A 144,179-nucleotide genomic window follows, 5' to 3' on the forward strand; every position below is an offset into this window, starting at 1 on the left:
GAATGGATGGTAGTTGTGAGTATATAGGCAGTTACCTTTGCACCTCTACCCTATCCTCACCTCCCCTACCTACCTAAAAGGTCAGTTTTGATGAGAAGGCCTTCATCAAGGAAGCCTTGAAAAAATTTTAACCTCGGAGATGTAGTTTCTCTGCCATCATCCTCTCCCATTTACTTGTAGGATTTCTTGTAGGCAAGAGTGCTGTATTCTTCAACACCTACAGATGTTGAAACTTGATAAAAGAGGCCATCCAAAATTACTCTGTCTACCCCAACATAGGTGACATTAGGATTGTTTGGAGTAACTCCAAAGAGCCTCCCTCTATAGCTCTTCTCTCGAATCTTCGATATTCCAATGACTCCAGCAAAGCCTCCCACACGATCAACCTCAATATTGACATGCACAATGAGGACAATATCAACACCAAGCTGGAGCCAAAAATTATATCAAATCACACTTTCCCATTTCTTTTGTGCAGGGCAATTGGATCAATCTAAAGTGGAGCCTCAAATCCTAATTACTACAGGTACATTCTTGCATTCTGTGACTCTTTGCACAAAATTTGTGGCCAATTGTTTCGTAGAGCTTTGTGGAGATTCGATCCAATCATATGTAAAAACAAAATCCGTTTGAATAGATGAGAACAAATCTCAGTGTTGTGCAGTCTGCAACAGCAAAATATGTGGCACGATGCATGAATGAGAGGATGAAGATTCAAGATGTATTGTGGAAGAGTCCCGTTTGTATGCAATTACAAGCTGCATAGAATAAAGCTATCAAGAATCTATTTATCCAAGTTATCATACCTTCAATTGAGCCCCTAAAACCTCTCCTATACTCGAAAAAGTGGAAGAGGAAGGATCCTATGGTTCATCTACAGGAAGCTCCCTCCTAAGGCATGAAATGTTTGAGGAGGACCTTGCATAACATGAAGTGAAAGAAGAGGATCAAATGTCCTTTTATGTCTTCAAAGAGCCACATTTGGTGGCTGTAAGCTGATTACCCAACGTTAGGATGTGGCTGAACTAGCTGAATTCATGTCCACAAAAGTTAAAATGCCCATTGCCACTTTTCTACGGGGAAACCCAAGTCTTTGGAGAGACTCTCAAATTGGATGAACAAGAAAATGGTTACCTCCAAAGATGTGACCCTTGAGGTAGTAGAACCCCCCATAGAGGAGCTCAATCTCGTTAAAGTACCAATCAACAAATTGGGTCAATACTTTGAAAGTAACAGCACCAACACAGTACTCCCCATCTCCTACCAAGATATGGCAATCTTGGATGGAGGTGCCAAAGTAGAACAAGTGGGGACACCCCAAGGGGAAAGGATAAATCTTGTGCTCAAGCTAGCCGATGGGACTATAGCTCAACCAGTAGGGGTGTTGAGATATATCAAAATCAAGACATTTGGTCTAACCTATTGAGTATGATTTGTGTTTATCGATTTTCACAACCAACTGGATGGCTAAGACATTATATTAGGGAGACCTTTCATGCGCACTGCAGGATTGGTCCATGACTATTGGAGCTTGAACCAAATATATCTATGCAAGGACAATTGATGTTGTTTAAAATTTAATGATTATAGATTTATATAGACTAATCCTAGTTTAATAGACCAAACCTTTGTTTTGACAATGATTTATATATATATGTATGTTTAAAAAATATAAAAATATATGCTTAAACCACTTAGAGTGACATGCCTCAATTGATGTTGTTTAAAATTTAATGATTATAGATTTATATAGACTAATCCTAGTTTAATAGACCAAACCTTCATTTTGAAAATGATTTAATAGACTAATCCTAGTTTAGGATTAGCATATTACATCCTTGTTTAACATTAGAATGGAGCATAAATTAGTCTATTAAATTCTAGTTTTACCTTATTCTATTAAATCCTAGTTTAACATTAGTCTATTAAATCCTAGTATAACATTAGTCCATTAAATCCTAGTATAACATTAGTCCATTAAATCCTAGTTTAGGATTAGTCTATTAAATCCTAGTTTAACATTCCTATATTAAACCCTAGTTTAGTATTAGTCTATTAAGTACTAGTTTAGGGTTAGAATAGAACATCAATCTATTAAATCCTGGTTTAACATTAGTCTAATAAAATAGAGTGCATGTAGGGCTTAGAATGAGAAAACGCCCCAAGAGAGGATTATTTGAATCTAAGCCCTTGGCCAAAGAATTTGAATCTAGTATTTAGATTAAATAAATATAAGATCAAGATTTGCATCTAAATTTTATAGATCTCAAACCCCATATAAGTAAAACTTGGAAAATGATACATAATGCTTTCATGATTTTGATCCCCATACAATTGACTGGCATATGAGATCTATAGATCTAGCACCTTGAGCCTGCTGACTATAAAAAGAAGTGCTCTAGAGCCTAAAGTGGATACCACTCAAAACTTGGATGTAAAAAACCCTCATCGAAGGAATAACTGGACTAGAAGCACATATATGTAGGATATATACTAGTTGGGTTAGGGTCTAGAATGGGCAACCGAAAACCTAGTCAATCATACATCCACAATCTAGAACCCAAAGAAAATAGCTAAAACTATTATAAACATCAATAAATCCAATTAAATACACTAGAAACCTAAAGCACATAGTTGAAACTATTGTAAACATTGATAATTCAAAATAAATACACTAGAAACCCAAAACCTCTCTCTCTCTCTCTCTCTCTCTCTCTCTCTCGCCACAAAAAGTCAAGATGAGCGCAATTCATTGATGGAGGAGAGAAAGATGCATATGATACAGCAACAGAGTTTCATGAACTTGTACTATGCATGGCATAGGGACTCTGAGATGGATCCAAAAAAGTATGTATGCATTTTCAAGACAGTTCAATTGGGCTTCTTGATGGTAGGGCACACACATGAGGACATTGATGCAATATTTAGGAGGTTCTCTAAGAGTTTGCAAGTGGGAAAAACATTCACTTTCCCTCATCTAATGGACACATTCAAAAAATGTACATCATCATCTCCAGCACCATTTCTTCTTACATGGGTTCCTAAATTCAAGGATTATGTGGATGGCTACCTATGTGATGGGCAAGACATGTTGGTTGGTCATGCAAAGCCATTACAATTTTGGTTTTCATGCAGGGTGAGAGACCTATGATGCAGTACAAGGTGCATCCAAAATCACCAAACTGGATGCCCATTGAAGGGGGGATTGAGCTATGGAAGAAAGATAGTGAGGTTCGACCATTGTTGCCTACAGGTTGCCCGAATATACTTCCAATGGCTGCATTTGTGAGAGATCACTTGCAAGTAATATCAGGGATAAAGGATTACATTAAGTTTTGGGCGAGATGTGCAAGTGGAAAGAATGCATCGTATGAGTCCTACATTAGGCCAATGATAGACTACTAGAAAACCATGATCGGTGAGCTTGAACAAGAAAACATCTCAAAGATAGGAGTGTACAGAGATTTTTGGCCAAGAACACAATCGGCTGATAAGGAGGAGGATATAGATGCTTGCATTAATGAGTTCCAAGGCTATGAGGAATGGAATGATCACTATTGTGGGCCTCTAAAAAGTAGGCCAAGGGAAGAGTTTAGACCAATGGTGGATGTTAAGGAAGGTGACTTTGTCTTGGTGAGGCCATTAGACCCTGTATATCCCATATGGCTTGGGGTTGCCATATCGAGTGCCGAGATGGATGCTGCATCTCCTAACTTCAAGAAAGTATTAATTCAGTATTGGGTACCATCAGTTTAGAGAAAGGGACTCAATGATGCAGATGCCTATGTTGACTACTAGAACAAGTATTGGGTAGAGAATAGGCTAGATCCACAGGTGTGGGAGTGTTATGATGTGGTGGTTTGGTCATGGACATCAAAAGCCATAAATAGACCCAAAAAGATTAAGATTCCACAGAATGTATGTATCAAAGCACAAGAGAGCTTGCTTGGTATCAGAGCATAGAAAATGGTGATCATTTTCTCCTTCTTGATCTCCCAAACTTTCATTTTAATATGTACTCTCATGTCATATTTTTCAATCGTTGTTATCTTATTAATGCGCATATTTGCATATTATTAATATGACAATTTTCAGAAGTTGTCTTTCACCAACAACTACTTTGTTTCTAGTGGTTCACTTTCCATGGTGTTTGTTAACATCACCAATTGGTGGTTATTAACACCTCTAGTAAAATATACATCATGGATGACTTTTTCAAGTTAGTTTCGTTAAGAAACTAAAATGTTATATTGGCTTTGAAAGTTTGTATGCCCTAATAAAAATAAACGTTTGAAACATTTGCCAAGATTTGAAACTTTTTTGCAAAAGAATTTAAAGTTTCACCAGGATTTACATTTTTTCCTTCAAAATTCAAAATTCAAAATATAAAAAAGTACTACATTCTACCAATATTGTGAAACTAAAAAAATGAGCTTGAAAACTTTTGCCAAGATTTTATATTAATATATAGGCATAGCTTTGATAAAAACATCCTTCATATACATGTTGTCCCCAAATGGTGTTTCTTAACACCACCAAATACATGATTTTCAAACTCTACCACAAATTCTTTGTTCTAGTTGTTATACCCAATGAAGTTTTTCATAATCATTGGCATTTTCAAATAGCAGTATATTTCGATATTGGCAAAATTCCCACAATCAATGAAAATTTTCCCAAATTTAATGAAACCTTTCCCAAATTTAATGAAATCCACCCAATTTTAAAATTCCCAAAGTGAAACTTTTGTCCCATTTTATCTAATACGATGTTCTTGCTTTGCTTTTCATCTACTTGCATATGTGAGACATGGCTTGCTATATTGCATACTTGGCTTACCAAGCCCTTATACATTGGCAGTCAAAACCATGGCCATATTCCACTTTGTTCCATCTAATTAGTGGAATGGAATGCACAAGCTCATGTTAGTAGTCATTGGTCAATGCTATGCTCATGCAAATGGTAAATTGCTTATATCCCCTCACACCCATTCTACAAAATATTTATGGTCAAGAGGCCACATGGTCATTGATACTAATCAAATGTGGTTCTACAAAGGGGAAAGATAGAAGTTTGAAGCTCAGATAGGATGTGGGTGAAGATTCTATTACTATGGATGAACAAATATTGGAGGGTCAGAGAGTAGCTTGCACTCATTGAGTAGCTAGCATACAGTCAACATGATTTGCACTGTGTACCTTGCATTCCATAAAGTAGCATGCATTCCATATAGATGCATGCATTCCATTGCTTGGCATTCTATCCATTGTGTTTCATTCATCCCATTGAGTAGCATGAAATGCTTTGTGTAGCAAGTTTGTTGGAATTTGAATGAATCCTATTTTTTTAACTTCAAAATTTTGTGGTCTCTTACTATAGTTAAGAATTGTTTATGTTTTCCAATGTTGTTTACTACTTTCTAATGCTAGACTTGTTTGTTTTTTGAAGCAGTCCTACAGGTTGAGGAAAACCAGGAGGGAGCAAACAAGGTAGAAGAGTGGGCCAAAGAAAGGGAAGAGAGAAATCTCTTGAACATTTGATAGCTCTAGAGGATCCACTTGTCCTTGAAGAGATGCAGAGCCAAGAAGGTGGGAATGCAATGGGTGATGAAATAGATACTCATGTGGGTCCCAAAGAGGGATCTATGCAGATTGTTCATTACGTTGTACGTCCAGAGATTGCACCTCCTAGAGAAGAGACAATACATGAGCATAGATCGTACTTGGATAAAGGAGAAGACATTCTACAAAAAACTTGAATGTTCAATTGCTTTGAGTCCCCTCCCATTCCATTATGCCAGCTAATCCGAGGGGACTAAGAGATGATGTGTCAGGATTGAAGGCTACTTTAGGAATAAAAGGGTATGTGCCGGAGAAAGGAGCTTTCATAGTTTCATGCTGGACATCTACTAGAGAGGAGACATTTGTGTCTGAGGACATATAAGCAAGAATGGGATCCCAATTGGAGAATTGTGAATGAAGAATATGAAGTAGAGATATTAGAAAGTCAAATTCATCAGAATCTTTCAAACAGAATGTTCTATGTCTTGGAGGGAAACCATCGAACGGTTGCATGGCAATCCATGATAAGAGAGAGATACTCCCATTCTAGATAGAAAAACTATAGGGTTTTGTGTACTATCATTGATTCAACAAGAGTTAGTGAAATAGCTTTGCTTTCTACCCTATAAGAATGAACTTGTAAGTGCTTCAAAATTAGCTTTCCTGTGTTTTCTCTTCTTTGGAACTTCTGGCTTTAATAGATTTTGACGTGCTTTTACATTTCAACATGAATACACATGCATTCGTGGTCACACCTATCAGGGATGAGCTCATTAATTGCTTGAATATTTGTTATGATGATCATGAAAGCTACATGAAGGAACTTTTTGAGAAGGATAGGAAGTTAATATTTCAAATATGGAAAAAATATACTAAGGGGAGTGAGCCTTGGTATCCTCTTAGCAGAAGATACCTTGGGAAGTTGATGTACAATGTAAGTTACATTTGTTTGATTGATGCGTCTTGTTAGTTGTTCTATTTGTGGGGTTTCTTTACTCACATGTTTATTTGTTGGTTGACAGGTTCACATATCCCAATCATTAAACAAGAAGCTTGAGCTAGCAAAATTGACTTGTTCTGTGGAAGAGCTTTAGAAGCTTGAGAAGAAGGAGCTTGGAGAGCTTGCTACTCGTTATGGTGATAGGAAAGGCAAGGTAATTCATTACTGCATGTGTATGAATAAAAAATAGGCAAGTCGATTTTCCATTCTATTTCTTCTTTCCCCTTAGATGCTGAACATACTTGACCCAAAATTGGGGAATGAATGGCGGGCAAAAGTCCTATCTATTGGGTGGGGACCCGTGGGTGGGGACCCGACAGCTTTGCCACATTGGATAAATTGAACATGATAGCATTGTATGATGCCCCCATTCATACAAAGATAGTATGGTTGTCCTTACTGGAGGCAAGCAAGGCAACCAAGGTAGCTTATGGTCTTGCTTGAGGGGATCATGTATATAGAGTGTAAGTCTTTAGTTGTTATTAAATAAATATATGTCTTACATTCATTTCTATTTCTTGATGTGAAATTTCAAATTTTTGTTTTAGTTGGCTACAAAGAGAAGCGCTTCTTGAAAAAATTGGTCAGAAGGCCCAAGAGCTTCTTATTGATTTTTAGGATATCATGGGCACGGTGTGGTTATTCCTCCAGAGTGTTCTCTATATGATTATTATGAGGAGGTCAAACTTGAGGCAAGAAATTTTCTTTTTCCTTTGGAGTGCAAAGGGGATAAGAGTGAAGAGAAGACTACCTCAAAGAAGGTGAAATTGCAAGATATGGCTACAAAGAGGCTTCTATATCGATGATACATCATTCAAAACCCTTTGTCACTGCTTCTATGATGCTTAACACTTATGTTTTTATTGTTTCTTTCCAATTACTTTGCTCATTTGAAAGAAAAGAACATCTTGTCTCCATTCCTGTTATGGCTCGGTAGTGGGTGCTAGTTAGTAATAATGATGAGTCATGCTGCATGTATCCACCTGCTCTTCGGAGCCTCTCTTGATGGGAGCTTGAGCACTATCCTTGGTGGATAGATGCAGAAAAGGACAAGTGCTTGAGAGAGAGAAAGAGTTGAAGAAGAATGCTGACTTCGCACCAGAGACTATAGTTCCTGGGGCGGCAAGTGAAGTTGACATTCCAGATTTTCTTCTCCTCTAGACTTTCAGTTTTGTTATAGAAGTCTCATACTTTGAAGGTGGCTCCCCGGTGGCTCAGCCTCACAAGTGGAGCTTTTAGGTGGTAGTCAGCAAGGTGGTGGAAAGGCAAGTCCAAAAAGAGGCAAGCGACTGCAAAAAGGTAAATAGAAATCTAGTGGACATGTACATAGACATTCATATAAGCTTCACTTGTGACTGCAATTATGTGTTGACATGTGAACTATTTCAGATATTATTGATCTTCTATTTTACTTTCATTTACCATAAGCATAAGAATGTGGTTCTTTTCCACATAATGCATGTTTCGGTTCTAGAAAAGATAATGGAAGAGTCTCGATTTTTGAATGCTTTCAGTTGAGTGTGTCATGTGTCCATTAGGGTCTGAATGCATTGTGTTTTTTATTTGTGACAAAGTGTATTGCCACCATATGCAAAAGATATGGCAAGGACAATGATAGATGATCCACATTATGAGGAGCCCCCAAAAGGTGCTCTATGAGACGCAATGTGAACATTGATGAGATGAGTGCAGTGAGGTATGAGTCTGCTTGTTTAGACAAGAATGCATGGAAGCCATTCTCTTGAAAACTTGGATGAGATCTGATCATGCATCTTTGTGGGTATTTTTCAGTCTTAAGCTACGCATGTTAGAAGGGGCAGATAACATTTATTTCCCTCGCCATTGGTAGACATCGTATCTTTTGCTTTGGCAATAGATGTGAGGTTTTTGGACCTATGACTTCTGAACTCATTTGTCCAAGTTCATATGTGATTTTATATATATCCATGGGTTGGTTTGGTTAATGAATGCCGTGAATAATGTAAGCATTTAATTAAAAAGCTAAATTTGAATAATGTATGTATTGAATGGGAGAGGGGAATGGGGAATAAAGATGGAAAAGGCGAGTTCTCCTGGCATTCGGAAAGAAAGGCAACCAGTACGACATGTGTTAATGGACTTCTCCACAAGAGTATGGCACCACATAGATTCTATATGGCTAATGAGCAATTCCTCATAGGGATAGAATGCATTCTATAGTGACCCATAATCAGTGACTCAAACAAAATCAAAAGGTCTTGTCTAAAGCTTCAAATCTCTACATGGAAACTCAAAATTCAAACATTTTTTGCAATGTTTCGCTCGAATTTTTCTTCGCTCAAAAAATAGGGAAACTCTTCCTATGCATCCTTTAGCTCTTTTGGCTGCATTGACCAAAGTGTTAAACCCATTTGCACCCATTGGTAGTACCAGGCTACCAACCAAAATTCAAAATCCAATTTTGGCCCCTTATAGAAGTATTCTACCATAGTTTTAGTGGTCGATCTTTTCGCTACATCCAAACATGCATTCACATTCAAGAACTATTGGGCATAGTCTTTTATGGATAGCTTCATTTGTTTCAATTGTCCTAGCTTTCTCTTGAGATCAATGGGTGTTTTCTCCTTCCAAAACCACTAGGTAGAATTCCTAGTCACCGCACACAAATCACAAGGTCTTAGAGAGACTCCTATACTCTTGAACTTCAAGCCTCAAATTGTTAGAGAGAAGAGCTTGCACATAAGGATGGGCATATTCCTATTCTAAGTCCTAAGTCTTTAGTTTTCAATAAGGTCTTGCTTTTTTATCATGCACAACGTAATGCTTCAATGTTACCATTGGGTGTGGCTATCACATCCTAATTAACATCTAAGCTCCCAAATTAATGGTCACTAGCTAATGAGCCACTAAGTCCTCACTTCTCAATTATAGTTGATGTAAACCACTAGTCCATTATCACTCTTGGCCCATTAACTCCAAGTAGTTCATCGCTCTAGCGATCAGAGGGAGTAGCAGAGACATCGTAGGGGCAATGGAAGGGGTTAATCTTGTGGTGATTGAAGGGGTTAAGCTTGTTGAAGGATTTGGATAAGGAATGGAGGAAGCTATGGTGGTGATGGTAGTGAGGGTGGAGGGGTAGTAAATGTTGGTGATAATCATTGGGCAATAACTGTTGTTGTGGGGTGATGTCACTAATAGATAGTGACAAGTGAAATGTGCATGTGTATTGAGAGTTTCCTGACAATCGTGGGGTCGTGGGGTGGTGAGATATGAATGTCAAGTGCCACATCATGATGGGAATATTGCACACTAATGAAATGATATGAATTCAACACATGACACTTCGTTTCATTCTATGTCAAAATTATTGGCATTGTGTTTTTTAATCAATCCCTTGAATGTTGGGATTGTGTAATTAGCATTTTATTCTCAATTATTGTGAACCTTGTCTTATTCTAAATTATTGTGAACCTTTAGTTGCATTTTGGACTGACCTAGTAAGTCCTTGCTCCATGGAATATTTTCAACTGACCAAGTAAGTACTTTGCAAACATTATACCTAGTGGTTGGCATTGGCTTAAGTAAATAATGCCCTTCCATGGTCTTATTCTAAAATATTATGAACCTTTGGTTGCATCAATGTTAATTTTCTAGTATGTACTTGGTCCACGGTAAATGATCAACTGACCAAGGAAGTCCTTTGGAAACATTGCACCTAGTAAATCCTTCATCCATGGGGTGTTTTGAAATGCCAGTGATGAAGATTAAAGGAGTATATAGAAAAAAACATATTCTAGAGAGAGAGAAAAAGATTGAAATATTTGTAAAGACTTGTGCTAAAACCATTTATGGGACGTCACTCCTTTACAAATCTGTGTTTCATATGTTGTTACTTGGGAGAATACTTTTCCTTCTCGGTTGCCATAACCTCTGCCTGCTCTCTCATACTCTGTCCTATACAATCCAATCCTTCACAATTCATTTTTGTATGCAAGCATGAAAAACTATCTCCAAAGTGAAGTCCCGCCATCATCCTCAAATGTAACATGAACTATTTCCTGCCATTTCCCGAGTTGGTATCGTCATTCTATTGCCAACTTTTCTCGTCTCAAGCTGAGAACAACTCTTCTAATTCTTCTTGTTTGCTTCATCTTTGTCGCTTCTAAACTTCCTCCCTTGAACAACTTTAAGGTCAAAAATAACAAGTACACTCTCTCACTTGATCTTAATCTCTAATTTCTCCACTTCTAACAAAACAAAAGCTTTTTCAGTTTCACTATTGCTCTCTACTCTCTCTTCTTGCATTTTTATTATTGTTTTTCTTCAACCCATCTATTTCCTCTATAGATTTGCTCCCAGTCATGAACAAGATGGTTGTTGTCTATGGTCCCAAAGTGCAACAAAAAATGCTATCTGTTTTCAAAGAGGAGACCACTAAGTTGTCTCTTGACACCCTGAGAGTATCATTTGATTTGCAAGATACGCCATTCACATTGAAGCTGTTGGGAATTGATGCTGAGGAAATTAAGCTAGAACCCATGAAGCTTCCAAATGGCGACTCAGGCTATTTGATTGATCCTGGTTTTAGCAGCACTTTAGGAGTGAGCATAGACATTGATGAAGATGTTTCTATGCCGAAAAATCCAAGCTACAACTACAAAGTTTCAAGGGAGCATCTAGCTCAAAAGTAAGAATAGACATTGATGAAGATGACTTAAAAGTACACAAGAGAGCTCCTATCTCTAAAGTGAGTATCAACGTTGATGCAGATATAGACACGGGGAATCAGCCAATTGCAAGTGTTCTTGAACTTATACGTTCTTTGCCATAGGGTTCAAGTTTGCATTCAGCATTACAAAGTGTTACAAAAACTATGCAAGTTGATGAGCTTCCTAAGACATATGATGCCAACTATGTCTGCTCATGTCTATGATCCCTTTGTTCGTGAACTATTGACAATTACAACATGTGAGTTTAAGGTTGAAGACAGGCATGCACAACTAGAGTTCTGGAGGATGCTTAATAAATTTGTGGAGACAAATGATTTTTCAAAACCTAAGTTTAGAGGATTTATGGGCTGATGAGGCGAATGCAAACTAGCTAGTGCAGTATGCACAATCTACTTTGGTGGTGCCAAGAAAATGGACCCAAGTAAAGAAAGGAGTTGTGTGTTTCATTGGCCTTTTCCCATAAGGAAATTCGTCATTCTAAATTTCCATGCCTGGAAGTTGTTCTTGTCAAGCTTTTCAGTGACAATTTGTGAAAGAGAATCAGATGCCATTATAGAACACTGCAAAAAACACAGCTTTTGCCTCACACCGGCAGATCTACAAAACTGACGAAAGTGGTATTTGACCACACAGTCACTTCCTAGTGACGATTTTGCATCAACATGCAACAAGGATGATTTTGCAACTCCTAATATCTTTGCGCACATGCATACGATGCAATTTTTATGGCAACTTTTCACTGACCTACAGAGTAGTGGTCGCACAGCAAAAATAGGGCCTTTTTTTGAGTGCCTGCGAAGAACTTTCGCCTTCAAAATGGGCCCTGAAATGGCCTCGAATTAGAAAAATAGAGTCACCAAGGGCTTTGCCCTTGCCCGCAACATATACTGCCCTCTCGCCACACCACGAAGGGCGTCTCAATCTGAGACAATGCACTCTTGCACTTCCGGCTGTGCTACCTGCAGAGATTTGCTCCCAAACTCAAAAAAGGAAAGCAACACTGGTCCTCTTACCAAGACACTGCGAACTTGGTTTGCTTTCTTGAGCTCCTTACCACGAACCAGGCTCTGATACCATGTAAAGATAGTGGGAGAGAGGGAAGGAGTCTCACTTGCGGCTTTCTCACATACACAATGGGGGAATACACACAAAGGTGGAGGCTGAAAATAGTTTTCCTCTTCTTAGTTGTGTAAGCCAAAAGAACTCTAGTACAAAGAAATAGAAGAACCCTATATGTGGGTCTTAAAACCAAACTCAGCTAAATAAGGTGGCATACTAACTAAGCCACGAACTAGAGTAGATAAGGATAGCTGTCATCCAACTATTATTCATGGGTGGTGTACCAACCGCATCTGCAGCTAACAAGTCAGTGACATAAATGCACAACGGTCACCCTAGCATATCACGAGTGGAGCTCGATATCTCAACAAAGTGTTGGTGGCAGTAGTGACAGTGGAAGTGGGGTCTTGGTGAGGTGCAGTGTTGGGATGAGATGGAGGCAGAAGTGGATGACTTGAGTTAAATATGGTCCATGCTGAATAGGCGTCTACTTTGCATAGACCCATTGGGTATGCTAGATTCAAATCATCAAACCAACTAATGCTAGTTTGAATCATATTCTGAATGGCCTCAAGAACATTATTATAGAGGCCATTATGCTAGTGGGTGGCTATTTTGTGCAAAAAGGCACTGAAAGATGAACTCAGAATCCATATAGCCATACACTTGTAGCCATATCTAAGCTTGTAGTCAAGATTTATGGGTTGCAAGGTAGGTCCTACAATTCACTAAATTTTTGGAGTTCTAGCATGGGGCTTTCATTGGATAAGACGTATGAATCTTGGATAACTCACACCCCTCCCATAAAATTATAGACAATGGGGTGATATGAGAGTGTCAAAATGTATGCATCATCTTGGAGGACAATGTCCACGTGAATAATAGGATGTGCATGTAATTTATTTCAGCGAAGTAGGGTGTCTAAGTCACCAGCAGCAGCGGAGAGTGGGTGTGTAAAATTGATGTTGTATTCTATGGAAACAGTGGAAATAGTGTGGACATAGTAGCCGAAGGTGTCTTCAACTATGTGGATGAAGAAAGCTAGTGTGGCAGTGCATGCGGAGACAAATACAGTCTCTCTTGGAGTTCATCAGGGTCCTACTGAGGAGGAGAGGTCATTTGTGCTACTTGCAACTAATAATAGAGGCAAATATTTTGCTACTACATTTGCTGTGGGAGTGCATGGAGCTACTCTATTTGATGGGCCTATTGTGCCACTTGAGTTTCCAGAGATAGCTTCTGTTCTTGTACCTGTTCATGTTGTTGCCTATCCAATGTGTCTTGGCATTGGAGAGTGCCATAGTCTGCCTGAAGGGAATCATCCCATGAGTGCTCAGTGGCAAGGGCTTCTTTCATCTGTTGTAGCTTGGCCTATAGCTTCTTGCCAATCTCTATTACTTTTAGGCCACTAACCTCTACAACCAGCTGGTTTGCCCTTTCCTTTTCTAGTGCGGCCTCTACTTTCTAAAGTTGCTACTAGTGGCAAAATTCACTTTGTAGCCAAGTGTTATTTGTAGCAATTGATTGATGAGCCATGGACTCCTATTTCCTTGCCATCGTATTTTGCATTGTTCGTGCCATTGCAGTCAAGGCCTCCATAAAGAATGCTTCCTTCTATGGGGTGCTTCTATCCTCTTGCATCAACTTGGCTTAGTTATGTGCAGAGCTATAGGCATCAAAGGTGCAGAGTTCAATCACTTCGTTGGGTGGCAAGGCAATTGTGGCTGTGGAGATCCTATTCTTGCTCTATGAGTTTGGCGAGGTGACTGACATCTTCACCAACCTATTTTGAGGTAAGACTCTCTACCCTACCACCTGTGGGACTTCGTGGTGAGTTGAATCCTAGTACTTACAAAAGATCAATGAGAGGCTTTTCCTTGGTGGTGTCTGGCTTCTTCAAGGCACTTTCTTGGCTAATCCTTTCTACTGCCTCTACCTCTTTTATCCTATTTTCTTCCTCATGCCTTTACTTTAGTTCACCTTGCCGCTTCCAGAGAGATTCTTGTTCTTGCTTTCTCTTTGGCCTCTGCTTCTATCTAATGGCTGCTCTGTTCCTCCCTTTCTTCTTGGGTGAGGGCTTTGTGGGTGTGGGCCACTGGGAGCTGACATTAGTGTGCTATCCTTGGATGCATCACTAAATCCTTTGGGCACAAGGTCATCTAACAAAAGTAATGTATTATGGGCATTAAAGACATCAAATACCCGATCCGATCTTTAGAGTGTGTGCATACATTGATGAGCTCTGCATAAAAATTTTTAGCCTCATTCATCTCCTCGGGCTGATGTAGGCATGCAAGTAGATTGGGTAGGATGACACTACGATGCTCAGTGTGGAATATCTGTAGTAGTAACATGATAACTCAAGTGGCCTTGGCAATGATTGCATTGCTAATTAAAATGATAGGGATCCCACCCCTAAGGATTTTTTTATCATATTGTACCAACCCTTGGACCCTTTGATTCATGCATCAGAGCATTGCATATGGTTTGGAAATACCGGGTAGCCCAAATGCCCTGTAGATCATTTCAAAAGTTAATGATAGAACTTATATTCCCCATCTACATGCAACCATCTAGTTGTCTGTGTGGCATTATTGAACTGTTGACAAAATCCACCACTTGTTGAAGATTTGGGTGGCATGGAAACCTATCATGTAACTGACCAAAAACCATGGCTTGGATAAGGGGAGCCACTTTTGGGTCCTAGAGTACTTGTTGGTAGCTTGCTTCATTGTGGTACTGGAGGAGAAAATCCTTAATATTGCATCTCAATTGAAAAAGAATTATGACCCCCTCAACCTGCTCCAACCATTCTATTCCAAGGGGCAAAAACATTGTGATTTGCATATTGTGCTCAGAGTAATTTTGTACATCTTCAGTTTTTGCAATCTAGCACTTCTTCTATGGCCTTGAGTTGGAGTACTAGGCTGAGGGCTTAGGCTCATGTGGTGGCTACATGTCAGATTATTCCATTTGTAAGGGGAGAGTGATAGAGATAGTTCGGGAATTGGATGGAGTAATATACGGTGGGAAGATAGAGGAAGCTTTATTATTGGGATTAGTAATCAATTCCTTGGCCAAGAATAGGTTGACTACACTGACAAGGCATGAGGAATCAGCTGACATAAGGTGGATGCAGGTGGTAGTGAGTTTTGGAGGAAATTAGAATCCATGGAAATTTCTAAAAAACTTTGGTAGCATTTTGGTGCACAAAAAAGTGAGGACCTTCAAAATGGGCTACCTCCTTATATAGGGGTCTTGGTAATGCAGCAATTTAGCATAAGCATTAATGTAGTGACTTGCCTTATTATTAGCACAGCAATGATTGGTGTTATCAGTGTCATTATCACAATGGGTCTATGTTAGCATCAAAGCGGATTCATCGAGTTATGAAGTTATCGCTTATGCGTAAAGCAACGACCAGTGCTATATCATAGTGGGTGGCATCATTATCATAGTGGGACTAGAGTTGCTCAATTAGGTGTATTGTAGTGACTCCCTCATTAACAGTCGTCACGTTAGTAGTCGTCGTTGCATTAGCCTTAAAGCATCAAGGTGATTTTTTTTGAACTATTTAGGAATTTGACTATCATGTTGACCCTTTTGGACTTCACCTATGTGCTTGTGATTGCATGGGTGAGTTGTGATGATGCTTCAACTATGGTGTGTGGAAAAAATAGCCATGCTGACTCAAAATGTGTCAGAATGTGATTGTGTGGTCTAAGGACCCCAAAAATGGGCCCTATGCAGATTTCACGACCCTAGTCACCTATGTTGACTTGTGTTGAGCTAAATTCCTTAATGTAGACCAAACTAGTAGAGGGTGCTATTTTCACCTAAGACAGAGACTGGACACGGAGACTTTCTATTTTCACCTATGTTGTGGACTACCTATTTTCACCTATATCTAAGATATGATTAATGAAATCAAATTTGCAAGGACTTAGTGTACCTGGCATCTTTCCAAGACACGTACTTGTTGCTGAGTGCACCTATAAAGAGGGTAGAGAGCTGCACCTTGGAGTTATGAAGAAACGGCACTATTAACTCATCAGTGTTGAATTGCATAGGTCATGCACTAGCATCTATTGGGAGCAGTATGGCTTGGAGGTCTGCATAGGAATGAGGGGGACCGCTCGAATCCCCATGGCACCTGTGGGGATGTTTGTGCATGAAGCCGATACCTATAGTGTAGGAGCAATGGTGGGTTCTTGTGGCACTATTTCATTTTTAGGAGTAGGTTCATGTGTGTCTACCATGCTAATTGTTGATCTCAAGGTAAAAGCAGAAACATACTCAGTGTGACATGCTTTTGGGAACCCATTGGGGCACACCATGTGACTGGGCTTCAAAATTATCATATGTTGTAGCAGGTTCTTGTGGTGTTTCTCTGGAAGTTGATGATGTCTTCTCTTGCAACATAAGAATGTTCGGGTAGAAGGGAGTTGCTTGCAACGTTGCCTTAATGATATTTTTCTTTGAGGGGGTAGTAATAGGTTCTTGTGGCACTACCTCCATTTTAGACATAGGTTCTTGTGGTGCTACTACTACCTTGTGGTTAGATGCCATTAAAGGTATCACTGGGGGTTCCAAAGGAAGGTGGAGTGGCTATGTGGTGGGTCTTGTGCACCCAAATATACTCGTTGCCTTTGTAGTAGCCTTGAGCTTAAAGCATCCTTTTAGGAATCCACCTGGGGTGGCTACTTTGATCAAGGTTTCTTTCATTTGGCAACTTATATCTAAATTGGTGTAGGAAGTAGAGGTGGGGAAAAAGTTGCATGATGAAGTTGATCTTTTGAAGATTAAAGAGTATTGGCCAAAAGCATACCTTGTGGAATCTAGCGGTGTCCTTTTTCTTTGGAGAAAGAGGTAAGGGTCGGGGTCGTTAACATGGTAGACACAGCTACTAGTGGCCCTCTTGCCTTCTATTTATGGTGCCATGATAGTATAAAGAAAGTTCTTGGAGACAAATAAAACAACATTGAAGACTAATGATAGCTGAAGAAGAAATATATATCACCAAAGGAACTCAATACGAGAGAAGGTATCAGAGAGAAGCTTTGGAGGGAGCAAACATCAGTCCTCCAGGGCAGCCAACTGTAGTGGACTTCTGCACTAGCTCCACAAGTTGGAACTAAACCAGATCTGGGACAGCAAACTGATGCAAGGTTTGCTACAGATCTAGAGCAAAAAGAACAATAGATGGAGAAGAAGTTGTGATAGATTTGGAGCAGAAGTAGGAGTAGAAGTTGGGGCAGATCTGGTATAGAAGTTGGGGCAGATCTAGAGGAGAAGTTGGGGCAAATCTGGAGGAGAAGATGGAGCAGCCAGGAGATAGGAAGGAGAGGCAGAGAGAAGGCAGCCAGGAGGCAGGAAGGAGAGGCAGAGAGAAGGCAGCCAGGAGGTAGGAAGGAGAGGCAGAGACGAAGCAGCCAGGAGGCAAGAAGGAGGTAGGAGCTCAGGGTGTGCAGGGACCTCAGGAGCAGAAGCTATAAATGAGCACCTAGGCCCCCCCTTTAAGTAGGGAAGGGCCAGTCAGTCAACCAGCTAGTCGACTAGCTGGTCGGTCCAGATCTGGCCGACTGGCCAGTCTGGTCGGCCAGATTTTGGTCGACCTGGCCAGTCTGGTCGGCCAGATTTTGGCCAGTTTTGACCTCTGATTCTAGGCTCTTCTGGTGCTTGTTTTGACGAGGTTTTAATAGAGTATTTTGGCTTTGATTTTCGTCCTGACAGAGATTCACCTGTGGCCTTTTACCTATATTTTATCTGACCTTTGTGCCAATTTGGCCTTTGATTATCCTGCCCTCTAGAGTTGGAGATTGCTTGGCTTAACACCCCCTCTCAATGTCCAATGTAGAAGGGAGAAGCAAAGAGTTGTTCCAGGGGTGAAATAGTTCCAGGGGTGATCTATCTTCTTCATCAGCCCCTTTTTTTTTTTTTTTTTAAACAAGAGGGTTTTCATTTAGATGGAGATGCCTACAAAGTAGGTTTTCATCTTCACTAAATGCCCAGTAGTGATGGTACAATCAAAAAGTACAAAAAAGAGGTACTTAAGGAGTGCCCTCGTAGGGGATTTGTTCACTTCCTTAAGCACAAGTACACAAATACTGCTAAGGAGAAGGAGGTGGTACACCAATCCCAAGTTGTGGGCTAAGATGCTTAAGAATAGGTTGGTTAATCGGCTTGGTAAGAATGTCAGCATGATTATCGGTAGCTGGAACATAAAACAATCGAATAGTACGCTCGCGAGTAAAATGAAAGTGTACGCCAACATGTTTGGTGCGGTTGGAAAAAATGGGATTGCCAGCAAGAGCGATGGCACTTTTGTTGTCGACGTAGAGGATCATTGGTTCAGTACAAGGAAAGTGTAGCTCTGCCAGAAATTGCCGGAGATATATGGCCTCTGTGGTACAATTATACAAGGCCCGGTATTCAGCCTCAGTAGAAGATCGAGCAACAGTTTCTTTTTTACGGCTGGACCAAGAAACAGGTGCCGAGCCGAACAAGAAAATACAGCCGCCATGAGAACGGCGATTGTCCGGGTCGCCAGCCCAGTTGAAATCAATGTATCCTTATAGTGTTAGTCCTAGTCTAAAATGTAAACCATAAGAGTAAGTACCACGTATGAACCACAAGATACGAATACATGCATGCCAATGAGTGTGCTTGGGTTCATTCAAGTATTTACTGAGAATGGAAACTGAGTAAGAAAGATCCGAACGAGTGTGAATGAGCCAGAGCAGCTTGCCAACAACCTTACGATAGAGATGTTCATCAAAGGAAGGAGACTCCAAGTCTTTTGAGAGCTTGACTGTGGGATCCAAGGGAGTGGCAGCTAGCTTAGGCTCATGGGGAATGATTTGATCAAGGAGTTGAAGAGCATATTTCTGTTGAGAAACAAAGATACCATCAGAATGCTGAACAACTTCCATGCCCAAGAAATAGGAGAGAAGACTGAGATCGGTCATCTTGAATGTGGTGCTAAGTTGAGATTTAATGAATTAAAGTGTGGTGGTGGTAGAGCCCAAAAGCAAAAGATCATCTACGTAAAGTAAGATAAAGCAGACTCCCTCTGAAGATTGATGTATATATAAATTCGGATCAAAAGGAGTGGAATGAAACCCATTAGTTTTGAGGAAGGTGTCTATTCGGTGGAACCAGGACCGAGGTGCTTTTTTTAGCCCATAAAGAGCTTTGCGGAGACGGAATACCTTATTTTCATGGCCATGAGGAGAAAAACCTGGTGGGGGAGCCACATAGACTTCCTCATCGAGGTAGCCATTGAGAAAGGCACTCTTGACATCCATCTGATAGATAGACCAGCTGTGATGAGCGGCTAGGGCGAGAAGAAGGCGAAAGGATGTTAATCGAGCAGTAGGTGCAAAGTTTTCCTCATAATCGATACCATGTTTTTGGCGAAATCCTTGCACTACTAAGCAAGCTTTGTACTTGTCCTGTGTTCCATCTGCTTTGAGTTTTGTTCGGAGGATCCACTTGGTTCCTATGACCTTTTTGTGACTGGGTCGATCGACCAAAGTCCAAGTCTCATTGCGATCAATGCTCTCAAGCTCCTCTTCCATGGCACGATGCCACTCAGGATGTTGAACTACCTCCTGCCAAGTGGCAGGTTCAGAATGTATGATATAGGCTGTGGTAAAAATGGAGGCAATGGTAGTGGAAGAAGATGTCCGGGTAGAGCGTTGAGGACTGGGAGGAGGAAGTTCTAAGGGAACAATCCCAGAATCCTTCATAGTTTGTCGATACCAGCATGGCAGCGGGTTGTGAGAAGAGGATCGAGGAACGCGAGAAGCAATGGGTGGAGAGAAAGCAGTTTCGAGGGGAGAGAAAGAAGTTTCGGGTGGAGAGAAAGAGATTTCGGAGGGAATGGGAGTAGGTACATCATCAGTAGGGAGAATAGAGGAATTTTTTAGAACATCTCTTTCATCGAGGACCACATCACGGCGAACCAAAACTTTGTTTGTGCAAGGATCAAATAAGCGATAATCTTTGGCTTCCGCTGAGTAGCCAATGAGAAGTAGAAGTTCAGCACGAGGTTCTAGTTTACCGCGAGTATCATTGGGAGTATGAGTGAATGCGCGGCATTCAAAGATGCGGATATGAGAAATAGAGGGTCGGTAGCCATAGAAGGCCTCAAAAGGCGTCATGTTCGGGATGGGGTGAAATGATTAGTGACATGGCCCTGTGGTCTCCAAAGACTAGCGTTAGGTGGAGGAGGACCACTCCTAGGGCGCCAATGAGGTGGCAGAGGAGTCGTGGTAGGGGGTTTTGAAGAATGCCTTTGGCTTTGGAGCAACAGTCGTCATCAACATGCCCAACTTTCTGGCAATGCTGACAAAACCGATTCTTTTTGGGAAGGTTTTTCCAGGCGGGTTTAATACCAGAGGAGTTATTGGAGTTAGGAGTGGGAGAGGGCTTCCCGGAGCTTAGTTGATCTTTTTCAATCTCGGAGAGAAGAGCCCCCTCTGAAGCAGGAACACTATGTTTTTGGTGGACCTGAGAGTAGAGACGAGCATAACGCAAAAGTTTACATTCGAACTCATAAAAAGTAGGAAGGGAGGGTTGAGAAATGATTTGCTGCATAAAACTAAAATACTTGGGAGGGAGTTTGTTCAAAAAGAAAGTAACTTGACCTCGAATTTGGGAGGACCAGTTGTGGCAAATTCAGCAACTAACCACCGGTAGTCTGCCAGTTTGACCTTGAGATCATCGTCAGCAGTGATCTGGAATTGCTAGAGATCGTGGTCAAGATTGATGCAACGAGTAAAAGCATGAGAGAATTCAGTAAAAGCATATGGAGAAACGATAGGGTTTGCAGTGGAGCGATTAAAAATAAACAATACTCAGACACAACTGAAGAACAGAACTCAGAAAACATAGTGCCTATCGGTAATATGAAAAACTGAATACAAGAACCTCAAGCTGTCGTGTCTCAAGGACCGTGGCTGAGGTGAATCAGAAAGATGATTCTATGTAGAGAAACAATAGAAAAGACAGCAGCAGAGGGAGCGAAACGCAGTCCTTCGTGTAGCTTGATGATGACAAAGATGAAGAAGGGCTGGAGTTGCCCTAGGAAATGGCTGAAAAACTAGCATGCTCTGAGGAAGGAACCTTCAAGCTATCTAGAATAGCAACATGATGAAGAAAAGGAGCAGATCTGGGGCAGAAGAGCAGATCTGGAGCAGAAGGGGTAGATCTATAGCAGAGGGGGCAGATCTGGAGCAGAAGGGGCAGATCCGGAGCAGAGGAGCAGATCTGGAGCAGAGGAGTAGATCTAGAGCAGAGGAGCAGAGGAGTAGATCTGGAGCAGGAGGGGACAGATCTAGAGCAGAAGAGCAGAAGAGACAGATTTGAAGCATATCAGTAAAAGCATGTTTGGCTCTTGCAGAGACAAGGTGAGAGGAAGAAAGGGAATGATAGGGACAAGCAACCGGTGGAGGCATGAGAGAATTCAGAACAGGAGCGGAGTGAGAAGAAGGGAGAGGCGGCACCACCAGAGGAACAAAAGGATTCGGAGAAGGTCCTAAGGGGGAGGGATAAACATGAGAAGCGGGATACAATATGAGAGGGGAAAAAGGGGCAGCGGGAGAGATAGAGGGAAATAAGCTATAGGAGCCCAGTGGCATGGGAGAAGATGGAGGATGAGAAGCCACTGGAGGAAAGATGGTAGTGGAAGATATGAGAGGGATGGGAGGGAAGGAAGAATGAGAACCGAAAGCAAACTCATTGTCTAACGCATTTCTCCTTTCTCGTCTACGAGTGTTCACATGCATGTATGGATCTGTGTCCTCGTGATTACTCATTCCTATGCCTTACATAATAGATGGAGTTGCACCAAGGGAATAGGGCAACATACCTTGCACTAATTCTTGTGGGATAGGCATTGTCGAATAACCCATTGTCCTCATGCCGACCTATCCTCTTTTGTCAGGGTATACTTGTTCTTCGTCGACACCGAATTTGAGATGTTGCTCTGCTTCTTCTGAGTTGAATAGAGGTCCTTGTTGATGTATGAGAGAAAAACATGGAGAAGAAGAAGCACGAGGTGTGTGGGTACCTGCTTCAAGTTCCTTCCATTTTTGAAATTCAGCAAATTCTTTAAAGAGTTTGGAGAGGTATTCATCACCTTCGATCCTTGCAGACTCTCTCTCAACATATGATGAGGGTGGTGGTTGAATTGAGGTTGATTCAGGCTGAGATCGCTTTGGGGAAGAAGGAGAAGAATCTTCAGTTGATGATCTATCTTCCAAGCTTTCCAGGTCAAGGCTCAAGTGTCGATAGGCACAGCTTGCTCTGATACCATATAAAGAAAGTTCTTGGAGACAAATAAAACAACACTGAAGACTAATGCTAGCTGAAGAAGAAATATATATCACCAAAGGAACTCAATACAAGAGAAGGTATCAGAGAGAAGCTTTGGAGGGAGAAAACATCAGTCCTCCAGGGCAGCCAACTGTAGTGGACTTCTGCACTAGCTCCACAAGTTGGAACTGAACCAGATCTGGGACAGCAAACTAATGCAAGGTTTGCTGCAGATCTGGAGCAAAAAGAACAATAGATGGAGAAGAAGTTGTGACTAATTTGGAGCAGAAGTAGGAGCAGAAGTTGGGGTAGATCTAGAGCAAAAGTTGGGGCAGATCTGGAGGAGAAGTTGGGGTAGATCTGGAGGAGAAGATGGAGCAGCCAGGAGGTAGGAAGGAGAGGCAAAGAGAAGGCAGCCAGGAGGCAAGAAGGAGAGGCAGAGAGAAGGCAGCCAGGAGGCAGGAAGGAGAGGTAGAGAGGAGGCAGCCAGGAGGCAGGAAGGAGGCAGGAGCTCAGGGTGTGCAAGGACCTCAGGAGCAGAAGCTGTAAATGAGCACCTAGCCCCCCCCTTTAAGTAGGGAAGGGCCAGTCGGTCAACCAGTTGGTCGGCCAGCTGGTCGGCCCACATCTGGCTGACCTGGCTAGTCTGGTCGGCCAGATTTTGGTTGACTTGGCCAGTCTAGTCGGCCACTTTTTGGTCGGCCAGATTTTGGCCAGTTTTGGCCTCCGATTCTGGGCTCTTCTGGTGCCTGTTTTGACGAGGTTTTAACATAGTATTTTGGCTTTGATTTTCGTCCTGACAGAGATTCACCTGTGGCCTTTTACTTGTATTTTATCTAACCTTTGTGCCAGTTCGGCCTTTGATTATCCTGTCCTCTAGAGTTGGAGATTGCTTGGCTTAACAGATAGTATTACTGTTGAAGAATATGGGCTCTAGCTTGGTGTTGACAAAAGCAGATGAGGAAGCATCTATTTTGCATAGTGGACTTACGGCCTTCTTGTAGACTAGAGCGTGCACGTTATTGGTCTTGTAAGTCATAGGAATCATTGGGTCTAAGGCACCCAAATCAAATATGACCACTGAAGTGCAACGTGGTCAAATCACTTCTTGCGGCAGAATTTCTTGACCTTGATGCCATATGACACTCTCATTCTAGTCTCATTGACCTTTTTGAGCCTTTCAAAAATAGCCTCGTCCAATACTCTGTCTTTGACAGCACCTTTGAGGTCTTGGACTTTAAATTCCATAGGCGTAAGCGCTTCAACCCCAAATGTGAGGCTAAAGGGCATGCAGTTATTGGTGACCTTGTATGCCATTCGATATGCCCAAAGTGCCGTGGTGAGTTTGTGTTCCCAATCATTACAGCTAGCCTCCACCATGCATGTCATTATTTGGCACAAGGTCTTATTAGAGCTTTTAGCTTGACCATTTTCTCCAGGGTAGTAAGGGGTAGATTTTCTATGGTGGATAATCAAGAACTCGCTCATTAGAATACAAATTGTGTCATTGATAAAGTAACAAAGTGAGTCCCTCGATCACTCACAATCTCAAGTGGGAGGCCAAAGCATGATATAACATTCTCATATAGGAGCTTTGTGGTCATTCTCGCATCAGCCATCCTGGTGGCCTCGGCCTCTGCCCACTCCAAGAAATAGTTTATGGCCACGATGTTTGGCACAAGGTCTTATTAGAACTTTTGGCTTGATCGTTTGCTCTAGGTAGTAAGGGGTAGACATTCTATGGATGATCAAGGACTCACTCATTTGAATATGAATTGTGTCATTGACAAAGTGAGTCCCTCGATCACTCACAATCTCAAGTGGGAGGCCACAACATGATATAACATTCTCATATAGGAACTTAGTGGTCATTCTTGCATCAGCCTTCTTGGTGGCCTTGGCCTATGCCCACTTCATGAAATAGTCAATGGCCATGGCAATGTATCGGGCATGTGTTCCCTTGGCCGTCAAACGAATTGGCCCTACAAAATTGATGCCCCATTTTTTGAATGGTTGATTGGTTAGAACTCCCATTAGAGGCATGTAATCTTGTTTAAGAGGTATGGAAGGTCACTAGCAAGGGTCACAATGCTTAACAAACTCGGCAACATGACCACCATAAACTTGCTTGTAGCACCTTGTAGGTCATGAGCTCTCCCTCAGAATGCCCCCCTACGATAGGCTTCATTCAACACCTCTACAAACTCATTTTCATGGATGTAGTGGTGCATTATACCATCTTTACCCATGCGATAGAGTTGCCCGGCTATCAATTGGTATGGCTGTACATCTTTAATGAGTTTTTGAGCCCTATGCTTGTTAAGAGCCTTGCCTTGTGGGAACCCATGCCAAAAAGTGTCCAATCTCCTGAGCCCATTCTAGTATAATTAGATCCACAAGCAACAATAGGAAATCTAGAAGATCATCATCCACACCCATTTTCCAGGTTGTCTATTTGGAATACGGGAGATGTGGTCAACCATAAAATGGGTATGTCCCTTTCTTACATCTATGATGAAATTAAACTCTAAAAGAATAAGAATCAACCACATGATGCATCCGATCATGCAGGGTTTATTCACTAAATATAGGAGGGCTTAGTGGTCGACAAAGAAGACAAATTTGTTCACCAACAAACTTCTTTATAGCATATACCATCACAAGTCCTTCCTTTGCCATTGTTGTGTAATTTATCTCTGCATCATTAAGTTGGCAACTTGCAAAATATATTAGGTAGTCCAAATTACACTTGCCTGGTTGTGCCAATAGACACCCTATTGTGAGCTTGGAGGCATCTATAAAACATGAAATATCGAATCTTAGTTTGATATTCACAAGATTGAGGCAAAAGCTAGATTGAGTTTAAGGGTTTCATAAGAGGTTGCCATCCAATGGAAAATGATCAACAACTTATATAAAAGGTGAGCAATCTTGGCATAATTGTAGATAAATCTATGATAATAACCCATGTGCCCGATAAATCTATGCATACTCTTTGCATTAGTAGGGGAGGTAGCTCCAAGATGAGCTTAATTTGTTGTAATACATGAAGATTCCATTTTAGATACAGCATATCCTAATATGACCTCATGTTTGACCCAGAATTGGCATTTGAGAGGGTTGCGGGAGATCCTATAGAGGTGACACCTTTTGAAAAAAGTCAAAGGCATTTAAGATGATCATCCCATGTGGAATGTACACACAAGTCATCTAAAAATACCTCTAGGAAATCTCTCAGGTACTCTTTAAAATGTTGTGATCATTAATCGTTGGAATGTTGTGGGAGCATTTGTGAGCCCAAAGAGCATCACCTTGGAAGTGTATACTCCCCATTCCATGGCAAATGTGGTTTCATGTTGATCCTCTAAAGCTATGGATACTTGATTATGCCTAGAGATTCCATCTAGGAAGCTATAAGTCTCCTTTCAGTGACTCTTTCCAGCACATGCTCCGTAAAGGGCAGCAGATAGTAGTCTTTTCAAGTCGTAGCATTTACCTTTTTTAGATCAACACATACTTGTATTTTACTGTTCTTTTTTAGTTTAATGATGATGGGGACCCGAGTCCCATACATAAATGAATCCTATATCAATTAGATTTTGAATCTCTTCTCTCACGGTCGTCACATATTTTAGATTCATAGGGTAGGGACTTTGCCTCACCAGTCTAATGTCATCCATCATAGTGATGGTATGAAGCATGACCTTGGGTGGCATGCCCTTCATATCCATGTACTTCCAAGAAAAGAAATACTAATATTCATGCAAGAGGACAATTAGGGCCTCTTCTTGCTTGATAGTGAGGTCCTCGGCTATGTAGACTGGTTTAGGGTCTTCGCCTTCTAATGCAAGGTCCACTTCCTTGACCTTAGCTGGACCATCATAACCATGTTGGTTCCCTTCCTCTACATTCCTTTTTTCTTGCTCGAGAAGTATTTTACGAACCAGACCAAGGTTTTAAAATGCTTGGGGACCTAATGTAAGTCAGCCTCCTCTTCTTCGTCATCCTCCAAGGCTTTTAGGGCAGGTTGCTTCTCCTTGGGAGAAGTCTTTATGTTTTTTTCCCTTGGGTCCTTACCACCCTGTGGATCTTTAGTTTCCAATGGGGATGTAGCTATGGCTAGAGTCCTCTGCATTAAGGGATCCTAGGTGGGTCTTAACTCTATCCAATCTGGCTCCCCAACTAGAAGAGAAAATTTTTGGGGAAGTTTTATCATAAGCACACTCCTTTTCCTGGGTTGCCGGATCCTCCTTCCTATGAGCCGATGGTGATTCAGAGACCAGCAATGGCACAGGAACGATGGCAGCAGCAATTACCACTAGGTGCATGGATAGATGAAGTGCTGCCCACGGGGCAGTGGCCTAAACAGCAGGTGGTGGATAGATCCAAGCTGCATTGTTTGCAGTGGTGGCTGATGGATCTGGAGCAGGATCGAAGATTGAAAATGTGGTTGCAGAAGAGGCAACTTGAGACTATTACGGTTGCTGGTTCTTGAGTGGAGCAACGATGCAGTTGTTGCAGATAGTCACCTGAGAGCAGTGATGCTGAGCAAGGCAGGTTGAATTGATGCACCTATTCAATACATTTCTAGTTCGGACGAAGAGTAGAACTACGGTGATGGCTGCGGAAGGGCTTTGTAGAATAAAGATAGGAGATGTCCGAAATGCGGGTTGCTTTTGGACAAGCAAAATCAAAGATGTCCAAAATGCGGAGATGCTTTTGGATAGGGAGGAGAAATAACAAAGGACGTTAAAATAGGCATTTTGACTACAGAGAGTGGATGTTTTTTCTGAGAGTTTTTCAGAATGAGATGCTTTGTAATTCTTGTGCACTGAGGGAAGGGTGAGAATTAACTTACCGCACTTGGTTCTCTATCGAGGCTATACCTAAAATGAATGTTGCACATACACTATGCACCATGTAGGCATCTAACTTCAGTTCTAGGGAGGTGCATGGAGGTTCGCATAGTCCACTGTGAGTGCCATGTGTTATTGCATAACCATGTGGGTTAGTAGCAGTGACCAAGAGGGGTGTGCGAGGGTAGGTTAGCCGCAAGGGTTGGTGGTTCGGATCTCCAAACAGGTCGGTCTCCAACAGCTGCTTCTCTAACCGTCAGACGGTTCTATGCACATGCTATTACTAGCATTCCGATGTCATTCTATACACAGTTGTGTGCGATCTATTGCTCCAAAATAGTGATCTTCGGTGTTCTGTCATCTCTTGCATATCTGTATTCTGTTCTCATGGATGTTACGCGTATCATTGTCTTTTGTTCCCCGTAGCGTCTGTGCATATTTATGACGCTACACTCTTGTGATGCTTCCTCTCAAGGCTATGATGCTTTGGAGATAGACCAAATCTCTAAGTCCTCTACATGCTATGATACTTTTGGGTTGGACTCAATCTCTTCTTTCCCTGCAAGTTGGGATGCTTTCAGTGTGGATGCTTTGGGCGTAGAATGTATCTCCAACTCTAATGGAAGTTGTGATGCTTTTGGAGACTCCATCACCCATTGTGTTTCTTTGGGTGTAGAGTAAATATCGTCTCCTTCAGTTGCATATTGTTTCCCAATTGTAGCTATTAGATCTTGAATGGTCTCAGCCATAAATTCCTATAGATTGATCTCTTTACATTCTTCCATTTAGGGATGTGAGTTCCATTCAAAATTTTCATTAAGGACTAGCATGCAGTTGTAGCCCTCTCCATGCACGGCTATGCCCATCCTTTTGCTCCACCACTTTGCATTTTTATAAACATTTTGTCTACTATGTTACCTTGAATCTACTTGATTTTACCAATAGCAGATACCAACTTATGTGCTGACCCTACCCATCATAACATATAAAATAACTGAGTGTGTATTGCATAAGATAGATAACATGGACGTGACAACATATTAAAAGAACACTTGCATTAACCTCGAGCTATGAAAGCGTGCAATGAATTGACAAACCAAAATTCTTTGTCTTCAAGGTCCCAAACCACCAGTGAGCTACACAATTAACTTAAGAATAATTGTTATTTGACAAACTCTTATCAATGAAAGAGTAAAAATAATTTTGGTTGGCAAAAAATAGAGATTGATGATGGTGATAGTGGCTCTCTATCATGGCCTTTTCATCATCACCTCTACGTCTTGAGAATGGAGCCTTGGATTTCCCTTAGGCACCTTTCGACTAGCACTCTAGTGACCTGAATGATGATGAGAGATTTCCTGCTCTTGATGGACAATAGCTGACTCAGCCTCCTTTTATCAGACAGGAGTTGACAGACAATGATAAAGAGCTTACTATAGAGCATCTTCAAGATATCTATCTACCTATCCTCAAAAATGGACTCACTACATCAGAAATCCCCGGGGGAAGAGGTGAAAGTGCATGTCCATCTTATGCGGTTGCTGCACAAAAGGCTAGAGGCAGTTTTTTCTCCCTTCTTGCACAAACAAACTCTCCTTATCACTTTGCCTTCTCCCCGGTGCTCAAATTCCCCTTTACAAGTCCAAAACCATCAGTCCCAAGAGCTGGCCTTGGAAACAATGGCAGAGGTAAAGAAGGAGGTCAAGGAGCTGCATGCAGTGGAATTCAAGGAGGAGGTAGTACCTTTGCAAGTCAAGAAGGAAGTGGAGCAGAGCAACTCCCACATAGCATGATAAAGGAACCAAAACAAGAACTGGGACTATCGAAGCAGCTCCCACATAGCATGATAAAGGGACCAAAACAAGAACTAGGACTATCGAAGGCACTCACCAAGGAAGAGGACCTGTGGAGATGCCTCGTGGGGATAGTGGAGTTACAAAAGGAGGCGAGACAAAGGGGACAAGGTGTTCCAAGAGAGAGCAACAACCCTCCTGTAGGTAAGCTCATTATTGTGATCTTAGATGATAGCCTATTGAGTGGCTGAGTACTCATGATCTGATTGGTCACCTCAGACCTCCTTTAGCTATTATAGACAGCTGATTAAGGACAAACTGGGTGAGGAAATGGCTCACAGTTACCAATCTAAGATTCCTGAGAAAGGGATTCTTTGTCTTGCTATTTCAAAAACTTGGTATGGCTATTGCAGAGGAGGTACCAAGTACTCTTATAATTCTCAATAGGAATCATAGTGTGTTCAAAGAGCAACAACTCTTTTACAAGAATCTCCCAAGTTCTTGTTTCCTCTGTGGGTTGGCTAGTCATGCTGTTAAAAATTGCCCTCAAAAGAGGGCCAAACCTAAGCCTAGTGATGCCCTACCCCCAATGAAGCAAGAGTCATAGAAAAGTCAATACCCAAGCCTGCTTGCTCTGTAACTTAGGCTAGTCTTCAAGTGGGAACTTCTCCAATCCTAAATCATTTGTTGATAAAGGTAAGGAAAATATGCCCCTTCTATCCTCTCAAAAAATGTCTTTGAGGATCTTGTTGACAGAGAAATTGAAGATTAGATTAAGGAAAACTAGAATGATGACATGGGCATTTGGGTTGAAGCATGTTGGTCTAAGGTTTTTGAAGATGACATTAATAGAGATGATGCCATGACCAATACAAGGTTAAGTGAGGAAGAGTCCGAAGATGAGCAGATGTCCTCAATGCATGCAAAAAAGATGTCTCAATTCAAGGAAAATCTTTCACTCTTGTCCAAAACCAGAGAAGAGTGTCTCAGGCTAAGGTTTCCTCACCTCAAGTGAATAGCCCACACCCCACAGCCAAAAAGGGGCAAAGAAACAATGGTAAATAAATAAATTTCTTGTTTGATTCTGAATGTTAGTCTTATAGACTCTAGTAAAGGTTATGAATTGGCTCACTGGCTCAGATCTAATAATCTTGTCCCTACTTTTATTGCTTTGTAAGAGGTCAAATTTTTTGGGCTTACTTGGAAAGTAGATTGAAAGTTGTGGATAAACGAAGGCTTTGATTTTTCACACAACATAAGGAAGGTAAGGGAGAAACTGTTGTATGGGTTCTTTGTCATTACAGCAATGGTACCACCAGTGCTTTTTTGGATGCTAAAAATAGATGGCTCTAGCTCAAATGTTTCATTAAAGAGTAGGTCTTCAATCCAATTTCTATTTAATATGCTCCAAACTATATTCAGGACAAAAAGGGTACTTGGGAGTCGCTACTACTAGATATAGAGGGAAATTTTTTTACTCTAGAGACTTGGGAAGATGCTGACAGATGCTTTGGGAAATGGACTATCATCAGAGGAGGTAAGCACATAGCCTAGGAAGAGTTCAAAGAGTCTCTATGCCTTGTTGATTCTAGTGTCAAAGGCAATTTTACTTGGTGCAACAATCAAACAGATGTGAGCAGGCTAGACTAGATAGAATTTCTCTCTCAGGATCTACTTAGTCAAGTTAGTTTTATTAAAAGACAGACTTTATCTTCTCTCTTCCTCTCTAACCAGAAACATGTACTTCTTACTTGTGACTTTGGACTAGGTCAAAAGTCCTCTTCTTGGTTCAAAGCTGACCCCAAGCTTTTTGAGCTAAAAAGTGTTTAGGAGGGTGTCAAGAGTGTCTAACAGAGTGCTTTTATTGATGCTAGAACTTCTTTTTATGCTTGGCTTACAGTAGTTGAGCAGACTCAAGAGCTACTAAAAAAGGCTTAAAAAAGATAGGGCCAATATCAGACCTAAAAGAATGGACAGGTTGTAGATACAATTAGTAGCTTACAAATTCTTTCTAGGTAGGGGAATCCTCATGCTTAGGCTAATCTTTTGCTAAAGAGAAAGAAGCTGAGGAGACAAGATCAAATTATCCCCGCACTGATACTAAAGTTTACTTCAGGTATTGGTGGGCAGGTAAGGTAGACAAACCTACTAGAGAATACTTCAAACTGATAAGAAGAAAAAGGGCAAATGAAGAAGTACCTCTACCTAGAAAAGCAAATAACACTCTGGCTTTTTCCTCTGTAGAGAATGTGGAGCTTATCAAAAATCCACTCACCTCCTCAGTAACCCCTAATGATGATGTCATAAGAAGCTAGGGACATTTGCAAACTTGCTAAAGAGAGGACTGTGCACACCTTTGACAATGTCTACCTTGAAAAACCCCTCACCTTAGAGGAGCTCAAGGAAGCAGTTAAAGTAATGGGGCAGATGGCAAAACCCCTAGTGAATATGGTCTTCCAATAGAATTCTATAAGATGTTTTGGGAAACAGTTGGACCTTACCTTCTTCTTCCCTGGCAAGAGAGTGTTAGAGATGAGTCCCTACCTCCTCATGTTAATGGTGGTGTCATTAAACTGATACTTAAGGATGGAGATAAAGAGGAGCTCAAAAACTGGAGACCTCTAACTATGCTTAACTATAGTCACAAGATATTTTCCAAAGCACTTACTGTAAGAATTCAAAAAAGAATGGATTCTTGGATCCTCCAAGAGCAGAAAGGCTTCATCAAAGGGAGACACCTATTAGAGGCCATAATCAACATTTGGGAGGGTTGTGAGGATGCAAAGGAGACTAAGTAGGATATTTGTTTCCTTAACGGTAATTTTGACAAGGCATATGACAAATTGGAATGGGACTTTGTTATTCAAGCTCTCGCAGACATGGGCCTTGGTCCTTTGTATATTTCATTCATAAAATTGTTGCTTACTAATGCCTCAGCTAAGATATGTAAATGGTGCTATGAGTTGACCCTTTTCTCTTAAAAGATCCATCAGACAAGGTTTCTCCGTAGCACCTCTTGTGTTTCTATAGCTTCTGACTCTTTGCGGTGGCTTCTCCAGAGTCGTGGTAATGCAAGAGGCCTGAGAGGTATAGAGCTCCCTTTTGAAAAACAATTGATATGCCAATAGTTTGCAGATAACACCAACCACACACCAAGGAACAATGAGCAAGATATCAAAAGGGTTATGGACTATTTAGACACTTTTTGCAAGGCCTTTGGATCCAAGATCAATCACACAAATGGCATGAATTTGTGAAAACACTACATTCATGAGTAGATATTGAACTTAGTATGATCATTAGGTACAGCATATTGCCAACAATCGATGGAAGATTTGGCTCCAAATCTTATTTTTTGTGCAAATTGCATTGTAGATATTGCCTGGATGCAAATTTGGCTTCAAATCCTTTATCATTGAATTCACATTTTTATTGTTTTAATACTAAAATTCACTTATATTTTCTTGTTTTGTGTACATAGTGCAATCTGGATATTGCACAGATGCATTTAATGTTTTTTTTTTTGGCAACAAAAAAGGAGAATTCTTTTCGCTTTAAATGTTTTTTTAAATGCTATTTCTTGCCTCTCTCTTTGCTTCATTCTCAGCAATCCAAATTATTATAATAATTATATTTTCATCATCACATTTAATATTTCTAAAGAACCACATCATCCATATAATTATATAATACACATGGACATCATGAGTAAATGTCCCTCATGCTTTCAGACATTTCTTTTTTTTCATGCTTTTAGACATTAAACATAATTAACAAAAACAACATAATTTGTCAATTCATATTGTTTTTTTACAAGAAATTTTGGCTACTTTAGAGTAATACCATTTACACGCTTCACAATGGAGTCTATAGACTCTTGTGATGCTTCCTCTCAAGGCTATGATGCTTTGGAGCTAAACCAAATCTCTAAGTCCTCTATGGGCTATGATGCTTTTGGGTTGGACTCAATCTCTTCTTCCCCTACAAGTTAGGATGCTTTCAGTGTGGATGCTTTGGGCATAGAATGTATCTCCAACTCTGATGGAAGTTGTGATGCTTTTGGAGACCCCATCACCTATTGTGTTGCTTTGGGTGTAGAGTAAATATCGTCTCCTTCAGTTGCATGTTGTTTCCCAATTGTAGCAATTAAATCTTGAATGGTCTCAGCCATAAATTCCTATAGATTGATCTCTTTACATGCTTCCATTTGGGGATGTGAGTTCCATTCAAAAATTTCATTGAGGATTAGCATGCAGTTGTAGCCCACTCTCCACCACGACTATGCCCATCCTTTTGCTCCACCACTATGCATTTTTAAAAACATTTTGTGTCTACTATCTTACCTTGGTGCTGCTTGATTTTACCAATAGTAGATATCAACTTACGTGATGACCTACCCATCATAACGTATAAAATAACTGTGTGTATTGCATAAGATAGATAACATGGACGTGACAACATATTAAGAGAACACTTACATTAACCCCAAGCTAAGAAAGTCTGCAATTGAATTGACAAACCAAAATTCTTCATCTTCAAGGTCCCAAACCACTAGTGAGTTACACAATTAACTTAAGAATAATTATTATTTGACATATCCTTATCAATGAAAGAGTAAAAATAATTTTGGTTGGCAAAAAATGGAGATTGATGACGGTAATGATGGCTCTCTATCATGGCCTTTTCATCTATCACCTCTACGTCTGAATATAGAGCCTTGGATCTCCCTTAGGCCCCTTTCGACTGGCACATCTGTGACCTGAATGATGATGAGAGCTTTCTTGCTCTTGATGGACAACAACTCACTCAGCCTCCTGTCACTCCAAGTCCAACGCTTTGGCTTTATCATGAAGATCCTTGTTTCTGCCTTTGAATCTCTTGTATAAAGTTATGCATTGCGACAATGATGTTATTTCTGAAATTTTTTAGCTGCTCTACTTGGGCTCTGCGCATCTTGCTTGCTTGCATAGCCATTGTCTGAGCATTGTTTAACCGATTGCAATAACGAAGCAACCCCACAAGTCCATTTCCAACAAACCAAACTAGCTCATGCATGGTATGAAAAGGAGGGATCTTTTTTGGTTGGCAGGATTTAAGGATACAATGATCCTTCTATCTAAAGGTCAAGATGCTTCTTTCCTTGCAAACGAAGACTGTGGATCTTGGAAGCGCCCCTCAATCTTAGACTATGTGTACTTGTATATTCAGCCTCCAACTCTAAGTGAACCTGGTACTTGTTGGAGGTGTCCTCGAATGGTGCCATGAGTAAAGGAGTGTGAAGAAGGAGAAGATGTGGAGAAGCAGGCTTGAAGGAGCAGCATGCAATAAGGGGGAGGGCAAGGAGGAGGAGGGATGGAGGAGGGAGGACCTGCAGTTGAAGAGGAGGGATGGAGGGGAAGGACCAACAGGCGTGGAGGAGGGAAGGGGGAGGAGCAGCATGTGTGGAGGGGGAGGAGGAGCAGGCATAGAGGAGGAGGGAGGGAGGAGGGAGGAGCAAGAGGGACGGGGGAGGAGGACCAGGTGTGGAGGAGGAGGGAGGGGGAGGGGAGGAGGAGCAGGCGTGGAGGAGGGGGGGGAGGGAGCGGGGGAAGGAGGGAGGGAGAGGAGGGCAAGGGGGAGGGGGAGGGGGAGGGGGAGGGAGAGAGGAAGGGGGGAGGGGGAGGGAGCGTGGGGGGGAGGAGAGAGAAGGAGGGAGGGAATTCAAAATTCAACTTTTGAATTTTGAATTTTATGGTTTCTGCCTAGGAGTAAGAGTTGTGTAAGAGGTGGGGTCACTTGTGGCCTTAACCCACCTAGGTGAGGGGGGGTTTGGACTTTTTGGGCCCTACTATGGCCCTTTCATTAGGACTAATCCATTCCTTATGAGGCCCTTTTGAGACCCCCTTTATCCCCTAATGAATTTTTAATTTTGTGGAGTTACATAAAATATACATACATAAGGTGGGCCATAGCTAGGAAGTGGCTTTCGCTTGGCGAAAGCCACTTCTTGGCTATGGCCTAAGGAAAAACTATGTGGCCCAATAGCTAAGAATAAATGTATGTGCTAGCAAAAAAGAACAAAAGATGGAGAGAAGAAAGCTCGATTGGCAAAACGTGAGTAAGAAATAGGCATGTGCATCCTCCTTCGATTACTGTCTACTTTTTTCTTATCATAAGAGAGCTCTATCCCGCATTTTAACAAATGAGTCTCTCTATATAATGGGAAGAAGGGATTCAAACTCTTCCTTTTTGGAGAGTTGAAGGCAACTTTTTCCACCAGTGTCGTGACTATGTGCCAGTCTCTCTATAGGTCTAGGTTCAAGACATCCTAGGATAGCAAGATTAGGAGCATTAAATATACCTAACTTTTTGTTGAAATTCCAAGTGAATGTAGTAGAATGTTTTAAAAGGGTGATTTGCTTCGTTCATGGAGCTCACGCTTGAAAAACGTGCATGCCAAAAGTGAGCACGCTTGTCAATCCTCAAGAAAATGGCCAAATGGATTCTAGGAGATCTATTCATAGCATATGGCATACAAGCATTTATAGATTGGAAAGGGTATCCTAAATTGTTTGAGTTTGCTTGTAATATATGATGTACTTCTTTACACTCTACAAAAGGGGCGTTTCAATGTAATGTGGGTGATGATAGCAATCCAGATGATACGTGATCCACAACAAAAAACAACATTCGTAATCAAAGTAGCATTCTAACATTGGAGGAGGTGAACATCAAAGGAGGTCAATACTGGCATTCCAAACATGAGAGGAATGCGAGGGGCGACACACTCCGTCAAGTGGTAATGGACATCCTAAATAAGGCTTTTGTTGAAGGATTTCGAGCACTTAGGAAAATTAACACAATCATCCTAATATTCAAAGATGGAGATAAGGAGGATCCAAAGAATTTCTTTTAGGCTCCAACCTAGTCTATTCATATGAAGATTACCAGTCCCAATGGCTGATTAACGTATGGTTGACCGGGAAAAATCTTTTGTGTACACATGAGGAAAAAGCTCACCAATTCTATGCTTCCTAGAAAGTGAAGCTCACCTCGCTCAAAATAGCTCGCCTCAAAAAACTCGCCCAAAAACCGGTCCCGAAAAAGATAAGTGTGATCAACTCCAAGTCATGGTGGAAAATGAAGTCAGTGATGTGTGGGGTAAAGACAAGGGATCCCATGATGTAAACAACTTTCCATGTCCAAGAAAGAGTGCTTGTATGAGGTGATTGGAGCTTGCTTGTTGCAAGTACTCAAGAAACCCATGCCTTATCAAGATCAACGTCAGACAATAGAATAGAATCATCTCAAAAATCAAGAAGCAATACCTGTCACGTAGCCATTCTCACCAACAAGGACTTCTTCGAAGCTCAAGAAATCCAAGACATTCGAATGTTGGGCTACATATGGTGAGATCTCTAGCAAAATGTTAGGTCTTGGGGGAAAGCAGCACACTGATATGAAAAGTGTCAAGAAAGAAACCTAGCATGTGTGTCACGCCTCTCAACAAATAGCGTTCCCATGAGTGATGACATATATAGTACAACCAATCCTTCCAATCCACGAAACCACCTGTCTCCCAAGTCTCGTCAGATGATACAATCTAAGAGCAAATTAGTGATCTCCTTCGTGAGTCTGAAACTATCTTTGATCTTTTGATATTATCACAATGGACGATATGATATCTCCCATGTGTATCTGCAAACTATGAACAAAGCGTTCTCTGGGTAGTGAGTCTATGTAGAAAGCTATATATCGTCATATGTATAACTCCGAGGAATCCCTCGACCTAACCAAAGGCTACCATTATAGCGGGTAAGATAGCTGAGGCGAGGGGAGACAAAGCAAGCAAGGCAAGGAGAGAGCTCAAGTAGAGGGGAGTAGAGCAAGACGATTTTTGTGTGTGTGTTGGGGGGCGGGAGAAGCAATTAATCAAAGAGAGACACTAACCAATCTCTCAAACACTGATGGAAAAGATCTATCTACAATCACAACAAATTGAAGGGGAAAGTCTCAATGCCATTTCAATGTAGCCAGATGCACAATCGAGGACAAATAAAGAAAGACAAAGAAGCTGAAGTGAACATAAAATTACCCCTCCCGTGGGGGAGACTAAGAGAGTCTCAACACCCCCCCCCCCCCCAAAAAAAAAAACAAAAGATAAAAAAAGTACTAGAAAACCTAGGAAGACAAGAAAGCTTCCATGTGTCAAAAGTCCCTCTCGCCATAACATGTATCTTGAATTAAGTGTCGGTCATGAGTAGTCTGAGCTTCGTGTGGAGTTGGCTGGGGTCCCATCGAGAGTCTAGTATCTCTGGAGAATGTCTGAGATCAATTGTTTCCATCCTCCCCCTAATGGGACGGGTTCTTGCAAAACCTTCATGCCTCGACTCTCGCAGGTCAATTGCATATGCAATCCCTCTACTATGTCAAACATCATGACATCATTGACATATAGTAAGCCTTGACCTCCTACTATGTCCTCAAAAGAGACCAACTCATCAATGTACATGTCAAAATAGAGGATACAAGACATCCTTGTTTCACCCCAACAAATTGCTTACCTTGTTTGACAATCCACACGTCATGCATGCATCACCTATAACTCTCATATCAAGCCATGATTGCCCATATTACATCCTATAGGGTATCTAAAGCTCAAAGTTGTGCAAGGAGGAGAACCCACGGTACTAAATCAAATGCCTTCCAAAAATCCACAGACCAACAATAACCTTTGTTTCAATGTATACCTTTTTCTATGATCCTAAGGTCAAGATGTAATCTAATGTGGATAAATCTTGTCTAAGGCCTACTTGCCCAACCACGCGCAAGTCCGCTCTCTCAATGTACTCACCAGTGTATCTCAAGAGTCATTCATACCCTTAGCCATCAAGGAGCCCACCATGATAGTCCAATAAGTACATTCATAAGATCTCCTTCTTTGTGAATACATATGATCGTTTTCCATGCTTCAAGAATTGGGAAGCCTATATGGAAGGTTTCTTGAACAACTTCGCTACGATTGAAGCAAACGATCCCAACCATGGGTTAGGAGTTCCTTGGCCTTCTCATTTTGCAACTACTTGATGACCTCTTTCAAGTAAGTAATGGTTTGATTAAATAGGTTCGCCCAATGAGAAAAAACTCGCTATTATTTAATTAGTTGTGGAATCGAGAGGGTGGAATGCCAATTAACCAAAGCCATAATAACGGAAGGCGAATTAAATTTAGCAAAATCGAGAGTGAATTAATTTATATTGACATCGAGAAGATTCGAAGATCCAAAAGGCCTGATTAACTGCCCTCAACGCGTATATCAAGGGGGTGGGGGAAGGAAGGCAAAGAGGGAGAGAGGGAGGGAGAGGGCTGAACGGAGGGAGGGGAGGGAGAGGAAGTGAGTGGAGAGCAGAGGGAGGGCTGAGTGGACGTGAGGGCTGAGGAGGGAGAGGGTGGAGGAAGAGGGGAGGGCTTGAGCGCAAGGAGCGGAGGGAGAGGGAGAGATGAGGGCTGAACGGAAGGAGATGTGGGAGGGCAGGGCTGCATAAGGGGCAAGGGGAAGGGAGAGGGGAGAGGGGAGGGGGCTGAGAGGGAGGGATTGTGACACAGAGAGAGGAGTGTCGATCGACCTATGCGGAGGGGATCGTTGCAGAGCGATTAATTTGCAATTAACCTATGCGGAGAGGATCGGGAGTGTGAACTAATTAATAGATTTTGGTAGGAGCGATTAGGAGCAATTCATACACTATATCTACATAGGCTACTAAAGATTAGGGTCTACATAGGGTCTTAGAGGGGACATGGAGATCTCCTTCCAAGCATTCTCATCCATTCCAATAAATATGATTGTGGCTAGAGGTGGGAGCAAAAGAGCATTGCCACTCCTCCCGCTCCTTGTACACCCAAGTCTTCTATATGTCTCCAATTTATACATGGACTACCAATCTCTCAAGGCTTCGGTGTGTTTAGATACGCGCTACAAGATCAATGAGAACCATAAGGTATAGTTCTTGTTCTATGGAGCAATAGACAAAGCATTGCCAGTCACACAAACTATGTTACCCCTATTTTAGAGGGACATCCACATTTTGAATCCTGGTGTCCTTATAGACAGCCCCTCCATCACCCTCTTGACACCTTTTCTGCTCTACCTATATTTGGGTGAGATCCTCATTGATGAAGATAGGTGTCCCCTTCAAGAGAATCCTCTTGGTTAGGAAACCCCACCTTACATGTACATTTTAAAACTTGAGGATAAAAGGGTATATTTCCATGCATTCTCGATATGCTTTCTTTTGACCTAAAACTTCCACTCTTGAACTTTGTTGCTACATCCAAAAGGCTGGATTTTTCATCCTCAATCCCAACTATCTTGAGATTCAGAGCTTCACCCACCTCCTTATTTCCTTCCTCAAGGTTCTCTTTGATGAGCTTGTGCAGTTTCTGCTACCTCACCATCTCTTACCATGTTTTGGCTTCATTTCAAAGGTAAGTAGCATCCACAATCTTCTTAAAACCTCTCTAAGTGCACACTGCATTATGACTTAAACATCCGACATGCACACAAAGAAGCAACTATTTCTTCAAAAAGATTAATGTCCAAAACTTGTACCAAGAAGTTAGAACCAATGAATTCCGCCTGAAAGGCTGGGTGGGGAATTGAGCATATGGCTAGAGGTTAAGCCTAAGACGTTGGAACTGGTTAAGCGAAGAGGCTGGGAGCAGAGCAGAGGGGACGAGGGTGGCTGAGCAAAGGGGATAGGGATGGCTGAGAGTCTCAATACAATTTTAGTAGAACTTCCAATTGTCACATGGATGCATGCCCTAATAATCAAATTATAAGAAGGATTCCTTCAATGTATTGCTAGCCACACTACTAAGCAAAAATGAGGAGCTTATGTATACCATCTCCCATGAATTGTTTTGTTAATCTCTAGCCTCAAAACTCAGCACAACCCCCACATTGCATTTTGCAGTCCAGCTCTTCCCTGCACTGCCAGGTGTGCCACGAATGAAAGTATCCCAATTGACTAAACATGGTTGAAAATTCTTAGTTTTAAGGAGAGAACAAAAGTCATGCATGCGCCCATACGGTAATTCTTAACAAGATAGCATTGGCACTACTTGGGAACACAATTACAAGGTAAGAGGAAATTCGGTCAGCTCAAGACAAGGATACAAGAGAGGAGAGTGTCCAACCTCAAACGCCTATCTACAATAGTAAACTGAACTCGAGGCTTTCTTTGAAGACATCAAAACAAGGCACTATCATTGCTAAACATGCTGCCCTGAGCAATGCTTTGGTCATAGTCCGGAGAAAATTGAAGGTACAGCATTGCTTCCTATAGCTAGTCAAGACACATGGACAACGTGAACCACATTTGAGTAACAAATCCTTTGAGAGAAATGTCCATTGTGCTGGTAAGGCCAGATAACAACAATCACATGTCCCAGGGACCTCGCATTCCTACATATGTTGGGCATATAAACAAGCACAGAGATGACCATGTCCATTTCTCCATTAATCAAATGACACAGTGTGATAATCTTATGAAAGAGACGACGAATTTGTAAGCAGTGTTCCCTCACACATCTTATCAGACAGACTGCCGAGACAAAGTTGTGCTCCAAAGGTATGCAGAAAACTTCCACCCATTACTTTGTGAGACAACTTGATCAAACAAATACAGCATCATTAGTTGAAGATACCTGCTCCAGAATTCCATCACGTCACAGAAAACCAAGGTTACCCATCACATAGAAGGGAAGGCAGAGGCAGGTAAGGAAGGGCAGGGAGACAGCCATCCTAAAAATATAGGCTAACACACTACCTCCTCAAGCCAAGGTGAAGGAAAAGCTAGTCAAAACCAGGACGGACTTGAAAGAATAAAGATGTATAAGATCCTCATCTATTGAAGAGCTTTAATTTGAAAGAGGCACTAGTTTCTTGTAAAAGTTTCGAAAAGATTAAAGCATATATAGACTCCTAATTTGTTTAACCCTCCACTGGAATACTACACAGGCAAAGGCCTTAGATTAGTAGCAGAATGTATTACAATTATTATCGAGAACATCTTTAAAAAATATAAAACGACTAAATCTAGAACACTTATAAATTGTACAATTATCCTGCCATAAGCCAGAATTCATTATTTTACTAGAAAACAGGCCCATAGATGCGAAACTCTAATCATTTGTCCATCAAATTATTGATAAAATGCATTCCATTTCCCGAGATTCGATCTGCAGTTTTTGTGAATGATTTTGTGTTTCATATAATGTTTTCCCATGAACTACAAATATCATAATTATAAAATTCACAACACTGCAATTAGGAAACTAAGGGAAGTAAACGTATCATGTCAAAAATAAGCAACATGTTGGAGGACATCACTTGCTGCTCTATTGCATCACCCAAGCTTCACAACTGCACTGAACCCATTTTAATTGCCATTGTCTACTACGTGGTGGGTAAGGTTTATGGCAAATGCTCAAAATCGCCACCTGGATAACTAAACTAGGATGTAGAACCTCAAAAAATGCTCCATATCTTGACCTTCAAAACAACTGTTCACGAGGACAAGTGACACTATTTCTGTGTTTAAAGACATGCTACACATATCCGGGCTGCTAAGGCGGCCTTATAATATACTACTAAATATCAGAAAAAGGAGGAAGGATTTATTGAGCAGGACACTCTACCCAATATGCCGCAGCTGCTATGGAGTGAATTCAAGGACAGCTGTAAGGGATATCAACACCAGAAAAGGTAATCAATCCAGGCATCATAGCCCAGCTTTAGCTCAGATTAGCCATGCTTCTATCCGATATTCCTTTCACATGATCAAACTTGAAGGGCTCTATGTAGCTGTTGAACCGACATAGGGTAGCAGAGACTGATCAATGGACTTAATCCAAGGACCTTTGCGAAGCTGCAGGCACGGCCCAGTCCAAACCCTTCAAATCTAAAGCAGCATCCAAATCAGAAGCCTCTAGCCCTGAACAGACACCACACTGAAAATCAGCCTGATTTTCAAGCTGATTAGCATCTCACCACTGCTAATATTCATGACAGATTTGGAAAAGAAATGTATGATCTGTAGCCAGTTAGGTTAGTTGCAAATGATAATCTTCTCCACTGAGGCTGTAAACTCGTAAATCAGATGTGGCTGGATAACTGTCAATAAACACATTTTGTATATACAGAACGAACTTGCAGCCACCCTGATCTGGTCTGTAGGAGACACTTGTTTGGGGAAATCAGCACTTCCAAGGATACCACCTGCTCAGCTTCAGCTGTTGATCTGTTGACTAGCATGTTGCTGTATACAATCCTCCTTTACACCATTGCGATCAGCCATGCATTTCTGTAACGATCGATATTGCAAGCGAACACTTTCACCATTGTCCAATGTCCTAAGCAAGTACCTGAGGCAGAAAATTCAGTTAAAATCAGCATGTGATATATCACTTAAAAAGGAAAGGACATTAATTCAACGAGAGTTACCAGCCATTGAGACACTGAGATGTCACAATCGCTTCTCTTCCTACAAACTTTTCTGGTGTCCTCTTATTTCCCTGCAATATCCAATAACCATTTTAAAGAACATTAAGCTGCCTTTCATAGCCTTAAAATTAAGCAGACTGCAGTAGCACTAATGTTTGCATTATGTAACAAGACCTTCAGCCAAACATACTAAAACCACACATATCAGGTTCATTCACTATAGCACCACTAGTGAGCATTGAATTATGCAACTGGTATCTGCTCACTCCATTAACTCAAGAGAGAATAGCTCAAGAGAGAACAGCGAAACAAAGGTCTACTTTCAGAGAGACATACCTTGATGACGACCTTCTCATTCACATTAAATGGATATTGCACTCCTTTGACATGGCGGGGACTATCATTATTCGTTGGTGAGCCCACATTTTCCTAGGATTTGTGCAGGATCAACATACCCATTAAGGTATCCAAAATCTTAATTAGTCAAGACACAAAAAATGTGAAATATCTCTTTTTAATTTAAACTAAAAAGGACAACAGGGAGGAAGGGGAGCATACTTTTAATCGTTTTATCCTGTCATCCTGCTCACCCCACTCTTTCCTGCGCTTTCGGGATGCATTTTGCAACTGCCTCCTATTCTCTTCACGTTTAAATGCCGCAGCAGCAGCTCTCAATGCTGACAAGAGCAAATTTCAGCCCCCAAAAAAGGGATGCTTCAATCAGTTATGTTACACTCAGGTGAGGGTTCACTTTAGAGAGCAGATATGCATGCAACCACCACATTTTGCCTTCTAAGAATGTAGCCCTAAAAATATAAGTGGGGATTAATTTAAGGAAGTTTCATGAGACCTTTCCCTTGATTTAAGTGAGTAATAATGACAAAATGGTCTGTTTGGAGGGATTCATAACACTGCACGGGCATAGTAGTGCATACATGAAAGGAAGGCTTCATTGCCTGGAGCAATCTATCACTCCCATTCACTCAAAGCACCTATTTCTTGAAAGGTTGGCATAACTTACCAAAGTTGGGAATCATGCGGTCAATGTCAACAGCCGCACCACAAGCCGTACATGTGTGCTGCACAGATCATGAAATGGTCAACTCTCTCTCTCTCTCTCTCTCTCTCTCTCTCTCTCTCTCCAGCACACACATCATGAATGGTCAACTCTCATGAATAGTTGTCATAAGCAGCAATATAGGGGTGAAGCAAGGGTGCCCCCTCTCACCAACACTTTTTGGCCTCTTTATTTATGATCTAGAAGAGTGGATGTAGATACATAGCAGGCAGAGTGTGCAGATTGTGGGATATGCTTTGGCAATGTTTATCTATGCAGATGATGTGGTATTCCTCACAAAGAGCAGGGAGAAGTTGCAAGCACACTTAGATACATTGAGAAAATTTTGCAAACACTCGGGAATGCTGGTTAACATAGATAAGACAAAAATAATGGTGATTGGGTAACGTAATAAACATGTAGGTGTCACCTACGAAGGAGAGCTAGTATATACTTGTGCACAATGGTACTTGACACTTGTAAGTTGTAAGCCTAAGGTCTAACTACAACCCACACCTCAAATTTTTAGGTGAATGGATGAGTGCAAGCTAACGGTAAATAAGCTTAGGAGTGTAACTAGAGAGCGCAATCCAGAGCATGACCATTCAAGGACCTCTACTTGGAGATGGAGGAAATAGATCGACGAGTGTCACGCAATCTCGTACTTTGAGAAGGGTCCCTATTTGCACTCGTGGTGGCAGAGCATCCACAGCCCGTGTTAGGACACCAGGGCCACCTGGTCCCCTAACCTATGTGAGGCACGGCTTTAGGAGCACATCGACCACAACAGTTGCTGAGGACACCCCTTTGGCTAGAGAGCAGGAGTATGATCAAAAGGGCAATGTTCTTAGTGAGGGTGTCATGGATCCTCATCATCATTGGAACCTTAAAGCAAGCTTTTCTCTAAACCAAAAACTTTTCCCTTGCTAGAAGCTCTAGTGAGAATGATCATAGTTCTGGATTTGACAATGATACGAGTACCTAGGACCTATGTCCTAGACTCTTGCCTCTAGTAAAAAATTTTGTAAACAATTTTGCATCTATATTGGACCTTGGTCCCCCTTTTTGTAATCACTACTTTATGTCACAACTACTTTTAGTAAAGATATATCTTTAATTATTTTGACATGAATCATGAGTCATGATACATCTTCGGTCTTTTTGCACCTATGTAGCATGTTTGTGTTTCAAGAATGAAGTCATGTACATTTTCTAAGCATTGCATATTCATTCAAGAAAAGCTTGTACAAGTACTTATTCTAAAACTCTAGAATATCTTCTTCTTTTTTGGTATCGAATGTACACTCAAGATTTTTTAGTTCTTTTAGTACTGCACTAATATCGAACTGTACGTATCGCACGTGATCGGACGTGACAACCACGAGAGGAATTCAGAGGCTACCAAAGCATGCACGATCGAGGGCCGGCAAAGCACGCACGATCGAGGGCCGGCCTATCTCAGCTCTCCTCAAAGGACACCGCCAAAGATGAGGCGTCACCCTTCACATAGCCCATCGAACACAAAGGTCGAGGAGACCACACCCTCCGCCACATCGAGAGACAGCTCGATAGAGGCTGATCTGAGATATCTTTGTTACCCACCGAGAGCCAACACAGTGCCGAGTTTTGGCTTCTAGTCTCAAGGTTCAATTTTCTTTTTTGTTTTGTTTTGAGTTTGCCTTCAAGCTCTTGAGCTCTTTAGCTCAGCATAGCCCTAGCGTGCCCTTTGCCTCAGCCCACATGTCTTTCTCTCCCTCTCCTGCATATAGCTATGTATCTTAACTTATGGGTGCAAACTATCACGCCTCCAAACAGCGACAACCTAGGGAACGACCCAAACCCGCCGCTCAATCTCGTTGCGGACATTTCAGCCTGACGAGCGAAGTCATTGGGCTACGCGCTAGTGAAGCTGCCCCAAAGCCCACAATATCGTTGCTCACAACTTGAGTCATAATCCTTAGCTACTCCAAGCATTAGCCAGAGAGTCAACCACATTGGTTTAACTTTGGCCTCATACTCCACCCTAGTCAGCAAAGTAAAGAGCATAGGCAAAAGTGTATATATGTTAGAACCAACCAGTGCAATGTTGGTAATACCAACCCCATCAAGTGCAATGCAAGTAACACCGACCAGAGATGGTCCAGATACTACTAGATGGGCAAGCAGCCACGTTTGTACCCACGCAAGAAAGCATTACAGCAGCCCCTTTTGTACCATGCGAGGAAGCATAATAGTGCAAATGAAGTAAAGAATGGGAATATAAAGACACCATGCATTAGTACTGCCGTTAACGGAAAATTGTGTGACGAAAGATGTGTTCTACACCTGCTAAACCCATAGAACATTTCGTTCAAAAACGTTTCTACCAAATAGCACAGTATTCCGCAAGACATCTAGGAACGGTTGCACATACAAACTCCCATGGCACCTCTTTTATGCATTTGTTCGGCACATTTTTTCTGCTCCATCCAGCATCAGCACCTATCCTCCACACCTCATCTCACCTTCCCTCTCCTATTTGGTGGACATTGCAGCCCTACCTGTCAGATACGGGCTTTTGGAAGCCCAAGCTGGCTGTTCTAACAGCTAGCTAGCTAGTTCTCCCTCCTAGCTCCTCCATTTTGGGCCTGTGATTCTCTCGCTTCTTCATCCCATCTCTCTCCCTCTTTGCTTCAACTATTCTTATCTCATATCTTCCCTTGAGGCTTGATCCCAAATTCCCATTCTCTCCCAACTTTATTTCTTGAATCCTACAAGCTACAATCTACCATGGCCTCAAGAAGTGGAAGCACAAGGCATCATGCATGGCAGGATGCTGTTTTAATAGAGAGAGATGGCACATCTGGCACAAAGAAGAGTATGCAAGTTTTGTGCAAAGACGTTGAGTGGATCAGCCCCTCAAGTTTCAAGCACACTTGTATGGGAGGGAGGCTGTGGTACAAAGAGTTGCCATGCCATTCCCCGAGGGGATCTTCATCGCACATGGAGGTAACCCATCCAAATATGTGACGATTTGATCCTTCCTCTATCTTTAAGTCATGACTCAAATTGTTCAAGCTAAGGTGTTAATGAAGCCAAAAAAGAGAGAGAGGACATAGAGCAACAATTATATCATCTCATTTAGATACCACGGAAGCAAGGGATTTGGGTGCATTACACTGTCACAATGAGAGACATGAGCATACTCACAGGTACATGAGAGTACACCTATTGATCCTCTACTTGTCTCCACGCCATCCATATATGTTGGGCTTTTCACTACCATGGCAAGTCCACGGCCTCCTACCAAGAGGACAAGTGGGCCAACATCTACTCCGAGTCACTCCTATGCATGCTCTTGGGCACACTAAAGCAAGAGGCTGAAAATGCAGAGGACCGTCTTTTCTTTTCTTGCAGTATTCTCTTTCATGTTGCAAGAACTCCTACCTACAAGTTATTTAACTAAAGCAAGAGCACCATATCTTGCACTTGCTAGTTCCAAGGCTCTCCACACCACACCTCTGCGAAGGAAGATGGATTGATCAATAAAGAATTGGAACAACTCAAGGAGGTTTTGGGTCGGTATCAATGGATGAAGTGGCACAAAGAGGAGGTACATGATTAATATCATAGTGACTTGTAGTGGGTTGATGCTTTGCATGCCAGCCTTCACATCATAGGGGAGTGGACATGAAGCCATATTCAGACAATGTGGTGCAGTCACCATTGACAACTTCTCAGATTGCAAGAGGACAATGTGGTGTAGTCAGCATTGACAACCGTTCCAATTGCAAGAGGACAAGAAGTCTCCTTGAGGAGAAGTATCCCAAGATTATATGAACCCCTTGCGCTCTTCACTCTCTTGATTTAATGATGAAGGACATGGGGAAGTTAGCGTCGGTGTCTCGTGTGGTTAAGCAAGCAATGCAATTAGTGACTCATATTATCCATAAGCCTCATTCTTCATCCACTCCTCATGCCTTCAAGCCTTCAGAGCAACAGAGTCAGGCCTCCCTGCAACAAACCAGCAGGGTAGCCTCAGCCTCTTCAGGGATCTAGTGAGGATTCACCTCCTCTAGGTAGTCTAGTCTTCCAGTTTTGCAATGAGGGTTTCAGCCCCTTCATACAGTTGTATTCAGCCCTTTCGGCATTCATTATTCAGTTGTATCTATTTCCTCTTCGGTCCACTACATTCTGTCCCTCTGATTCTCTCATTCACATCCACAGCTCACTGTGTATTAAGTGCATCATCTTGCAGTTGCAGTTAGTATTGAGAAGGAGAGAGAGTGAGGATAGTCTGTCTCCCGCTACAACGCGTCAACACTATACTCGAAGGGGGGGAGTCTATCCATGTGGAGTCCCAGTCGCTCAAACTGTGCGTGCGTGCATGCGTGTGCACACGTGTGTGTGAGTCTGTGTGTGTGTGTGTGTGTGTGTGTGTGTGTGTGTGTGTGTGTGTGTGTGTGTGTGAATATAAGTATCTCGGTTTTACACAAAAAAAAAGTGTGTGTGAACACTATACTCGAAGGGGGGGAGTCTATCCATGTGGAGTCCCAGTCGCTCAAACTGTGCGTGCGTGCGTGCATGTGTGTGTGTGTGTGTGTGTGTGTGTGTGTGTGTGTGTTTCTTAAAAGTCTTCAAAAGACCAAAGGATCTATCAGACTGAAAAAACCACATATAAGGAGCGCAATGGTAGAGCCTCTAAGCAGGCATCTACACCCAAGACAAATACAACATAAACAATAGAAACACTAGTACATAAAATGTCTGAGCCCACGAGAGAATGAAAGCCATGGTGTAGCATCACTATGATGGTCCTCTAGATGTTGACAAAGGAATCAAGCCAAAGGGAGAGCACAATGACAGTGGCATAAAACCTATGATAGAGGGCTGGCAGCTCAGTTTGTGTGGTCCATGTGGTCTCCTAGCTATGGCCCTGCATTGGACAAGAGCCACTGTCACACCCATCGGCCATGTCTCCGGTCTGTAGTAAAACAGTGCACCTCTCCTCTACCTGCAAAGGTGTGAGGTCCTCATCCATGTAGATGTGGGGGTGATCCCGTAGAGATGGTTGCATGTGTCCCTAAATCGGATGAAAAGAGGCTGCAAGAGCCACTGTCAGCTAAGTGTCCCTAAATCGGATGAAAAGAGGCTGCTCTCAGGTGGGGTCCCATTCCAGGACTCCTAGGGTAGAAGCCACGAAGATGTTCGCATCATCGATGGCAATGGAAGGTGTGCAAGGGATCCCCCGGACTCTATTGTTGAGAGCCTTATTAGCTCTCTCTCCAGGATGGTGGCCGAAACGGTGGCCTTCGCAGGCTCCCGTTTCGCGACATCCAACCATCTGGAAGTCTCCTGCGAAAGCTGATTGCATGGCAGCTATCTGTGCCTCCACTGTTTCCCCAATGCTCGGGCTGTCCCTACAGCCGCAATATTGATAATAGATCTTATTGTATACAATATTTTACACATTCATAATGTTATTGTATACTATATTTTACGCATTCATTAGTGAAACCCTGGGCAGATCTCAAAACATTTCTATGAGAAACCTGCGAAAAACATTTCACAAACTGCTGTATTTACATTCCACTGTACAATGAAAGTCTTTGTTTTGACACTCCTAGAAATCTTTTCAAACATGTTCATGTAGACGAGCTAAGGTTTTGAGATTAAAACTGCATATGTCAGTATCCCCAGATATTTCCTGGAAACATTTTTCATCAGATGAAACAGATCTTTAAGAAAGGGCATACCGTGTCTGTTACTCGTCTTAAGGTTCCACCGCCAAATGAGTGTCCACAACCAAGAGCAGTATATGCATCCTCCAAAATCGCTCCACTGCACCAATGCACCAAATACCACTGGCACATATTCAGGATTGACTTAAAGAAGTACACACACTATGTGTAGCTAGTTCCCCATAGCAGACCAAGCGAATTTCACATAAAAATGAAAACACCAGAAGATATAATATCCCCAAACAGCAAGAAGGACTTATTAAGTCCCATCTATCCGTTGAATCTCACAGGCATGTTCTCCTCTGTATCCGTCTGTATAAATGAGATAGAAATGCTTTTATGACTGCCAGCATTTGACAACTTCTACTCCAACAGTATTATTGAGCGTACAACGTTATCCTAGTCTACAGCTACCCGCAGTTGGGCATTTCATAGAATCCAACTTTGCAGCCACCCTTAGTACGTCTTCCTATGTCAATATTTTAAAATATACAAACAACAAATTATTCACCACACAGTTCTGCTCAGGTATCTTCCTATAACACTGTCATAGTTCTGCCCATAGGGTTCAAGCTATGAAGTTCATTTCTCAGTAAGAACTCTCATGTGGATAAGTGAAAATGCACAGCAATATGGTTCATGGCTTTCGTCTGAACAAACAGAGCCTACTCTAAACCGAAAACGCTCACATTCACTGTAGGTCAGATTCTAACATTGAACATATCCAGATATCAGAATATTATCTATCATTGGTATAACATTACCAAATATGTAAGGACGCATATACTTAGTGTAAGCCAGTTCCTTTCAACTCAATCCAACACTGAGCTTAACATTTCCAGAAAGATGAGAACATTAATAGAAATTTCAGGCAGACACGTGTTTTCTACATATAGTAAAAGACCTTTTTGGAAGGACCACATAGGTCTGCTCTTCCGTGGAGACCTTACAGGGCTCTTTCTGCATACTAGCTGTTTTCAAATCTACACTTCGGCATTTATCCTGTGTATAGGCATCAGACCATGCAGGCTCAATGGCTTGACCACATAACAGTATGGGAGGCCAAGTGGGTGTACACACAAGTGGCTAGAAGAAAGAAAGGGAGGTTTCTGATCAATGACAAGACCATGCTCTCCCTGCTTTAGAGTAGCAACTTGGTGGATTTTTGGTGGAGGCTTTTTCAAAAAAAATCATCCATTGCCATATTCAATACACAGATCAGGGAAGCCTATGCAAGCTCTCTTTAAGAGGACCCTACACAGAAGAATGTAAGCATTGGCATCATACCTCAGGCCTCATCTTCCTTCACCAGCAGATTGAGATAAATCCAAGATGACACCTATAAGATGAGGATGGGTAGAGTGAATACTTGCAAGCTGAATATCACAGAATTTTGGGTCTATGATCGCATACACTAAAATAGTGAAGATTTGTATTGGATAGTTCACAGGATTAAAAAGTCTAAGGGCTATCTTGCAGAAACGTTTTGACTATACCCATCTGCACTTTTGGAAAGTGAGGTGAAACATTTCAAGGAGAAACTATTTATTTGTAGATTCAAGGAATGCACTGGCTATGTTATCAGCCCTTCCAGGGCTGTCACTCCCACACTTTTTGTGGCTGTAAGTTGACCCATTGGAAAGATGGATTCTAGAGTATGAGGGTGAAGTCCTCTACTAGTTGGCATCCTCAACGCAATTCTTCTCTATGTGGTCTTCATATCATCCTTCTCAAACCACTTCAGAGTGGTTTCTCAAGGAATCTCTCCAAGACGAACATTATGGCATTATCATACAAAGAATTTTAAAGTTCTGTTTTCATTTGACAAGCATGAGGTCTTACAAGTACAATGGCGTTGAGGTTTTTTGGGACCTAACCATGTTGACTATCATTGCTTCCATACACATTCTCAAGATCTGGAAATGAAATCCCTTCTGTTTGAACCCTTAGCCCAAACAATCAACCACGTAATCCATAAGACCTTTCACATTTTGAACAGGGCAGCTTGAACGTCTCCCCTCAACTTGTACCCCAACATATTCAAGCTCATATTCTTCAGTAATTCAACCATCTCCTGGAGGTTCTCTTTCAAAGAGTCACCTGGTCCTTTGGCGGGGGAGGAAGTACTAGCTCTTCTCTGGCACCCAGAGCAGCTTCAATGCATACCTTACTGCCTCATCAAAGCGAAGAGGGTTCTTCAGTTCCACTTTCAATCTAAGATCCGGCTTAAGGCCTACAACAAATCTCTCCTTAATCATTTTGGGTGGGATCTCCGGATGTAAATCTGCTCTCCAATGGTTTCACAATTCACAGAAATGAATCAAGTAATGGTCGACATCTTGGTTCGGCGCATGTTGATAATTGCATAGCTCTTAAGGAAGAGGATTTGGTGGACCCGCAACCGCCCCCACCTCGTATAACCCCAAGACATCAGAGAAATCAACCAAGGTGGGTAGAGATAATGACAAAGGAAGAAAATATTCGATTGGCAACATGCTATTTTGCACCACCACAATCACACATCTACAAGCACAACTACCATGTATCACCAAAGGACCCTCTCATGCATCTAGGAGAGGATATAGCAAAGTTTTCCAAAGACTGTACATTTATTCTGGCAAGGGATTTTAATGCAAGAATAGGCTCAATGCAAGACATTTTTACAACTGAGGGAAGAGACCCATCTGGATGTGGCATATAATTTTTCAAAGACACGGGGGGGGATATACATGCAACACTCCTCAAGGGCCAAGCGTGATTCAACTATGTGATAATAAGCCAAAATGCAAGACATAATTTGGAATACTTCAAGATCGAGGGGTAGACCTTGGAGGGTCCAAGACGATAGCAACCAAGGAGACCACACCTAGCAACACCAAGCAAGCACTTTTGGACCCCGAGCCTCAACCTGCCACCTAGATGTTTCCGCCATGCATCTCAGAGATAGCCACGCAGAAAATCAGAAAATAATGCACATCTCATGCTGAGAATGGATTATAAAAAAGCCCACATATATGAGCAGAAGTTAGAAGCAGAAATATCACAATGTCAGAGGCCTCACACATGCCAAGCAATGGATAAATGCCTGACAAAAATACTGCAAAAAGCCCACCCGATTGCTTCACAAAAAGCAAGGGGAGAAGTAAAGGCATGCCCTGCAATCACTCATATGACCAGGAAGGCAAAACAGCAGACAAAGCATGGAAAACAGCAAAACAGATCAGAAAGAGGGTAGGCTAGAGCTTACAAACAAATGGTATGAAACAAGAAAAAGGACTTTCTCGAGCAAACAACTTGAGATTTTTGAGGAGCTTAAACAGAACCCAGAAGAGTTTTCCAGAAGCTACATGGCAGCAGCCAGCGGGAGAGGAAAGCATCATTGTCAAAGACCTCTATGAGAGAGATGGGGAAATCATGACTAGTCTCTCAAATCAACAAATAATGCCATCACAGAACAAGACGTGGAAAAAGGGCTGAAAAAGCTAACGCCCCAAACACACAAGGTTTAGTGGATAAAATGCTGAAAAGGTAAAAGACAAAGAAGATGCTTACAGAGATCATGAATAAGGATTTAGACGAGGGCTTACCCCCAAAATGGCAACTAAGCAGGATTCTGCCAATCCACAAGGGAGCGGACGGCAAGGTAGCAAAAAACTAAAGGACCAGCATGGTGAGTAGCTTGGAGACCTTTGTTTGAGTGGGAGTGTTAGAGCTATATATAGCTTGCCCTAACTTGAACCAAGTCTCACCTATATATGTGTAACTAGTGATCAATATGAATCAGTCTTTGGGAGTCTATTTGGTGTGTCTATCGTCTCTTCTTCTTCTCTCTCAACACTGGTATGTGCCATGTAGCTTTAGTTATTGGCACTTAGGTCACCTAGTACTTTTAGTGTCTTATGACACCTAGTACTAGTGGACACTGTCCTAGGGTTCCCTTTTATTTTGTACTTTGTACTCTCTTTCTCTAGTTGTTGATGTGACGGCTTTCAGCACTTTGCTCCACTCTTGTACCTCCTTTCGCTTCCTTGAGCCTAGTGTGGTATCAGAGCACGTTCATTACGCTGGGCTCCTACTCCCCTTACTTTGCCTCGACCCCTGCTGCTCTTCAAGCTCACGCCATACACCCCTGTACGTACTCTAGCTGCAACAGCAGTCATCCGTACAGACGTACAACGTACCTGCGTCAACCATACCACGGCAGCTCATACAACCCTGTGTACAAATCTGTTGCAAATATGCATCCCTGCATGGAAGTGTCATACAGATTTGTGGCTTAGCCTTGGTCATCCATACACACGCTTCTGGGGTACACTCCGTATAATAGGCGCCGTACAACACGTTCACGCTTGCCCATACTGATTTGTTGCCAAGGTACAGATCTGCGTCAACTACTTCACGCTGCCCAGTGCCACGCACAAAGGAGCTGCTCATCGATGCTTCTGTCGCCACCAGCATTGTGTCTTCGTCAGTCATCATTTATGCCTGTTTGTATACAATGCCGTTAGCAATCGTGAGTTTCAACCATTGCACACAAGCATGAGTTTCAACCATCTATATGCAAGCATCGACGCCATCTTTGTGCAAGTCACCATACAACAACGTGTTGATGATTTCTACATGAAACGTGTCGTACAAGTGTTATCCTTGCTTGCAAATCGTCATACTATGCAATCAGCATAGCAACAATCGTCAAATTTGGGGCTTTACAATCAACACAACAGGAATCGTCAAATTTTGGGGCTTTTGCAATATTTGCCCTTTGTTGGCTCAATTTCATTCCAAATTCGGGATTTTTGAGTGCTTTGACATCATATTGCCAATTTGCAGCAATTTTTGGAGCCTTTTTCTCAATTTGCCCTCTTTTGCTACAATTTGCCCTTTAGAAATTGGGGCTTTTTACATTGAGCTTCAATTTTGCAAAGGACAAGGCCTTTGGAAGATTTGCAGATTTGCAGGTTATTTTGCCACATTTGCTCAAATAGCAGTGACATTTACCTGCTTTGATAGTAAATTGGCGGTTTTCAGTGAAATTGACAAGAAATTGCAAGACATTGCAAGACATTTGGTCACATTTACAAAGTTGCAGCTTACTTTGGGGCTTTTCCACATTTGCCCTCTTTTTGGCCATTTTGGCCTTTCAGATTGTGGGTCTTTTGCCTTAGCTTCTATTTGCAGTGATCTTTCTTTGATTCAGCTCTCATTTGGTCACATTTGCAATTGAAGGCCTTGAGGCTATTTTTGCATCAATTGGTCATTGCACTTTTACTTGTGCTATTTACAATGGCTGGCAACAACAATGATTCGTTTGGCGTTCTCCGTGAAGATGATAAGTTGGATGGCACCAACTATCCTACCTTATGAAGCATATTCTAGTTGCAAGAAACTTTTGGAATATTGTTTCAGGTATTGATTTGAGGCCATCCAATGCTCAAGTGAATGCCCCTACTACTGGCACTCCTCCAGGGGGAAATCTTCCCGACTCTCCTTCCTCTAGTACTCCTGTCACTACTCCTCCTACTCAGGATCGAGATCAGATTAAATGGGACTCTAGAGATTCAAATGCACATGCATGTATTGCCTTATCATGCAAGAGAATCATTATTCCACACATCCGGTCATGCAGGACAGCAAAGGATGCTTGGGATAAGCTAGCTTCTCTTTATCAGCTTCGCAATGAGGCACGGGTTGCATATTTGCAGGAACTCAACATGCAAGAAAGTAACTCAATGGATACATATTTAACAAAGGTCAAGGACCTCATGGAGCAACTTGCAAATATTGATGAAGTGGTGCCTAATTCTCAGCTTGTTAGCACTACATTGAATGGACTGCCAGACACATATCAAGGGTTTGCTACAACCCTTAAACTTGTAGCCAATGGAAATCTTGATCACTACTCATTTGATCAATTAGTCACTTTGCTTTTGCAGGAAGAGCAAAGTCGTGCTAATAGGCAAGCTACTATTCCTGATCATGCATTTGCTTCACAGCAGCAAGGAAAAGGCAAGGCTTCCAAGCCTATGGGCAAGCCTAAATATGCACCTAACAGTGGCAATTCCTCCAATGTATCTCAAAATACAACAAATAAGTCAAAGAAGAAAAGATGCAATTATTGTCGCAAGCCAGGGCATGAAATTTCACAATGCAGGAAGCGCATTGCTTCAGAGAAGAAGAAAGCAGGATTGACAGTAAATGCCTCACATGCAATTGAATCCCATGAGCCAGCAGATGCCTCACATGCACATGCTCTCCAAGATGACTGGGCATGGGCTGTCCATTGCTCTTTTGATCCCTCCAAAGTTGATGCATTCTTTTCTGCTAATGATGCTCAGCTTGGTATTTTGATAGTGGTGCTTCCAAGCACGTAACCTCTTGCAAACAATTGTTTCATTCCTTGGCTAATGCACCTCGAGGGGGGACTGTCACATGTGCCAATAATGCTTCCTATGCTGTAAAAGGAATTGGAAATGTGCAGCTCACATCCATTTCAAGCCATCCTGTCACTTTGACAAATGTTCTTTTTGTGCATGGAATTGAAGTCAACTTGATTTCAATTTCATCAATTGCCACTTCAGGTTTCAGAGTGATTTTTGATGGATACAGATGCCTAGTATATGATCTTCGTGATGACAATGCCATAGTTCTCACTGGCACTTTGAAAAAGGGGCTTTTTCACCTTGATTATCACTCAACTGCACTTTCTATTGAAGCATTTGCTATTTCAGATTCACAGCCTGCGGAAACTCATCTTTGGCATGAGAGAATGGGTCATCTAAATTATAGAGCTCTTGCCAAGTTACATTCATAGGGCATGGCAAATGATGTACCTCAAACTCACACAATTTCCAAACATGTGTGTGAGGGTTGTCTTTTGGGTAAGATGCATCGGTTTCCTTTTCAAAAAGATTGTCCAAAATTCTCACAAAGGAAATTGCAGGTAGTACACAGTGATGTCTGTGGCCCAATGAGGACAAATGCCATCGATGGGTACAAGTATTTCATGACTCTAATTGATGACTTCACAAGATATTGCTGGGTATATGCTTTAAAAGCCAAATCTTAAGTGTTCTCATGCTTTCAGAGGTGGCTAAATATGGTTGAGAATGAATCAGGATGCAAGCTTGTCACCCTCAACACAGATAGGGGGGGAGAGTATATGTCAAAGGAGTTTGATGCATTTTTGTCTTCACGGGGCATTGTTCACTCATGCACTACTCCTTACACTCCTCAGCATAATCATGTTCCTGAAAGAAAGAACAGGTCCACTATGGAGATGGTCAGATGCATGCTTAAGGCCAAGTCCTTGCCCAATAAATTTTAGCTTGATGCAATGATGTGTGCTAACTATGTGCTGAATAGAACACCTACAAGGGCATTGAGGGCTGTTACACCTTATGGAGCATGGAAAGGCAGCAAGCCTTCACTTTCACACATGAGAGTTTTTGGGTCTCTTGCATATGTCCATGTACTATCTCAGCTGAGACCTAAGCTTGATGATAAGGCAATCAAATGCATATTTATTGGTTACAGCCACGAGAGCAGAGGGTATCGGTTGTACCAACCAAATACTGGGAAGATTATTGTCAGTAGAGATGTAATCTTTGCTGAACATTCAACTTCTCCTCTTGTGGACTGCAAAGCTAAGTCAGAAGTTGACATGTTTGATGCCTTTGACTCTTGGTTACCTCTTCTTCCCTCAGGGGGGGACTTTGACCAGCAACATGAGCCTCCTGCAGGCCCTCCAACAAGTAATGATCAGCCAGCAACACATGCTGATTTGCAGGTTCCTCTTCCAGCACCAAATGATCGGAATATTCATGATGCAGTGATTGAAGAAAGAGCTGTCAATAGACAGCAAAGACAAGTTCCCAGATGGCTTCTTGACACACTGAGGGACAGCAAACAAGATCAACCTCCTGCTGCCCGGACAAGATCAGGGAATAGACAAATGCATGGTCACTTTCTTGAGTTTGCACTCCTTGCTACAGCTTGCAATGAAGAGCCTTTGTGCCATAAAGATGCTTTTGATAGCAAAGAGTGGATGGATGCAATGAGAGCTGAGCTACAATCTATTGCCAAAAATGACACATGGGAATTAGTAGATCTACCTCCTGGCAAGCATGCCATTGGTACCCGGTGGGTCTACAAATTAAAAAGGAAATCTGATGGCAGCATAGATCGACAAAAAGCCCGTCTTGTTGAAAAAGGGTATGCCCAACAACAAGGCATTGACTTTGAGGAGACCTTTGCTCCCACTTCCGGGATTACTACATCAGATGTGTCATTGCCATTGCAGCCCATCACCATTGGCAAGTGCACCAGCTTGACATCAAGACTGCCTTTCTTCATGGGGATCTGCAGGAAGAAGTTTATGTGACACAACCTCCTGGCTTTGAGGTTGTTGGCTCTGAAAACAAGGTATGCCGGCTGCAAAAAGCCCTTTACGGTTTGAAGCAGGCACCCAGGGCATGGTATGCCAAAATTCATGCACACTTATTGTCCCTTGGTTTTCAGAATAGCCCAACAGAGCCCACTCTTTATGTCCGTGGGAGTGGATCTGATTTTTTAGTGCTAATTTTATATGTGGATGACATGCTGATCACTGGCCCTGATACTCAGCATACTGCAGCTTTCAAGGCTGATTTGCAGCAAGCTTTTGAAGTGTCAGACATGGGACAGCTGCACTATTATTTGGGCATTGAGTTTGCTCATGTTGAGGAGGGTATTATGATGACACGGTCCAAGTATATTGGACAGCTCCTTGATCATTTTCAGTTTGAGGATTGCAAGCCAATCTCTACTCCTGTGGACCCTGGCTTCAAATTTTCAGCTCATGATGGGAGCACACCGGCACGTCCAATGCGAGGTGGTGGAGAGGTAGTGCGGAAGCCTGAAGTGGAGAGGCAACCAAGAGGTGGAGAAGGAGGAGAGGCTAAGATGGCAAGGTTTTTTATTTTATTTTATTTTTTAATAAATTATAAAGGTGGTGGTGGTTTCCATTTTTTTTTCCCAAAAAAAAAAATGTGGCGAGGGGAGCAGAGAAGAAGGGGAAGGGGGGGGGCGGTGGATGAACGAAAAAGGAGGGAGGGAGGTGGGTGGTGGCTGAGCGAGGGGGTAGCGGGGAGCGAGGGGTGGCTGAGGGGAGCGAGGGGCTGAGCGGGAGCAAGGAGCGAGAAGGGGGGGTGGGGTTGCGAGAAGGGGGGCTGAGCGGGAGCGAGGGGCGAGGGGCTGAGCAGGCTGAGGGGAGCGAGGGGTGGCTGAGGGGAGCGGGGGGCTAAGCGGGCTGAGCGGGAGCGGAAGCGAGGAGCGAGGAGCTAATAGACAAGCCATTATTCCTGATCATGCATTTGCTTCACAGCAAATAGGAAGAGGCAAGGCTTCCAAGCCTATGGGCAAGCCAAAATCTGCGCATAGCAGCAGCAATTCCTCCCATGCATCTAAAAATACAGCAGATAAGGTAAAGAAGAAAAGATGCAACTATTGTCGCAAGCCTGGACATGACATTTCAGAATGCAGGAAGCGCATTGCTTCAGAGAAAAAGAAAGCAGGATTGACAGTTAATGCCTCTCATGCTATTGAATCCCATGAGCCAGAAGATGCTTCACATGCACATGCTCTTCAGGATGATTGGGCATGGGCTGTCCATTGCTCATTTGATCCATCCAAAGCTGATGCGTTCTTTACTGCTAATGATGCTCAGTCCTGGTACTTTGCTAGTGGTGCTTCCAAGCATGTCACTTCTTGCAGACAGTTGTTTCTTTCTTTAGATGATGCACCTTGAGGGGGGACTATTACATGTGCTAATAATGCTTCATATGCTGTAAAAGGAGTTGGAGATGTGCAGCTCACATCCATTTCAAGCCATCCTGTCACTCTGACAAATGTTCTTTTTGTGCCTGGCATTGAAGTCAACTTGATTTCAATTTCAACAATTGCTACTTCAGGTTTCAGAGTGATTTTTGATGGCTACAGATGTCTAGTTTATGATCTTCGTGATGACAATGCCATAGTTCTCACCGGCACTTTGCAAAAAGGGCTTTATCACCTTGATCATCATTCAGCTGCACTTTCTATTGAAGCATTGGCTTTTCAGATTCACAGCTTGCTAAAAGTCATCTTTGGCATGAGAGAATGGGCCATCTCAATTATAGAGCTCTTGCAAAGCTACATTCACAGCAGATGGCAAATGATGTACCTCAGACTCACACAGTTTCCAAACATGTGTGTGAGGGTTGTTTTTTGGGTAAGATGCATCGATTTCCTTTTCAAAAGAATTGTCCAAAACTCTCACAAAGGAAATTACAGCTAGTACACACTGATGTCTGTGACCCAATGAGAACAAATGCCATTGGGGGGTATAAGTATTTCAGGACTCTCATTGATGATTTCACAAGATATTGCTGGGTATATCCTTTAAAGGCCAAATCTGAAGTTTTCTTATGCTTTCAGAGATGGCTAAATATGGTTGAGAATGAATGAGGATGCAAGCTTGTCACCCTCAACACAGATAGGGGGGGAGAGTATATGTCAAAGGAGTTTGATGCATTTCTGTCTTCACGGGGCATTATTCACTCATGCACTACTCCTTACACTCCTCAGCAGAATCCTATTTCTAAAAGGAAAAACAGGTCCACAATGGAGATGGCCAGATGCATGCTTAAGGCCAAGTCTTTGCCCAATAAATTTTGGCTTGATGCAGTATTGTGTGCCAACTATGTGCTGAATAGATCACCTACACGGGCATTGAAGACTATTACACCTTATGAAGCATGGAAAGGCAGGAAGCCTTCACTTTCACACATGAGAGTTTTTGGGTCTCTTGCATATGTTCATGTACCATCTTAGCTGAGACATAAGCTTGATGACAAGGCAATCAAATGCATATTTATTGGTTACAGCCAGGAGAGCACAGGGTATCGGTTATATCAACCAAATACTGGGAAGATTATTGTCAGTAGAGATGTAATCTTTGCTGAACATTCAGCTTCTCCTCTTGTGGACTGCAAAGCAAAGCCAGATGTTGACATGTTTGATGCCTTTGAATCTTGGTTACCTCTGCCATCATCAGAAGAGGATTTTGACCAGCAACATGAGCCTCCTGCAGGCCCTCCACTAAGCAATAATCAGACACAACCTCATGCTGATTTGCAGGTTTCTCTTCCGGCACAAAATGATCCCACTACTCATGATGCAGTCATTGAAGAAAGAGCTGTCAATAGACAGCAAAGGCAAGTTCCCAGATGTTGCACTCCTTGCAACAGCTTGCAATGAAGAGCCTCTGTGCCATAAAGATGCTTTTGACAGCAAAAAGTGGATGGATGCAATGAGAGATGAGTTACAATCTATTGCCAAAAATGACACATGGGAATTAGTAGATCTCCCTCCCGGCAAGCATGCCATTGGAACGCGGTGGGTCTACAAATTAAAAAAGAAATCTGATGGCAGCATAGATCGATACAAAGCCCGTCTTGTTGCAAAAGGGTATGCCCAACAACAAGGCATTGACTTTGAGGAGACATTTGCTCCCACATCCTGGATAACTACCATTAGATGTGTCATTGCCATTGCAGCCCATCATCATTGCAGCCCATCATCATTGCAGCCCATCATCATTGGCAAGTGCACCAACTTGACATCAAGACTGCTTTTCTTCATGGGGATCTGCAAGAAGAAGTCTATGTCACACAACCTCCTGGCTTTGAGGTTGTTAATTCTGAAAATAAGGTATGCCGGCTTAGAAAATCCCTTTATGGTTTGAAGCAGGCACCCAGGGCATGGTATGCCAAAATTCATGCACACTTACTATCCCTTGGTTTTCAGAATAGTCCCACAAAACCCACTCTTTATGTCCGTGGGAGTGGATCTGATTTTTTAGTACTGATTTGATATGTGGATGATATGCTCATCACGGGCCCAGATACTCAGCAAATTGCAGCTTTCAAGCCTGATTTGCAGCAGATTTTTGACATGTCAGACATGGGACGGCTCCATTATTATTTGGGCATTCAGTTTGCTCATGTTGAGGGGGGTATCATGATGTCTCAGTCCAAGTATATTGGACAGCTCCTTGATCGTTTTCAGTTTGAGGATTGCAAGCCAATCTCTACTCCAGTGGACCCTGGCTTCAAATTCTCAGCTCATGATGGGACCCCACCATGTGATATCACTCTTTATCAACAGGCTGTTGGATGCCTTATTTATTTATGTCACACCAGAAGCTTGTCACCAGAAGGCCTTCTCCAGGACTGAGAAGGCTGCAAAGGTCCACACAAACACGCAAAGGTTGATATAACCGATACCCTCTGCTCTCCTGGCTGTAACCAATAAATATGCAGTATCTCAGCTCAGCAGATTCATGCACATGCCCAGTTCACAGCATTGGAAGGCAGTAAAGAGAGTCTTCAGATATCTCAGAGGCACTCAAGATTTAGCCCTCTTCTATGGTGATCAGGGTTCACTTACCATGCATGCTTACACGGATAGTGACTGGGCAGGATGTTCCGACACCAGAGTGTCACATACTAGCAATTGTTTTTTGCTTGGCAATTCATGTATCTCTTGGCTCAGCAAGAAGCAACCAACAGTTGCCACGTCTAGCTGTGAGGCTGAGTACAGGGCAGCTTTCACCGCTACAGTAGAGTGTGTTTGGCTTCGATAGTTACTTACAGATCTTGGTATTTGCCAGACATCCTCCACTATTGTCTACACTGACAGCCAGAGTGCTTTGGCCATTGCGCGTAACCCAGTGTTTCATGCGCGTACCAAGCATATTGAAGTTCACTATCATTATGTTCGGTAGCGGTTGTCAGCAGGAGACATAGAATTGTCCTATCTTCCCACAGAGGACAACATAGCAGATATGTTTACAAAGGCACTTCCTCGTCCCAAGTTCGAAGTCTTCCGACAGGCTTTACACTTGGTTCCCTTTGTTACATGATCTGACATCCCTTGTACATTCATAGGTGGCTATATCCTTTTGGATGAACATGTGCCACCATGACCAGAAAATACCAGGTATTCTGAGACGTTTCCAGAGTACTTCAGCCCATCCCATGAAGGGGGGTTTGTAGGCCATCTTCTGGTGGTTCTAGTGATGCCCTATAGACCATGGTATGTGCCTTGTAGGCACTTGTGGTGTTAGTGCCTTTTAGGCCACATAGGACACTTAGTCCTATGTGACACCTAGGACACTTAGTCCTAGGTCTAGGTACAAGTACCTTGTACTTAGATTTTTCATCATCCTAGTTTTGACGGCTAAGACTCGTGCGACTCTTTGCTACCTGCACTCTCTCTCCCTCTCATTCAATCCTACAAGGAGGAGGGCCAAGGAAAGCAAGGCCAAATGATGAGGGGCAACAAGGAGGGGGTCAGACGGAGGCTAACAAGGGGAAGGGGGTTGAGAGCTCAAACTGGCTCTTGCAAAAGGAGAGATCCACCTAGCATGCCTAGCCCATCTATAGGTGACATCACAAATCTGATCCTGCGAAGTCATCTTCCTAGCCACCTCAACTTCTAAAGTTAAATCAAGAGACAAGCTCATGTAGGTGGTTGTTTCCGTTCATTGTGTTCCTCAAGGAGATGGAAAACCCTTGGCCAAATGGCCACATTGAGGTGTGCTTTGAGAGGAAGGCTCGTCCTTCCTGTTTGTTTAATATTTAAGTGAATAATTAATCTCACAAGCTGGCCACTTGATACATATAGGGACACACCATACAATATTGTGTGTCCCACCTCATGTTTATATTTTGGAAGTTATCAATAGCTTAAGTATTGCCTAACTTTAAATGGGTGTATTTCTTTACTTAACTAAAACATTCTCCCCTTTCACTTTCTTAAAAAATGATGTTTGCAGCAAATCTTGATAATCAACTCTTTTTTGGATTCAAATACTTACGTCAAAGGATCAGACAATACACTTCGAAGGGTTGGCCACTTGATACATATAGGGACACACCATACAATATTGTGTGTCCCACCTCATGTTTATATTTTGGAAGTTATCAATAGCTTAAGTATTGCCTAACTTTAAATGGGTGTATTCCTTTACTTAACTAAAACATTCTCCCCTTTCACTTTCTTAAAAAATGATGTTTGCAGCAAATCTTGATAATCAACTCTTTGCTGGATTCAAATACTTACGTCAAAGGATCAGACAATACACTTCGAAGGGTCGGTTCTAAATTGGCTAGACCTTTTGTTTCCTGCATTTACGTACACATTAAAAGGAACCACATCAATAACAAAAGGCAAAGGTAAAAAGTCTTGAATAAAAATGTCATCAACATTTGATGTATTATGAATAAATTGAGCTGTGATATCCACTTCTTTAACTTTCTTCAAAGGTTTTAAATTGCAAAATCAAACAATCAACCACAATAGAAAAGAAAGATTATACAATCGGCCCTGACAAAGTCTAAAAAGAACATCAAAGAGACTAGTCGATGAACAAAATCATGATCAACGACTAAAGCACATTAAAACACTACGAACCATCAAAGGGCCTATGCATCTTAGAACATTTTGTTAGTCTAAATGGCATTTGAAATAAACAGGTGCCCACATGTAGTGCCTACATGTATTGTGTGAATATGCACGTCAATGAGATGGTGGTTGAAAAAAAAGGGGGGGAGGGAGATATATATATATATCTATATATATACTACCGTCCACTCGACACCAAAATATGGTCAATGATCACGAGTACAAAGCAAAACCAAAATCATGAAAAGTACAAAGTGCCCAAGTTCGGTGAATGGTGTACCTATGCTATTGAACTCACGCTAAGAAGTTGTGCAAAGAAAGTTTCAAATGCTGCCAAATGTCGAAGGCTATGAAGTATGTCTGACAAGTGACAAGATCCACATAAGATGTGTTTATGAGAGAGAGAGAGAGAGAGAGAGAGAGAGAGAGAGAGAGAGAGATGAAATGCCTCTATGAAAGTCCGAGGGAGACCCGTTAGGATCTATGAAACTAGGAAATTATTTAAGTACAAATAACAAAGTCCAGAGAGTGCTATACACAACTCAACAGAGAAAACAAAACAATATGCAACATGAGGAAGTAAGCTTACCCAACCTCAGTCAAAAGCTACTGGGATGATAGAAGATGTTACAAACATACAGAGCTAAAATGGGAAACCAAAGGCAGCATCTAGGCTGCCATGTGGGCAGCACAAAGAAGAACTTACCAGGCCATAGGTGGAGCTTTTGGTGGACTGCAACAGGCCGGGAAGGACACGTGACAGTACGGCTCATGTGCGGTTAGCTCTGCACAGGGTCAGCAGGCTAGAGCAAGTCAATGATATGGCAGATGATGTCACCACAGGTACGGACAGGTGCAGACTGCCTAGATCTGTGATGTGGAATCTAGAGGTTGGAAATGCCTGGGATAGTGTACGGAACTGCAGCAACCACGTACGGATCAGTACGGGGTGTTGGCAGGACATGTACAGGGTTGGTGCAGGCCTCAAGGAGCCAAAACAGTGCCTGGAAGATGGGGAGGTAGGCGCCTGCTTGGAGATCATCCCAGGCCAAGACAAGCGCTGGAACAGACAAGGGGAAGGAGCTGACAGGGCCGCCTGACTTAGGGCCTGCTTAGGCTTGTTTAAGCCAGCCAACCAGGACGGTTTACAGACCTAAGGCTGCTGGTCGGTTTTATGAAGGGCATTTAGCCTTGTACAAACAGGGAGCAGATTGGAGCTGCAGGGAGCCCTCAAGGACCAGGATATGGACAAGGGAGGTGGCTACCATCAGCAGAGCAGACAAAGAGCTCGTGAGGATGAAGACCGTTGGCTGTCCTCCAGGGCAGCAAGGAGACTGGAAGTCAGGAGCGCCATTTGGCACAACCACTTTATTTGGAATCCATTCACGTTTCTTTTGCAAGCAACCCTCATACAATTGTTTCACTGTGTATTTTTTGGGGAGACTTTTCAAAGGCTTTGGTTCATACCATAAAGCTGTGAATCTTATCGGCATTCCCTTCTGATCCCTTGCTATATGAGCAACCTTTGCCACCCAAATTACCATGGTCTGAGGTGAGTCTGGGCAGTAGTCCTTGTACTCATCTTTTTGGCCTACCATAGGTAGGTCTAAGTGAAGGCAATTCAACAAGAAGCGAAAATCACCTTTTTAACTTTCAAAAAATCTGTATTTTTTATTCATCCATTTGCTGTACAAACAGTATTATATGGAGTGGAAGTATGGGGAGGCAGTATTTCAGCCTCTACATGGAATGATATTGAGAAAATGCAAAAGGCTTTCTTACGGCAACACCTTGGTGTTGGAAACGGGAAGGAGGCCAATTGAATTTCATGCACTGATCAGAGTTATGCAATACCTAATAGAGGTGCAGCAAATGCAACCAGATAGGTTGCCTCATAAAGCATGGAATGCCAGCACAAAGCTTCAAAAGAACCACAAAAGTAAGATCATCTGTACAGGATGGGCAACCGACATAAGAAAATGGTTCAGCAAATGGAAAGTGGAAGCATATTTGACCATGCCGCCTTAAAAGGTCACCATGCAAGAGTTTCAACTGTCTTTACTGAGCACTTTGCAAACTCACTGGCTGACAAGTGAAAAGAGGGTAAAGCTGGAATATTACCAAGACAACATAAATCCCACATGTTGGTCTACATACATGTTCATAGAGACTCATGCTCAGCCTTATATTAGCACACCTATCCCCCTTCTATATCGCAGAAACATAGCCAGGTTTCGTACCAAATCTCATATATTTGCAATTGAGAAGGGAGCTTGGATGCATCAGCCCAGACATGCTAGAGTCTGTACCCTTTGTGACATGCACACACTTGAGACGGAGGCACATGTGGCTCTACAGTGTCCCCGATATGCACAAATCAGGGAGGACTACCAGCAGATACTGGAGGACTCTGCTCAGTTGACATCAGTTCTCTCTACTGCCTCTCCTGCAGCATTGGGATCTTTTGTCACTCGTCTTTTTACCTCGCGTCAGGAACTCCCCTCTCCTTGAGGAGACTCTATTTTACATTGTATTAGGTCATTTTTGGCCCCCCAAGGACGTTAATAGACTCTACTTCTCCTTCTCTCTCTCTCTCTCTCTCTCTCTCTCTCTCTCTCTCTCTCTCTCTCTCTTAAAAAGCCTCTTCCACCTTGGTTTGGTCACTGATCCACCCTTCTGTATTGATGTACGGTTCTTCTCCGTCCGCCATTCTGCTAATGCCCACACTCCTCCCACTTGCCATTCCGTTTGTGCCTGCCCATTCTTTTCCCACCTGCTTCAGTTCTCTGCTCTCTCAGCCTACCCATATGTCTCCAGCCTCCTTTGCTACCCCGCTACACCTCGCTACCCCCCCGCTACCCCCCCGCTATCCCTCCGTACCCCCTTGCTACCCCTCTGCTACCCCTCACTACCCCCCCGCTACGCCTCGCTCAACCCCCCCTCCCCAACCCCCCTCGCTTCTTTTTTTTATTAATATTTCTTCTTCTTCTTCCTCTTCCTCTTCCTCTTCCTCTTCCTCTTCTTCTGCTTCTGCTTCTGCTTCTGCTTCTTCTGCTCCTCCTTCTACTTCTCCTCCTGCTGCTCCTCCTCCTGCTTCTCCTCCTGCTCCTCCTCCTCCTCCTGCCCCTTCTCCTTCTACTTCTGCTTCTTCTTCTTCTTCTCCTTCTTCTTCTTCTTCAACAGCTGCAATCCCTTCTTTGCCCGCTGCTGCCTCCCCCATAATGAAGGGAACAGGGGGATGAGGACAGGAGACTAGGCGGGAGACCCTTCGGTCCAAATTTGCATACGCGTGGAGATGGGGAAGGGGAACGGTGACAAGGCGAAAACACAAAAGCAACTCAATCTGGAGGACTTCAACAAACGCAGCAACCGGAGCGGTTTGACTGTGGACAGCACCGCGGCCCAGAAGAAAGGGGCCCACCCAAAGCCCAAGCCGCTCAACACATCCTCGACCTCTATGGTTACCACCACTATTTCACCACCATCATCCGCCTCATCATCTATGCCACCTCTCTCCTTCCCCTCTCCTGCATCATCATCACAGGTCTCCTCTCCAGTAGCCTCACCACTAGCCCCACCGGCCACAGCTCCACAGTACTTTCCCCTCGTATCACCTATACCTCTCAATCAACCACCCTTCATCACCTCATCTGGCCTCGCTACTCCTACATACCACTCCCCCGCCCAGATCATGTTGTCCCCACCCTCAGTACAACCTCAGTAGCCCACCTTCATTCCAACCCCTCTCGAGATTCAGTTCCCACCTCGACCAGGACATCTTAGGCCCCCACCAGATGCTTGGGACTCCCTATTGGCTGAGATACACAGCATCCGGGCCCGTCAGGCAGAGCTGATACATTACACCCACGAGCAGGCCCGATACACCCAAGAGCAGGCCCGCATTATACACGAGCAAGGCACCCTTATCCAGGGACTCAGACACGACATCACACAGCTTCGAGAGGAGCTTGAGACCCTCAAAGCAGCGCCTGGAGGGACCCCAGTCACAGAGATGGAGGCACAAATAGGCTATAGCAGAGACGACTGGACGTGGCGAAACGGGAGCCCGCAAAGGCAACCGTTTCAGCCGCCATACAGGAACAGCAGCAGAGGGCTTTGAAGGCCCTCAACATCCGGATACGAGAGATCACGCGAGACAGCACCAGCACCACTATGACACCCATGGAGGAGGCGATCACCCTTGTGACCACCACCATGGGGGTCCCCGACCATGGCATAGAGGGAGCATGGTGTGTTGGGAGAGATCCCAACCAAGGGCATCCCCTAGTCATTCGCTTCAGAGACTCACATGCCCAACTAGCGACACTCCGACGTCGAGCCGCTCTATGAGAGCATCCCACCCTGTCCATGGACGAGGATTTGACACCACTACAGATTGAGGAGCGACGAGTTCTTCTGTAGCATCGAGATGTTGCCCACAAAGATGTTGCCCACAAGGAGGGAAAATGGGCCATGGTCCGAGATGGTAGGTTGTTGACAAGCACCCGTCGGGCTCCCACCCGTACCTCCTAGGGGGACGGGGCCTATGAGACTCAAGTTTCCGAGACACCTTAGACTGCACCATTTGGATTGTAATGGTACCTTATGGTCAGACCCAGGGAACTTCTCGGAGTCTTATACAACACGAGACATAGTCTTTTACACGAAGACACACCAGAGCCCAGGGCGTCCACTACCGATAGTCAGTGGCTACACATGGGAGTCAGCCTTCAAGGATGAGACGAGGGATACAAGAAGAGTCCGAGGATCAGGCGGGGTCGCAGTATTGTACAGGTCTTCCCTAGCTGGAGCCATCTCCATTGAGAGGAAGGACGCACACTCCCGATTCATGTGGATCCGGAACCGATGCACAGACACCCGTGACCTTTTCATAGCAATATGCTACTTCCCGCCAGACACATCCCACTTCGCGAAAGTGGCACGAGAGGAGGGTGAGACATCGCCATATGCACCCTTACATCAGGATATCCCAGACCTTTCAGCCCGCGGGAAAGTTCTCCTTGTTAGGGACTTCAACACCAAGACAAGCACGCGCCAGGTACCACTCCTCGACTTCCGAGACGACTCTATCATGCTACCAGACATGGACCTAGACGGAGCAGGTATGACCAGGACCTCATCAGACCGACACAGGCCTATTACACCATATGGACACACGCTCCTTGATCTGGGCAGGATGCATGATCTCATCATCTACAACGGGCTTGACCTATAGCAGTCCTCAGGTGGTTTTACTCGCGGGGGGGGGGGGCACTAGTGTAGTAGATTACATCATGGGATCCCCTACCTTCACTTCATGTATCACCAACTTCACCGTAGCACCACTCCCTCCAGGAGCTGATCACACATACCTATTCTTCACTATCGCCACCCCACGCTTAGCCACACCACACAGCCTCTCATCGGCCTACTCTGGACGCCTAAACAGACTCCTAACCTACATCGATCACATAACACTCATAGAGGACCGTGCTGCCCTGATTAGTCGCACACTCCACGAGGCCGTCCTCCAAATCCCACATGGTCCACTAGACCACCACCTCTTGGTTCTGTACCCTGCAACAATTGGTACGATGCGGAGTGCAAAGCTTATCGCCGACAGCTCCGACTTGAAACTAAATGTCACCTCCCGAACACACCAAACACGGTACGCAAGTACCGACGTCTCGTACGTCAGAAGAAGCAAGCATTTCTTCGTCGAAATGAGGAGCAGCTGCTGCACATCTTGTACAGCAACAACTCTAAGGATTTTTGGCGGAGATTCCTTGGACATAGGTCTCCATCACCCCTCACCGACACGAGAGTCTAACACACGTATGCACACCATCTTTATGATGTCCCACACCAGCCCACTCCAAATCTCATACACACCCCTTGCCCCACCACTTGCACGTTGTTCACCAGAGGGGGAGTCAAGGACGTGACATTGAAACTGCACAATGGCCGAGCTAAGGATCACGAGGGGAGGGGCTATGCATTGAGTTTATCGCATATGGGATCGACAAATTAGCCCCAATCCTCGCAAAAGCTATTCAATGACGCTGTTTGCCTTGGCTTCCCCCACACTTCGACACTCAATACCATCACCCCCATCCACAAGGCAGGGGATCCCATGGACCCAAGTAACTACAGAACTATCACGATTGAACATGTGATGTCCAAGATCTTTGCAACTGTATTGGATACGTTGGTCAGCCTCTTCGCAGAGATGAGAGGACTCAAAGCAGAGGGTCAGGCCGGTTTCAGGCGAGACCATGGGACTATGGATCACATACTCACTCTCATGAGTGTCATTGAGGAGGCCAGATCACGGAAGGAGAGGGTATATTGCTGCTTTGTGGATTTCCGCAAAGCCTTTGACACAGTACCTCGAGCTCGTCTCATCACACACCTACAGACACTGGGATTTGATCAGGAGATCATTTGGGCAGTCATGGCACTGTATGAGAGAGTCTCACGCCGAGTTCGAACAGGCGCAGGTTGGACAGATGAGATCTTGAGTACCATAGGGATCAAACATGGTTGTCCCTTATCAATGACCCTGTTTGGCCTCTATATCGATGAGCTTGAGACTTTCATGGGGGCGTTCGGAGGGACCGGTTGCTCACTTGCCGGGATCATCATCAAGATTCTTCTTTATGCAGATGACGTGGCACTCTTGTCGTCCACACCCGAGGGGCTCCAGCGACACCTGGATGTCGCTACAGGCTTTTTGTTTATCCCATGATTTCGAGGTCAACCTTGGCAAGACCAAGGTCATGATCTTTAACACCTCTCGAGCAAACATGCAACAGAAGCAGTTTACTTTTACTTTCGGTGGGTCACCAGTTGAGATCGTATCCTCATACACTTACTTGGGGGTCATCTTCTCCAGCCCGATCTTCACGATGAGACCAGTAATGCAGGCCAGACTGAGCAAGGGATACGCCTCATTGGCTCGGCTAGAGAGACAATGCTTCCACTCCCACTTCCAGGATCGGACCAAGGCTCTTCTCTTCGACTTCTTGGTCCGACCAACCGGTATGTATGGCAGCCCTTGTTGGGGGCCTGACATGTCAGAGATAGAGTGGACACGGGTGGAGTGCCTGCAGATCCTCATGCTCTCACGAATGATCCGGGGGAAACCGTCTGTACCACATCATATCATTCAAGCTGAGTTTAATGCTTCTCCACTCCAACTAGATGCAGCCTTTCAGACCATCACATATCTACACTGGGTTAGATCATATGGGGACTACACATCAGGGAGATAGAGATTGCCATGGTTGGCTCTCGATTCCTCCATGAGGTTGGCAACAGAGGGAGATGAGCGATGCTGGTATCCACAAACTCACAGATGGTTTGTGAGACTAGGGTTCCACATCGATAGGATACCTCCCTTTCAGTACAGTTTAGATGCCCCTCCGGTACTCCCACTCACCATCCCGATCGAGCCACACACCAACCAGGTCATTCGAGAGGATCTCCTGCAGCTACACACCTTTAGGACCTGGTTGGAGCCAAGGGAGCTTCCAGTGAAGCTGAGTTTCTACAGAGATTACCGTCTTCATTTTCAGAGGAGGGATTCATCACACCACCGGGGTACACTGAGCTTCATATGCCTCACTCACTACGGATCTCCATCGGACAGTTTCGGGTATCATCACACCGCCTCCGCATAGAGAGCGGCAGAGCAAAGGGGATTCCTAGGGAGCATCGCTTATGCATATTGTGCGACTGTCAGGAGGTTGAGTCGGAGGAGCATTTTATTTTCAGGTGCCCAGTGTACTACGAGATCCGAGGTCGCTACCACTGCCTGTTCAGAGACAGCTCCGAACTCCTTTCCAGATTCCTCGCCTACCCAGATCAGAGATGTCTCGCGGCCTTCATTCACGAGGGGGTCCGACACAAAGAGTACTTACTCAAGCGACGGGGCTTGGCCACATATACCTAGATGAATCCAAGAACATTCCCAAACTCATCCTCTAAAAACATAACATAGTGCACTTTCAATCTAACGAGAGTCACTCATAAGATTGAAAACCATAAACTCCATCACACATAGCAGGGACTAGCTACTATGACATCCCCACTGACGTCATCAGCGCCCAACAGTGGGTGTAGACCATAGTATATAAGTATGCTCGCGCACATACAAATCCACACACCCACACATAATGACGAAGGCTAGCACTAAAGGAGGAGGCTAATCAAAAAGTAGTCCAAATCTCTTCATTCAAGCTACAACTGCTTGTGAAATCTAAACGATTTCATTTTAGTCTCTCCCAAACGAGCATCTAAATCTAAATCTAGCTGATAGGGCAACGCACCATTTGAGATAGAAAGAATTATCGCAATGCCAGCAGGCCGCAACTTGGACGAAAACTTCACAACGTGAAATTTGCATGTCCGCTAATACCGCAGAAGCATATACCTAGATGAATCCATGAACATTCCCAAACTCATCCTCTAAAAACACAACAAAGTGCAATTTCAATCTCACGAGGGTCACTCATAAGATTGAAAACCATAAACTCCATCAAGCATAGCAGGAACTAGCTACTATGACATCCCCACTGACGTCATCAACGCCCAACAGTGGGTGTAGACCATAGTATAAAAGTATGCTCTCACACATACAAATCCACACACCCACACATACTTGAGCATCCATTTATACAAAGTCTTCGTACTAAGTTTCTGTCGGCACTCCGGAGGTGAAGGGCAAACTCAACCATGATGAAGGCTAGCACTAAAGGAGAAGGCCAATCAAAAAGTAGTCCAAATCTCTTCATTCAAGCTACAACTGCTTGTGAAGTCTAAACGATTTCATTTTAGTCTCTCCCAAACGAGCATCTAAATCTAAATCTGGCTGATAGGGCAGCGCACCATTTAAGATAGAAAGAATTATCGCAATACCAGCAAGCCGCATCATCAGACACCTCTCAAAGCAGGATCACAGAGTTCTTCCCATCGAGTGACATTGATCGTCCAGTCTCTAGCTGCAGATGTGACAAAGACCCCGACCCGACCACCGCAGCACGACACACGAGACATCGAGGGGACACACAGATCACTTTGGGGAACCTCCTGTCTCATTGTTTAGACCCGAGATACGTCCCACGGGAGTCACGGTGGCTCTAGTCTTGCGTCAAGCCTCGTCCAGGAGACCGAGACGCACGGCACCCCTTGACGGGCACCAGCGTCCCATCACCGGCTATGCACCAGCCAGGGCGACATGACATATGGAGAATTCCGCTCCGCTCCATTCCTTTTCTTTTCATTGTTACATCCAGATCATTAGGAAAAAAGGGAGCTCATTTTGGGGCCTTTTAGAAGAGAGAGAAAATAGGCTCTCAACCAATCAGGAGTGGGCCAACGTAACGTTGAAAATTCAACAAAAGAAGATAAAAATAAGAAAAAGAAATAGTACTATATGTTCGTAGAAGCATGTCACATTAATGAGGTGATCTAATTTGAATCTTTTTAAAATTTATTTTCTGTGCAGAATTTGGTGATTCTGACATCGCAGACGCGTCCGGAACGGCCCAAAACCTCAAAAACGGCACTGGAAACGCTGGAATCGGACATCCGGAGGCCCAGAAACGGCAAAAAAAGACCGAAAAGTGGGATTTGCAGCAAAACGCGATCTGGCACCTTTTGAAATTTCCAAAGGTGCCAGATCGCGTTTTGCTGCAAATCCCACTTTTCGGCCTTTTTTGGCCGTTTCCGAGCCTCCGGATGTCCGATTCCAGCGTTTCCAGTGCCGTTTTTGGGGTTTTGGGCCGTTCCGGAAGCGTCTACGGTGTCAGAATCACCAAATTCTGCACAGAAAAGTGTTGCTCTTATATGAACATTGAATGTAAAGCATGTGAAAGAATATATTTATTCCTTTTCACACTGACATTTCTCACGCAAGTATCCATATTTTCTTGCTTTTGTAGAGAGAGAAAAGAGAAAATAGTGAATTTCTTACAGGGCCCCAAAATGAGCTCCCTTTTTTCCTAATGTGTATTTGATTATGTATGATCAAACTTAGGATTCAGCATGGGTGATGATGCTCGTTTCAATAGCTCCACCCTTACTATGATTTGTATCAGGTATTCTTTCAGTCTCATAGACCCATCGGTCTTCCGAAGACTCTAATAAATTTTCTTTCTTTCTTTCTTTCTTTCTCTCTACCAGGTTGCTCGCAGTCTCATAGACCCATCGGTCTTCCGAAGACTTTAATAAACTTTCTTTCTTTCTCATCGCTTTCAATTCATCATCTCCGCCCTCTTTCGCTCTTTAGTGGCCATTTTTAAAGTAGAACGAACAAGATGAAGAAATCGAAATAGACATCGCATCGAAATAGAAACAATATGGCAAAGAGAGAGAACAGGGCTAAGCGCGAGCGAGTTGACACGTGGCATCAAGGTGAGTAATAAGGTGGCAACAACGTTTGACAAAAGTATTGGAGGGACACTTTTAAAAAAAAGTGTAAGGAGAGCATTGCCTGCAAGACAGTGCCAATAAATAAAGTCAGGTGGATACATGATCTGTATTGAGGGCTATGATATCACATAATTAAAAGTTTATGATTTATCCTTTGAAGAATCCATCCAAACCTTTCCAAGACATTATTTATGAAAGTGAGCCATAGTTGCTCCATTCATTGAAGTAGCATCCATAGGTCTTGCAATATATGTAAGGTTGTCTCATTGCTCCTTACTATAAACGTGTCATGTGCATCTTTCCCAAAATGCGCTTCACACATATGCGTATTGTCGTGAATGTAGTACAAGCTATGTAAATGCCTTCCTCTAAGCGTAAAAGCTTTGTCATTGAGGTGTCCAAACTTATTCAAACATCACTAAGCTAAACATCGACGACTACTATGCATGGACATTGTCTTAAAAACTATGTAGGCACTATGTTCATCTTTCCAATGGCAACAATCTTCAAGTCTTCTGCTTAATTCACTAGGTGTGTGTGTACTCATCAAACTCTTTGTAATTCTACTTTCTACTAGAATTGGATTCTTACTCGTGTCTTGAACCTACAAAACATCAAGTATGGCCGCGCATAAGAGTGCAATGAGGCTGAATACCTATTATCCCAATGCCTGCAATACACACTTTATATTGTGTCCCACTTACATTGTGCCCCATGGAGCCTCATGCAACTTGGCAAATCCAATATCATATGTTAGGTACCATATATATAGCAAAAGTACCAATATGTGCACCATACAAAAAAAAAAAGGGTACGTCAGGTACCAAGCCCTTTGTAAATCATTACGTTTTTCACCAAAGAAGTAATGAGGGTAGGAGAGATCTCGAGGCATAGAGAGGAAGAGCGAGAAAGAAAGTAAGCAAGAAAACAAGCATATTGTAGTGAAGACTGAAAGGTCTACGAGACTAAAGAAATCAAAATCATTTAAAGACCGAGAGTCCATCAAAACCAAAATGTCAGTTAACGGTTGACAGTCCACCCTGGTGACTTAGAAGACTTCTGTGTTTTATCAATTATAGACTGAGTGTCTCCACATCTATGTTGGTAAGCCAATCTCAAATATTGAATTCACGCAATGCCTTCCCAATACAATACCCACTTGCCAATCTTTTGAGCTTCTCGTACATTTTGAAGTTCATTAGGCTTCATCTTAAGTCGTTAAGGGGTAAGATATGCTGCTATCCACGTCTTCGTGCCTTTCAAGGCTTTGTTTTGGCATAGAAGTTGCAAACCTATCCTCTCGTGTCTTGAATGTGATGATGGCATGATATTCTGGCGTGAGTTGGAATGCATCAACTACTGTAGAGTCCCAAGAGCATGGCATTCAAGCATCGCTCAAATAATTAATCCTCACTCCACCAATGCTCTAGCAAACCCCTAGCTTTCTCATCCTTAAGCGCATAATCCACATTTTTATTGAGCTTTGATTTAACCTCATGTGAACTCAAGTTATCAAGCTTGGAAATAAATGGGAAGTGGAATCACTCAAATGATGGTGTACAACTCTTGGATGCGTTTTGGACTAGCTAAATTCCCTAGATGGGTCTCCATTGCGGCTAGACAATTAGAGTACCCCCAGTTACCAAGTTTGAGGAGCTAAAGTACCTTTCGGGGGGGTCCAGCCTCATTGGGTTATGAGCCCTCATGAGCTGTGAGAGAAAGAAAGAAAGAAAGTTTATTAAGTCTTCGGAAGACCGATGGGTCTATGAGACTGTGAAAACCTGGTACAAACGAGCTGTGGTGGTGGAGCTACTAAATGAGCATCCACACCAATGCAAAATGAGAGAGTGTATGCATTTGTGAGCTATGAAAACGCGAATTCCATTTCATTGGTATCAAAGCTAAGGCAAGGATTGCCTTCTAAGGCAACCTCGATCAGAGAAGCCAGTTGCAGACGGGAGAAACGGGAGCGTTGCTCGGATGCTTATCTCATGTATCTGGGTGGAGTATGATATTGCCCGTCAAACGATGCACGTGAAAAGGCAAATTAGTTGCATGTTCAAGCTGACCGACACACACTTGGGGATTTACCTCAAGCACCTGCGTTGTGTTGAATTGTGACAACCGGCTACCAGGGCAACAAGTACATGTATGCAAGTATGCAAATGGGCCTCGTTGGCCGTCTCTAAGTAAGGAAGCGCACAAATTGCCAAAATGCCCTTGAGGGCAATATACCCTATCGCAGGCTATGCAGATTAGAGCTACGCACACATACATCGATGCATCTGATGAAAGATAACTGTAGTCCATCCCTTGTGCATACAAGGAAAGACCCCGATGATTGATGGCCATTTGATCAATTTGCCATACGAAAGAAAGATTCGCCTCGCCAACACTCATTAGAGAGATGCCTCGCGGAAGGTAATCATCATCACTATCAATTCTCCATTTGTTTCGCAATTCATATGTTCTACCAATGTATCTAGCTGAGAAACCCATGAGTGGGTTTACTCGACCAAACCATAGTCAAGTCGCTGGTGTGACCAGCTACATGGCGCTGCCAGCTAGGTGCTAATGTGGCAGCCTGACAAGCAAACACATGGCAGACACGTGGCAATGTTGACGTGGCACTGGCAGTGCAATGCTGACGTGGCATGCTATTGACACGTGGCATAGACATGCAGCTAACATGGCAGCCTGTGCAGGTCCTGAAGAGGCAACTACTAACGTGGCAGAGACCATTTTGTTTTTTAAAGAGAGAGACAGTCTGACAGACAACAGAAAAAGGATAGTCTAAATGACAGCAACCGAGTGGATTTAATGCCCAAAAACACTTGGAAGGCTATGCATTGAACAGCAACGAGTATGGATGTCCAGGATGGACTAGGATGCTAGCTGAATAGCATTCTCCAAAAAAGACAGCATGGCAGAAAGGTGCTAATGCCCTTGTAACTAGTTGAAAAAAAAAGGGGATTGAGTACTTTATCTGTTGTATGCTTGAAAGCACTGCTTAAGTCCAAGTGCTGGAATTTTGGTGATGGCTTCTTCATAGCATGTTATGTCATCTCGTGGAGACACTGAAGGGGTTGCAGATACTGGTCGAGAAATATTTGGCATTGAATGCCAAGTGGATGGATGAAGACATGTTGTCTGACTATCCACAAGTTTTGGATATTTACAAAGAGGCTTTTTAGTTGAGGTCAATTGATTAGAAGCTGAGGGGATCTTACCAAGTTGTAAATTCTCCAAGTCAAAGTTCCACTTGAGCTTTTAATTGGCCACAATTAAAGAGTTCTTCATTTATTTAATTATTGTCAAAGAGTTTTCTTAATTGGTCAAAGAATTGACTTCGGACAAAGATACTTGACTCCGGTCAAGTAGGCTTGACCTCAGTCAAGGAGAGGGAGACTTGGCTTAGGCCAAGAGGGTTGACTTCAGTCAACCAAGACAGTCCAACCTCGGTTGGAGAGACTTGGTCATAATTAAGGCGCCTTGACTGTCGGTCAAAGCCCTTAATCATGATCAAGAGGGTCGACCTTGGTCAACTAGAGAAATTAATGTATGCTATGTGCGCACATGTGTTTAGTAGGGACGCCCAGAAGGGGGGTCTACATCAACATGTGACCCAAGGCCTGGAAGCCCCTAGAGTTACCTATACCTAGATGAATCCAGGAACATTCCTCTAAAAACACAACATAGTGCAGTTTCAATCTCATAATAGTCACTCACAAGGTTGAAAACCATAAACTCCATCATACATAGCAGGGACTAGCCCCTAGAGTTACCTAGTCTTTTGGCATGTAATTAGTCAATAGTTAGAATTGTCACACGTGGCCATTACCAAGTTTGAGGAGCTGCCTCCTCTCCTTTGTAAAGGATTCATGTAAGAAAAAGAGAACACAGCTGACTCTGTGGATTGTACTCAGTAATATTTTTGCAATAAAAGTACCTTTTTCTTTCTTTTTTCTTTTTTCTTTTTTCCCTTTTTTTTTTGGGGGTGGGGTGGGGGGGCAGCCTGATTGGGTTCTGGACCCTAGTGCACTTGAGAAAGAGATGACAGTGTGCATGGATTTGTGAGATATGAAAAATGTGAATTCCGTTTCATACATGGTCCTTACGCCTTCCATGAATGTATTCGCTTTTACACAAAATCATTCCTAACGCTCCATGTTCAAGTATCCTTTTGTTTGAGATTAGTCTTCCTCTATGTTAAAACGCCTTTCAAAACTCACCAGAGAATTTTCCGGCCCATTTCCTGCGAGAGCATCTGCAGCAGTCAAGCCTTCCATAAACTTGGAAACTAGTACAGGACCAAAACCTTCAGAAACAACATGGCCAGAATCTGCCATGCAGGACCCATCAAGTGTTGCATTTCCACGTGGCATGAGCCTAAAAGTCAAGGAAGTCCTGCAAATAACATAAGTGCACGATCTTTAATGCAGGCTGACAGCTATTTCACCCAGAATCTTCAAATTATTAGTTCTCAGCATCTACAGATTATAATAAATGTTGAGTTTGTGACGAGATGAATGAGAGAAAGTTCAAAAGACGATGCAAAGTAAGTAGCAGCCCGTGTAGAGTCTAGATCATCACTCACCTTCCCATAGAGCCAGGAATAGCTGATGATGATATAGGAATTATCCGATATGAACATGCTTGACGAAGTCCTGCAGTTGCATAGTGAAGGGCCCTTCCTGTCAACAGCAGCAGATCCCCGGGTCGTAATCCAGTGTCTGCCAAGTACCAACGACCATTCGTATCACAAACCTGCATTGCAACACATTGAAACATAAAATTTGTGTATAGGTGAATACCAAAACAAGATTTTTTTCATTTTTGTTTATCTTTACTTAGGTCTTTCATGGCATTCTCAGTAGCCTGAAAAAAGACAGCCTTGTCCTGAAATCCAACGGATCTCACATCTATTTTCCAGATGAAACTGCACCACCACAAGTAAATTAATAGAGAGGAGCTATCATAAGATGTGTTGAAATGAACTGCTATCCAACAAACTTGAACAGATGTTGCAATGGGGAGACCCTGCGTAGCTGGCATAAGTTAACTTGTTTTTATGCTGGTGCAGCCAACCAGCAATCCAACTGTGAACACAAAATAGATTACTGCTGGATACGCTACGTTACTCTAGGATCTCAACTAGGCATATAACCCTAACCCTGCAACAGCTTGGAACAGAAACTAAGTACAAAGACTTGCACATAAATGAAAATCAATCGGCTTTGGACTGATCTGTGCCCTACCGATATCCGCAAGAAGTGAGGGAGGTGGATCCGTGTATATCCTGGTGGGTCAATGAAGCCCTCCGCTGGAATCCATAGGCAGTGGTCTCTGTAGAAGCTGAGCCTCACAAGAAGCTCACAAGGTGCCAACCAAGTCCTGAATGTGTGTAGCTGCAGGAGATCCTCTCAGATGAGGATGGAGGGGGCCTCAACACTGTACTGGAACTTGGAAGGGAGGGGGAGGTAGCCTATCTATGTGAAGTCCTAGGCTCACAAATCATCTGCAACTAGCACACATCTGATCACCCTCTGCTGCCAGTGCCATTGAGGAGTGTTGGAAAGGTCACCTCCCCATCTGTAAGCCCCCATATGAGGAGAGCATGGGGGGGGTGAACCTAGGGTTTGAGTGTCTGTCACATGGGCATCTGATTGGATGCCATGTGGACAAGAGCCAGAAGGGATTGAGTGATAAGATGGGGCTGCCACATGGACAGCATCTTGGCTGTCATGTGGGCAGCACATCTAGAGCTGTTATGAGCAGACCAGAGGGTCAGAATAGTGCAGAAGCATGTCAGATCTGTACGGATTACACACGCCTGCTGTACGGCTGGTTTCAGGGACATGTACGGAGCTTGGGCAAGAGCCCTAGAGCTGGAACAAGCCTGGAGCAGAGGCAAGATAGTCAGGGACAGATTGCGATGGATCTAGGACATGAAGGCGCACTGTTTGCAGCAGGTTTGGTGGGGCTGGACCCTGAATATATAGGAGGGCTGCAAGGGACTGACCCTGGGGGGCATATTTATAGCCCACACAGGTTGGCCAGGCAGGCTTATATAGGGCTGGGCCCTTGCCTAGATTGGAGGGCCAAAGGCCCTAGAAGTGTGGGGCCAAAAGCCCTGGGTTGTGAGCCCTTAAAGGGCTGGACCAGCCACAGTCTGGTCGGCCAGTCTGGTCGGCCAGATTAGGGCAGGCTGGTCAGTTTTTTTGACAGGCCCCTAGGCCTATAAAAGGAGAGGCTTGATGCCTCACAAATCATCCAGCATAGCCAGCAGTTCCAGGGCAGAAAGGAGCAGCAGGAAGCCACCCTCTGGGCCTATATCCAGGAGGTGAGAGGGTGCTTGAAGGGCTGCAGACTTCGCCAGGAGGGGCTGGACCTTGGCTGTCTTCTAGGGCAGCAAGGTGCTGAGATCATCATCTTCTGGAGCAGCCATTCACAAGCAGGTTGGAGCAGTGGAACAGTTATCTTGGGGCCTACATTCAGGAGGACCAAGGGGACCTATGTGCTGCAAACAAAGCTTGGCAGGGGCTGCCCACCTAGGCTGATTCACAGGCAGTAAGGTGGAGAGGAACACACTGGACGGAAAGTCTACAGACGCTCCAGGTGGAGCATGCAGACTCGAGTCTAGAGATAACTGGCTGATAGGAGAAGGACCTTGTGGTAAGATCAGAGGACCACACCATTGGTGGGACTCTGGATCTATATCTTTTGTATTGTGTCCATAGTTTTGGTCGGAAATATATTTTGGTGGTTTCTCTATCTGGCTGGTTCATTGTCTATTGATGAGTCTGCACATCTAATCTATGTGACGCACATTAAGTAAAGAAGTTTGTGATTCCACACCCCACACATCACACTGTGTGAGCTCCTGGGCATTACTATAAGTCTTATGCTGTGCGTACCCTCTGTTGGGTAATTTTTTAACAAGGAGGATAGGGCCAACCAAGGAAGGCTACATCGCCCTATAGTGTATCTCCTGCCTTGTGTATGGGGGTGATGGCGTTAAGGGTCCAAGCATATGAAAGGCATGTGCAAACCGCTTCATTGAAGAGCTATCTCGTATGCAATGAATTCAGTGCTAGGTCCACATGATCTTTTACTCGGCCGTTATTCAGGGCTGCGTGTTTTGACACCACCGGCTGTGAATAGTGTGCATGAAGTGGGGCGTGGTATGTGTGAGAGGTAAGGTGCAGGCTGGTTAAGGACATCATAAAGTGTGCGTGCATAAGAGTGCCAATTGACAGAATACAACAAGGGTGTCTTGGATGGGTTGGGATCACATTCGACCTATGTCCAGTCTCGTACTGATCTAGTATATTTGCAAGGTGGGCTGAAGATTCTAGGCCAAGTAACCTCTACTGCTCTCCCGAGAAGAAGTTTGTAATATCTTGGATATTCAAACCTCATGAGTCTATCATAATCTAGTGACCTTATGTACATAAATGCTCATCTCGGCAGTCAATGACCCAACTCATGTACAAGTATCCATGAACGAGCAAGTGATGCATTGGCCTCGAATCTCCTCTATCTCAACGTCATGCATGTCATAGAGAATGCATAGCCTAGAATGTCTCCCATGTTGTGATTGCAATTGCATGCCTTGCCTTCATCCTAGAATCTATGAGATAAAGTTTGGAGCTGGCCTATGGCAGTCCGTCATGCAAGAGAGGTGGATCTGTAGGTGTTCCATTGTTTTGTTCAAGCCATCGTCCCTCAATAGGAGAAAATGGTCTATGTAGAAGGCCATCTTAGTGACATGTGGCTTTTTATGGATACCCATGTTTGTTGAATGTATACATACCATATGTGTGGGGGGCATGTTCTTTGGAGACATATTCTCCCCCATCGTCGGATCGAAGGCATTTGATTCGACAACCAGACTGAGTTTCTGCCGAGTCTTGAACTCCTAAAACTTTTCAACTAGTTCAAGCCTTTGCTTCATGATGTAGACAAATGTCTTTCTATCGATAAATGTGACAAAATATTTACTGCCATGCGAGTGATGGCGTCGAGGTCAATACCCTGCAATATCATCGTGCACCAACTCCAATGGTCTCTTGGCTCTAGTGGCTTGACCCTTGGGAAAAGATTCTGTGTTCTTTCCCATAAAAGCTTCTTTCACACAAATCTCCCTCTTTGACGACACGGGAGTCCTTTGACCATTTTCTTGCATTCAAGCAAGTGTATGGATTTGAAGTGAAGATGTCCATATCTTTAGTGCCACAATTGAGAGCGTATGTGCAATCATGCACTCTCTGTCCAATAGTCTCTTCTTAAGTGAACAAGAGCACCTTCTTGTCATCGAAGAGAGCTCCAATCTTCTAATCAACACATTGTATAACTGACAAAATATTCATGGCAAGTCCTAGCACATAAAGAACATCACAAATGGATTTCATCTTGCCATTCGGAAGATGAACTGGTATGCTATTAATGTTAGAAAAGAGAGTAAGAGAGCAAGAGAGCTGAACGTAGTGCTTGCAATAGAAGAAGTGACTAATACAAGAAACTCCCATGGAGCCGGGGCTGAAGCTTACAATGCATGATGCGGGTGAATCTATTGATGTCACACTCTATAGTCAGGCTGTTGGATGCCTCATTTATCTCTGCAATACATGACCTGATATTCAGTTTTCAGTTTCTCAGGTGAGTAGGTATATGCACAGCCCAAAGATTATGCATTGGCAGGCTGTAAAACTCATCTTCCGTTACTTGCAAGATACAAAGTCTTTTGGCTTGATGTTTCCCAAGGGGAGTGACTGGGTTGGAGACTATGATACTAGGCAGTCCACCAGTGGGAATTGTTTCTTTCTAGAACATGCTTGCATTTCTTGGTTGAGCAAGAAACAGTCTACAGTGGCTACCTCCTCATGTGAAGCAGAGTATAGGGCAGCTTTCACAGCGACAGTTGAATGTGTTTAGCCGCATCGTTTATTTGCTGATCTTCATCTTTCATTGGAGGGGCCTTCTCTGATTCTCACTGATAGTCAGAGTGCTATAGCAGTGGCAAAGAATCCAGTGTTTCATGCTCGCATGAAGCACATTGAGGTTCACTATCACTATGTCAGAGAGAAGTTGCATGCAGGAGAGATCAGTATGATCTATGTGTCAACACATGATAATGTTGCAGACATCTTCACCAAAGCACTTCCACGTGAAAAGTTTGAGGCATTTCGCAGTGCCCTGAACTTATGTCCTTTTGGTGATTGATCATTTCCTTGTACATGACATTGGCACTGTAGGGGGGTGATAGAATTATTACTATAATTTAGCAGTGAATAATGTAATGTAATAAGTAGGTTAGGGGTACTTTTCCCTCGTTTAGAGGTTTTTCCCCCTAACCACAGTTAGTTCACTAACTACAGTTAGTGAAGGATAAGGTTTTGTCACTTAGACAAAACCCATCCCATCTACTAACAAAAATCTTGTGTGTAGCAGGATTGTGTAGCAGGATTGTAGAGGCGATACCCTTTGCTTTGTGAACTATATCCCACAAAAATGCATTTTAGTGCCTTATATGACAACTTGTGTCTGAACTCCACAGGCACGTGGGCATATGCTACACAACCAAAACTCTAAAATGGTCCGCTGAAGGCTTTCTCCCATGCCATGCCTCATAGGGAGTGATTGTCTTCAAAGCCTTTGTAGGAGCCCGATTTAAAATATAGTTGGCACACATGAGGCCTTCCAGCCAAAACCTGTGAGGCAACTTCTTACTTGTGAGCATGCATCTATCCATTTCCATGGCAATGCGATTCTTCCGCTCAGCTTTGCCATTCTGTTGAGGTGTAAGCCTCACTGTAAGCTGATACATAATGCCTTTTTCTTTCAGAAATGTCGCAAATTCATGAGACATATATTCCCCCCCTCGATCTGTGCGAAGTGTCTGCACCTTGAGTCCTGTCTCATTCTCAACCATAGCCACAAAGTGTTTGAAATGCATAGACACTTCTGATTTTGCCTTGAGACCATAGACCCAAGTGTAGTTGGTAAAGTCATCTATGAATGTAACAAAATAGAGATAACCCCCAAAAGCAGGTGTCCTCATGGGACCACAGACATCACTGTGAATAAGCTGCAATTTTCTTGTAGCTTTCACTGCACCATCCTTCTTGAAGGGAAGCCTATGCATTTTGCCAAGAATGCAACCTTCACATGCATGAGGAGGAGGCGACTCCAAGGAGGTAATGCATCAACCATATCATATCTCTGAAGTGTCATTAAGCTGCCATAGCTCATGTGCCCATACCTGGCATGCCATAACTCCACATTTTGCATCGCAGCAGTGGGAGTGCTAACTGATAATGCAAGATGGGATCTTTTTTCATATAGATCAAGCTGAAAAAGACCCCGATACAAAGTGCCAGACAGCCTCAAAGCATATTCATTTTCTTTGTCTCTGACTGCACACTTGTCATCATCAAAAACAACCTGAAATCCTCCTCTATTGAGTGAGGACACTGAAAGCAAATTCTTCTTTATTCTTGGCACATAGAGTACATCTGAAATTGTGAAATATGTGCCATCAATGGATGTGAGAATAATGTCTCCCACTCCACACACTGAATAAGAAGAATTATTTGCACAAGTTACCTTCTTCTTGGTGGGTGAAGAATGTAGAGTTACAAACAGATTTTTCTTAGAAGTGATGTGCTTTGAAGCACTACTATCAAAATACCAAGTATGTAGTGTCTCATCAACACAGAAAGAAAGGATCGTAACTGCAAGTCAAAAAAGCATATGGGTCATCATGATTAGCTGTAGTATCTGAACTACCCACTGAAAAATCTGAAGTGCAAGACAAAAAGGCATAGTGCTCTTCAACCAAGTTGGCTGCAACATCTCCTCCATCATGGCAATGTGGACCTGATGCATCTGATACAGCCATACCGGAATCCCTTTTCTTTTCTTTGGCTATGCGCTTCTTGCACTCTCCAATATAATGACCTGGCTTCTTGCAATAATGACAGATGCCCTTCTTTTTCTGCTTGTTTGTATCACCCTTATAAGAAGGCTGTCCAGAATCAGCTTTATGCTGATGTGTGGGCTGATGGGCATGTGGCTTTTGCTGCCCTTTACCCTTGGGCTTGAACTTAGAGAGCATAGCATGCTCGCCAGCCCGGGTTGCCATATTTCTACGTGTTTGTTCCTCCTGCAACAGAAGTCCTACCAACTCGTGAAAGGAGAGAGGATTGCTGCCCCCCCCTCAATGACAAATTCAGCGAGGTGTGGAAACCGAGATAGGACTCAGGAAGAGAGTTCAGAGTGGTGGAGATCATCTCTGAATCCGGAATGACTTCATCAATGTTCAGCAATTGTTCCCTGAGATCCTGAAGCTTTGTGAGGTGAGAATTCATGGAATCTCCCTCCTCCATATGTGTATGGGAAAGTTCTCGCTTCAGAAAGGAAACCCTAGCATCATATCTTGCTGCAAACATACTCTCAAGTATTACCCAAGCTGCCATAGATGTCTTGCATGACCGAATATGAGGTATAATGAACCTCTTGACAGAAAGAGAAATTACTGAAAGAGCTTGTGCATCTCTAGAGTCCTATCTTTTCTGCTCTGCTGTGGGAGCTCCTGGAGCGGCTGCTCCAATCTCCTGTGCTGTATTTGTACCTCTACCCCTGCCTCCAGCTGTAGGAGTGACACGTATAGGCGTTGTATCTGGTCTTTCTTCATCTCCATTGACATAATCCCAAAGATTTCTGCCAACCAAGATATTGCGAACCATGAAACTCCACAAGGAGTAGTTGGTGCCATCCAACTTATCCTCCTGTGTGAGAACCCCGAACACCTCATTTGAGTTGTTCTGAGCCATTTTCACCAGATAATTTCAGAAAAAAATACAGCAGACGGACCAGGTGAAATCCCTTCCTGGGATATAAAATGCACGAGTAAAATCTGCAAAGAATAATATGCCCACAGTGACAAATACTGTCACAGCCTATCAAAGGCTCAAAATGCACCACACTGCTCTGCTCAATGCCCCAAAAATCTGCAAATAGAATCTGCAAAAAGTGGCAAAAGTCTGCAATTTGACTCATACTGAGTCCAAAACTGTTTGCAAACTTCCAAAATGCCCTTTTACCTGCAAAATTGCAACCCAAATGCAAAAGCCCCAATTTCTTGTCGGAAATTGCATACAAAAGAGGGCAAATGATCTGAAAGCCCCAAATGTTGCACAAATTGAACTCTGCCTGCAAAAGCCCCAAATTTCACTGCAAAATTGCAGTGTAATTGCTAAAGCCCCAATTTCTTGCCAATAATTGCATCCAAAACAATGGCTCACTGCACAAATGCACCTGTGTGCATATGCAAACAAAAGAGCCCCAAAATATACTTATAGTACGGAGCTGCAACCTCAAAGAAGCACCTTGAAGTCGGGAACAAAAAGTATACAGACAACTGCACGAAAAGCTGTACGGTCGACAGTGTACGGATGCCATTGTACGGACGACTATGTACGGATTCCTGTGTACGGACGTATGGTCCTCCTTCCTTTACGGACAATCGATGCAAATCTGTACGGAACATGTAGTACGGCCCATGTACGGACTATCTGCGAATGTACAACTGTACGGAACAGTCCGTACGACTTGTACGGACAGCAGCGCAAGAGCAACGTGCGGACAACAAGCTGCAGTACGAAAGTCCGTACGTTGTACGGCGACTGTACGGCGCAAGATAGTACAGCTATACGGACGGGATCTACGAGCAGGGAGCTTGGAGCCGGGAGAGCTTGTAGGCAAGGAGCAAGGAGCAAGGCAGGGAACTTGGAGCAGGGTCTTACTGCTCTGATACCAATGTTAGAAAAGAGAGTGTGAGAGCAAGAGAGCTGAACGTAGTGCTTGCAATAGAAGAAGTGACTAATACAAGAAGTGGGATGGGTTTTGTCTAAGTGACAAAACCTTATCCTTCACTAACCGTAGTTAGTGAACTAACTGTGGTTAGGGGGAAAAACCTCTAAATGAGGGAAAAGTGCCCCTAACCTACTTATTACATTACATTGGTCACTGCTAAATTATAATAATAATTCTAACAATTAATTCCTTTAACTGGAAGTGGATGATTGCCCCCAAGATGAACATCAGGAGCTCCCTTGACTAGATCAAGTGTTTTGAACCAATCACGTCTGTAACATGTGTTGTAATACACCCCCAATCCACTATCCATACGTCTCAGTCAATTTTATTTGATACACTCAAAGCTGCACATAATTTGATGCCATTGAGATGTCAAAGGTCTCTACATGACCCATCTGCGATAATTGGCATCCTTGTCATTGCACAACACATCCTCTTCAGGCATCACCTTTTTCTGACCCTTCCGAAGCATACTACTCTACTTCTACAGCATGTGCCCAGATCTGTTTCTTGCCATTGTTGCTATGTCTAGCCTTCGACTTGCTAGGACAATCTCTGGCAATGTGGCCTAGCTTGCCAAAATCATAGCACTTTATTTCGCTCTTTGTAGATGGCTTCTCTTGGCAAAAGATGGCTGTCTCTGTTGACTTTGATTGTGTTGGAAATACAGTGGTCATTTTCCCATTTGTAAGCCCCCAAATGAGGAAAATGCATCACCATCTCTCATTTGGGGATTTGACATGTGTGCCTTTAGATTAAGATATGTGACCAATGTCTTGCCCTCATAATGGAAGGAAGCATAGTCCACAACTCAGATGCTTCTATCAAATGCATCACTTGGGCAGACACCAAATTCTTTAGACATGCTGTAAAACTGTCTATTACTTTGGCATTCATCTCATCATAGGCATTCTTCTTTGCTGTGTGGCATACTGTGCTCGAGCAGGCACTTTTCCATCAATAAGTGCACATAACTTCCTTCCCACAAAGACATTTTTTATCCAGTATTTCCAGATGTGTAAGCTATTCCCATCAAACACTAGAGTATCTGAAATGACAAAAGCACTTGTGCACACTAACAGTTGAATTTCTGATTCCATTACCCACCAAGTTGCTCAAAAATGCCAATTGAGTAATGCACGACGAAGAGCAATTTGTGCTCTCCATTATGGTTCAAAAGCTTAGATTTGGGTTTTTGAGCAAAAAGTTATGCCCCTCCAAAGTTTGATGCCATTGTATGCCAAAGATGAGGCAAATGTGTTCTTTGGTCTTTGCTTTTGACCACAAAAAATTTGCCTAGGAGGGAAGGGTGAGAACCTTGGAAACCTCCTCCTTTGAATCCTTGGATCACAACTTTTTTTATATCGCAGTGATAATGAATTTGTGGTGATGAAGCTTTGAAGATTGAAGCCTTCACGTGGATGATTTTGAACTTTGTGTGTTCAAAATACAGCTCCAGGCTCCCAAATATAAACAAACATGTATAAACCTCTCTTGTTTGGCATACCCTCAGCAACAGCAGCCCCACCCAGCAACCTTGCAAACACACACCTAAAGGAACTTCACCTAAGAAATTTTTGAAAATGAGACAGTAAGGGAAGGAAGCGCATTCCCACAACACACAGTCCAACCCTGCCTGCAACTAAAAATCTGACAAACTCCTCTCCCACACTCATTAAGGACACTTAGTCCAAGAAAACTAAAATGAGACCTGCACCTTTCACTTTGGGGCTAGCACAAGATCTCTACTCAGTCACTCTCACCTACCCGGATGAACCATACAGCCCTGATACCATGTTAACGAGAACACACAACTCACATACTTAAACACATAGCGATGAGGAGGAGAGAACACACCTGCCTATTGGCTATACAAAATGTACATTGTTCTCTCTTCTAACAACAAGATCAAATATATTGAACCCCAATGTGGGTTACCCTAAGCCCATAAAGACCATTCACACCTTTGACTTTGGATCCCTTCTAGAGTTATCCATCTACCCATGTATACAACATAAAAACATACGTCCCACCATATGTACATGGATGATGACCAATCCAATGACCCATACTTTAACAAATGTGATACTAAAACCATCCTAGTAATAGAAATTCAACCAGCAGCCTTTTTTTGGGGCTCTCATCTTATCTCAGCTAACCGTGCAGTACAGCAAACTGTCATTATCACTAATCGGGCTCAAGAAGTAGCTATCAATTTTTAAGAAAGTATTTAAATGTGCATTACTTTGTATGTTGATTATTTGATCCTCACAGGTACTCAAGAGTGGAAGGATCAAGGAGAGTCATTATTATATTCTTAGTCATCTGGTTTCAACACAAACTTGGGATATTGCTTGATTGTCTTGGAGGGGACATCTAGAGGCCATGAGGTACTTTCATTACAAACATGCATACAAAATTTTCCCATACAAGGATTTTCTTCCTCTGAGAAGTTATTAGATTAAGTCCCTCTGGATTGTTGCAGTCACAATTGGCTTCAAGTCCAAAATTAAACCGAAGATTAAGAGGTGCACCGATCTATTCACAAACAAACAACTAAACAGTCAATCATAAGCCGACTCTTATCTCACATGAAAGAGAACCGCCACTAAACAGATCCATAGTTTTTTCCATCCGTTACCATACGGCAAACACATACGGGTACAGAAGTATGATTGGAGTATGGTACGTGACCCTAATTTTACCCCACACACAAAAAACAGAAAATATACATCGCATGCAGCATGACAGGTTGGGACTTCTAATTTCCAAATTCCAAAGCTCAAGCGCGCTGTGTGGACTCCAGAAAAATGTACGAAACTGATAAAAAAACGTGTTAATAAAGGTCTGGGAACCCCATTTTTCCACCCAAAAAGGTCATGATTGATCATACCATACAGGTACAGAATAATTGATTTCACACGTATGGTTCAGCCAACCATACGCATACGGATCCAACTATGAACAGATCATATACATTTAACCTTTTCATATTATGAAATAGCGGACACCTTGGACACATACTCAGTGGATTTGTGATTCAGTCTGAGTAGGAAATCCAGATCCGCACGATCCATCAAAGGCTTTCAGCAAACATGGGTCATCAGTCAATTCATGATAATTAATTCCAGGAGATACAAACATAGGTGCCAGGTTTTCTATATGTTGGGGGAGTTTCTTCCCAGGACAGCTTGGTACGTATATAAATAACAAACAAAAGCACACGCCCGGAGTATCGTCCATATGTTACTGATTGTTGAAGTACCAGCAATCGTGCATCTACGTCCAAAAAACATTTTGGTTATTGGCTGTTCTTAAATGTCCTCTCCTTGAGCAAATTTTAACAATTATATGAATTGCATGCATAACACTACATACAGCAATCAGGGCTCAAAGGAAATAATAAATCTGAACTGCCGATGCCTCCAAGCTAGAATGGGTGCATAAGACACTTATAGGAGCACAATGGCTTTATAAATGGGAAATGCACAGTTGCATATTTCCTGAACCACGGGCTCGCTGTTTACGTATATCCAGGCTGGGGGACAATCCTCAGATAGCCAATGGATCCATTTTGCAGGAAAACATAAAGATCCAACACATGCAAGAATCCATTTCTTCCCCTCAGTTGGCTAGCCAAATATGTCTTACAGACTGATAAGAACCGTGGATTTTTTTCAGCATCAAGACCCAAGTAAACAAATGCCTATCCTCCAACACTTGGAGCAAATTTTTCATTCCTAAAGGAAAAAAGAGAGCGGGGAAATGTGTGGAATCCAATCTGGACCACTTGCACGTTTGCACATTTTCCAATGAGAGTTACTTAAATCGTGCTCATTGTTCTAAGTTATAGAAGAAACTCAACATGCCCCGCAACTTTTTCAGTTCTTGCCATCTCACTTGTATTCTCATGCCTAGATTGAGCCATGCTTCCTCCAAAAAGAGCTCAAAATTTGTGAGGAGGAATCAGGGAGTCATGGAAGCCTCAACCATGTTTTGGCTTTGAGTAAATCTTCAAGCATGCTGTTAAAAATGGTATACTTACCAACGTTCTTGTTAAATCCTCCCATTCACACTTTTCTTTTTTGTTAAATCCTCCCATACACTTGCGCCTTAGGCCACTCCCTTCCAATGGACCTGGAAATGGGACTGTCAGAGGCCACTTAACCATGTGGGTCGGTCACCTAAATGCAGGGTCGGCCAGTTTGTGGCAGTTGTCCACCTACAGACTGGATCAGCCAGCTCATAATAGCCCTGGTCGCCATCCAGAAGGGGCAGGGGCAGACTGGCCCCTCCCCTAACTAAAGGGGCACTTTTGCACTGGGGTTCAGCAAGAACCCACAGAAGTTCATTGAGAACACATAGCGGATTGCAACGACAGATCCTCTCAGCCACACAGTCTCAACTATATGATAGCAAATCGACTGAATAATAAGAATTTAATCACTTTGACTAATTCACAACATGCCTATGTACATCAGGTCCCTGCCATGAAATTAAAAACACCTGTAACTCAATGCCAAGATCAACTAGAACAGACTGAACTTCGGCATACATCACACAGTGCTTAATACACTTGCTGGTAAGGTGAAAGAGCCTGTGGCAGCAAATCCCTCATAGCATGTGCTGCAGAGAAAAAGTATGTAAATCGACAAAACCTGGAGACCAAATTTAGCTTTAACAATCCACAAAGTGAAACCTATTGCACTGCAAGTACTTAAGTTAAATACACTCAGAAAGAGATCAAGTGAACCTAACACTACTCTGCGATTAAGAAATATATATTGTGTGCCATTGAGATAATCACACAAAGATCTAAATGCATCTGACTAGTATAAAATGATGAAACTTTCCCAAGCAAAGATATGTTATACAAACCTCGAAGGTCCCCTCAAGATGTGTTACATGACGTGGCATGACACATGCTTTAACTTTTTTAAGAAAGAGAAGTGAGAGGATAAATTACACAAAGCTTATAACCGTTAGAAATCCCCGATGGATGGGGCCAAGCCAAAACCTTGAAACATACCCTCATTTGTGGTTAAACCCCCAAATATCTCTAGTGGATGTAGGCATAAAACTTTACTTTGACATGAGATAAAACAAACAAGGAATTAATTTAAGATTGTCTGTTTGCAACTGTAATGCTCTATTTTGAAAAAAAATGGAGACCAATAATAAATGGCATTCATCTTCATTTTCAAATCAGATTGCACCAATCCCAATTTCTCTGTTGTCTGTATGTGCATTCGTATAACAGCAATTCAAGACCCAACAATATTACCTGCAGTCCAGGAGAATCTGCTGCAATCAATGTTAGCAGTCCCTTCTCAGACTCTTGACATAATCCTTCCCCTGCAAGAGAACTTTTCACACTAGGGCTGCAATTATGAAAATGTGTGGCCACCAATACTGATGATGAGACATCATCATTTGGTAACGGGCAATCATCCAAAAGAGAGTAGAAAGCACTGCAAAAAAAGTTGAAGCCATCCAAATAGTCAACAACAAAAGACCAGTAGGATCTTAGAATAAAGAACATAAACAGAGCTTTGCTAAGACTAGAACTTCGACAAATGTCGCCCTTACTCGCTTCGCAACCGCCAATGCCGTGAAATGGCTCCCAATGCGATCCGAGACGCTTTGCCCAAGCACCGGAAAACATCAGACATACAAGGAGGCGGGTGCTCTACTTCTTCACCCGACAAATGTCTAGAATCAAGACAACAAACAAAGAGATTGGAATCAAACATCTCTCTCTCTCTCTCCCTCTCTCTCTCTCTCTCTCTCTCTCTCTCTCTCACTCTCTCGTGTAAGGATATATATATGTGTGTGTGTGTGTGTGTGTGTGTGTGTACACAAGTCTGAAAGGGAAAGTCCATATGGCAAAGATGGAGACCGGTCCCAAGGTGAAGATGTTCCTTGCAGCACCTATAGGCAAGCAATTTGATAGTTCGATTTCCAGTTTGAAATCCTATTCTTTTTTGCTTGAGCTCCTACACCTACTCAAAATCATTAACTTCAAATTGAGACACCTAGAAGACAAGTAGCAACTCACAAGTCGGCGGACAATTAGAAGGAGTAGTCGTGAAAAAATGCAATGTACCCCCCACCACAGCTTATGTCTGTTGTTAATGAGATGACCACTACACACATGAAATCAAAGAAAGAAGAGAAGACAGTAGAGGTGGATGACAAAGTCAATATCTGAAGAGATCCATGAGTACATACTACAGAACTCAGAATTTGACTTCAGATGGATGTTACAATAGAGAACAGAACACAATAGATATTCCTTTGTAAGACAAGAATATACCCAATCGTACAAATTCAGATTTTAGTTGTTCTAAAGTCCTCTACAAAGAAAATAAAAGAGAAAACGAAAGAGAAGAAAATGAGCTAACCAAAAGAAAAAAAGAAAAAAAAAAGGTAGACATACCTAGCAAGCAAAGCAATGTTTATGCCGTCATCAGTGCCCAAGCATAAGCAGCTATACTGGGATTCTAACGATCTGTGGGGTCTGTGTTAGAAATCGACCAACATAGGGTACGCACAGCAGAAGACTGGTAGAATAGCCCCGGAGCTCACACAATGTGGTGTGGGGTGTGGAATCACAAACTTCTTAAACTTATGTCCATAAGATAGATGTGCAAACTCATTAATAGACAATGAACCAGCCAGATGTAGAAGACACCAAAATAATATATTTCCGTCCAAAGCTAGGGACACAATACAAAAGAGAGAGATCCAGAGTCCCACCAATGGTATGGTCCTCTAATCTTACCACAAGGTCCTCCTACTATCTGCCGGCTATCTCTAGACTCGAGCCCGCATGCTCCACCTCGAGCATAAGTAGACTTTCCATCCAAATCCAAACACCCTGGTAGGCAGCCTAGGGTTCAGCCTTGTGAGCTAAGTCTGCAGCAGCACCAGCACTCCTTTACCTCCCGGTTGTAGGCTTGTAGGTCAAAGGATGAGGGTAAGCTGCTCCTATCTGCTCCTCTAATGGCTGACCTGCTGGATGTGAAGAACGAGGCTGGACACCTCCTTTAATAGGCCCAAAGGCCCCCTTGAAGTCAGTAAACTGGGTCGGCCCAGTCTGTGGGTCAGGTCATCATGGATATATGCATTGTACTGCAGAGGGGGCAGGACCCAGGGTGTGGACCAGGGCCTTATATACACAAGCAGGTCTGCAGACAGACGCACCAGGTCAGGGGCAGAGCTCTGGGCTGTTTGGCCAGCTAGCCTGCTGGTCGGCCAAGACCTGTGGTTTCTAAGCTTGGTACCCTACCTCAGCAATTCTTTGCTGTAGGTGATGTTACAGATTTGAAAAGGTTTTGTACTTCGATCTCTTCTCTATATATGAAACGGTTTGGCAGCACGTCTGTGTGTGTTCTCTATCTGAAGTGCTCTCTCTATAAGCACACGGAGTAAGTTGGCATTCAAAGTTTTCATTGTGAGATCTCAAGACTTTCTCTATTCCGCTGCATAAGGTTGGCTGCAGCAAGCTATCCTTTTCTCTAACAAATCAAACGCACTTGCCTCAAATTTTTGTAGAAGGCCAGTTTGTTATCCTCAGAAGACAAAAAGATTCTGGATCCTTATGAACTGGTGTAGTTTACAAGCTCGTTGTTGTGGATCTTTTAAAGTGATCCGCGTAATGAATAACACAACTTATGAGCTGGATTATGTCCTAATGTAAGTACATCCGGTTTTCCATGTAAATCACCTACAGGAGAAATTAGGAGAGGCTGATACTTAGTTCAGCACCGATGTTTATGTTCCTCATGAACCACAAGCAGTTCTGGAATATAGAAAATGACACCTCAGAAATAGGGTGGTCCTTGAACTTGTTCTCAAATGGGCGGACAGATATTGATGGCAACTCTCGGGAGAATGTTGCAACTGTGCTGCGGCAATTTCCTGACTTCCTAGCTTGAAATCCCTAGCATATGTTGTTTTGTGGGAGAAATGTTATGACCCCAAGGTCACAGCATGAGCTGGCATTAAGGATGGGGTTAGATCCGAACATCGGCCCCTTTAAAAGGGGTGAGTTCGTACCCAGAGTACGGATTCCCATAAGATAAGGACACCACTAGGTAAGTCTATATATATGGGCTAAGGGCACCTTTACAGGATCCCAGATGAACTCCTTGGGATACCAGAATCTTGAGCAGCCCTATGCCTAGTGGCTGAACACCTGGATTGAAGGACTCGCATGGTATGCGACATGGGAGTTGTGGTCATAGACGCGATGCAGTGCTTGGCTAACCTCAGGCTTGGAGGTTGATCCTGGCTGGGTGCTGAGTTTGCCAAATCTTCCTATCTGGTCTTCCTATTGGATCATGCAACGATCTAAGAAATTGCAAAACCTTTCAATTAGAAATTCACAACAATAGATTCCTCCGGCCGATCTTTGTACATGAATATTTGGATCTTTGAACATAAATATTAACTGATTGGAAGGCCTGGGACAAATCATCTATGAGCTATCTTGACGTGACTCGGTAATGAAGGGTGATTGGGCAAGTCCCAAGAGAGATAAATCGGTGCATACACACGAATCCAAAAAGAAGAAGACAAAAGATTGTGAGGCACAGTTAGTGCTCATAAGAATAATATACATACATACATATATGTATGTATGTATAGAAGTTTGCTAAGTACAATTAGTGTCCATGGGAATACTATGCATACATGTATGTACGTATCTATGTATTCCAGGGGCACTAATTGTGCTTACAAACTTCAGACTTCTTACTTTTGGATTCTTACAGGAGGCTGAGGTGGACCGAGCACAGTGGCATGTCACGGATTTCTATCCATTTGAGTCATCTCCAGAATAGTGTGGGGTCCAAGAGGAGGAGTTAGCTGACATGAGGGCAGTGTGGGTCAACGAAGGGAGACAATGCAACACTATGAGCCAGAGACACAGAGACCACGTATGACATAGAAGGTGACCAAAGCATGCACGATCGAGGTTCGGTCTATCTCAACTCTCCTTAGAGGAGACCACCAGAAACGAGGCGTCACTCGACATAGCCCATTGGATACAAAGGTTGAGGAGACCATGTCCTCCACCACAAAGAGAGATAGCTCAATAGACGCAGATCCGGGAGATCTTTGCAACCCACCAGAGACACCACGATACCGGGTTTCGAATTCCTAGTTTCAGTTTTCAGCTTCCGAGTTTCAGTTTTCAGCTTTTGAGTTTTGAGTTTGAGCTCTTTAGTTTAGCATAGTACTCAACAAGGGCCCTAGCACGCCCTTTGCTTCAGCCCACAAAGGATTGTATGAGTTTGTTCTCTTGATGTACTTTGTCCCATAGGCCCATGAGGCCTTCCGCGGACGTTAATCTCTGTGTGTGTGTGTGTGTGTGTTATCAATCCTTTGGAATAATGTGCTTATGTAGAAGAAACTTTAGGACAGAAATATGTGTCATCTACATCTACAATTTTTGTCACTTCATATTAATGACTTGGTTTTAGATCTTAGCCAACCATCGATCCAAATCTAAAGCAAACTATTCAAGTCTTGAACACCCATCTTTTTCAAATCCATAGCAATTCGCTAGTTCAAATCTTCAAGTTCTATTTCAGTATAGAGAATATTAAATGAAAGCAAGAAGTCATTCGAAATTCAAATTCTCGTAGCTACAAGAACATCATATGCCCTTAAGAGGTTTCTCCAAAGCTCAAACCGTTGTTACATGGCTTTGAAAAAATGGAGGCATAACACTTGATGTTTGGCATTATTATACTTCAACATTCAAGTGTTAAACAAACACTCTCGTTAAGGGGGGGGAATGCGATGCCTTATGTTTGGTTCTTTTTCCGCTTCATGCTCACTATGTTTCTTTGTTTCAAGTTGATCAACTTCCACAAAATAGTCTCAATGCTGTTACATTTCTTCCTGCTGGCACCTTTAAAATCGTTGAGAAGGCACTATCTGCAACGACATGATTAGATTAGCTTTCATATTACAGCTTCTTTTGAGCCATTTTGTAGCTCGGCTATTGCATTCTGCACTGTATTTCAGTAAATTTTGAGAGCTACATTAGCATTGTATTTCTACGGTCTCTGTCTCTCTCTCTCTCTCTCTCTGTGAAGAATTTAAGGCAGATAAATGCACTAGGAAATAAAATTTGCCTTTCATTGTTACAGTTCGGTCAAGCCTCGTGAGAAGCAGTGATGGTTCGATGACTGAGGTTTTTCGTATAGTGTGGTTAAATGCAGTAACACTCTTCATATCAACTTTTTTCTCTTCAATCCCCTAGGTGAGCTGACCTTCCTGCTCGATAGTAGTACATGTCCCTCGAAGGAGATGCGACGTAGCCAGCCAATTTAGACCATCCAGCTCCCGCCCATGATTGTCCAGAGCTACTGGTTTGTGCCCGAGTCCGAAAATAAAGTTTGGCAGACTCCAAAGCGCACCTTACAAGAGCTGCGTCCTCTGCATTCAGTTCCACAATAACAGCACCGTGCCTTGCCAGGCAGCTGGAAAGTCCCTCCACGGCCCTTGTGTAGACAACAGACGGAGCTCCATCCTCCGGTAGTATATCGATCAGCTTAACCCTTGACAAAGAACATGCAGGCTCTAGGGGTCCTGGAAAAGCGTAGGCTAAAGATGAACTTCCTGGGGGAGCTGTGGTTGGTGGCGCAGTAGCCAAAGGAGTTGGCATAGGATTCGAACATCCTGCCTGTGGAGTTGAAAGCGGAAGAGCCAAGGATAGACCTGAGGCACCCGCCGAAAGCCCTTGGGAAGGATGATTCGGGGAAGAAAAGCTTTGGGGCACACCCTGCGGCTGGAGCCCCGGTGGACTAGCAGTCCTCATAGAAGCGGAAGGCGATGGAACAGGAGCCATTGAGGGCATCGGCATACCAATTGCAGCCATTCCTACAATTTAAATACGTCTGCAAATACTCCGGAAACCTGAATCTGAAGGCGGGAACGACTGTGTAGCCATGGCACCCTGAATGAAGGAAAGAAATGACGTAGGACTGCCATTCAAAGGGGAAAGTGAATTATGCGAAGTTGTAACACCTGCTATTCCGTCTCCGAAGCAAGCGGCAAATGAAATCAATGCGAAAGGCGTCCGGCTCGAGTTACCGGGAATTTCCAGCGACTGCTTCAGGGATCCAATTCCAGCGGAATCAAGCTCCAAGGAAGGATGAAAATCCGACAGAAACGCCAAGGGGAGGAGACGGAGCAGAGAAATGCCGTCAAAGAGGGGAGAGAAGGATGGTGATGGGGAAGCAAGGAGGAAGGTGAGATTTTGCAGAGCGATGGAGGAGGAAGGGGAGGTGGGAGAGTTAGGGTTAGGGAGAGAGAGGGAGGGGGGGGGGGGAGCGATGGGAGAGGGGGGGAAGGGAGGGAGAATGCAGCAGCTATGGAGGAGGGGAGCAAGGAATTAGGGCAGAAAGAGGCAGAGAAGGTGCAGAAAAACACAGAGCAGATGTCCAAAAACAAGCTTTTGTTGTTTTTTTGAGCTGCTGGTTTTTGGGGGCCCTTCGGAGAAGACGACCCCATGCATTGCATGTATACATATCCATGCATGTATGCCATGCCTCATGCCCCCCCGTACCCCTCACGTGACACCCCCGTACCGCCCATCACCTGCCTCCTAACTGCCTCCTTCCCCTCTCACATGGCCTAGTTGGAACCCCATCTCACCCCACCGCCCGCCTCACACATCACCCACCCATCACGCACCCATCATCGCCGTCGTCGCTGCACCTGCCACATCCCCAAAAAACAAGGCACAAACCTCCCGACGTGGGCGCTTCGATGGGGCCCTTGCCCATCCCCTTGAATGGATGCAGATCTCCATCTGCCAGGCTCTAAAAATTGCACGCAACAGTCGTGAAAAACAATGGAAATCTTCACACGAGTGGGGAGAGCGACTCCCTGGGGACACGCTCTTAGAGCGCTTTCCCCAATGCTAGGCGAGCATATATGCCAAACTTCTTGGCTCTAAGCGATGCGGTATGGCATCCAGTGCCTAGCATTAGCAACAACCTAGACAAAACATAGAAGAATGCCCAGCGGTGGCCAACAACACCAGCAGCATGCACAAGATTGGCTTTGAAATCTGTCCAAACCCACAGTGCTGGGGTGGAGAGCCCATTTCCCCATCTCTTACGAACGCTAGTATGTAGCAAATTTGAGCAACCAGCATAACACGGAAACTGGCGTACCACAAGCATATGGTGGCATATTGTGGCATAATGTCGACGTGGGAAAGCGCTTAGGAAGGCAAGTGGTGGAGAGGTCAAGTGCGCAATCAGGCCACACGCATAAATGTGCACACTGTCCAAAGTAAGAAAGCGACAAGTAGAGACACATTGGGGAGCCACATGGGGGGGAAGAGAGAGAGAGAGAGAGAGAAGCTCAAACGCCTCGGTGGCCAAATGAATCCACCATTTCTAAAAATGCTAGATCGGCCACCAAGGCACGCAAACCTCCACTGCCATCCCTACCATCCTAGCATGTGTGAACCCAAGCGGAGGCACATCTAGCGCGTGGGCATGCATTCAGCCCCCATGGAAATAGCCCCTTGGACCTCCTCTCACCTACCTCAATTGCTTTCCCACTCACATAAATGCTGAGTTGCTTGCCATTCTTGCTATTTCTTCCAGAGGGGCCTGGCTCATGGGTGTTTGCACGCCCTTGCTCACCCACGTGAGAGAATGGCACATGCCCTGGTTTGTTCCTTAACATTGAGCACCTGTGAACCAATCCCTTGTCCATGCATAAGATGGGCTGACAACAGGATTTGAACCAATATCCCACTAATAGGAAGTATCTACAAGCTGTCCATCATCCTAAAGTGTCATTATTACTTTCGTTAATAGTGTTGTCCACTTGGCATTGGTGTATAAGAGCCCGCCCCTCTCGCATGCTAGGCACCGAATATTGTGTACCTGCCTTGAAAAGCAACAACATTTGCTTGTTGCATTAAAAATTGGGGAAATATGGCCTTCCTTACCTAGGCAATACAAGGTTGAATCCTTTTTTCCATGTTTCTTTTTATCTATTTTCTAGCATTTCACACCAAATGTGCGCGAAGCCTGCAAAGGTAGCGCTCATGGGAACTTGTGCTGATCGGAGCCACTAAAAGCAAGCCCTCCTCAATGTAATAACTAATCATGCTAAATTCCCTATCAAATAGCATGGCCGACATTATCATGCTTGTAATGTCACATTAGCATTTTAGGAGACATTGCACATGCTCAAGCAATGAGATAGCCAACGACCCTACTGGAAACGCCTACTTATTACACAGCTAATGTGGTCATCCAATTGGTGTAGTCAAACACTTGCGCTAATCTCAGTTACTATGGGTATGGTTGCAAGGGGATGAGTTAGAACTCATGTACTAGTTGGTGCACATTTGGCAAGGAGCTTCATCGATTGTGAAACAAACACAAACAACTATCAAGGACTCTGCTTCTCATTTATGGCCTGTGTGGTGAAGTCCCGCAATGTTTCCTTATTCCATCTATTGCATGAGGATCTTTGAAGGCTTGCAAACATGTGTTGGTGTAATTTGTCTTCAATTTTTCATGCCTTCCCACATTTACCCATTGTGAGCTTATGATGCCTTGTATTTTCATTGTGTCAGTTATGGTGTGCTAGGCTTCTCCTAGGACTTCACCATGACGAAGTGCTCTTCTTTTGGCTTCCACAAGAGCATACAAGGGTTATCCTCCACTAGGCCCCCAAGTCTACCCTATTGGGTTTTACACGACCAATTGGTGGGCAATGCCTAGAGACTTTTACCCCTTCTATGACCAATTGGTAGGCAATGCCTAGATACTTTTGCCCCTTCTACTAAGCCAAGTAAATATCATATGGGAAAGGTCTAAGGTTGGATGGCTTGTAAGAAAACTTTTGTTAGATAGGCATGTAGGAAAGTGGCATTCTAAATAATAGCAAGTTTTTTTAATTATATAAAGTTATGATTTGGCCTTTTGTAAGGAGGGGGCCATGCTATGGATGGTTTGGCTTATAATAAATTGGCAATCATGGAATTAAAGTAGATGAAATTTTATGTTGTGGGAAAATTGTTGCTGTGAGTAGATGTATGTTAAAAGATGCGACGGTGACTTTTAAGGGTAGGTTTTCTAAGCCAATGAAGGACTAGTGTAGATTTGCTAAGCCAATGAAGGACTAGTGTAGATTTGCTAAAACCGATTAAGGACTACATGTCAAGGATAATCAGTGTAGCCATGACTAGTAGTTTTACGAAAGGTCTCATTGTTGAGATATTATTTATTTCTTTCTTATACCATTTGCATTCATGTTCAAGGGTGTTCCTCTTTTTGGATGATACAATAATGCTTTCTTTTATCCTCAGGTCTCAAGTACTAAATTTACATCTCCCAAAGGGATTCACAAAGGTCTTGGGAATTTCTCACATCTTGCTAATGGGTACACTTGAAGCATCCTTTGGGGAGAGGCTAAAAGTCAATAAGGGTTTGATCGTGATCTACAAAAAGAGAGTGGACATGTCCCTTCATAAAACACTCCTTAATGACAACAAAAGCTTATATGATAAATTGGTTGCTCTATAAATAGAGCATTTTATATTTGTTTGATTATTCTCATAATTCTATTCCTTGCTTTGCTTTCAAAAATGTCACATCCAATTTGTCGTAGTGTGCAGGCAATCTAGTTTTCTATTTATATTTCTCATATTCCCATTTGCAATATTTACACAATTCTTTCCAACGTCTCTTCTATGTCCTAGTTATTTTATTCATCAAATACACTTTATGTGTGATCTACATGGTGTGGTATGTGCCCCATGCTTCAAAACTAGAAGGAATGCTTCATCTTATGCCGTTTACCTTTGCTTAGAAAGCAAACCAAGGGGGCTTCACCAACATACCATGAACAATGTTAGTCCTTGCCCATCACTTCTCCTGTTGGACATGCACATGCCCACAATGCCACTTGCACACAAAATAGTTTAATTAGACACTCCCATCACTCAAAATTTAGTCCTTTTGAAAGGAGCCCTTCTTTGCGTCGCCTTTCATTCAACAACCTCATTATGTCCACCCCCTACGCATTCACAATGGCCAACTTGTCATAAAAGTCACGACCAGTCATTTCAGACCTAGCTTTTCTAGTAATTGTTCCCTTTTCATTTTTATTGGTACTTAACGCAAGTTTGAGATGAACTCTACCCACCCTATTAATATTTTGATATCACAAATCCATGGGGCATCTTGTCATGGCATCATATTATTATCAAAGACTAGAGTTCAAGATGTACAATGCATAATAATATCTTTATTATTTAATGAATAATTGCACAATCTACCCACACTAAAAACATATACCATGTGTCATTCATCTTCCTTTTCCATCATGTCCACCTTTTATTTTTAGAGGTCCTTGATTTGAATTGTCATGCATATCACATCTTACTTATTGCCTTTGTTGCATTTTTTTGTTTTAAAATGTTAAAGTGGCCCAAATAAATTGACTTTACCTCTATGAAGAAGAATTAGCAATCCCTCATTTTCTTCCTCTAACACTTTTAAAATGAAATCATATTCTTGGACTCAACTAATGCTCAATTTCTCCTCTAAACAACATCTTTATTTCAAGCAAACATAAGGCATGTGAATTCTATCTTAATTCCATGATGGTTACAAAAGCATAAGAGTTCATTGGAACTATATGCTCACCTATTATCCATCTTGAATATTTTGTTTTGATCCCCTTTAATATATGTTAGTGTAGTGTCAATGCCTTCATTTTTTCTTAATATAGTTTCTAATTTCCTATAGAAAAAGGACATGCCCTAAAGAATAAAACTTGTCAACAGTTTTCATGTTGCCTTGTGATATATACTCACATCATCATGTCCATTTACAAATACTCACATCCTTCTTCTCTCTTTATCTATAAAAATGATAAAATGATGTGAGATGTGGATAGTTGATGTTGTTGAAGATGGGCTACACATATTTGAGTGGACTAAATGATGGAATTGTGGAGAGGCGAGTCATTAGTGATATCTTTTCTTAAACCATCAAGAGTTATGGTTGGTAATGGTAACATAATTTCTATAAATATATGGTGAAAAAAGTTGATTGTGAAACTTAGGAAATGAATGTTGCCGAACATGAGTGTTAAATGCAAAAGTCAATCTATGAACATTGTTCATCAAAATTAAATTCAAATTGTAGGCAACATCTTGCATTATAAAGTAGCACGTAAGTTCACAATATAGGTATTCTTATACGAACATGTAGGGCATAGAAGGATAGCAAAAAATAGGGTGTAAAGGGGGGGAAAGACCACTTTGTAAGGAAAAGGGTATAGGGGGAAAATAGGGTTTATATCAGAGAAAAGGGGGGAGTAGAGGGGACATACCATTTACATAAAGAGTTATGGTTTAAAAGGTGTAGTTGCATGTATATAGAGGTATGTTTTTGAACTAGTGAGCATGCATGTTATTAGCTATGGTGTTAGGTGTAACTCCATGTAAAAAGTGCATGTACCTTATGCAAAGGCTATGTTCAAACAATCTAATAAGATTCCTAAGTTATGTATATAACCTTGTACCCTTCATCTTATGAATAGAAGAATGTGCATATTGTGTCGCAAATCTTGGTATGGTGGGTGCATCCACACTCTCTTCCCATAATGGAGTAATAGAGTTATAATTAGGTTCTTCATCTCTTTTTCTTTAGTGATGTCTAGTTATTAAATTTTCATATTTTTGAGGTTAGAGCTAAGAGTTATGTTGGTGGTTCCTCGTTGCAAGTCTGGGCCAATTCTAATAGTTACTTCTTTACTGGTTTCCTATCCTTCATTTAGATTGTTAACTTCTCCTTTTTCAAACCCCATGGCCCCAAATCATAATATAATCGACACTTCCTTTTTATGGTTTGTTTATATTTCTCAAGTGTTCATCTCATGTATGTCTCTCCATATGTCTAACCATACTACAACGACATTTGTAGAATGTTGGCACTTGGTCCCCCACTTCCCCCATGCAACCTTAGTAGCACTAGTGTGTAACTGAGCAATAATTGATTGAGGAAATATGACCATCAACATTTGGTGAGCATGGTGGGGATGCTGTAAAAAATTGATGTAAGTTAAGATGAGTGACCAATAGAGGCTTTAGCCCCACAAGAACACAATAGGGAACTGAGTGCACAAGAGCACAATTAGGAACTAAGTGCATGAGGGTTCATGCTGTGAAGGCACAAATTGTGTATATTTTTTGGATTTGTGTCCTATTTCAAGCGAGTGAAATTGGTATCAAGTGAGGTTGTGCAGCTTCTTAAAGTGCACAAATATAGGTGCCTAGACAAAAGAGTGTAGACAAGCACTTGCTAGCATACTTGAAGATACAGGGAATGTCAGAAATGAGATTTGAACATCATCTCAAATGTATGAGGTTCAATCATAGGAGATCCTAAAGATGAGGAGAGCTGGAATGGTAGAACGAAGCATCAAAGAGGATGGATTTATACTCGGAACTATTAATGGATGAATGAATGCCAAGGATGAGAGTGGATGTTGGCATAAGATAGTGAGGAGCATGATGTGGAAGGAAACCTGGCCTAGCTATGTCAAGGGGTATCACATTAACGTACTTTGTGGGGACCAAGAATGAAGCAATCTGTTACGGAAATTATATTTATGATATATCTTGCTTTGGACATTATTATTTTTAGTCGAATGAGACTATGGCAAAGTACTCCATAAGAGTGCACCGGACGCGACGGGGGTCCTAGTGGATACTTTGTGTGGTTAGTTGGGGACGCCTGACTAGCTTGTATTTTTGCCATGCTAGATGGTCGGTATTGTGGGTGATTCCATGTTAATACTGATGTCGCTAGTGTTATTGGTGTTGTGCTTGATTATTGTGCTTTGAGCGTGGTTGTTAATAACTAATGTAATTGGTGGCTTGAGTACAGGTGATGGAACTCATAGCGAGGATTGGAGTTAGTGCGAGGGTACCAATCGAGGTGTTGCACAGCGCATTATGTATGGCCATGGGCCAATTTTGTATTTGTTTTATTATTGCAAGTTTGAGCAATATAATTTAGTGGACATAATTCATTTTTGGACCTAAGATGGCTATGTAATGCAAATCCCTCATTTTTGGATGAGAGGGATAATTTTGGCTCCTTAGTGCTTTTATGGAATATCATAAATACTCTAGATGAGGAAGCGTGAGCCACTCATCTAGGGGGGGAGACTGTACCCAGTGTGCTGTTGTTCTCATGGTGTGATTGTGCTCTTCTTCTCCAATTGATTAAGGTGGTGAATTTGTGAGTTGAAAAGATTACCTTTTTGGTTTTAGTGGCATCAGAGCACTGGTTCGCTCCAAAGCTTAGGGAGAAGGAAGCTCCAAAAGGAAAGCGTGGTTTCTGAGAAGGGGGAAGCTCTAGATTAAAATCTGAATGAGGCTCGAGGCTCATTTGAAGAGCTTAATGCCCACGGGCTATATGGTTTATCAAGTGGTACTTTGAACTATCAAAAGAATCGTTAAAAAAAAGAAAGAAAGAACTATGCGACAAGAGCTTCTCTATGAGTAATTAGTCTACTTTGGAAAGAGAAGCCTGTCCACAGACCTTCAGCCGCCACGAAAATGTTGAATTGCCATAGCCTTGCATTAAAACTTGCAGAGCCCGTTCTCTACTTCTCCACGCTCGCAGATGCCTGCAACAGCCATCACGCACCACCTCTGTAGCACGCAGACTTGCAATCGAGGGCAGACCCTCAGTCCTTTGCTCGTGCGCAGTCCCGCAGGTCTATAGAGTTCGATAACACCATTGGTTTTGGGAGAAGGAGCTGAGTAGCACCCTTTAGAGACCTTGTCTCTCTTATGCTATGCGATCGCATTAGCGGATGTGCAATCATAAGCAATATCTCGGTTAGCACGCCATCTTGGGTTCTGTAGGCTCTAGCCCACTAAATTCGAGATTGGTGCAGCCCTACAATCTCATCATGGCAGCCACTTCTTTTGTTTCTGCATCTGCCATAGACGTCGCGTGAGATCCCAAGGCTTGTAAAAGAGATGAATTAAGTCAAAGGAAATCCTTTGACTTCAAACAAAGCGAAGGCACATTAAAAAGAAAAGAAAAGAGAGCAAGGCAAAATATAAAGAAGCTCAAATCAAGAAGGCGAATTGGAACCACGAATCACTGATGAGCAATCAATTGGAGATCAGTCGAGTGCAAAGGCGACTTCGAGTGACATCGTCGGTCACATATTTCCCACTCTAGTCCTTTCTACCTCCGATTAGAGAGCGAGATAAGTGATTTCTTTTGCTTTATATTTCATACACTTAGTATCTTCCGCCATCCATTTCTTACCATACACTCGAATCGCACTTTTTCATCCGTTTAATTTTCATACACTTAGTATCCTTATTTTTTTTTTTCTCTGCTTCGCTTTATTTGTATTTATCACATTATCATGGCACATCAGCCACAACCACCCACACTCCAAGAGCAGTTAGACACACTTCAGGCACAGTTGGCCGATGAGCGTGAGCATAGGGAGAGATTGGAAAAGAAAATCAATCGTAAAAAAAGGAAAAGACATTCATCTGACGATGAGTCATCCGATGATGATTCCAACAATGATACTATTATCAGGATAGTCAAAGCCACATTGAGAGCACAAAATTCGAGGAAGGAGAGTAAGATAAGTAGAAAAGCTTTCTCATTTCAAAATTTCGATGGAAAGAAAGAAGCACGCACTGTCTTGTCTTGGATCAGTTAGCTAGATGATTATTTTTCAGGGGAGAAATTCTTTGAAAATCTCTGAAAAAGACAAGATTAAATGTGCTGCAAATCATTTAGTAAGAGTGTTGCACTTTGGTGGCACATCACTAAGCACAGTAAAAGGCGACCAAAATCTTGAAAGTCTTTTCAAAAGCTAATCAAGAGATTTTCTTCCCTCACACTTCAAAGCAAAAGCTAGACAACAGTGGGATACTTTCAGGCAGTTCGATAAGGAAACGATCTCCACATATACTGATAGATTTTGGCAAATGTTGATCCAATTATAGTCCTTAGAGAAAGTTAATGAGCACAATCAACACAGGAAGTATGTGGCAGGTCTAAAGTCTAAGCTGAGAGCTGAGATTAACATGTTTCATCCTCGCTCACTGAGCTCTGCAATTTCCCTTACAATGAATTGTGAAAGGAAGATTGGAATCCCAAAAGAAGGAAAAGATTCAGAACGGCATGTACCTTTCCATAAGAAAAAGAGATTTGATAAAAAGCCCTTCTTTAAATCTAAAAATGGATTTGTACCACAGAAGATAGATTCTTCTTTGAAGCCGAATGGTGGGAATTTTCCAAAGAAAGAAACAAGGTGTTTCAAATGCAACAAGCTGGGACACATAGCCACTGAGTGTCCTGAAAGAAAGAAGACCCTGACGGCGAAAGTGCACGTGATTGATGACGAAGCAGCCAAGCAAGAGGGAGGTAAGTATAATTGTCATGCTCTTCTAAAAATGAAAGGTTTCATTAATGGCAAAGAGGTTATTTTGCATGACAATGGTAGTACACATGATTTTATTTCGAAATGAACCTTAGCAAAGCTAAGCCTAGAGTCTTTCCCATCTGACTATAAGGTCAAAGCTGCTTTCACCAAAACAAAGTGTGAAGATAGTGGGAGAGAAGGAAGGAGTCTCACTTGTGGCTTTCTCACATACACAATGGGGGAATACACACAAAGGTGGAGGTTGAAAACAGTTTTTCTCTTCTTAGTTGTGAAAGCCAAAAGAACTCTAGTACAAAGAAATAGAAGAACCCTATATGTGGGTCTCAAACCAAACTCCACTAACTAAGGTGGCATACTAACTGAGCCACGAACTAGAGTACATAAGGATAGTTGTCATCCAGCTATTATTCATGGGCGGTGTACCAACTGCATCTGCAGCCAACAAGTCGGTGACATAAATGCACAATGGTCACCCTGGCATATCACGAGTGGAGCTCGATATCTCAACACTCCCCCTCAAGCTCAATCCCAATTCTTGCACACCAAGCAGGTCTCTGAACTTGCGTAGCTTCTCTGTGCCCAATCCCTTCGTGAATATGTCAGCTATCTGATCCTCTGTGCTGACATAAAAAAGATCAATAAGACCTAGTAAAACCTTCTCTTGCACATAGTGATAATGCACCTCAATGTGCTTTGTTCTAGCATGATAGACTGGGTTATTTGCCAAGTGTATACTGCTCATGTTGTCACAATAAATGACAACTGGCCCATCTGTCTGATGCATATCATAAAGTAGCTTATGCAACCAAGCTACCTCACATACAACCGTTGCTACACCCCTATACTCAGCCTCTGTGCTCGACAAGGCAACTGTAGGTTATTTCTTGCTGCTCCAAGTGACTGCAACACTCCCAAAAGAGAACACATATCCACTGGTAGATCGTCTATCAGAAATACTACCAGCCCAATCAACATCAGTGTATCCATGCAACTGTATCTGAACCCCAGCCTCATAAAATAGTCCATACTGCAATGTGGACTTCACATACCTGAGTATGCGTCTAGCCGCATCCAAATGCGGTTTCCTTGGAGCCTGCATAAACTGACTTACCAATCCAACAGCATAGCTCAAATTTGGCCTGGTAATAGTCATATAAATCAAACTTCCTACTATGAGTCTGTACATAGTAGGGTCTTCCAGAAGCTCACCTGCATGTGCGCTCAGCTTCACATTCTGCTCCAAAGGAACTGAAATAGGCTTATAGCCTATCATCCCATATTTTGATAGCATGTCCAATCCATACTGCCTCTGCAAGAGCCGTATCCCACTTGGTGATCTAATCACCTCAATGCCCAAGAAATAACGCAGCTCTCCCAAATCCTTCATCTCAAACTTCTGCTTCAATAGCATTTTCATGTAAAGGATATCTTCATCACTATCGCCTATGATGATCAAATCATCAACATAAATGACAAGTAGCATAATACCTTCTAGAAGACCCTACTATGCGTCTGTACATAGTAGGGTCTTCCAGAAGCTCACCTGCATCTACGCTCAGCTTCACATTCTGCTCCAAAGGAACTGAAATAGACTTACAGCTTGTCATCCTATATTTTGACAGCATGTCCAATCCATACTGCCTCTACAAGAGCCGTATCCCACTTGGTGATCTAATCACCTCAATGCCTAAGAAATAATGTAGCTCTCCCAAATCCATCATCTCAAACTTCTGCTTCAATAGCATTTTCACATAAAGGATATCTTCATCACTATCGCCTATGATGATCAAATCATCAACATAAATGACAAGCAACATAATACCTTTCTCTGTTTTTCTCACATAAAGTGAGAAATCTGCGCCTTGGAAATCTGAAAGCCAATAGTGAACATTTCAATACCACCTAGGATGAGGCATAGGAAAAGTATTGTGCCCATCGGATATGCTTTGCATGGTCGATCGAGCATTAAATACCATTTTTGCTCTAGTGTCATGCACATCCGTAAAAAAACAAACTGCTAGGTATGTTATCCAATCAAGTACTTATGGGATGGGCATGCCACTTCGCATGTAAGTTAATTCTACCTATTTGAATGTGTGTGGAAAGTATTGTGCCCATCGGATATGCTTTGCATTGTCGATCAAGCATAAAACACCGTTTTTGCCTTAGTGTCATGCACAACCATAAAAAAACACGGTCCTAGGTGTGTTATTCAAACAAGTACTTCTCAAATGGGGGCTCCACTTTGCATGTCGCAAACCACCCCAAGACCGTGAGAAACTCACAACTCTTCCTACTGCATCTTGCTTCTGCGTCCACATGGACCTTCAGCCACACCGCCGAGGTCGTCTTTGCTGCCCTCCGAGCCTTGGGCTAGATGATGTATGTAGTTGTTGTCACCCATGAGAAACCCATGAGCTTGATACAGCCTACAGCTTCCACAATTATCCACCTTGCCAGCTCTAGCTTCTCTTACAACTACATGAAAAGTATCAAGCTACAAGCTTGGGAGGACTATTTTTGCAAACTCGTATAGGAAAAACCAAAGGATGAGTACGGAAGCCTTGTAAAATTTCAGTATGCTCTTGCATCAAATATAACATCACTGAATGTCTCTACCTTTGTTGTATCCATCGTTACCTTCAAAACTTGTTTACTCCTCAACATTGATCTGACTGTAGCTAACGTCTTCATGGTGATTGCAAGCCAATTGTAGCGGTAAACAGCTACAACTCGTCTCATTCTAATGAGGAGTAGAACAGCAAGTACGACACCTGTAGAAGGTAGAGCTACGATATTTGTGATTCTGTGCTTGTGCAATTGCATGGTCGATCGAGCATTAAATACCATTTTTGCCTTAGTGTCATGCACATCCGTAAAAAAACACACGTTGCTAGTATGTTATCCGATCAAGTACTTATGGGATGGGAATGCCACTTTGCATGTAAGTCAATTCCACCTAGTTTAAGGTGTGTGCAAAGTGTTATTCCCATCGGATATGCTTTGCATTGTCGATCAAGCATAAAACACCGTTTTTGCCTTAGTGTAATGCACAACCATAAAAAAACACGATCCTAGGTGTGTTATTCAAACAAGTACTTATCGTATGGGGGCTCCACTTTGCACGCATTCTGTTTCAACTAGATTGAGGTGCGTGCAAAGTATTGTGACCATTGGATATGCTTTGCATGGTTGATCATGCATTATACACCGTTTTTCCTGTAGTGATATGCACATCTGCAAAAAAACACGCCCTTAGGTGTGTTATTTGACCAAGTACTTATCGGATGGGTGTGCCTCTTTGAAAACATCTCAATACCACCTAGGTTGAGGCATAGGAAAAGTATTGTGCCCAACGGATATGCTTTGCATGGTCGATCGAGCATTAAATACCATTTTTGCCTTAGTGTCATGCACATCCATAAAAAAACACGCTGCTAGGTGTGTTATATCTTGTCAGACCATGCTCTAGGTGCTTGCTTCAAGCCATACAAGGCTTTCTTCAACCTACAAACAAACTCAGGATGAACAGCATGAACATAACTTGGTGGCTGCTCCATAAAGACCTCTTCTTGCAAATCACCATGCAAGAAGGCATTCTTTACATCCATCTGATGTAAAGACCATCCCTTTGATGTAGCCATAGCAATGACTACTCTTACGATTGCCATCCTTGCAACCGGACTGAATGTTTCTTCATAATCAATGCCTTATGTCTGTGCATACCCCTTGACAACTAATCTTGCCTTATATCTGTTCACAGGACCCTCTGCATTGTGCTTTACCTTATAAACCCACTTACAACCAATTGCATTCTTGTCTTTAGGTAAAGGCGCCAATTCCCATGTAGCATTTGCTTCCAAGGCATCCATTTCTTCATCCATGGCTTTCTCCCATTTTTCTTTTCCCATGGCTTGCTCAAAAGAAGTGGGTTCTAGTTCCTGTATTACTTTGACCATATAGGCATAGTGAATGGCTGTAAATCCATCATATTTCAGCCTATCCACAGGATACCTAGCTCTGGTAGACCTGAACAAAATAGGCTCACTTCCAAGTGCTCTCAAAACATCCCTGGTCTTCCTTACTCCAGGTGTAACAATAGAAGGAATACCCAACTCATCATCAATGCTCTGTTCTGAGCCATTGGATTCACCATCCACATAAGAATGACCTGCATTCACATCAAACATGGGCTGATCTACCTTCTCTTTTCCTTTTCGTGATACCTGCATACCACTATCTGCATTGCGTTGAGGAGATTCTCCTGATCTTAATCTAGCTGTCCATGGTGAATTATGTGAACCACTGCTAGAGGACACTGCAGGTCCACTAATATTTTGTGATTGTTGCTGTGAATTTTGTGCAGCATTACCATTTTGTGCATCTACATCATCAATCACATTCACTGGTTTATACCAGCTACTTATCTCATCAAAGACATCTCTGCTCATTGTAAACTTACGAGTAGAAGGGTTATAGCATCTATACCCTTTCTGCTATAGAGAATAATCAATCAAGATGCACTTCTCAGCTTTTGGATCCAACTTGGACCTCAACTCATCTGGCACATGAACATAGGCAATGAAACCAAAAATTTTAAATGAGGAATATCTGGTTTCCTACCAGTATACATCTCCTCTGGTGTCATGCCATGTATTGCTACAGTGGGAGTCTTGTTCATTATGTAAACTGCTGTAGCAACTGCTTCAGCCCAATAATAATCTAGTAGGTCTTTTTCATTTAGCATGGCCCGAAATACCTCTCCAATATGCCTGCTTTTCCTTTCTGCAAGTCCATTTTGCTGTGGGGTATGACTGCATGAATATTGCTACTTTATGCCATGCTCCTGTAGGAACCTTGCAAACTCATTTGAGAGGTACTCTCCCCCTCCATCTGACCTTAGGCATTTTATTTGCAGGCCTGTTTCTTTTTCAACCATAGCTTTAAAAGCTTTGAAATGCCCAAACACTTCACTTTTCTTTTTCATAAAATACACCCAAACTTTTTTGTTGTAGTCATCAATAAAAGTGACAAAATAATGACAGCCTCCAATAGATGCAGCTTTAGTAGTCCACACATCAGACCGGATTAATTCTAATGGTAGTCCACACATAAGACCGGATTAATTCCAATGGCTTCTTACTCTCTTGAACATGTCTAGGAAAGGGTTTCCTTGTTTGTTTTCCAAATTGACAGGCTTCACATAACTTATGCATTTCTGCAACCTTGAATTTAGGCAATCCTGTAACAACATTTTGGGCCTACATTGATTTAAGTCGCTGTACATTAACATGACCAATGGTTTTCTTGAGTTTGCTGCATTTTTTGATTTCTACCACGGCCTCCAGATCGGCCTGCTCTACCTCTGCCTCTGCCTCTACCTCTTCCAGCATTTGAGTAGAAGATAGTTTCTTTTGAAGTTCCTCCTGAAGAAGATGCACCACCATTTCTATGCTCTTTAGAAATTAGAAGAGCAAACAACTCCTCAAAATCAGGAAATTTTTCACGGACGGCAATGGATGTCCAGAACTGTGCATAATCCTTTCCTAGACCATTCAAGGTCACAAAAACTAAATCATCATCTTCCACTAGTGACTTAATGGAAGCAAGTGCATCTGTGATTTTCTTCACCTTCATGTGGTAGTCATTGATGCTCATATTTTCTCTTTGCACATTGTGCAACTCCTGCTTGAGTTGCATTTTCCTGGCTTACGTATTTGTGCCGTACATTTTTGCTAAAGTATCCCATGCCTCCTTTGGCGTACTTGCATCCTGAATATGCACAATCATAGAATCTGAAATATTGATAGACAGCCAATACATAACTTTTCTGGCTCTCTCATGTCGTCCTTTAAATGCTTGCATTTCCTGTTGATTGGGAACATTAGGAAGAATCGGTTCTTCTTCATTTCTTGTAATGAACTCCCAATAGCCTTTTCCCATAAGGAAATTCGTCATTCTAAACTTCCATGCTTGGAAGTTGTTCTTGTCAAGCTTTTCAGTGACAATCTGTGAAAGAGAATCAGACGCCATTATAGAACACTGCAAAATATTTTGTTACTACAAAAAACACAGCTTTTGCCTCACAAGGGCAAATCTGCAAAACTGACGAAAGTGGTATTTGACCACACAGTCACTTCCTAGTGACGATTTTGCATCAATAGGCAATAAGGATGATTCTATAACTCCCAATATCTCTGCACACAGGCATACGATGCAATTTTTGTGGCAACTTTTCATCGACCTACAGAGCAGTGGTCGCACAGGAAAAAAAGGGCTTTTTCTCAGTGCTTGCAAAGAACTTTCGCCTCTAAAACGGGCCCCGAAATGGCCTTGAATCAGAAAAATAAAGTCACCAAGGGCTTCGCCTACACCTGAAGCATATATTGCCCTCCTCTCACCACACTGCGAAGGGCGTCTCAATCTGAGATAATGCACTTTTGCACTTTTCAGTTGTGTTACCTACAGAGATTTGCTCCCAAACTCGAAAAAAGGAAAGCAACACTGGTCCTCTTACCAGGACACCGCAAACTTGGTTTGCTTTCTTGAGCTCCTTACCACAAACTAGGCTCTGATACCATGTGAAGATAGTGGGAGAGAAGGAAGGAATCTCACTTGCAGCTTTCTCACATACACAATGGGGGAATACACACTTGGATATTCAATGCACAAACGGTAGCAAATTGAAATGTTTTGGATCAAGCTATGGAAACTATGCAGAAAGTGCGAGCTATGCAGTGGCCTGCTCCTCAAATTTCTTCGCAAATAGTCGCTATATTTTAAATTGGGCAACGAAAACTATACAAGAAATTGCTCCTCCCAATGTTTTGGATATGCAATGCAAACAACACAATGAATTGCACCTCAAACTGCCAAAGTCAAACTGTCGCAAGAGCTGATTGAATCGCATCAAGCAGACCGCAAATTATGGCAAAAGAGCACACCATCAAAAGTGCATCCGGCAACACAATCAAGCGCTGATCCTAAGACATCACACCTAAGAGATCACATTGGAAGTAACACCCTAGCAAGGGGGATGCAAGGTAGTTGAGAATGGCGAGGAGGTCGGGACGCACCGGTGCTCTTTCGACTGATGAGCGGAGCAAAGAAACAGCCGATTGGTTTGGCCATAGGAATGCTGGAGATGCCTGACGTCTTATCTCGACCAGCCTGCACCCAAATATCTTATGGCTACTACATCCCATCTATAATTTCCGTTTAGACATTTTGAAAAGCTTATCGTCAGCAGGCTCCTCTGAAGCTCCATCAATCTAAAAGCTGTGAATGTTCCCGTCCTTCCCAAAAGCTGCAACCCAATGATCGATCGTTGATATAAACTTGTGCCAAGGATTTGGATCCTTGACCCTTCAAGTTCAGATTAGAATCCATACTGGGACTGAACATGTTTGGAACAAAGCCATTGAAATAATTATGCGGATCAAATGAATGGGGAAGAGCATGTTTGGAGAAAAGCCATTGAAACGATTCTGTGGATCAAATGAGTGGAGAAGAGATGGATGGGTGACCACAACTCAAAGAGGCGGAACGTAGAGGAAACAAAACATATTCTAATTTTTGTTTTGGGTGCCATGATTCATCATTCCGCCTCCCCTGCCAATCGAATTGACTATTGCAGTTTCTACAGCAGCAATCGAAAGAACATTTTCTGTAGCAGCGATCGAATCTAAACGTAGCGTTCTGATGGTTACCTAACATTCTGTTTATTTCCTAGTTAATGGTTTGAGACTCATGCGGTTGAAGGCGGTTGCCAAAGAGAAGAGAAATTTGAGAAGAGCTCTATGAATTCCACCTGTCAATCCTTTAAATAAGGAATATAAGATGAGAAATATAATATGGGTTTAGGCTTAGGGTTAAATCCTAAACTCTTCCCGGGCCATAACTTTTCATCATTAGCTTGGATCGCTCTTTTGTAAAAAGGTGAAATGTTCAAAATTGCAAGCTCTACACATTGGTGTCCATTAGATAGCCTGATTTGCTCTCCAAGTGTCTTATTTTTAAGAAATAAATACAATTCCTTAAGGTAGTAACCCAAGGTTGATCCTTGGGGATGATATTTTTTGCTAGAGTTGGAAAAAAATTTTACTCTCCTTGCCCTTGAGTACTATGTTCATGAAAATTCATGGTAGTTTGTTTTTTATACATACTCGTGTATGTTTACTCGTTACTTGAGACACTAGTCTCTCCAAAAATAGCGCCAAATGTTGACTCTTTCCCATGGCTTCCGCAGGAAGAGTAGGGTATTCTCAATATGTAGAGTTTCGAGGCTTTCTATCACCTACAGATATATCAGTGTCGTCGTTTGTAGTATAAGACCTTGGGTCGTATTCCAGTGAGAGACATAGGCTTAACTGTGGTAAGCAAACATAGTGCAAGCACGTGTAAAAGGAACATGCATCATCATGATTGGGATAATGAAGGCTTTTGCCTTCATTGGGGTTTGAAAGGTTTAGGAGGAGTTTAAGGGTTAGAGGGAGGTTGAGGATTCAGAAGGATTTCAAGGTTTAGATGAGGGTCCATGGTTTAGAAGAGGTTCAAGGTTCAGAAGGAGGATTCAAGGTTCAGGGTAGAGTACATGCTGGAGAACTCGTCTCCCTCGTAGATTAAGGAGGTCAAGGGTTGAGGGACTAAGCATTTAAGGGAAAGCATAGGAGTAGGAGAAGGGAGGAGGAGAGAGGAGGAAAGGGAGAGGAAGGGTTGCAAGGTTGGAGGAGTTGCAAGGTTAGGACGTGCTTTTGGATGTGGAGTGCAAGGAAGCATGGACACTTGAAGACAATTGCTTGGAATACCAAAGTAGAACTCAACACAATGCCCCAAAGAGTTCGGGCTTCATTCCATTATGGGGTATTTATATAAGTTGGAGAGCTTCTCTCTTTGCATATAGGATTTATAAGACATTCTCTCTCTACATGTAGAACTCGCATCTAGGATGCGCATATAGAAGTTGCATGCTGCATGTAGAACATGCATGTAGGAGTTGCATGTAGATCATGCATGTAGGACTTGCATGTTGCATGTAGGAGTTGCATGTAGGACTTGCATGTAGAACATGCGTGTAGGAGTTACATGTAGATGTAGAACTCGCATCTAGGATGCACATATAGAAGTTGCATGCTGCATGTAGAACATGCATGTAGGAGTTGCATGTAGATCATGCATGTAGGACTTGCATGTTGCATGTAGGAGTTGCATGTAGGACTTGCATGTAGAACATGCGTGTAGGAGTTACATGTAGGAGTTGCATGTTGAAGATGCATGTTGAGGATTCCTTATGCAAGTACAAGTGAAGCTTTGCTGCTACTCTACACACACATTCTATGCTGCCTAAGTCCATGTTGGCACAGAGACAACACCGACCCCACACCTTTCAAACATAGATGGACTCCACGTGACATTTCCAACACACCTTCTTCTGTTGTATCTCATGAAATGGACCGAGTTTCGATTTTAACCCCCCTAATAGTGGTTTGTTGCATATGAAGTCCAAATTAAGAAATCTCCTTCCATAAATGAACCTACGATCTTACATGTTTACAAAGTGATCATCTTGGATGCTACGCATGAGGAGATGGAAACACTCGATCCTAATGCAACTTGGGAGTTAATACCTTTGCCTAAGGATAAGAAGGCAATTGGATGCAAGTGGTTGTATTAAGTAAAGCATAACTTTAATGGATTTGTGAGTGTGTATAAGGTAAGATTTGTTGTTAGGGGTTATTCAAAGGCATCTGGAATCGATTATGCAGAGGCATTCAACCTAGTTGCTAGGATGGTAGAGCTACACTTGAGATTACTTATGGCAGTGCTTTGCACCAAAAGTAGTGGCCTTTATATTAGACGAATCTAAAGAAAGCATCCTTACATGATGCAACTTCTAGGATGTGAGGATAATGGTTACTCTAATCATGTATGCGAGTTACATAATGGATATAAGGATCATGGTTACCCTAATCATGTATACAAGTTACACAAAGCTTTTATGGCTCGAAGCAAGTGCCTAAAGCATGGCCAAGCAAGATAGATCTTGTCACTATTGGTTTTCAAATTGTTAAAGTGGACTCCTCAATTTATGTGAGAAAGATAGATGAGGGGATCATGTTATTGGTCATCTATGTTGATGATTTGATCACTATAGGGAACTATGATAGGGACATCCATGAACTGAAGATGCTTCTCAAAAGAAAGTTTGAGATTGGGAGTCCTAAGTTATTTCCTTGGCATTGAGGTGATTGCATCCTCATGTGGGACATGGATGTTTCTAGAGTTAATGTGGTTTGGACATGCTATTCAAGTATAGGATGACAAGTTGTAAGATAAAGCTAATTCTAGTCGACCATAACATCAAGTTGCGCACAAAGACAAGCAATCTATTGAAGGATCTTATAGACAAATATCTAAAATTTTTTATTTGCACCTGAGGGGGTCACTATGTAGAAATCCCCCCAAATAGATGTGAGCAAGGCTACATAGAAAAGCGCCCTACATACATGCCTCTCATATAATAAAATCATCCCATGCGCCCCCCACACATACATATTTATGTCCTAACAACATTCAAAATGTGTACATTCTTTGAATTTAAAACACCCCTGGCCAACTCATGTATGTTATGATACTCTTCTACTAAGTGCCCCTTTGGGATTGACATGACTATCACCGAGCCAAGTTTGAGTTACACTGTAGGATTGGTGAGTCAATTTATGCAAGATCCACAAAAGCCACACTTGAATGCAACTAGGTACATACTTAGATACATAAACTCCACTTTACATAGATACTTAGACACACACACACACACATCCACTTGCAGTTGGTCAAATGAAGCGTGGATTAACCAATCATAAATCTCAATCCATGTGACATGTGTGTTGATGTAGTGTGGACGTATGATAAACACATAATGTGTGATCAATAACCACCAAAGAACCATAGTCTAGTATGAAAAAATGACCCAAATCCTCTCAAGAAAAACATAAATAAGTATTTTATTCATGGGTTACCTCTTAAGTAGGTTAGAGTTTCAAGGGCATTATATTGCAAGACTCACCAACCTTGCCACATACTTCCACGTCACCACTATTTCCATATCTCACCATTCCTTGGTCACATTGATTCACGCATATGTGGTCAAATCATACTTACGCCCATACAATGGTAATCCTTAATCTTACATTAATAGAGTTGTGGGGCTCCCCGTTTGAATGGATCTGACTTTCATTTTATCCAACAAACTCCCCCTCAAGTAATATCCATCCCTCTATGGAATTAATCTCGATTTAATCTACGTTATTGTGGGGTGATGGCAATTCTAGAGGTAGATGATTGTGGATGCTACCCTTTGCAAATCAACATTTCAAAATGCCTAATCATCCTTGATGAAGTTAGCCTCATCTATAGGTATCTTGAAGGCTTGACCATGTTTTGATTCTCTAATGATGTTTGCTTGATTTGACTATCACTTCCTTTTCCTTATAAACACAATTCGCGTCTAACTTATTTATTTTTCCCCAAGGGTGTTGCATTTTAGCTTTCCATTTTCCTTGTTTGCTTCTTTGTAAGTTGCTTTGTTAGTGAAACTCTTGCTGAAGAAGTATCTTGAGTTATAATCCCCGCCTTCGTGCTTACTTTGGAAAATTCTCTCTTCTTCTTGGAGTGAGGCAATCACTCCAAGAAGTATCGTGAGTTATAATCCCCGCCTTCGTACTTACTTGGAAATTTCTCCTTCTTCTTGGAGTGAGGCAATCACTCCTTCCAATGTCAGATCTAGTATATTCTTTAAAGTTGTAACAATGTTTCCATAGATGCCATCTAGCTTGCTCTTGAGTAGTACTGCTATAGTGTCATCTTTAGTTATTGGTGCTCCAATGGCTAATACCAACGTTAAAAATCTCTTCATATGGTCTATGTGAGAGGCAAATCAGTCATCTTCATATAGTCTATAATGAAAAAATGACCCAAATACTCTCAGGACAAACATAAATAAGTATTTTATTCATGGGTTACATCTTAAGTAGGCTAGAGTTTCAAGGGCATTATATTGCAAGACTCACCAACCTTGCCACATACTTCCACCTCACCACTGCTTCCATCTCTCACCATTTCTTGGTCATATTAATTCACGCATATGTGGTCAAATCATACTTAAGCCCATACAATGGTAATCCTTGATCTTACATTAATAGAGCTATGGGGCTCCCCCTTTGAATGGATATGACTTCCATTTTATCCAAAAAACTCCCCCTCAAGTAACATCCATCCCTCTATGGAATTAATCTCGATTTAATCTACTTTATTGTGGGGTGATGGCAATTCTAGAGGTAGGTGATTGTCCGTTGCAAATCGACATTTCAAAATGCCTAATCATCCTCAATGAAGTTAGCCTCATCTATAGGTATCTTGAAGGCTTAACCATGTTTTGATTTTCTAATGATGTTTGCTTGATTTGACTATCACTTCCTTTTCCTAAAAAAACCAATCTGTGTCTAGCTGATTTGTTTTTCCCCAAGGGTGTTGCATTTTAGCTTTCCCTTTTCCTTGTTTGCTCCTTTGTAAGTTGCTCTGTTGGTGAAACTCTTGCTGAAGAAGTATCATGTGTTATAATCCCCACCTTCATGCTTACTTTGGAAATTTCTCTCTTCTTCTTGGAGTGAGGCAATCACTCCTTCCAATGTCAGATCTAGTATATTCTTTAAAGTTGTAATAATGTTGCCATAGATGCCATCTAGCTTGCTCTTGAGGAGTACTGCTATGGTGTCATCTTTAGTTATTGGTACTTCAATGGCTAATACATACGTTAAAAGACTCTTCATATGGTCTATGTGAGAGGCAAATGAATCAAGCATATTCATATTCGACTCAAAAATCGTTAGAGCAATCTTTAAATTCTTACCTTTGTTCCATGTTTCAAGTGTATCCCATGCATGAGCGGTGGATGTGTGTAGATACGAGATGTGATGTATGTAGCTTTCCGAGTACTAATGCAATGATGGAGATTTTTTTTTCATAAAGTGTATTTTAGTTGTCCAAAGGTATATATAAAGTTTTTTTATCATAATCCAAGGAGTCTCGGCCTCTCTAGTGGTCGACTTCTTTTCCTTTCCACTAGCTCTGCCCCAAATGTTTTCTCTCATCAAGAGGCACTAGAATTTCATTTGCCAAGTATGAAATCCATTTTGATCAGACTTATCAATGTGTATGGAATGACATGCCATGGTGAATGTGGAAAGTTGTTACTCTTGGTCTTTGAAACACAAGGCCAATGTCTAGTCCCACATTAGCCATGTAAATATTTGCATGTGCATACATAAGAACTCCAAAAAACCCATAGCTTCGCATAGCCATAATACCAAGGCTCAGTTGTCTTATTTTTCTTGATCTTGTTGACCTTTCTCTTATGCCTTATATGGCATGCATTCAGTGAACAATATGAGGGAATGATTTGCAATGGGGTCTTAGCTCTTTATCAGATTTGCCATAAGGCTTCCTCCAATTCGTTGCTGCAACTAAGCACCTCACAACATATCCAGTTGTTGTCAGAAATGCTTGGCATGCACATAGAACAAGATGTAGACCAGATTCGACATTGTGAAGGCGTTAGTTGGATTCTTCTCAAATATTTATGGAAAGCTCGTAGCAGCAAAAATGAACCAACTTCTCATGAAGAAAATGAACCATAAAAAATGAACCAACTTCTCATGAAGAAAATGAACCAGCAATGAACCATAAAAAAGGAACCCACTTCTCATGCAGAAAATTGTATGATGGAAAAAAGAGAGAGAAGTGTGTTTAGTTTCTTCTAAGATTAGGTATGCTCCATAAAGGAATGCATGCCTGGACGTTCTAAGTTCTATAAGCGAATATCATATACGACTAAGGAGACATTTCTCTTCATCTAAAAAGCATCACCATCACAGCTTTGATACTATGTCAAAGAATAAGGTGCATGACGAAGCCCAGGGTGGATGCAGGGTGAACCCAAACATAGGTGAGCATGGTAGTAAGGTGTTGACACTATGAGGTAAGGATTTTAATCATGGGTTGCCTCTTAAGCAAGTTGGAGTTTCAAGGGTGTTACATTGCACGATTCACCAACCCTGTCAAATGGGCTTCCACCTCACGACTCCTTGTTGCATGCTTCCACCTCACCACTTCTTGTTACATGCTTCCATTTCTTGGTCATATTGACTCACACATTGTAGTCAAATCATACTTATTCCCTTACAATTATGGTAATCATTGAGCTTAGATCAATAGAGGGCTTCATTAATCAAGGTACTTAAGACGGTGAGATACCATCCTAGGCTCTACCATAAACGATGGCTTCTAGGAATTAGTCGGCGTTACTTGAATGATTTCACCCACAATTATGACAAATCAAACTCCTTGGGTTCAAAGGGAGGTGGGGGGGTACATATGGTCAAAAGAAGACTAAAATCATGGATGTTGTAGGATCAACAAAAAGAGATATCGACTATTGTGTAAGAGCACTCAATCATAAGGGCTTATCTATCATCGAGTTGAATCCATTTCGAAATGTCTACTCGATAATTTGGATCTCGTGAGTCTAGACATAAGTCGGGTGAACCTCGTATGGAAGGAGTGCGACGCATCATGGGTCAGGGTAGTCAATGACATTGCTCATATTCTTGTGTACGCGTGGGTTAAAAGGCTCCTTCAAATCTCAGAGTATTTGGTCTTCCATGTCACACAAAGTGTACAAAGCCTCATGCGAGCAGTCATGATGTTTGCTTCACTAATCGATTTACGAATTGTGTGATTTTTATTGGGCTATGGGGGCTATGGGAGTGCTAACTATAGTAGACAACCTCCATTTGCTATTCTAATAGTCTATGTCGGCCTCCTAGTTTGTCCCCAGAAGAGGCAAACTAAAATGTACAAGCCAAATAGGGTGGGGGATAGGCCCCTATAACATCCGCAACTCTCTGTCAAGACTGCCCATAGTTACAACATATCTAAGGCTAATGAGACATGTATTTAATCGAAGACATACTAGAAATCTAATACACTATGTGTTTCTGGTATGAGGCCTCCTCTACGATGGCTCTGAGATGTGTACGATCTCCGATTTGAAGCCTCCTTTGTCGGCTCTCTTAGAATACATCATTAGTGTGTATCTTGTTAGTTGGGTGCTATGCTGAGGAGGGCTTCGTCCCTTTGCATTTAATATCTAATATATATAAATTTACAGGGTGGTTAATGCATTGGCAAAAGTAGTCGCTGTAGTTTGGGTTTCGTATAAAGCCCAAAATACAAACATTGCCTTTTCACAGCATCCAATGGAAAGCTGGCATCTGGCAATAGCCTTGGGTTGCAAAGGCTTTAAGGCTCAAGTCTGGGATAGATTGAGATGGGAGAGCCAATCAAAATTGTTCACCTCCTGAAGCCAATCAAAACTGTCCACCTTGAGACATATAGAACTGATTCAAACTGTTCTAGTGAATGAGGTGTTCTGATTGGAGAAAGTCAAAACTATCCACCATGCATCTTGCGCAAGGAATGAGGTGGACAATTTTGATTAGCTCTCCCATGAGACGGATTCACACTCTTCTAGTGAATGAGGAATCTTCTAGTTGCCTTGTGTGCTTCATGAGAAGGATTCAGACTCTTCTAGTGAATGAGGGAAAACTATTTTGATTGGCTTCAGGAGTGGGAAAACTGTTCTGAATCCGTCTCCCCACAAGCTATTTTCCCTCATGAAGCACACAAGGCAACTAGAAGATTCCTCATCTGAGAAAGAGAATGTTTGAAGTCTTGGAAAAAATCCTGTAAGGGCTACGTGATTTCAACGACAAAACTGGCATACACTAAATGGCACCTCATTCACTAGAAGAGTCTGAATCCATCCCCCGCAAGCCGTTTTTCCTCATGAAGCACACAAGGCAACTTGAAGATTCGTCATCTGTTCTGCACCTCATTCACTAGAAGAGTCTAAATCCGTCTCCCCGCAAGCCGTTTCCCTCATGAAGCATACAAAGCAACCAAAAGATTCCTCTTCTGTTCTGAAGATCTGAAAGTTCAGATCTTCAGAACAGACGAGGAATATTCTGGTTGCCTTGGCTTCTGGCTACCTTGTGTGCTTCATTAGAGAAAATGGGCTTGCGGGGAACGGATTCAAACTCTTCTAGTATCTTTAGAACAAACGAGGAGTCTTCCGGTTGCCTTGTGTTTTCATGAGGGAAAACGGCTTGCGGGGAGACGGATTCAGACGACTCCTAGTAAATGAGGTGCCATTTAGTGTAGGAAATTTCTGGTTGCCTTGTGTGCTTCATGAGGGGGGCTTGCGGGGAGAAGCATTCACACTCTTCTAGTGAATGAGGTGCCCTTTAGTGTATATCAATTTTGTAGTTGAAATCAGGTAGCCCTTCCAGGATTTTGTTCCAAAACTTGAAACTCTGTTGTACTCTTAGACTAATTCTCTAACATTTAAGTAGAAACTCTGGGTGCCTACTTTCGATGGGTTGCTTACATTAGATTCTCGTGAGAGATGTTGGCGTTGATCCTCGTCACAGGTTTTTTCAAAGTGGTCTTACGGTGCAGCGGACAACTTACTTGCTCGAGAACGTTCTACTCGGCTACTCTTACACTCCGCTTGGGGAAGCTCCTAGTTTAATGCCAAGGTCGGCTCTTCTTGGTAGGCAGACTCGAGCGACGATACGGTCTACGAACGCTCAACTAACGATTTATAGACCGAAGGTTGCCCAAATAGGCTTCCTGTGGCATGTGTAGGTGACCCTCAAGGAGGCTTTGGGTTGAAGCGCTCTCTGATCCAAAAGTCACGCACGAGATCCTAAACATTTGGATCTCGTATCTGTCTCACGTGAGTATATAAGTTCAATTGGCAGACTGGAAATCTTGTAGTGTGTTTTTCTAATCGTGATTTGTATGCAGGCCGACCGGTCATTGGGCCAGAAAATTGGTTAAGGAGCTTAGATCCTAGCCCTATATTGTGCGCCACGTTAGACGTCATCAAAATTTGGTACATAGGTGGAATGATGTAGCAATGTATAGGGCTACCGATTCTACATAGTGTCGTCCCTTTTGATTCTCCATATTGGCAATTGTAGCATTGGCCATGTTTTTGAAGCTCTAATGGTGGTATTTTGATCTAATCCCTTAGAGTCACATGGCTTTTTACTGAATCTCCCTCGTCTCAGAAAGTAATATATATATTAGTTGATTAGAACTCTACTCATTCAAAAGCATACCCTCAATTGGAAGCCCGATTCGAGAACGAAGGTTATGCCCACCCTGATCGTGCGGCAGCGCAAGCCTCATGTAGAAAGGATGCTGGCTTCATGCATTTTGAAGGTATCGTTCTCGGTTACAACAGTCCTCGATTGATGCAATGCTTTCATTCTTTCCTATTATAAGGTCATTTCTTAGGATCCGGGATGTTTGTTAGGAGTGTCTTGAACAGAGAGAAATCTGGGTTTGTAAAGCGGAGAGTAATCTTTGAGAACATTCTTAATGTGTCAGCGGCAGGTATGGACTATGCTTGTGCCTCGAGAAAGGGGTGTGCTCTTTGGCATAGACTTGGACAAGGCTTAGGGTCGTATTCGATGGCCCAAATCAGATATGGTCAGTGGTAGTATCCATGGTAAATATGTTTAGATGAGGCATATCAAGTAGTCCATACCTTGTGCCTTGAGTCAAAGGGGTGTGCTCTTTGGCATAGTCTTGGATAAGCCTCACGACCGTATTCGATGGCTCAAAATCAGATATGGTCAGTGGTAGTATCCATTGTACATATGTTTATATGAGGCATATCAAGTATTAAAAAAACTGAAAAATCGAGATGCGGTTTTATGGGGTGCAATAATTGCTGGATATGTTGAGCATGGGAATAGTCTTACAGCTTTGCGATTTTCTTGATAAAATGCGAGAAGATGGTGTTAAGCCAGACAAAGTAACGTATTTATGTCTCTTAAAAGCATGTGGCAGCATAAGAGCCACAGCTTAGGGTAGGCTGATACATGACCAGATCTTCAGAAGTTGATACAAACCTAACGTTGAAGTTGGAAGCTTCCTTGCTGAAATATGGCAAATTTGGGTGCCTCCAGAAGGCATACCAAGATGGCAAGTCGAGATACAGTCGACCCTCTTCTAGGGCAGCCATAGTGGCGCACACATTGATAACACGCATGTATGTGATCTTATCCTGCATTGGCCTGCATTTGACTGAACCACTGCAGAGCCTCCTTGCCATGCCCAGTCTGAGCACAAGCAGCTATGATGGTACTCCGAGAGACCACATCGTGCTGTGTCATGTCTAAAAATATTGCCATTGCATCATCTAGGCTCCTACACTTGCCATACATTTTAACAAGAGCTGTGCCCACCACCCCATCAAATTCCCTTCCATTGCCAGCAGCAATAGCATGGATGACTACGCCTTCTCCCAGAGTTGGACTCAACCATCCCCTCAAGTTGCGACGCTCGCACACGCATCCACAATGCAGATGAATGTGATCTTGTTTGGTTCAAAACCTTTAGCACCCTTCTTTGAAGGATGGATTTCTACAACTGGGGCACCACCTAGCTTGTGCTCGGCAAACTCTTGGTTACTGAAATATTCCTCCAATAACCAACCATAACCGAAATGTCTAGAGCTAGAGACAACCCAATCAAGATGTAAACACCTCGACTTTTGCCTATGTTATGAACCAAATCTCCAATACTACAGCTTGCGCCTTGGGAGAAGACAGCCTCTTCTGCAAATATATGCTACGAAAAACATGTGCTCTTGAAACCTAAAAATATCCACCGGTCTGCCTACAAGGGCCTGCTGAAATACATGCCTAAGGGTGAGTCTCTGCAGTACTCAAAATGTATATCCTTATGTGGAGGATGTGATTTGCCCTTTGACCACAAAGTGTTACACCGAACCATTGTAGGACATACCCTGCAATCATTGTACCGTATGACACCACAACACAGTTTGGTAATTCATTAAAGACACTGCAGGCCTCCTCCAGACACCCACATGTTAACTAGGGAGCTCCCCACTACAGCACCCCGATTCAAGTCCCATTTCAAAAAGTCTAATAGCAACAATAGTCTGTCCATGCTGCACATATTCGGTAATCAATGCATTCCAGGCTACTGCATATTGACTTGGCATCTTAACAAGAAATTGGTATTCCAAGCTTGCTAGCAATCCATGCTACTGTTATAGGCTATGAATAGGAAAGGGATGTTGTTGTGGGTCTGCTCTCATCAATATGTATGGCAAGTGTGGGAGCCGGTCAAGTGATCCATGCTAGTGTTAGCAATGGATAGGAATCAGATGTTGGGACAGCCCTTCTCAATATGAATAGCAGGTGTCCAATCCTAGATGATGCTAGGGCACTGTTTACAGAAATGCTAGAAAGAAATGTGGTCTCCTAGAATGTCATGATTGCTGTGTGTGCCCAGTCTGGGCACAACAAGGGTGCCCTGCAACTATTTGGTCAAATGCAGGCTGAAGGCGTTGAACCGAATGAGATGACCTGCATTAGTGTCATACATGTGTGTGCTAGTGTTAGTGTGGCAGCACTGGGGGATGTTCCAATGATGGATGCTTCAATAAATGGGTGTCGGATGTTGCTGTGGGAAATGCCCTTGTTGATATGTGGCAGTCTAAATGATGCGAAGGCAGTGTTTGCAAAGATGCCAAAGTGGAATGTAGTCTCTTGGCCAAGTTGTTGGGGCTCTTGAAGTTTTTGTGCAAATGCAAGAGAACATCATAAAACCAAGCAACGTTATATTTGTGAGCATTTTGAAAGACTCTGGTATAACAGATTATTTTGAGCAGGGTCAGCTCATTCATGACATGATTGTCAAATACAGGATGTGGTCATCAATAATCACCTTGGTTGACATTTATGCCTGATGCAAGGCCGTAATGGAGGCTTGCAAAGTATTTGATAGCTTGGCATGCTCGAATTTGGTGTCATGGGGTGCAATGATTCCATGTTATGCCCTGCATGGGCATAGTTTTCCTGCTGATCAACTTTTTGATGGACTCCAGGTGAAGTGCAATACAACCCAGCAAATCTATACTCAGTTGTGTTTTAAAAGGTTGTGCCAGCATACGAGCCTTAGGAAGAGGTAGGATGGTACATTATGAAATAATCAGAAGCGGGCTCAAATCAGCCACGATCACTGGTAGGACCCTGTAGACAAACCCTGTAGACAAGTATGGTAAATATGTTTAGATAAGGCATATCAAGTATTCAAAAAACTGACAAATCAAGATCTGGTGTCATGGAGTGCAATAATTGCTGGATATGTCGAGCATGGGAATGGTTGTGCAGCTCTGCGACTTTTTGAGAAAGTGCGGGAAAGCCAGACAAAATACCATATTTATGTGTCTCAAAAGCATGTGGTAGCATAAGAGCCACAGCTCAGGGTAGGCTGATACATGGCCAGATCTTCACAAGTGTGTACAAACGTGATGTTGGAATTTGGAGCTCCCTTGTTGACATGCATGCCAAATGTGGGCGCCTCTAGAAGGCATACCAATTGCTTGTTAAGATGGCAAGTCGAGATGCAATTGCCTGGAATGTGTTGATTACCAAATATGTGCGCTATTGAACTTTTTGAAATGGAATTTGAATCTGGTGCTGTAGTGGGGAGCTCCCTAGTTAACATGTGGGTGTCTAGAGGAGGCCTGCAGTGTGTTCAATATGTGGTGTCATATGGTACAATGATTGCAGGGTATGTCCCATATGAAGATGGCCTCCTTGCTTTTGAAAATGAGAAAGACAGTGATTCATAGCATGAAGGAATTGCTAGGTAGCAGTTGTATTGACGTCAACAATGCATGAATTTGCGATCAAAGGCATATCACATCCTCGACATAAGGATATACATTTTGATTACTGCAGAGACTTATCCTTAGAACATGTATTGATATTTTTAGGTTTCAAGAGCACATGTTTTTCATTGCAGATATTGCAGAAGGGGCTGTCTTCTCCCAAGGTAGAGGCTGTAGTATTGGAGATTTGGTTCCTAACATTGGAAGAAGTAGAGGTGTTAGCATCTCGATTGGGTAGTCCCTAGGTTTAGACATTTTGGTTAGGGTGTGTTATTGGAGGAATATTTCAGTAACCAAGAATTTGCCGAGGACAAGCTAGGTGGTGCCCCAGTTTCAGAAATCCATCCTTCAAAGAAGGGTGCTGAAGGTTTTGAACCAAACAATATCACATTCATCTGCATTGTGGATGCATGTGCGAGTGTGGAAGCTCTAGGGTATCCAGTGTGCCAACTCCAAGAGAAGGCGGAGTCATCCCATGTTGTTGCTGGCAAAGGGATGTGGTGGTGGGTACAACTCTTGTTAAGATGTATGGAAAGTGTAGAAGCCTAGATGATGCAATGACATTATTTGTACGGATGCCACAGCACGATGTGGTATTTGGGAGTGCCATGATCGCTGCTTGTGCTCAGACTGAGCATGGAAAGGAGGTTTTGCACTTGTTCTGTCAAATGCAGGCTGACAAGATCACATTCATGTGTGTTATCAATGTGTATGCCACTGTGGCTGCCCTAGAAGAGGGTTGAGAAATCATGCTACTGCTACAGGCTATGGATAGGAAAGGGATGTCCTTATGGGGTCTGCCCTCATCAATATGTATGGCAAGCGTTAGAGCCTAGATGATGCAAGGCAGTGTTTATAGATATGCCACAGTGGGATGTGGTCTTCTGAAGTTTTATGGTTGTTCTGTGTGCTCAAAATGGGCATTTCAAAATCCCTGCAAATGATCGGTCAACTGCATGCACTGGGCTCTGAGCTAGACAAAATCACCTTCATCTACATTACGGATGCATGTGGTGCTGTGGAAGCCCTAGCAGAGGGTCAAGTGATCCATGCTATATTTGCTGGCAATGGATGGGAATCGGATGCTTCCTTCTCAGTATGTATAGCGAGTGTACAATCCTAGATGATGCTAGGGCACTGTTTGCAGAAATTCTAGAAAGAAATGTGGTCTTCTGGAATACCATGATTCCTGTGTGTGCACAGTCTGGCCATAGCAAGGGGCCCCCTGCAAGTGTTTGGTCAAATGCAAGCTGAGCTGGACAAGATGATCTGCATTGGTGTCGTAGATGCGTGTGCTAGTGTTAGTGTGGCAGTACTGGGGGAGGGTCGAATGATTCATGCTACTATTGCCAGCAATGGCGGATGCTATTGTGGTAAATGCCCAGGTTGTTGATATGTATTGTAAGTGTGGCAGTGTTTGCAAAGATGCCAAAGTGGAGTGTACTCTCCTGGAGTGCCGCATAGCTGGAATGGGCATGGTAAGGAAGCCCTGCAACTGTTTGGTCAAATGCAGGCTTCAAGCCCAAAAAGATAACCTTCATCTCTGTTCTCACTGCTTGCAGTCACACAGGTCTATTTGCTGATGCAGAGATAATACTTTGCCTCTATGAATAGAGACCAGGGCATAATGCCATCAGTATATCGTGCCCCATATTCTAATTTCTTTCAATTGCAATAGTAATTTTCATCATCTCATGTGGTGGACGTGTTGGTACAATCTGGATATTTTCCGAGTTTGAAGCAATGTTTAGGATACTACGTTTAGTAAGTGCTGACCAGTGTTGTTGAATTTGATTGAATGTGGCACGTGGCACGATTAGCTTATTCTCTAGTTTAGAGAGTAGTTAAACTGGATTGATTGACTCATTTAGTTGCATACACTTGGGAGATGATAGGATAGGGATTTCTCCATAGTCAATGTTCTAATCACAATAAGAGCATAAGTTATTGCTTTCTTTTCTTGTGCAAGATTTATCTATATCCATAGATTTTGTTGAGAAGACATCAATTTCTTCATTTATTATTTTGATATGGTATTTAAATAATAATCTCTCAGCGCAACAGCAAGCATATGTAGGTGTATTTGTAATCATGGATAGCTTTAGTTTCTAGTTGTTGACATTGTTTTTTTGTACCTCCAATCTTTTCAAGGTATTCAAGGGGTTGAACAATTCAAAGAATTGTTTTTCCTTGTTTTTTAATCATTTTTCAAGACTGTTTTTGCAATTTCCATTCGTGTAAATGATAGATTGGATCGTGCAAGTGAAAGCATCTGCTTATCTATTGGGGCTACACATTTGTCTTTCAAATTGGATTCCAAAGACATTATGGGATTGTGTGAAGCATGGTAAATGTTCTAAAATTAAAAAAAAAGGTTCTAAAATTAAAAATATTCTCTCAAGCTTGAGTTTAAGATGTTGGGAAAATTACATCCATCAATTGTAATGAAAGTATTCTTACCAACTGCCAAGCTTGCTTGATCATACAAAAAGCTTGAGTTTAAGATGTTGGGAAAATTACGTCCATCAATTGTAATGAAAGTATTCTTACCAAAGTGCCAAGCTTGCTTCATCATGAAAAAAGCTTGAGAGGATATTTTTAATTTTAGAACCTTTTTTTTTTAATTTTAGAAGATTTACCATGCTTCACACAATTCCATAATGTCTTTGGAATCCAATTTGAAAGACAAATGTGTAGCCTCAATAGATAAGCAGAGACTTTCACTTGCACGATCTAATCTATCATTTACACGAATGAAAATTGCAAAAACAGTCTTGAAAAATGATAAAAAAGCAAGGAAAAACAATCGTTGAATGGTTCAAACCCTTCAATACCTTGAAAAGATTGGAGGTAAAAATAAACAATGTCAACATCAATGTCCAACAACAGTTATTGATCAAAAGAAAGGAAGTCAGAGTGGGCAGGCAAGATAGACAGGCTAACTAAAGAGAATTTCAGGAGGATCAGAAAAAGAGGAAGCAAGAGGAAATCCCTTTGTTGCAAAAGGATGATGGAGACTTGGCTCAATCAGAAACATAAAATATAGAGATAATAGTCATCCATTTCAGAAACCTACTAAGCACAGTGGATTTAACAGACCATAATGTTTCGGAGGCGAGATTGAAGTGCCATGTAGCCAGACAACCATCTGTTTCTAACCTAGATAGAAATCAGCTTGAATTAGAACTATCTCTTAAAGAGCTCAAAGAGGTTGCGTTTGCAATGGCTGATGGGGCAAAACCCCTGGAGAGGATGGGCTTCTTGCTGAATTTTACAAAGTCTTTTGGGACACTGTTGGCCCTTCCTTACTAGTTGTCTGGAAAGAGATTATCCAACAGGGGTTGCTCCCAGAGCAAAGGTATCATTAAACTTATTCCAAAGAAAGGGGACAAGACAGTGCTAAAAAATTAGAGGCCCCTTACTATGCTGAACTGTTCATATAAGATATATGCTAAAGCAATTGCTTTGAGACTGAGACACAAGATGGACAAGTGGATCTTGGAAGAGTAAAAAGGTTTCATCAAGAAGACATTTATTGTCAATCTATGGGAAGGGTGCACCCATGCTGAGGAAAGTAAGCAAGAGATATGTCTTATTAAGATAGACTTTGATAAGGCCTATGATAGACTCAACTGGGACCTTCTTCTACAATCACTCAAAAGCTTGGGTTTGGGAAAGAACTTTATCTCCTCCTATGTAGCCTTGCTACTATCAAATGCCTCTGCAAAGGTATGTGTGAATGGTGAGATGTCTCAGAGTTTTATGTTGAAAAGATCCATCAGACAAGGTTGCCCTTTAGCCCCCCTCCTATTTGCAATTGCTGCTGATGCCTTGGGATGGTTGATTAAAGAACAAGTAGATGCAAGAGAAATCAATGATGCAAGAGAAATCAATGGCATAGAACTCCCCTCAGGAAACCAGTTGGTTAATTAGCAATTTGCAGATGACACTACCCTTACAATCAGAAACACAGATGTGGACACATAAAGAGCAATGGAGTGCATGGGCATTTTTTGCAGAGCATCTGGGTCAAGGATAAATACCTCCAAAACAGGGTATGCTTTATTAACTGGAGACAATCCAAATCTATTGGATCAGCTTGGATGCAAAAAGATACCACATGGACAGATATTCAAACTTCTAGGTATCCCTATGGGATTCAATGTTAAGATGAAGGACAGATGGAAGTGGTTCCTTGAAAAGTTTAAAAAGAAATTAAACAATATCAGGGGGCTGCAGGAAAACTTGGCAGGGAGAAGGGTAGTCCTAAACCATTGTATTTACCTAATTTTCATATTTTATCTCTCTTGCTGGTGTCCATCCAAAATAGGTAAATTAGAAAATTTCATAAGGATCTACAGATCCTTCTTATAGGGTGGGAATGACACCAGAAGAAGGATTTCCAAAGTTAAATGGGTTTTTTGTACTAGGCCAAGAAAAGGAGGAGGATTAGGTGTCATAAATATCCAACTGGCAGCTTACAAGTTAGCCACGTGGATAATTAAAGCTATTAAAAGGGACTGGGCTAACCTTCTTCTCAGGAATTTTAAGCATGTTAGACCTCTCAGAGCCCCTAGATGGAAGGACTATCCTTTATTGGCAGCTATTGGAAACCCAGAACCTTGCACTACCAAAGGGAGCCAACTGTGGAAATCCCTGTGGAGTGCCTATGAACAGATTAAATGCTATATCACTCTCACGAGGAAAGGAAGTTTCATGACTTTGGATTCCATATGGGTATCTACTTTTTTCCCAAGCCAACAGCTGAGTGATCATGATTTTCTTAGAGCATGGCATTTGGTAAAGAAGGGAATCTCTTGCTGAGGTGACCTTTGGGACAAGAATAATATTAGATGGAAAAACTGGCTTGAGATAAGAAGAGAGTTCAAACTTCAAAATGTAGACCAAGAGCTGATCATGGGAAGAGTACAGTTGTGGGAGGGGGACATCTCTTGGAAGGGAGGTAGAGTGCTTAATTACACTAGAGAGTTTGGATGGGTTGGCAGCTCATCCCTCTTACCTATACCCACACCCTCTGAAGGTATAAAGGAGGTTGTAGTTAAGCTAAACAAAAGATGGAACTGCTCTAATAATGCAAAAAAATGGAGACTCAGATTTGAGTTGATATGGAACAAAGAAATTCCTGAGAAAATGTCTACTCTTCTATGGCTAACTTTGCATAAGGTACTCTGGACTAATGGTAGAAATCTCAGCATTGGCAAGGGGGATGGTGCATGCAAATACTGTGTGATGAACAGAGTATACATTTTTCATCTCTTAGAGCAAGAAAAGTATGGAAATATGTGCAAATCAGAATTGGGGAGCCTATAAATTGGAAAGCCATACTATTGGGGGATGCTCTCAAAACACCTTATGCCAAATGGTCACTAATCAGAGCTTATGCTTTATGGTTTATATGGATTTCCAGGAATGCTTTACAATTTAGTGATGAGATCATGCATGCTTATCAGCTCTTTATTAATTGGTTTGATTGCTTTATGCTTACTAAACTGATCATTCTCTTATGTGCCCCAGGCTAAGTTCCTCTTGGATCAGGAATTTCATAACTACAATGACCAAATTTCCCAACTGCAAACAAAACTGGATGAACACACTCAAGAGGTAGGAAGATGTTCTAGTGCAGGATTGGACATGTAGGCTCAGCTCCTTCCTACACTCTGCCCAGTCAAAGAAGAACCTGTTGACTAGAGTACCTCAACTGGCTTCTGTTCCTCACATGTTTATTCTCTATGCACCTGAGGACACTGCTGAAGGCTACTGCCTTGAAAGATGGCATATCAACAGCTCTCTAATGGATCCTTCTGTTAACCACAGAACACTATCCCTTCCTTGGGTTGTCAAGGACACAACTGGGGTCCATATTTTGAGATTTAGCCTCTTGTTAAAGTTAAGATACTAGTTTTGCTTCTTCTTATTTCTAGAAAGAGGTCATTTTGTATGCTGTCATCCCTCTGCAGAGGTGAACTTTTTGTCAAGTTTTGACAACATTGTACAAATCATATGATCAGAATATAATCAAAAATTTCTTTGCCCAATTGTAATGAAAGCAATGTAGTACTCATTAATCCTAGCGCCCTTGTATAGCGGGAATAATATTAAGCATAAATGAGGAATGGATAACTCTCCTTGAGAAGTCAAGCAATATTATCGAGGAATCAATGTCACACAATTCCAAAGATAAGGAAGTGTTATGGACTTGATAGTCCCTATGCTCCTCACTCTTGAGCAAGTGGTGTATCATCAACAAGCAAAAGCTACCTACATTGCATCTTGCAAAAATTAATCTCCCCTAAGTATACTTAAAGGCAACTCAATTTCCCAACTTCATTTCTTTTGATAGTCATAGGGACATTGCAAACAAAAAACTATTCTATTTAGACATTGTGGGATCATGGGAAATACTCCATTACACTTACACAAATACTATGCTATCTAGAAATTGTGAGTTGGAAAATTCTCCATTATACTTACACATTGCACAAATATACTACTGCATAGCCATCCTTCATTCAGATATGGCACTTTCGGGCAGGCCTTTTGGGTTTATCATTTACCTAGTGTGTGTGCGTGTGTGTTGATTGACCAAATAATGCAAACAATATGGGTGTGACTTAGGGTCTTAGCACATGGGAAGAAATGCCATGGGAATGGAAAAAAGTGATACTAACCATGATCAAATGTATTTCTATCCTATTCCCTCCCACCATATGTTACTAGTCAAAAGAACTAGGGATGGGTTAGGTGGGAGAGGACACATGGCATCATTTCATGTGTTTAGGAGGTGGGGACAAGGACATGTCATCATTCCATACTTTCAAATCCCTAAAAAAGGGGATCCCATTCTGGTTGCCAAGGTCTTGAGGGCATTATCCACTAAGATCAGAGAAAAGTGGCACCTCTGATCCTAAACCCATCCTTAATGATGAAAAAAAACTTCCCTCATGCTAGTCCCATCCATGTGTTAAGGCCCTTAGGAAGGGAATTCATGCATAGACTACAGGGACTTCAAAAATTCTTAGGAAGGGAATTCATGTATAGACTATAGGGACTTCAAAAATTCTAGGACCTCTCTAGACTACAAGGAGAAACTTTGAAAAGAGACAATCGTGCAAAAGAATGTGGGCACCTTAATCAAATGCTTGATGTATGTATTGAAAAGCAACTGTTTAAGCAAAGAAAACCTTTAGGAGTTGAATCTCGTCAAGGAATTGGTATGAAAAAATCCATGACGTGCACATGATATCATGTTCATTAGTTAAAGAACATGCTCTCTTTTCTTGAAAGACTCAATAGGTGCAATCAACAAAGCGCTTCTTCTAGTCAAGCAATATTGGGACCAATTCCTCCCAAGTCAACACATTCATGCTACCACTAGTGATCAAGGATGAATAGAAGGCCCCATACTGAGAGGATAATTGGGAGAAGAGAGTTATGGCCATGTCCTCGGATAATATCTGCTTCCTCGCCTAGAGGATCTCTTGCTGAAGTTCCTGTAACTTGTTGATGTGGTCCCGCATCGATGAAGACTTCTTGGGATCCAACAACCGCATTTAGACTTCCAGGGAAATCCTCTTCATGAGAGAGGTTTGATTATACATGGATGCCAAATGTGTTGAGGATGGTGTAAATTGCACCATACCTCTAGGGCATAGGGGCAAAGCCCTAACCCTAACCCTAACCCTAACCCTAAGGGGTTCACATGTATATCTTCATGTTCTTGTTCAATACAACTTAGTGTACAGGTAGATATATCATGTGCACTCCTCTCTCTCTCTCCCTCTCTCACTTCCGCTATCATGGTATTAGAGCACCAGGTGCTCCCACTCCCTTCATGAGTGTCAAGCCCTCCATCCGTGAGGCATCTTCCATTGAGAGAGTTTTCTGTCGAGAGAGAGTCAAGCCCTTGCTTCCCTCAAGGCATTAAGCCCATGCTTCCATCAAGGCACAAGCCCTCTCTTTGAGGCACCTTCATCATCTCTCAAGCTCATCTTGTAGAGCTTTTTTCCATCTCCATTTCGGATCAAAAACCTTCCAATTTCGTTACACGGAGCTCAAGTTGCTCTTCGAAAGGTTTGAGGGTTTCTTGAGAGATTTTATGAGTTGAGTTTTCAGCTTTTTGTAAGGTTCACTTTGAGTTTCTCTCTGATTCTGCATCTTCTGCTTTTCACGAGCACTACAAGAACTGACTCATACAGCCCATGAGGAACTCTATCTCCTATAGCCAATGAGCCTCGACTACACCTACTCGAAGCTAAATCAGCTTCATTTACTAGGGCATAGCTCCTACTACTCTACTTATCTAGTAGCCGGCTAACAAGCAACGGCATCTTTCACTAAGCGACCTTGATGGCTCATGGCTTCTATTGCTCCTATGCAAACCCCCTCGACCCTCAAGACCCTCCACCGCCAACTCTACAAAAGCTTCCATCAACGAAGGCGCTCCGAAAGCCCATAGCACCCGCCTTCTACAGACTCCTCAACACACAATGCTCCACAAGCGAGCTGCGCCTCATCTACATACAACTCCAGCAAAGAGCCTCCTCAACCGGCTCCAATGACCAGTGATGACGGTAGCTCATGGGACAACTACTTGCAAAGGACCACCATTGATGATGCCACCAGCAGCAAAGCAAGCAGCCCAGGACGAGGCCTCCAATGACTAAAGCCTCACCGACAACCTCCATGGCGATCTTCAGCACAAACGCTCCTCCAATACGGCCAGCGACGACGGAAGGACTCCCACAGCCCGTTGGCTACATCCACCGCTCCAAATGACGTCCCACGAGTTTCCAATGACCACAGCTTCACAGCAATACCGGGTAGCAGCTGCAGCAATGCCACGGTGCCTTCACAGAGCTCCATCAACGACTACAATCACGGCTCCCTCCAAGCGACCGATCGCCTCAATGTGCTATCAATCAATGCCTTATCTTCACGGCGGCTCCTTTACATAAGCAACAATGAATCCTCATGCAACACGGAAGACTGTAGCACCATCCCTTGCTAGCCAAAAGCAACAGCTCGGATTGCAGCTCCTCCCAGCACCTACGACCCAGCAACTACACACAAGGCACTCCGAATGGCCAGCGATGCCCTTAGACGAACGACGGGCACCATCAGTTGTTGCTGCTACACCGCGGCCCTACAACGCTTCCATCGAACCCAGGCTTCCACAACGCAGCGTTGGCCACAAACGCTGCCATCAAAGTTACGTTGTCGTTGACAAAATCTTTCTAAGATTTCCGCGGCATCCTTTGATTCTGGGTTGGTCAGCCTCAAGGCACCCACTAAACCGCCCTTGGACATGAATAGCCAACCGCCATGTGGCACCGTATTTGCCATGTGTTACCTTCTTACCACGTGCATACGGGCTCCCTTACCGCGCCAACACCGAGCCTAGGGCCACATCACCACGCAACTTGACACATCATCATACTTGTTGGCATAGTGCCATATCACCCGAGTTTATGTAACCATGGTTAGGTTTGACCAAGGTTAAGCAAGTTGCCACATTAGTAGGCCGTGTCACCTGCCACCTCCTCAGCATGCCATGTCAGCACGGCCATGAGGTAAACTGCCAGCTAGACACAATTGCCTCTTCACAAGCACACCTTTCCACATAGCATTTGACCTCCAATCCCACATCATCCTTGGACACCTCATCATTTTGACCACCCCACTTGGGATCAAAATTTGGCCATACTTCCAGGAGCCATAACTTTTGATCCAGATGGAATTTGGAGGTGATCCAAAAAGCAAAAATGATCATTAGATCGTGCCCTATGCATTAATCACCTGAGATCTAGAGTCTTACTTTTTTGCAGGTCAGCATCATCAAATTTTCATCATCGAAACGACCTCATGATCCACTACAGCGTACCCAGCACATAAAAATGAACGAGAAAAAATTCATTTGCCACATTTATCGCTTTGACGTGAAGTCTAGTTGTAGACTAGCACCGCCATAGAGGAGATCCAACTCCACCAAGCCAAGTAAGCCATTGCCACATTACTTCCTAGCGGCATCAATCCCATTGGATCTATCATGGGTATATACTTTCACACATTTGACACTAGCTCAATACTCTTGGCATTTGGCAGTTCATCATAGAGTGTGACACTTGGTAGAGTTCTCCTTCTCGGATTCAAGATTGTTGCACACACATGCTACCCATGTACAGTCATATTTATTGACTATTTTTGGCTTTGGTTCCTACACACATACATCAACCTTGTATAGCCTCTTGGCTATGCCCGACACACAGTTGTCATCACTTTCTTATAGGAATACACACGTTCTCACATGACTTGACCGTTTAGCGTAATCCCCACAATGGCAGCTCTCACACCGTGCTCTTATGGGTAGACACTCTCGCGAGTACATAGGTAAGCCTCTTGCACAGAACACCAGACCACTTCCAGCATGGAGTTATCCACATCACACAGTTGATGATGACTTCGGACGAGATCTGTGAGTGGAAAGAGAACCATTGATTGCCACATGATATGTTTCGGTTTATATGATGCAGACTCAAGCCTCATTGGTCTTGAGTGATTAGACGGAGATGAACCACTTGCTAGCATGGATCAGCCCACACATTTTGATCATGCACGTTTGATGGTAAGCCCTCAGCATGAGGCACATTTCTCAGTAAGCCCTCAGCACGAGGCAAGTTTGATGGTAAGTCCTCAGTATGAGGCAATCTCATCTACATCAGCACAGTCTGATTCCAATTATGTATATCCATCACTTTCATGCAGCTGACTCCATTTATTATCACACCAAATTATGCAGATATTCAGTAGGAGTTCACTTATTATCGTGTAGTTATTCAGTAGGTAAGTCCTCAGTATAAGGCACTCACATCTCTAGCCGCATGCAAAGATAGATACGACATTGCATCCAACTCCTCAGGTGATTCCATTCCAACATCCATCACTGATGCTTTCACCTCTGACACAAAGCATACCTTGGCCTTAATTCCCTTTAGCAGTTCAGATTAGCACATCAGTCTTCGTGACACTTCAACACCAGCTCAGTCCTCATGCCACATTGCACTGCCTTTGGATCTGGTTATAACCACCTCCGATCAATAGATCATTCCTCAGCATGAGAACGTTTATGCATCATTGTGGTCCTTCCCTAGTGTAGTGGACATCATCAGGTTAAGCGTAGCGCAACCTGGGGAGACTCAGTGTTTTAGCATGCACTTAGGGCTGTAGTATATAGTCCTTACATGATGGAGATTAGTGGTTCGATCCACAGTTTTCTTAGTTGTATTTGAGGCTTCTAGGCCTTTATACTGTCAACTCTTTCTTGACGAGCCTACAACAAATGCTACATCCCACGCCGAGAGATGTCTAGCCATGCACACATCAGATGACGACCTTCAGCTCATGACAATTGAGCATATAGGTTCGACAGGTTGCCATACCTTGTCAGTTTTATGGGCCTCTTCATCAGTAGAGTAGAGTATCATACTTGCACATGCAACCCCAAAGTCTCACTTGCGGCTTTCTCACATACACAATGGGGGAATACACACAAAGGTGAAGGCTGAAAACAGTTTTTCTCTTCTTAGTTGTGAAAGCCAAAAGAACTCTAGTACAAAGAAATAGAAGAACCCTATATGAGGGTCTCAAACCAAACTCAGCTAACTAAGGTGGCATACTAACTGAGCCACGAACTAGAGTACATAAGGATAGCTTCATCCAGCTATTATTCGTGGGTGGTGTACCAACCGCATCTGCAGCTAACAAGTCGGTGACATAAATGCAGAACGGTCACCCTGGCATATCACGAGTGGAGCTCGATATCTCAACACTCCCCCTCGAGCTCAATCCCAATTCCTGCACAGGTCTCTGAACTTGCGCAGCTTCTCTGCGCCCAATGCCTTCGTGAATATGTCAGCTACCTGATCTTCTGTGCTGACATAAACTAGATCAATAAGACCTAGTAAAACCTTCTCCCGCACATAAACACCTATTTCATTAATTTTGGACTTTTTCTGTTGTTTTTGGACAAAGCCCAAAAATCCTTCCCAAATGAAAAGTTTACTTTGTGAAAATATCCTTCCCAAATCAAAATTTTACTTTCTGAAAATATTCTTCCCAAATCAAAAGTTCACTTTGTGGCACTATCATATTCACATAAAAATATTATTTTTTCAATCTATACTTTTGCACCAACATGCAAGAATTTGAAATAATCCTATATTAGAAATTCTAGCGATACCTAAGTTATTTGTTAATTTAATTATTTTTAATATTTTTCCTTGACGTGATAAATTTATAAATCCATGAAAGGAGACTTAAATATTTCATGAAAATAACATTGTCACTCGCAATATGCACAAACTTTTTAAAACTTTTAATAAATAGAAAAAAGACATGATGCCATAAGACCCAAGTTTTGTATTGAACCAAAGAATTATAATAGCAATTATAGCTATCATTATATGATTACATTGAGAGACGTTGCTCTCAGCTAGAGTCTTTATATCCAAAATGATATAGATTGAACATATGTTTACAATTTAAATTGTACTTAAAGAGCCTCAATTCATGCCATCTGCATAATTTGACTCCCCATTGTCTTATTGCTCAATGTCACGACAGTCCCTTGCCAGGTGCCATCTGCATTAACTCCCACTTGTCTTGCCAAGCCTTGCCCCTTGGGTGCATTGACTCCCCATTGTCTTATTGCTCAATGTGATAGTCCCTTGCCAGGTGCCATCTGCATTAACTCCCTATTGTCTTGCCAAGCCTTGACCCTTGGGTGACATCCAGTGCATATTTTGACTCTCATTTGACATAGGAGGTGATGACTCTGATTATAATTGTCTTGAATTGGCTTCTTGCCTAGTACCCAAATAAAATCCTTCAATGGACTTTAATACAAAGCTTTAATCATGGACATTCTTTATTTGCACTGTCTCCTTCTACTTCCTCCATGGCGAGCATCCTTAAAAATTCGTGTATTTGCAAAATACTTTGCTGTGGTATTTTTATTTTTCCTTCTACCTCATATCCCATGCGCTTCTTTGATTTCTTTGCCCTTGAATGCCAAGACACTATGATTGTCTCCGTTGAAACTTGAGAGACCGCTTCATCATTTGGGACACTACTACACACGGATCCTATTGCGACGTTTACGTACCGACGTTTAGCGCCCGCTTAGCATTAATCGTCGGTATGAAAAGCGGGTTTCGTAAATCGTCGCTATATAGTGACTGTTGCTGAAAGTCGCTATATAGCGACACTGATACAAAATATTATAGCGACGTTTTTACAAAGAGGTTTTTTTTTTTTAATAGGCCTTAAAAGTTAGTTTTTTCCAATGACAAATTTTTTTAAATTTTCATACATGTTTGAGCTCATAGAGAAATAAAAAATGAGAGCATGTACATCAAGCCTTTGGAGCTCATATATTCATGTCCAAGTTTGAGATGAGAAAAATCAAATAAGAGCATTTACATCAACTGTTTCATCTTGAGCCAAGTCTAAGGCGCCAAGCAAGTCTATCTCCAACTCTATACCGATTTGATCTCCTATATCATCATCGTACTCTAGCATCGTACGTTCACTAAAAGTATTTGATCATCTTCTTCAATAAAGCTTAAGTGTGGTGATTGATCTTGATGATTGTTGTCTTCTTTGTCAATATCGTGATCTCCATCCTCCTCCCGTGCGATGTCATTATGCGCATCTTCCTCTTGGCTCATATGGTGATCTACATCTTCTTCGCTAGATTCATCAATTGGATCCGGCATTGGTAGTGGCATCTCCATATCCACATCTCGATCTTCAAAAATTTGCTTACTTCGTGGTGCAACTTGGATCACGTACCACCATCTTGGATCAAAACGATCCGGATGAAAAACCACCTATATTGAAGATGGGTGCCAAATGTCGTCAATTATATATATATAAATGGACTTTAAAAACGAAAGCTTCGACTAATTAAATCATTAGGATGCACCTGCTCACAGTGCTCGGGAAGAACAAAAGTATCACTTTCATCGGTCCAATGTTTGGTGGAGTCTATTGCAAAGAGACCGCTACTATCTTTTCTCACTGTCGCATGGGGACCGTTGTAAGTAGTTCTAAACCATTTTACATCAAGAATGAAAATAGTAAATCGTCTGAAATCAATTTCATAGATGTTGCGTATGGTTCCACAATAATCCAACTGTGAGGAGAGAAGATTGGTATCCGAAGCACTTTCTCGGCTATCTTGTGTGAAGTTAGCCATGACTCCACAATCATACGTGACTCTCTTTGAACCGATGCGTTCCACGCGAAAATGTCATCCATATGACCATAATGCACTGTACTTTTTGTACTGTAAAAGAGCATCATTAAAACAATGAAGATGCACCTATTTTATAGCATATATTGCCACAAATAATTACTTAATTACGTCAAGAGATAAGAAACTTACATGCACCATACATCCAGATGATAACTCCCGCTCGCGCTCGTTTATTGTCTCTCCATCACGTTCGGCTTTACGTAGAGCCAGTTGTAGCCAATCAAGTGACATGTGAGTAGGGAGAAGAGCAAGATCTCGTGGATATGGTTGTGATCGCATGTACATTACTTTGAATCTCGTCCTTGCATTTATTCTTTCTGCTTTGGCCACTTCATATCTCTCAATCCACTTCTGCATCTCAGGGCTATTGAGGATACAAAACTTATTGAATTTCTCCATTTGCTCTTCGCTCATCTTTCTTTCAATCCCTTTTCCTTGGGGAACCTCGCCAATGATGCGATCATCATCCTTGTTGTGCCAAGCTTGCGGCATATCAGGATCCGTGGATGCAAGAAACTCTGTGATATATACTAATGACTCTTGCACAAGCCATCCCTCTGCCATCCTTGCTTTCGGTCTTGCTCTTTGTCTTACAAACCCCTTTAAAGTTTTCATAAACCGCTCGAGAAAAAACATCCATCGATTATGAACGGTACCTGCTATAGCCACCTCATCAACTATGTGCACAAGCAAGTGGACTTGAGTTGTCATAATGCTTGAGGAAAAGTGCTTCTCAAGCAAGCATACGGCTTCGATGGATTCCACCCTAGCCTTCTCGATGCTCGATATAGAGATCTCTTTTTGAGATATCCACCTATTTCACATGTCCATGCATATGTAAGATATTTGAGATATCCACCTATTTCACATGTCCATTAAGAAAATACATAATGCGATTTGATAGTAAGCATACCTCACAATACCACAGATCTTGAATATAGCATTTCTAACATCTTCTTGTAAGCACCCTTTTATTGTAATTGGGAGGATGAACTATCAAAGCAACAATGAAGTCATGTCAACAATATAACATAATAATAATTACGCTAACGCATCACTATTATCGGTACACTAATTCTACTTAGAATACCTGTAAGACCTTGTGCCAATCATGGGACTTGAGGCCACTAAGCTTATTGTCCTTTGAAAATGCT

General features: G+C 42.6%; 1 protein-coding gene and 1 pseudogene across 2 annotated transcripts; one reads left to right on the plus strand and one right to left on the minus strand.

Annotated features, from left to right (window-relative positions):
- The first annotated feature begins 6,082 nt into the window (after positions 1 to 6,082).
- Positions 6,083 to 6,904, plus strand: LOC147892928 (uncharacterized; annotated as a pseudogene).
- Positions 6,905 to 41,478: 34,574 nt separating this feature from the next.
- On the minus strand, positions 41,479 to 98,859 carry LOC147892929 (RING/U-box superfamily protein). Of its 2 annotated transcripts, none has more exons than XM_087387028.1 (13): positions 98,468 to 98,859; positions 97,645 to 98,358; positions 92,948 to 93,070; positions 92,643 to 92,829; positions 79,074 to 79,243; positions 78,709 to 78,883; positions 63,701 to 63,762; positions 49,574 to 49,658; positions 43,803 to 43,860; positions 43,340 to 43,458; positions 43,118 to 43,210; positions 42,782 to 42,852; positions 41,479 to 42,702 (listed from the first exon to the last, which is right to left on the minus strand). In XM_087387028.1, exons 2-13 carry the CDS (start codon positions 98,250 to 98,252, stop codon positions 42,567 to 42,569), a joined length of 1,887 nt encoding a protein of 628 aa, XP_087243154.1. In that variant the 5' UTR covers positions 98,253 to 98,358; positions 98,468 to 98,859; the 3' UTR covers positions 41,479 to 42,566. The 2 variants fall into 2 exon arrangements, with proteins under 2 accessions (XP_087243154.1, XP_087243155.1); XM_087387029.1 differs by having other exon boundaries at positions 41,479 to 42,272; positions 42,557 to 42,702; positions 97,645 to 98,859.
- Between the last annotated feature and the right edge of the window lie 45,320 nt (positions 98,860 to 144,179).

Source organism: Dipteris shenzhenensis, chromosome 16, assembly GCF_047967505.1.
Source record: "Dipteris shenzhenensis isolate YYH24624 ecotype China chromosome 16, Dip_SZ_1.0, whole genome shotgun sequence".
Classification (NCBI taxonomy): domain Eukaryota; kingdom Viridiplantae; phylum Streptophyta; class Polypodiopsida; order Gleicheniales; family Dipteridaceae; genus Dipteris; species Dipteris shenzhenensis.

Bases quoted from the DNA above. Each gene is read 5' to 3' on its own strand.
- LOC147892929 (XM_087387028.1), bottom strand. From the start codon at position 98,252: ATGGCTGCAATTGGTATGCCGATGCCCTCAATGGCTCCTGTTCCATCG. The intron at 63,763-78,708 runs GTGAGTTTTGAA...ACGTAAATGCAG, and splicing joins ATGGGCCGGAAAATTCTCTG to GAAACAAAAGGTCTAGCCAA. The intron at 42,703-42,781 runs GTAACTCTCGTT...TTTCTGCCTCAG, and splicing joins TCTCAGTGTCTCAATGGCTG to GTACTTGCTTAGGACATTGG.